Source organism: Culex pipiens, chromosome 3 (assembly GCF_016801865.2).
Source record: "Culex pipiens pallens isolate TS chromosome 3, TS_CPP_V2, whole genome shotgun sequence".
In the NCBI taxonomy this organism is placed as follows: domain Eukaryota; kingdom Metazoa; phylum Arthropoda; class Insecta; order Diptera; family Culicidae; genus Culex; species Culex pipiens.
Genome location: NC_068939.1, coordinates 65,631,327 through 65,774,322, shown reverse-complemented (window position 1 = coordinate 65,774,322; position 142,996 = coordinate 65,631,327). Strand labels below are relative to the sequence as shown.

Genomic DNA, 142,996 nt, shown 5'->3' with positions numbered 1-142,996 from the left:
CGGCAAAATCGAGATTTATGTTTCAGGTTGTAGTCAGTTCTGACCAAAGCATGGCCCGCGGCACAAATGTGGTCTGCGATGTGATTTTTTGTGCCCAGTGGACCCATTTTGAATGATCATGTATCATGTAATCATTATTTTAAATGCCACCTAGAAATCTAAACCTAATGCTAACCCGTTTGAATGTGAGAGAAAATTGGAATATATTCTCAAATATTAACCAGTTTCGAAACATGAGCATTTTCGGTCATTCGATTTTTTTTTGTATTTTTTAATCCGCCTGCAACTTTTTTGGTGCCTTCGGTATGCCCAAAGAAGCCGTTTTGCATCATTAGTTTGTCCATATAATTTTCCATACAATTTGGCAGCTGGCCATACAAAAATGATGTATGAAAATTCAAAAATCTGTATCTTTTGAAGAAATTTTTTGATCGATTTGGTGTCTTCGGCAAAGTTGTAGGTATGGATATAGACTACACTGAAAAAAAATGATACACGGTAAATTTTTTTTCGTGATTTTTAATTTCACTTTTTGTCACTAAAACTTTAAAAAAAACACAATTTTTTATTTTTTTCATTTTTTGATATGCCATCAAATGCCAACTTTTCAGAAATTTCCAGGTTGAGCAAAAAAAATTTTGACCGTGTTATGAATTTTTGAATCAACACTGATTTTTTCAAAAAATCGAAATATTGGTCGCAAAAAATTCTCAACTTCATTTCTCGATGTAAAATCAAATTTGCAATCAAAAAGTACTTGAGTGAAATTTTGATAAAGTGTACCGTTTTCAAGTTAAATCCATTTTTAGGGGACTTTTTTGAAAAAAGTTGAAGTTTTTCGTTTTTCAAATTAGTGTACATGTTTGCCCACCTTTGAAAAAAATATTTTTGAAAAGCTGAGAAAATTTTCTATATTTTGCACTTTTGAACTTTGTTGGTACGACCCTTAGTTACTGAGATATTGCCATGCAAAGGTTTAAAAACAGGAAAATTGATGTTTTCTAAGTCCCACCCAAACAACAGTGTAAATCGGACCATTAGTTGTAGAGATATCGACATTAGAAAATGGTGTGTTGTTTGGGTGGGACTTAGAAAACATCAATTTTCCTGTTTAAACCTTTGCATGGCAATATCTCAGCAACTAAGTGTCGTAACAACAAAGTTCAAAAATGCTTAATATAGAGAATTTTCTCAGCTTTTCAAAAATATTTTTTGCAAAGGTGAGCAAACATGTGCACTTATTAAAAACATATGAAAAACTGCGACTATTTTCAAAAAAGTCACCTAAAAATGGATTTAACTTTAAAACGGTGCACTTTATGAAAATTTCACTAAAGTTCGTTTTGATTGCAAATTTGATTTTACATCGAAAAATAAAGTTGAAAATTTTTTGCGACAGCTATTTCGATTTTTTGAAAAAGTCAATATTGATTCAAAAATTTAAAACTCATCTGAAAAGTTGGCATTTGATGTCCTCTAAATGTTTCGAAAAATAAAAAAAATAAAAAATCATTTTTTGTATCATTTTTCTCAGTGTAGTTCATATCCATACCTACAACTTTGCCGAAGACACCAAATCGATCAAAAAATTCCTTCAAAAGATACAGATTTTTGAATTTTCATACATCATTTTTGTATGGCCAGCTGCCAAATTTGTATGGAAAATTATATGGACAAACTAATGATGCAAAATGGCTTCTTTGGGCATACCGAAGGCACCAAAAAAGTTTCAGTCGGATTAAAAAATGCAAAAATTAAAATTTAAGAAAAAAGACCGATTTCGTAGAAAATTGCTCATATGTTTAAGGTTTCATCCATAAAGTACGTCACGCTAAAATCGGCCAAAATTTACCCCCTCCCCCCCTTTGTCACGCTTTTCCTATACTTATAACATGCAATGTCACACTTGCTCAGACCCCCTCTCCCCCCTAGAGCGTGACATACTTTATGGATGACGCCTAAGGGGACATCAAATGACAACTTTTTAGAAATTTACAGAACGGGCAAAACATTTTTGACCGAGACTGAATTTTACAAAAAAATGAAGTATTGTTCGCAAAAAATTTCAACTTTATTTTTCGATGTAAAATCTAATTTGCAATCAAAAAGTACTCCAGTGAAATTATGATAAGAGGCACCGTTTCAAGTTAAGGCCATTTTTAGGTGACTTTTTTGAAAAAAGTTGCAGTTATTTATTTTTTAATATTAGTGCTCATGTTTGCCCACTTTTGGAAAAAATATTTTTGTAACGCTGAGAAAATTCTCTATATCATGCTTTTTTGAACTTTGTTGATATGACCCTTAGTTGCTGAGATATTGCCATGCAGAGATTTAAAATCAGGAAAATTTATGTTTTCCCAGTCTCACCCACTATTTTCTTATGAAGAAATCTCAGTAACTAATGGTCTTTGAATAAACAAATGAAATCGCCATGATTTTTTTTAAATAACGATGGATGAAAGAAGTATTCCTACTTCTTCGTTGATCGGAAGACACGGCGTAGTGTGAATTGTCATTATTATTTTTTTAAATAATGTTTAACGGTACACATCAACCAGGGTTTTTGCACCAAGGTTTCAGTATAAAAAAAGCAACGGAAACTATCAATATGATTTTTTATTCATCCCCTAAAGTCCCCTGTCTTCAAAGTTATTTACAACAAAGTTTGACTATTTTGAATGGTTCTGGGTTCGATTCCCATCTGCTCTCAATGAGAAAGTTAAGAACACATAAATTTGAAATGATGAATATGAACGAAAAATCAAAGTCGCTCGAGGCGGAGTTCGGACCCCCGTCCTTTGGATTGGTAAGCAAAAATGCTAACCACTAGGCCATGACAACTTGGTGAAATTGAACCCCTATTCGTGAAAACTATGTCCCATCCCAGAGTGTCCCGGAGTACCAAACCTTCTTAGCATGGTGCTCCCAACGAATACAACCAAATCTCGGAGCGTATGGTGGTGTGTCTCCACGCTTCTTCCTCCCCTGTCGATTCAGAATTGTGTTGTTGTTCGAACACTTAGTGTTCAAACACAACCCAATTACGGATCATCTCTGCGATACGGCTTTACGCAGTAGGCCTGGCCGCTTTAACGTTTGTGATGTTTCAATGCATTTCGATGCAATGGCGCACTACAAATGTTAATAAATGACAAGAAGAGTGCTAGGCGTCATCTAACCTAAGGCACTCTCCAGGAACCCTTCGAAAGATTGGCTGCGCTAGGGTCTGATTAGATTAGATTAGATTAGATTAGATTAGATTAGATTAGATTAGATTAGATTAGATTCGATTAGATTAGATTAGATTAGATAAATCTGCTCCTTTCGTTGTCCTGTCACGCAAAGAAATGGCTGGCAAAACTCAAATTTGAGTTTTACGATGTTGTCCCGTCACGCAACATTTTAATTTCAGGGGAAACATAGGTAGGGGAAGTATACAATTTCTCAGCCTATCAACATTTTGATCATGAATTGCAGCTTTTATGAGGTGTTTTTGACTGTTCCAAAGTAACAAATTGATCAAATAAAAATGAGCAAGCTTCTCTCCATTGGTGATATATCTAAAAATGTTGATTTAATAACGAAAAACTGCAAAAGTGATTAGATTTTGTCGAACGGCTTAGAGTGATTATGATGCGTATATTTTCCCTGCTATATGTTTAGTTCTACCTGAGAATCGATCAAATTGGTTGTTACGATTCGTTATCAAGCTTTAAATTTTCACGAGAGATTCTTGAAACTGGATCGAATTACTCCTTTCGAACTAAAATCGACTAGATCAATCGAGTGCCAAAGTCCGATTCAACTTAATAATATGAGAAGTATATATTACCGCAAATAAATAACACACATTACGACTCCGTTGGACGTCTTCAAGGTTTCGTCCCAGCAGGGGTGCATGACATCCAAGTCAAAAAATCGACACATTTCTCAACCCTCTTCACATCCAATTAATTCAATTAGCTCGGTAATTGCGCTTAGAAGTTGCTCACCTCTGGCGTTAACCATTTCTCCTCTACCGCCTGCCGGTTTTGTTATTGCTTTCCGATGGAATCTGGACGATCAGATCGAATCGCCCGCCGACTCTGTCATATTAGCTGGGGAGCAAGATTGTTATCATTGCTGTCACCGTAATAACCAACTGGCCAACTCCGAGGGCTGCCCTTGATGATTGAAAAGGCAGTTTGTTTGAATGAAAGTTTGCACGTGGAGAAAAAAAAAGTTGCAATACCAGTGAAGGTTTGGCCACGGTGAAATGTTTGATGAAGTTAGCTTGTACACTGCCATGGTTTTATGAGTACCAGTAGAGACAGTTGGGTACCTTGGCCGAAGGAAATTGCCATTTTCCATGCCCTCCAACATCAACAGCTAACGCATGTGTGGGCAATTAAGAAAAACAAGTTATCCCAGTTGCACAGATCAGGGTAAGTACCGTGCCATTTGGTAAGTTCGAATTGTTTGAAATTTTTCTGAGTACGTCTGAACAACTAAATTACAAGTCTTGCATAGTGTTCAAAGTCACCTCTGCTAACGGTAGATCTTTGCGCTAAGTCGGGTTCAATGATTTAAGGGCAGTGTTGTGAAATAATTCACACAGTTAGATAAGCCTGGTGCTGCGTGAGTAGATTTTCTATTTTTATGCTGTCACTCGGACTCGGACTCCACACACCGTCCTCCAGCATGAGTCATTTCGAGCAAAATGAACCCGGCGAGCGCATTCATCAATGTGTCAATTAGTTACTGGTCGATATATCGATCTCCTGAAAGGAAACGCCCAGGGAGTCCAAACTCGTGGCCGGTATTGCGTTGTATGGTAATTTTCCGAGACAAACGCACGTAACGAAAGTCACGCGATCGCGAATCTGTTGCGTAAAGACAGTGGTGTGGTACATTTTCCCCCCCTCAGGTGGTACCATCTTTATCGATTTGCGGATACACTGGAGAAGGCACTATAGTTGATGGAAGCAGGAAAAGTCACGACATGATTTGGATGCAAATGGTTTCCAGGTGTTATGGGAAGGGACATTTTCTAGCGTGTGCATGAAGATAAGCACGATAAATGTCGCCAATATTTATAGCTGGACCGTTAGTCATGCAGTTTGGGGCAGGTTTATAACTCTTTTTTTTATTATCTAATCAAAGTGACTGTTTAAAATGTGTAATGTGGTTTTGATTGCATGCGTGATTAAAATGGTGGCTGAGCGTTCACTTTCATTTTACACAGAATAAAGTGAACGACACTTAAAATTTTATCATATGTACCGTGAACCGGGGAAAACATAGATATGATTTCAATTTATTTTTGAAATATTTTCCAACTGGTAAGGTTCTTGATGCAATTTTTTTTTTTCAAAACATGTACTGGGGTAGTTCACACAAGGTCCATGTACTATTTTTAAAAAAGAATTTTTCAATAGTGTTTTAAAAAATAGTTGCGTTGAAAATTTTTATTTCGAATTCCGGGGTGAATTTGAAGTTTTTCTTGTCAAAATCAGATTTAAGAGGTTCAAATTGTATTTTTACGTTATTATCGAGGTTACTTAGGCTGGTACAAATATTTTTAAAAGTTTTTGTCACCCCCCCCCCCCCTTCAAAATTGGCCCGAAAAATCAGGGGCAAAAAAAATATTTTTACAATAAATTTCAATGAAAATTCAAGGGCAACCAGCTGAAATCAAATTAAAATACATTCTCCTGCGTTTAAAATCATTTTTAGCATGTTTGGGTTTATTAAAAAATCTTAAGATTTTTTGAAAATTTTCGATGCAAAATCTTTTTTTTCGATACATTTTTTTTGTCAGATCTTAGATTTTTTGAAAACTAATGATTGCAAAACAACTGAACTAGTGTAAAATGCATTTTAAAACACTTTTTTCATTTAAATGTAAAGATTATGGCTTGTTATTTAAATTTTTATATTTTTTTATTTTTTTGCCCCCCCTTGACCTCGGCCAGGGCCGAGGGACAAAAACTTTTTTAGATATTTGCATCGGCCTTATAAAGTTTTTAGGAAAAAAAATCAATGTGTATATTAAACCAAGTTTATAGACTTTTTAACAAAATACACATAAATTTAAGGTAAAATTGTTAAAAAATCTGAATTTTGCCTAAAATTCGTTGAAACTAGAGCGTCTAATTTCCCGGGAATTCCCGGAAAGAAACGTTTCCCGTTACCCGAGAAAATAATTAATTTTCAGGGAATTGCCGAAATACAAAAAATCATAATTAGAAAACTTTATTTGATTTTATTCATATCAATCTTCTGTTCATATTGAACTTATCAGGTTGTCGTAAATTTCATGTCATGGTTTAATTCAGATAATATTTATTCCTGAAGCATTCACATCTAGGAATATTGTTTGCTTTTATGTTGGGCAACAAAAATTACGCTATTATGGAATGAATATTACCTATTTTACTTTCGACAACCTATTTTAACGATTTTTGTTTTTGTATCATTTGAAAATAAGATACCGTAAACCGGGGTGACTTTGATAGGATTTCAATTTGTTTTTAGAATATTTTCCAACAGGTAAGGTTTTTCTCAATATGATCATTTTTGAATCATGTACTGGGGTAGGCCACACAGAGTCCATGCACTATTTTGGAAAAAAAAGTTTTTTCAATAGTGTTTAGAAAAATAGTTACGTTAAAAATTTTTGGTTTTAATTCCAGGGTGACTTTGATAGTCATAGTTTTTTCTTGTTAAAATCATATTTAAGATGTTTAAACATCATTTGTACGTTAAATGTACCATCACTAAAGTAGCTGCTATAGTTTGTAAGAAAAAAATCAATGTTTTTGTTAAGTTAACTAAGTTTATAAACTGTTTAACAAAATACATATAAATTTTAGGTAAAATTGTTAAAAAGTCAGAATTTTGCCTGAAATTTGTTAAAACTAGTTTTGTTTATAAAATTATCGATTTATGTTGCATTTTATACTGAATTCGAAGCACGAATCACAAGTTTTCACATTTTACATGAAATTTGTTTAACTGAAATTGCCTATAAATAAGGAGTTTTTTTAATTGTGTTTCAAAAATACATATTATTTATTATTTACAAACTTATTAAATCTTCTCCTAGTGGAAAATTGTCCAAAGAATCCGAAAATGCATTCCGTTTTCCTATTAAAAATCATGTTCATTGAAAAAATCATGACACTCTTAGAAGTTTAAAATAATGACATCCATCAACATTTTCTTAACTACAGTTAACTAACTTTATAAACCTTTCAAAAATTTATGAAAAGTTCTTCTTGAGGTACTTTGAACACTTCTCTATCACGGTCAGTATGTTTCTGAACCATTCCTTACGTAGGGGAAATTCTCGTATCTTTGGCAGGTTAAGCACTCGCTCCTAACTCCATCCAATTTGCTGATTTTCACTATTTAAACAACTAATTTTGCAAAACTTTTTATAGAAACTTGCATGCTCACTTCTTATTGAGCTATTTATCACTCGAGTTCAGTTGAAAACGCTTTTAATTAGCTTTAATTGAATGTCAAAGTTCTGACCTGCCAACATTAGAGGCACGCTGGAATTAGATGCTGTTCCCCTATTTTAATTGTGCTCTTCATTTTGCGGAAAAATCGCAAACCTATCAAAGTCACCCCTGCTATCAAAGTCACCCCGTTTTACGGTATTCACCATTTTTGTTTACTCTGACCAAATTGGATGAATGTTGAATTGATATAATGAAATTTTTCAAAATGGGTTGTTCGAGAAGAATTTGTTTAACAGTATTCGAGAAATAACTGTTTGAAGTTATAAATAAATTGAAAAATATCGTTTTTTCAGCCCCTTTTACACTATGGAAATTCCTAATTTTTTAATAAGGCCATATAAACGTGTAACTAAAATCATACCATAATTGGAGACATGAAAAATCATTAAAAAAATAATTTCGTATCTTATGAAATTTACCCAAAGAATGCAACCATATTTCAAAACTCGCTTCAAATCTAGATTAAATTTTCAAAACAACCTATCCGTCATGGGTTTCCTATGCAGATAAGAATTTTTGAAAAAAAAAAATTCTAGAAATATTGTTAAACTATTAGTTTGTTTTCATGAAATAATATTTCAAGTTTAATAGCGCTAGAAATTAGATGTTTAAGGCAAATTCAATGATTATCTATAACTAGTGAATAGTTGAAAATACTTGTCCTGAAATAAGTAATTTGCCATGAAAAACATTATTTTTGCGTGATATTTTTTTTCTTTCCACCGTTATGGTCACTGAGACAAATTTAAAAGCAATTTTATTGGTACGATTTTGATTTGATACGATTTGAAAGACAGCATTAAAAATAAGAAAGTTTTTGATTTTTTTCAAAGTTGCATGATTTTTTTACAAGCATTCAAGCCATTTTGAACATTAAAGTTGCTCTTGCAAAATATTTATCAGAAACAAGATCAGAATAATTTTCGTTAAATTTCAAATTTCCTGGGAATTCCCGGGAATTTTGAAACCCCGGGAAATTGGACGCTCTAGTTGAAACTAGTTTTGTTTATAAAATTATCGATTAATTTTGCATTTAAACTGTAGCACGAATCAAAAGTTTTCACATTTTATATCAAATTTGTGTTACTGAAAATGCCTAGAAATAAGGAGCTTTTTATAAATTATGATTCTGAAACACATAACAATTACATTTTTGACACACATGACATTTTTACAAACGTATTCAACCTTCTCTTACCCGCTTAGTAGGATTCCTACCATTCCGTGCGTATTTAATTTTTACTCTTCATTTTGCGGAAGAATCTAAAACCTGTCAAAGTCACCCCGTTTTACCTGTTTATATGTTGAAATTTAAAATGCTCTGAATTTAATTTTCCTTTGACCAGTGTATACTTTCTTGAAAAGAATATTTTTAATCAAAATTGTTTACCTTCTCCTAGGTGGATTCAGTTGGCTTTTCAATTGCTATGGGTTTTCTAAATTGAAAATAATTTGTGTAAATTCCTTTAAATTTGGCTTCAAATTCTGAGTTCTTTTTGGAAGCTCAATAAATCATGTTGTTGAGTTGATCTATAGCCATGTCAATACTAAACAAAATGCGGAAATGTCACTACTTAATCCACTCACTATCTTGAACTGCACCAATCCGACAAGTAAACTGCACATTTCACTTTGCAGCAGCAGCATAACTTAAACGGAACGAGCTATTACGTATGCACTGCAGCATCCGGCATCCGGTTTTGGGGGCAACTTACCTTCTCTAAGCTAAAGCGTTTTCAAACGTCTGTGGATCGCGGTTTCTTACTTCTTCTTACCTCGTCCACCTCGATTCACCTTGACACTGCCCGTATGCAAATTGTGCTGGCTGCTGCAACCTCAACTTCAGTTTAGGTCGGCAGCAGTTCACATCGTTTTGGCGCCACCGACACCGACTTCAACGTTGTCCAAACATCGTTGTTTATACTGCCGAGAAGATTGATGTTTTTCTGCCTTTGGTGCGAAGCTCAGCGTGAAGAAAAGATTCGAGTAGAGACGAAGATAAGGTTTTATTTTTCGAGCAGTATATACATTCAGGCTTATTCGGTACACTGTACACAATCTTTCATGCAACGTTCGCGTTCACCAACCGTGCAACACTCAGGTTTGTAGTATAATCTCAGGTAATTTAAGTAAGGTTAAGAGCTAAGTGGTCTCAGTGAGAGTTGCTGTAGCTGTAGCTGTCGTCGTAGTGCCCTCCATCGTAGCCACTGCCAGAAACGCCGTTGTCGGTCCCGTAGACCTGCGGATGGTGAGCATGGCCGATCTTCTTCACGATCGCCTTGAATCCGTGGATCTTGTCCGAGGTGTACTCCACGACACGCTTGGTACCGTCGGGTTCGTACAGCTCGTAGCCACCCTTGACCACGTCGCCGTCGCGGATCTCCCACTGGCTCTTGTGGTCCCCGGTGTGCGAGTCCTGAACGCCGTAGTTGAACTTGTACTTTGGGTACGCGTAGTAATCCTTGTGGTCGTAGCTGTCCTCGTAACCACCGTCACCGTAGCCGCTGCCTTGATTACCGCCACCTTGCTGGTAGCCCACGTTTCCATAACCGCCCGATGTTCCGTAACCGCCCGATGTTCCGTAGCTTCCGTAGTTCTCGCCGGAACCAACTCCACTTCCGTAGTACTGGGTGGCATGTTTTGTCACAATGTTATATCCACCTCCTACGGCGTAAGCCGACGCCGTAGCTGCCAGCGCAGCAACAATCGGAACAACCTGGTAAGCGAAACTTCGAATCAAATCACTTGCCCCAAAAAACTTCACTCAAACCCGCGTCTTTACCTTAAACATTTTGAACCTCAAACAAACTTCCTCTGCTCAAACTTTATCACACTTTGAAGATCACCGACCAACTGATACCATTCTTGGAGGTCCCTCGAGCTTAAATAGTGTTCTGTTCCGTACCCGAGGGGGCGCGTGGGATCTGCCACGGTGTGTCCACGGTTCCGCGGACATCATGAGAACCAGAATTAATGAGGAAAACAAAAACAAACCGCGTGGAAAACATGGTCAGATTGCGCGCGCCCAAGTCGCGTCTTGTTGATTTTTTTCGTGATACCGTCAGAATCCGGCGCAGTGGTCGAAGTGGGGGCTGCAGTTAATTATGACCCGCTCGAAATAATGGTGGAAACTAGACAGTCGGATCCGGAACAAACAGTGCAGTGTGGCGAAATTTAAGCATCGTTTTTCGGCGCGAGGAAGGGGTGAGATATGAACTAGAATGCGGCTGATCGTGAGCGCGGGCTTTGAAGTGCAGAGGAAATTATACAGGGAGCTACTGGCACTGAGCACAGCATGGTGCACTTGAACTTTGGTCCGCCAATTGATTGCCGATTAGAGTAAAAGTGGTTTATAAGAGGAGAAATTTCGTAATATAAACTACAGACTTCTATGGTGCATAGAAGTCGGCCCGCCTGTCCGGGTTCAGGACAGTAGCGATCAATGAAGTATAATTTCCACAATTGAACGGTGAAAAAAACTGAGTGTTTTCCAAGCCAGAGAGTGTATTTATCAATGTACAGGGAAGTTATCTCGATTTTCAAATGTCTATGATATTAATGCTGTCCTGTCATTTAAAGCTACTTAAGCCATTTTCAAATCAGCAAGTAATATTTTTTTTATAAACTGAATAGAAATATTTGCATATTTTAAGGAAAATTTATTTTAAATATTTAAAAACGAAAAATGCAGTTTACAATATAAAATAAAAACCAATTTGGTAAAAAACTATTATGTTTAGTCTAACAATTTAATTCAAAGTTAAATCCTGCGCTTTTATCACATTAAGATATCGTTGCAGTGCAATCCTTATCACGTGGATATTGTTTTGGAAAATTGTCACTTGACTACAATTGGCTATACAAACATTTTTTTTTTGTATGGAACGTGGGCTTCAATCTCCCCCTCTTTTAAGGTGACGACTTTCATTATTGCCGCGATTTTAAGTTCAACGATATAAATTTCACTTCTTTAACAATAGTTTCACAAAATTCCTTCTACAAGTTGTTTAGAATAGTATCTAACGTGTTGATACTTATTGGTAACGATTTTCCTTTCTTCCTTCCTGTCTTGTACTGTTGTGAAAACCTTAGCTTAGTGATTTTTCACGCTAAAAATGCAATTTTCACGGGGCCACTATTCAAAAACACAAAACTTCACGGAAATTTAATGGGGCGTGAAATATGCTAAAATAACCTGTTAAATTTTATGTTAAACGTCCGGAAAGATTTTTGTAAAACTAGTTGCAATAAGAGGATTTTTTCAGCACGAGTCGTACATTTATCCAACGAGGTTCACCGAGTATTCAGCATTAATGCAAAGTGATTTTTCAAGCTGAAAATTGCAAGATATTAAGGGGACTATGTTACCAAATCATCAAATACATGGAAATTTCATTTAAATTCAAAATTGTTTCAAACGAGCCCAGCAAGAAATACATCTATTTTCCCTTGATTTCGCTTCTGTTTTCACTAATGATTTCAAAGATTTAAAAAAAAGTATTGTTTTTTTCCCTCGGATAAAAATTGCAAACAACCAATTGTTTTTTTATTTAAAGCAAAAATTATCCAATGATGCTTAACACTATGTTGAAAGTTACATGCTGCTGTGAAATAAAATAGAAAATATCAACCTTTAAAACAAAATCCCGGAGTGCTACGAGTATTTCCAATTAATGGTTTCAAAACTGTATATTTGTAAAAGCTTAAAAAAAAAATAATATAAAGCGTTAAAATAAACGAAATTTATTGTTTTCAATCGATTGTACTGACTGTTTTTTGCCTTCCTCACCTTACTGAGGAAAGGCTATAAAATCACTCGAAAACTGAACTTCTCAATTAGACCTCCTAGACCCACCTTCATGTACACCTATCGACTCAGAATCAAATTCTGAGCAAATGTCTGTGTGTGTGGTGGGATGTTGATAAAAAAATTGTCACTCGATTATCTCAACATTGGCTTAACCGATTTTGTCCGTTTTGGCGTCATTTGATCCGTCTTGGGGTCCCATAAGTCGGTATTAAAAATTATGCAGTTTAGTTAAGTACTTCAAAAGTTATGCTTAAAAAACGATTTTAACAAAAGTCCGGAAGATTGTAAAAAGGGTGGTTTTTGTAAGAAAACCCGGCATGTTATACATTTTTAGAAAGGTATTTAAAAGACCTTTCCAACGCGTCCAAGACATTGAAGATCTGACAACCCTATCAAAAGTTATTACCACTTAAGTGTTATTTATGTACTTTTTGGAAGCCGGATCTCAGATATCATGATGAAAACGTTGTCCGGATCTATCATGCGACCTATCGTTGAACAGGTAATCAAAAGACCTTTCCAACGCGTCCAAAACATTGAAAATCTGACAAACCTATCAAAAGTTATAAGCACTTAAGTGATATTCATGCACTTTTTGGAGGGCGGTTCTTAGATATTTTGTTGAAAACGATGTCCGGATCTATCATGCGACCTGTCGTTGGATAGGTAATCGAAAGACCTTTCCAATGCATTCAAAACATAAAAGATCTGCCAACCCTTTCAAAAGTTATAAGCACTTAAGTGCTATTTATACACTTTTTGGAGGTCAGATCTCAGGTATTTTGATGAAAACGTTGTCCAAATATATCATGCGACCTATCTTTGGATAGATAATTAATAAGCCTTTCCAACGGGCACAAATTGAATTGGAGATTTGACTACGCTATCATAAGTTGTAAGCACATAAGTGCCCTGAAATAATAATGAGATGAATAATTAGTCAAATTGATAGAACACTGAAAGGTCCGCCCTATTTTGGATAGCATTACCTTTTAAATGTGAGGAAGGCACCAACCACCTAAGGGTGGATTAAGTAACGTTTTTTAAATAAAAATTTCTATTTTAAGCATTTGGGGGAGTAGGAGGGTGCTCAACCATGTATAGTTATTTGAAAAAAAATTTAAGCTTCAATTAGGTATGTTTAGCATTAATTTATTCATAAATGTTGTAACAATTTTATGTAAATTTTAGTGCTTCTTACAAATCTCAATCAAATCTAGTAAATATCACGTTTTTAAATTGATAACAAATTAAATCTGAATAAACAAAATACATTTAAGTCTTTGTTGATAAAAAATTTGTTGAACTTGTTATTTTAATGAATTGAAATGAAATGAATTAGAAAATCCTTGGATTTCACGGAAAAGTTTCCAAGCTGTCCGCGAAAGCGTGAAAATTCACTAACCCTAATCATCACTAAACAATGATTGTTAACCAGGAGGTCAACGATTGCTTCACAAAGTTATTGAAATTTTGAGACACATTTGATTTAGATCAAACAAATTTTCTGCACCTTGAGGAAGGGTCAACCAGAAAATGGCATTTTCGGAAAAATGGTATTCAGAGTATGGGATTCGGGGATAAGCGATAAAACCCAAAACTTTCATCATTCAGATGTTCAGAAATAAAAAAAAATAATTTTGTGGACTTCAAATAATTTAAAACTCGAATATTATTATTAGAAAATAAAAGAAAAGCAATAGAAAAACTCTTAAGTTCAAAATTTAAAATTTTAAAAGATATCACCTTACACATTTAAAATTTGACAACTTATAAACTCATGAATTTTAAAGTAAAGATTTATTTTTTTTTTATTTTAAAATTCAAGAACCCAAGTTCAAAATTTAAAATGTTTAAATATATCAAGAACCTTACACATTTAATTTTAAAATAAAGATTTAATTTAATTTTTTTTTATTTTAAAATTTAAGAACCCAAAAAAATTATGCCTTAGATTTTAATTTTAAAATCATAAATTTTTGGAAATACTTAATTTTGAACTTTTATAAATGTTTATTTTTAGGAAATTTAATTGCAAGAATATTTTTTTTTAAATTTTAGCTCTCAATTCGCGTTCCTTCAGAGCTCCGTACTAATCTTAAGTCTGCTTTCCAATATTTTCCCACACTATAACGAACAACTCTGCAACTGCCGCGGTTAAAATCGGCGAATACTTAGCCGAAAATCCCCCTCATAATAACGCACCACTTTATCCATTAATCAGCTCTAATCCAAAAAATGGCCTGCAATTGATGTTGCAATTCATCGCCACGCCACGCTGACTGCCGGCTGCTGTTAGAGATTTGATTGGGGCATATTTTCCATACCTTGCTCAACCAAAACGCGCTGTACGCGCTGTGCGACCATCAGTCAGTCAGTCTGAACACCCGCAGAGATCTCACCGAGCAGATTAATGCGTTAAAACGCCTGCCTATTTTTTCGACATAGTACTAAAACTTTGCAGCGAAAAACAATAACAGAAAAAAACACTGCCAACTTGCTCATTTTTTTTGCACGGAGATGGTGATCTTTTAATCCAGTTATGATTTGCCAGCCCCAGGTAGCTTAGAGCCGACTTTAGATGAAGCAATTATCTGCGCAATTCAAAGTCTCACTAAATTGTTTCGCGTTCCGAAGCGCGTACCTTAACACTCCAAAATTGCCTCTGTTTTTTTACGCCCCAAACGCACCACGGTGCACTCTATGGAACCCGCCGATTTTGTTTCACGAGGAAGTCTGCTCGCAGATCAAAACAAAGTCCGCAAATTAAACAGTCGCACCAGCGGCGCGTAGTTAGTCTCATAAAAACTAGTCATAAAAGTCTCTCACGTTATGAGGACAAAAAACGAAGTACCGCTCTGACGAAAAGCAAACAAATCAAACACGCAATTGCACAGAGCAGATGATGCCAGTGGTGTGACTCCAAGGTGTGTTCGTTAACTACAAATTGGGCTGTGCCTTAACCAATTGCCGCACTGCAGAAGCCCTTGAGTAAATGATGGCACAATTTCTATAACTAGTTTCGATCAATCGAATAGCCGTTACAGAGATTTCGAAATTATCATCCATATTTAAATAAGCTTATCTGGCAACACTGCCACGGTTTCATGCAAATATCGTACATTTTGTTACCACTAACGAGATTTATTAGCTGTTTTTTTTGCTACGCATACGTTTATCACACCTAATTCCCGCCGCCAAAGCCCAGCCACACAACAACGCACCACGCAGTCTGTGAAACAAGTGCAAATTCACACCGTTTTGTAGAAACAGTTACGACAACCACCCACCGACCGTGGTTGCCGCCGTCGGTACTGTAAACAGCATGAATCTAAACTCGCAAAAAATGAACATTCATTTACTTTCAAAGGAAAGGAGTCATCTTAGTGGAAGGTCATGATGAAGAAGTGTTTTGACAAAAGATGATTTATGGAGTAGTTATTTAAACAAGATGCCCTTTCCCCTCTTTGGTTTGCGTGAAACATTAATCTTATTTGTGTCCCTGATCACGAATCCAAGCTCCATTTTTCGATACCTCGTGACGGAGGGGTGGTACGACCCCTTGCTCTTTTGAACTTGCGAACAAAGTCTTGTTTATAAATAATTTGCAGCGTGAAATGGTGATGGTTTTGAAATTTGGCGTCAAAGTGATTTTAATGTAAAATTGGACGCCCGATTTTATGGCGTACTCAGACTCAGAATTCCGTAAACACTTATTTTTCTACGAATCAAAAATACAAAATTAGTTTCAAAAATCCTGCCATTTTTCGTTACTCAACTGTAAATAAAAACTGGCACACGTCATTATATGGAAAGTTTAATGTATTTTTCGAAACTGCAATAACCATGATGAGTCATTTTATCATTCAGAACAATATTTTTCATTTTAATATATCGTGTGTTTTGTAACATTGCAGGGTTATTTTTTCAGAGTGTAATAATGTTCTACAAAGTTGTAGAGCAAAGAAACTTTTATGTCAAATTGGACGTACTATTTGAAGGTGTATCGTAAACTGACGTGACGTTGATAGCCCGGGGTGACATTGATAGAAATTTGATTTGGTCACTGATTTTGATACAACCAATGTAACAGTCACATTTTTGCATATCGTCGCCATCGTGCTAACTTGTCGTACGTGCAATTTGGGCCAAATTGAGTTAAGAACGCCATTTTGTACAGCTCACAATGCCTCACCTTTTGACCTTCACAGATCCCCAAAATTCGATTGCAATCCTGAGATATTCAACAAAAACCGAAAAAACTCCGTGCATTTTTGTCACTTTACATATGAAAGTAGTTTCAATCTTGTCGTGCTATCTTGTCACTCCATGAAAATTGATGTAAGTGCGACAAAAGGCCAAAGGGATTTCCGGCCAGGAAAGTCAGGATGCGTTTGTCGCACGTACAAGCTAGACTACCGTAAACATTTGTAATTATAACTCGGGACTCCAGCAACCAACTTCAACCAAACTTTGGGACAATGCACAGAATGGTGAGCCAAACAAAACGTGTTTGTTATTGTTTACATTGCGTGCTCTCGTTTATGAATATTCAAGGTCAAACATTAAAACGCGTTTTTCTCGGAACGTCAAAATGGCGGGTGCGACAAGATAGCACGACGACGTCGATATGAGCAATTCTCGCTGAAACCGTCCCACTAGATGCACATGTTCTCAAATCGTTACGGCAATGTTCTCATTCGATTCAGCGCACCAAAAAACCATTAAGACAACCTTCGAACCATTGAAAATGTCAGCCGTTTGCCACCTGTAAATAAAAACTTGTATTGAACTATGGATTTTTTCGAAAAAATGCCCTAATTTGGAGAAATGATATCTGAGCAATTCTCGCTGAAACCGTCCCACTAGATGCACATGTTCTCAAATCGTTACGGCAATGTTCTCATTCGATTCAGCGCACCAAAAAACCATTAAAACAACCTTCGAACCATTGAAAATGTCAGCCGTTTGCCACCTGTAAATAAAAACTTGTATTGAACTATGGATTTTTTCGAAAAAATGCCCTAATTTGGAGAAATGATATCTCCCAAAATACATTACCAAACATCAAAAAGTTATATATCGTTGGAAAGGTAATCGCGAGGGCTTTCTATCGCACTTTGAAAAACATTTAAAAAAATATTTTTTCAAGGGTAATTTTAAGGGTTTTTGAGAAACTTACTTTTAATTTTGAATTTTGACCGTGTTCGCAACCACTTATCATTACGCAACCATTTTCATTCGAAAGATTGGAAGATTTTGCATAAAATCAACTTGAGAAAAGTAGTGTAATGAAATAGTTTTCGTATAGTTATTAACGGATGATAGAAATTGGTAAAATTTCAGTTAAAAATAACCAAAGCTCAGACTTCAGAAATGAGCCCAATTTACAGTCAAAACAAAGCAGGATTGTATTTGAGCCGAATGTACAGTCATCTGAGGCAAATCTGGACATATAGGATGAATAGGGACAGCTATTTCAACTATGCTTTCACTCATCAGATCATATTTTTAAATTGTTTATGTAAAAACATACATAACCAAACAAGTTTCTAAATTTTATGCATCTTACTTCCTTACCTAGACTGTAGTCTCGATTCGCCACATTTGACTGAAGTAATATTTTATGTACAGAATTAGTTTTGGGAAGGTCTGCTTTATAACCTCAATCGTACACAATAAAGTGCAAAGTTGAAATCAACATTTTTTGATAAAGTTAAAATTTTGTGGGGCTGTTGATACCATGAAAACAAGCAAAAACATGATTTTCGTCCCAATAGGACGACGCCCTTTTGTTTGACACCACCCCAAAGTTTCACTTTTTTGCAAAACATGTTAAAAACCTTCATTGACAAACTGCGATATCTCTGAAACCGCAAGCAGTACAATGTCGAGTCAAAACTCACAAGAAAGATAATTAGACGTAGAATTAATAGGTGTATGTTTTTCAATTAAATCTTTTTTCAATGTATTTATGTTGCACAAATGAAGATTTTAAACTTGGTTTTGATATTGAGACTAATTAAAAATTAAAGTTAAATGAATCCCATTTTTTTTACATAAAATAGAGAAGAGCGGGGCAAAGTTACGCACCTAGTGACAAATCATTCTGTCACCGATGACCATAAAATATTTTTGATTCGTTGAACATATATACCAAATGGTACCCTTATCACTTGCCTTCAAAACGAAGTACTAGGATTTACCCAATCGCTTTTATGTCGAGAACCAGGCTATTACCCTAAAAAATTAATTGCCCCGTGTGTGGGGTAAAGGGATTTTTCACTTTTTTTTGTTTTAATTTTAGTTCATTCTCAAATTAAGATAAATTTATCATAAATTGACTTGTGTTTTATGAAAGGGCGTATTCCCATTTGGACGAAAATCGTGTTTTTTGCTTGTTTTCATGGTATCAGCAGCTTACAAAATTTTAACTTTATCAAAAAATATTACACTTTATTGTGCACGATTGAGGTTATACAAATAAAGCAGACCTTCCCAAAACAAATTCTGTACATAAAATATTACTTCAGTCAAATGTGGTGAATCGAGACTACAGTCTAAGTAAGGAAGTAAGAAGCATAAAATTTAGAAACTTGTTTGTTTATGTATGTTTTTACATAAACAATTTTAAAATATGATCTGATGAGTGAAAGCATAGTTGAAATAGCTGTCCCTATTCATCCTATATGTCCAGATTTGCCGCAGATGACTTTACATTCGCCTCAAATACAATCCTGCTTTGTTTTGACTGTAAATTAGGCTCATTTCTGAAGTCTGAGCTTTGGTTATTTTTAACTGAAATTTAACCAATTTCTTTCATCCGTTAATAACTATACGAAAACTATTTCATTACACTACTTTTCTCAAGTTGATTTTATGCAAAATCTTCCAATCTTTCGAATGAAAATGGTTGCGTAATGATAAGTGGTTGCGAACACGGTCAAAATTCAAAATTAAAAGTAAGTTTCTCAAAAACCCTTAAAATTACCCTTGAAAAAATATTTTTTTAAATGTTTTTCAAAGTGCGATAGAAAGCCCTCGCGATTACCTTTCCAACGATATATAACTTTTTGATGTTTGGTAATGTATTTTGGGAGATATCATTTCTCCAAATTAGGGCATTTTTTCGAAAAAATCCATAGTTCAATACAAGTTTTTATTTACAGGTGGCAAACGGCTGACATTTTCAATGGTTCGAAGGTTGTTTTAATGGTTTAATGGTGGTGCGCTGAATCGAATGAGAACATTGCCGTAACGATTTGAGAACATGTGCATCTAGTGGGACGGTTTCAGCGAGAATTGCTCATATATGTTCTTTAATAAGCTATCCCTTAATGTTTACATACTCAAAATTCTCAAAAATATTTAGATATTAATTTGACGGGCATTTGAAAAACCTACCATATCTCGCCGGGCTATCAAAGTCACCCCAATTTACGGTAAAACGTATTTTGTTTAACTATGTTTATAAAGTTTTTATAAAATTTTCATTTTTATATTTTTCAATGTATTTTAGAGGGCATTTTTTGGGCTTGCGTTTATGATGGTTGAAATGTTGTTACCGATAAAAAGGTTTTTTTTATTGTGATTTCTGGAAAAATTGCCAAAACAAATTAAATAAATCTTTCATCATGCGTAATCTAATTTGCAAAAAAGGGATTTGTATTTTTTTGTTGATATAATTCATTATGTTTTGAAAGATGTTCAGTTTTTGCCACTTAGAAATACTTTATGAAGGAAAAGCACACCCGGGGAAAATATATTTTTGAAAAGCTGCGAAAGTGTAGGACTACAATTTTCTTCTTAAAACTTTGTTTGTAGGACTGCTCGAGATATTTAAAAAAAAACTGCTAGATATGTAGCCTCTTAAATTCTTAAATTTATCGTCATCTGGGGTGAATCGGGACACATAGGTTGAATTGGGACAGCTATTTAAACCCTGCATAATATTTGTCAGAGTTTTTCAAACTTTTTTAGTGTTTTTTTGATGAAAAATACGTTTTTCGGAATTTTAAGTAAGCCATCAAATCTGGCGTCCAATTTTACATAAAAGTCCCTTTGACACCAAATTTCTATCTTATCACTGTTTCAGGCTGCAATTTTTTGAAAAACACTTTTTTTTCGCATGTTCAAAAATGAAAGGGGTCGTACCGCCCCTCCGTCACGAGATATCAAAAAACAGAAGAGGGGTCGGGGCAACTTTTCCAGATTTTGTGTGAGTTGGTAGAGAAATACCCAAAGGAAATGGAAAATGAAAAGGAAAATGAAAAAGAAAAGGAAAAGGAAAAGGAAAAGGAAAAGGAAAAGGAAAAAGAAAAGGAAAAGGAAAAGGAAAAGGGAAAGGAAAAGGAAAAGGAAAAGGAAAAGGAAAAGGAAAAGGAAAAGGAAAAGGAAAAGGAAAAGGAAAAGGAAAAGGAAAAGGAAAAGGAAAAGGAAAAGGAAAAGGAAAAGGAAAAGGAAAAGGAAAAGGAAAAGGAAAAGGAAAAGGAAAAGGAAAAGGAAAAGGAAAAGGAAAAGGAAAAGGAAAAGGAAAAGGAAAAGGAAAAGGAAAAGGAAAAGGAAAAGGAAAAGGAAAAGGAAAAGGAAAAGGAAAAGGAAAAGGAAAAGGAAAAGGAAAAGGAAAAGGAAAAGGAAAAGGAAAAGGAAAAGGAAAAGGAAAAGGAAAAGGAAAAGGAAAAGGAAAAGGAAAAGGAAAAGGAAAAGGAAAAGGAAAAGGAAATGGAAAAGGAAAAGGAAAAGGAAAACGGAAAACGGAAAACGGAAAACGGAAAACGGAAAACGGAAAACAGAAAACGAAAAACGGAAAACGGCAAAGAAAAAGTATGTATTTCCATCGGTCCCAGATGTTGGCATATCGACTTATAAAAATCATTTTCATCTGATATCAAATGGAAAATAGTTCAATAGATAAGGATTAAGCAAGTATCTCTTAAAAATAAAAATAGAGATGTTGAAAATTACTATCATGTAGTTTTATGTTAACTCTATCAGTTTTTGGGAAAAAATCAACCCCACGCGACGGTGTTCGAAAGAAATATGACGGAACAAATACTTTCAGTTATAATAGACTAATTGTATCGGAAAAGCGTGGAAGAGCATTATACGCTTGGACACCAACAAATTATTTTTTTCAGAATTGCAAAAAATGTTTTAAGGAACTCGATGCAAACCTGATTTTGACAGCACTCGTCGTATAAATCCAACTTGGCAGATCCTCGTTAGATTAGTGTACGACTAGGGCTGCCTTTTTTCTATTTGCAACCCAGCGTATCTCAGCGTCACCTCATAAGCCCTCGAAACTTTTGGTTAGAATGTGCATCTTTTGTGAAAGATCGCATTAGAAATATTTGTCACTCTAGTTCTGACTCCCCCAAATTCGATTTTAGACAATTGTTTTGATAACACTAAACCTCTCAAATGTATTTAGGAAAAAGAAAAAAAAAATCATCCACCCTACTCACCAGTCAACTGGGGGTTGTTACAGCTATCCAAAAAATATAAAATTTATTTATGAATAGATGATATTGTAGAACCATAAATAGATATCATATGGACTAGTTGTGATTGAAATGAACACGATCATAACTTATATTTTAAGCGACATATTTATTATTATTGCACTGCATAAAGCGTAACATATAAACTTAACAACAATTGCTTACAGTCTATTCAAGTCTTGTGTGGCGAGATTGTTTTCCCATGAGAGCTTTCGTTGTATTAGGAACTACCCGAGCTACTCATCATCATGCTCGTAGTGATGATGCTGCTGCTGATGTTGCTTCACTTCCTCATGGTGCTCATGGTGGTGCGTCTTCAACGGCTCGTGCTGGATCCTCTTCACAACCGCCTTGAATCCGTGCACGGGATCCGCGGTGTACTCGACAATCCGGGTGCTTCCATCCGAGTCGAACAGCGTGTACGCTCCCTTGACGACGTCCCCATCGCGTTCCTCCCAGTGGCTCTTGTGGTCCCCGGTGTGGGGGTCCTGAACACCGTAGTCGAACTTGTACTTGGCGTGGGCAAAGTAATCGTGCGGCACCTCGATCGCGTGGTGATGCTTATGTTCTGGCTCGTGGTGATGTTCGATCTTGTGATGTTCCGCTGGTGCCAGGTGATGTTCCTCTTCCTGGTGGTGCTCCTCGTGGTGCTGGGGGATGTGGACACGGTAGGCGGAAACGGCCACGGCCACGCAGGCAAGGACACAGACAAACTGGGGAGGAGAACACGGTTTTTTTTTGAGAAATTTAATTACAAGTTCCTATTTCTTAGAAGCACTGCAGTGTTTGAAACCAGGAACTGTCAAACATTTTAGTGGAAATGATGCTCGAATTTGACACTGTTTTGATAGTTCACTGGGAGCATTGCATGGAACTGATTAATTTTCCATTAAATCATCCAGGCTTCTTAGTACAACAGTTCCCTTCCCCCACGAAACAATCACTCACTTTCAGCATGATTCCAGAACGTTTCACTTTCACGTAAAATCACGCAAAAAACTTCACTACACGCTTCACTGAGCCCGTTGCTGCTGTCGAATGTTTGATGACTCTCGATCGAGTGATATAATTAACGGCACTTCAACTAGTTTTTATAGTGAAGGAAAACAATAGAGACCCCAACCGAGCGACGAGCAGGCACGAGCGAGCGATCGTGCCTGGGGTCTCTGGTTGGAGACCCCCGGTGTGGGTCTGGTCTGGGAGAAATGGTTCAATTCGATGTTGTTTTTTTTTCTTCGTGCCGATGCTGGCCCAGTCGTCGAAGACGTTGATGGTGCCGGGCGCCACGGCGCACAGGTACAAAGTTGGACGAGCAAGGTGGGTTTGAGGAAGAAGTTTTATGCAAATTCGATGCATTCAACTTGGTTTTTTTTGTGGATATCGAGGTTTTGTGCTAAATATGCTATTGGATTGGTATGGGGAAGCTGACGTGAGCGTGATGTTTCCTATTGAAATCTCTTGAATAATAACTACTGTTTTGCTCCAAATCTTTATGTTGAAAAAATATAAAATGAATCAATACGTAACGTGGCAAAACATCTTGAGATATGATCTAATTTTTAAAATCAAGCATTTCACGTTAGCTCAGTGAAAGAGTACTGAAATGTTTGCTGGCTAAATATTTTTTGGGAAAAACAATAGTTGCATGAATAATATATCAGTTACAGTTACAATAGTAAAACATATTTTTTTTTGTGTTGTATAAATTGTTGATCAGCAAAAATTATGTACGTCATTCAATATACGTTTTTGTTCAATTGTATGATATTTTCATATTTTCGATTTAAAAAAAATATGTTTAGTTGACTTTCCATGACAGGCGCAACCATGTCGGCATCCAAGTAGAAAAATACACATTTGACTTTGATTTTTTTATTTGTTATAGGGGACTAAACTGCCGTTCTACGCATACTTGTCCCATGTCATTATTGGTCGATTCTTACTTTTCGTCATTTTTAGGTTTAGTTTGACGTTTTCTTTTCGATAAACACATAAAATCTGGTACTTTGTTCGGAAACTCATTGAAAACAACACCAAGTCTGTTTGTCCCATCGTTGAACTTCTACGCATAACTGTCCCACCAAGTATTTTCTTTCACGAAATTATCAGTTTTACGACGTATTGTGTCTTGTTTACCTATTGTATAGCAAGAGGATTACAAATAAGAGTCATATACTGCTATCTGGGATGATTAGGGACTTATGGGGTGAATAGGGACCCACGGGACAATTTCAATCGCGTTTTTCTCAGTTGCACTTTTTTGAACGTGGGGCAATTATGCGTAGAACAGCAGAAAAGACATCTTCTGAGCCATAGTGCCTAATGGTGACAACTCTGGCTATAAAGATATGATATTTTTTAAGTCATGTTTCGAAAAATAACGAAAACATGGACAAAACATTATTAAATATAATTTTGTGAAGCAAATTTGCAACCGAAAAGTACTTTAAATTATTTTTTTGATAAAATGTACCGTTTTCAATTTATAACTACTTCTAGGTATACATTATCGATTCCTTTTCCTTTTTTCGCATTTAAAAAATATTTCTATGAAAAAAGTTTCCCTTGAAAAAAATATGTTTTCAAAAAGCCTATAATTTTGAACTGATGATGTCTTGAAAACTTTTGGTTCAATTTTTATTGTTTAAAAATGAAACTTTTTTGATACTGTCTGATCTTTTCAATAAAAATATTCCAATTTTTTTTAAATCTTGTCTAAACTATGAAATAAGAGAATTTTTCTGTTTGAAACCCTTTTCAAAAATGAAGCATGATTTTTGAAATTTTGATTTTTTAAAGTTTTGAAAATTTCACAATAGTTATATAAATAAAACACGAGTCCTCACTTTTTACCAAAAATGGGTATATGAGTGGTTTCATCATTTTTTTAGATCCAGAAAAAAAGACACAATGTATAACTTATGTGGTCATAACTCGAGGCAGGGTTGCCAGATCTTCAATGTCTTGGACTCATTGGAAAGGCCTTTCAATTACCTAACCAACGATGGGTCGTATGATGGATCCGGACATCGTTTACGTGCATATAATTGAGATCCGGGTATTTGTGAAAACACATTTTTATACATAACTTTTGAACTACTTATCGAAACTTCAAACAATTCAATAGCGATGTATGGGACCCTAAACCAAGTCGAATGCAACTGGTTCGATCAAAATCGGTTCAGCCAGTGCTGAGAAAACTCAGTGAGAATTTTGGTCACATACATACATACACACACACATACACACACAGACATTTGTTCAGTTTTTGATTCTGAGTAGATATGTATACATGAAGGTGGGTCTAGGAGCTATTAAATAGAAAGTTCATTTTTAGAGCAGGATTATAGCCTTACCTCAGTGAGGAAGGCAAAACGGGTTTTTACCCGAAAAGTCTTAAAAAAGTTTTTGTAACTTGCTAAATCACATCATGTACATTTCCATTACTTTTCTTATAAATATGCATTGATAGACTTACATATATGACCAATATTTGACCTCAAATAAAAAGTTTCAGAATCAAATTTACCAGATTTCGTGCTTTCTTTGAAATTACCCGAAAATCAATACTGGAAGTACAACAAAAGATTGTTAAAGTTAGAGTTTTTCATTAAAAAACATTAATTAGGTTCCAAAATGATTCCCAAAATTATTTTTTCGATCAACTGCCAAATTGCACAATGACATTTTAAAACATTTTCGAATCAATCACATTGCAGAGAACAGTACCAATAAAAATTTACCATGAAAAGTATCAATTTTGTTTCAATTTGCCCAATTTTAAAATAAAAAGTTTGTTTCTCCAAAATATCACAAATTAATTCCAATTAAAACGACGAACATCGCCCACTGAGTTTTTTTGCTTGATTCTAACAAAATAATTTACATTTATTTCATCAAAATTTGATGCTTTCGTCATGTTTGAACAAAACAATAACATCATTGCAAATATCTCAATAGGCGTTGTTCATCGTTTGAATGGACAATAATTCCTTAAATTTTAGCGAAACTCACTTTTTATGTAACACAATATTGTTGATGCTTTTTTAGGGAAATTGTTCTGAGTACTGTTTTCCCAGAATGTGATTGATTCAAAAATGTTTAAAAATGTTAAGGATGGTTATTTTTTCTAGAGCTTTTTGGGTGATAAATAGCTTTTGAATGAATTACTCCAAGTTTAGCAGTGTTTTATGTTTTATGTCCAAATTTGTATCCGGGAAATCTGTTTCTATATTTTTATGAAAAATTTCACAAATTTTTTTTTTATATGTTTTGGGTAAAAGATTTTTATTCGTTTTGGGGTTTCCAACTGAGATTTTGATGTTATTTCAAAGAAATCTGAAAAATTTGATTCTGAAACATTTTATTTTAGGTAAAAAAAAGTAAAATATGTTATTTAGAGTCTCTCAAGGCATATTCATAAGAAATTTCATGGATAAGTACATGAATCCATCGATTTTCAGCGACTTTCTGTAATAAATCCTTTAAAAACGAAAAAAAAAACTGAAAAAGCGCTGGACCCCCTAACGAAATATGTTGACGCAAAATGTCGAGAAAGATCCCTTCCAGTCTTTCGAGTCTGGACTGTATTTTTAAATATTTTATAGTTTTTGCCTTTCTCACATTACTGAGGAAAGGCTATAAAATCACTCGAAAAATGAACTTCCCAACTAGACCTCCTAGACCCACCTTCAAGTATACCTATCGACTCAGAATCAAATTCTGAGCAAATGTCTGTGTGTGTGGTGGGATGTTGATCAAAAAATTGTCACTCGATTATCTCGACATTGGCTGAACCAATTTTGTCCGTTTTGGCATCATTCGATCCGTCTTGGGGTCCCATAAGTCGCTATTAAAAATTATGCAGTTTAGTTAAGTACTTCAAAAGTTATGCTAAAAAAACGATTTTAACAAAAGTTCGGAAGATTGTAAAAAGGGTGGTTTTTGTAAGAAAACCCGCCATGCTATACATTTTCAGAAAGGTATTAAAAAGACCTTTCCAACGCGTCCAAAACATTGAAGATCTGATAACCCTATCAAAAGTTATAAGCACTTAAGTGTTTTTTACGCACTTTTTCGATTTTGGATAGCACCCTTTAAATGTGAGGAAGGCGCCAACCACTAAGGGTGGATTAAGTAACGTTTTTTTTAGATGAATAGGATTTAGGTGGTAGTAGTGGTACTTAGTTTGCATCCCGAAAGCCACTCCTCTAAATGGCTTGCGGGCAGTTTAATGTGTACTAGGGTGCCCAGAAAAAATGACCCCCTGCTCCATAAGCGGAAAACGGTTTTCTGGGTTATTTCAAGCATCTGTGCAAATTTTGAGCGAAATTGGTTGAGATTAACCCATTGATACCCGAGCCTAAAGTTGGGGAAAAAATGTTTTTCATATAAAAATGACTTTTTAAAATCGCTAATAACTTTTCAGGATCGAGTTTCACAGCTTTGGTATGTTGCACAAAGTTGTAGAGCATTAAATTTTCAATCAGAATCTCACTTTTGGGCATATTTGGATGGAAGTAGCGCACCGTACAGATCAAACATTAAGAAATTTGGATTTTCTATACATTTTTTCGTTTTTTTCCCATACAAACTTCACCTTCGAGTATCAATGGGTAAATGTTGACCGATTTTGCTCATATTTGGCCCAGAGTCCTAAAATAGCTCAAGGAACAATATTCAGCTTGTGGAGCGAGGTTTTGAGAAAAATGTTCCATATTCTGGGCATCCTAATGTGTACCTACCAACTTAATAAATGTTATATTAATTGAATTGTACTGTTTTCATTTGCCTAACCGATCCTCCTTTAAGATTTTTCATTTCTTAGATTTTTTTTCAAAACACCTGAACCCACCGTGCATGGGATAATTCGCACTCGCGGCGAAAGAAAAAAATGTTACATAAAAAAACAAAAGCCCAAAACTAATCGCAAGGAAAATCGTTCATGGATTAAGACCTCCCTCTGGCGCATTCGACTTCGGTGTGCCGCTAGTTAGATCAACTAGCGACAACAGTCGGACAGAGATAGAGTGAGCGATGGAGGAAGGTGGGTCTAATGAAGTCACAATAATTTAATTAGCTGCCGTTTACAATCAATTTCTGTGCCGGCATGGGACTCAATAGCTCTTTCGCATCGTCGCGGAAAACCGCAGTGAGCCATTCAACACGGTGGCAGCCGAAAAAGCGAGCATGAAAATCGCTGGATTGGTGGGTGGTTGGGTGGCCGAGGTCAAGTGACTTACATACATTAGGGCGTTAACTGTGGTGATCCGGTGTTGGTTGTACCTGTGTAATTTGTTTTCTTCGACTGCAATTCACCAAGTCAATAGTTAAAAAGTGCCAAACATAGTATTTCGACGCTTTACAAATTCCTATAAAAATATCTAAAAGTGAAGACAAGCCAATAAGTTTCTTTTTTAGATCGTAAAACTTTTATTAAAATTAATTTATCTGTTTATGTACTTTTCATTATTTTCTTCTGACTTTTCCCGTACAGAATCGTAATGAAAGTGTAATTGGCTTGGGATGCTCCAGTTTTAGTCCAATCGAGTTCATATTTGGGATTTATGATCAGTTTCCCATACAATTCAGTCCTGCAAGGCTTTTCGTGTTTTAAAATCGTTCAACATTGATTTGATTTTTGATTTGAGTAGCAGGTTTTTTTTGTTGTTTACATTCACTTAATATTATTATACTGTTCTTTGATACTACATACAATGAACTTGCTTGATATTGGGATTCAATAAATGCAATGACCTCATTTGAAACATACTTTCATTACAATTACATAAACGTTGTTGTTTTGTACTTTATTGACATTGATTGCAGTAGGTTTTGAACAAGAGCATAAGCTGGACAAGGGAATAATTGGAAGTCGCTTTTGAACATGGATTTTTGTTGATATTTGTATTACGATCGGATCATGTTTAACGTGTTATTGCAACTTATTTGAATTTTTCATATTTTCCCATGTTACGAAACACATTCGCAAAAGAGGCTGATTTTCGTTCCTCATCTCTCATAGTAGACTGCTGACGTTTATGGACGCTGCTTTGGCAGTCAAAGTTAATGGCCTACTAACGCAAAGGTCCATGATCTTGGTAATGGCCAAATCTGGCGGAATTTGCCAAAATGTGGCGCATGCCCCGATGGCGCACACGCGACTCACCATCATCAACATCACCGCTCGTCAATCTCGAAGGTGACTTGGCCATTATGGACGCAGGGCTGAACTATTTCTTCGCTGCACAGTACTGTAAAGGTGGCTGGGGCGGTGAGCTTTTGTAACATAACAAAGTTTCATATATAGGCTTTCAGATTGGATTGGACAGCTACGTTTAAGTTTATTAGTCACCGTTAATTGTGTGTTAGCCACACCACGTCTCGGACTCTCTTTTCAGTATAAATGTGGCCACTTGCTGCCAGATTGATGGCATTCAGTTGTGAGCAGTTGTTTGGTTAAGGAAGTCAACATGATCAAGGTTTGTGCTTAAGAATTTGAGATGATCTTATATAATTTTTCATAAATTTGTATTCTATCCCAGGTTGCGTGTATTTTGCTGTTTGTGGCAGTGACGGCCACCTCTGGAGGCTTCCACCAGGAGCACCATCAGCCAGAACATCACCACGGGGAGCATCACCATCACGAAGATCACCACGCGCATCCCAAGTACAAGTTCGAGTACGGAGTTAAGGACCACAAAACCGGAGACCACAAGAGCCACTGGGAGGAACGCGACGGAGATGTCGTGAAGGGACAGTACACGCTGCATGAGGCTGATGGCACGGAACGGGTTGTGAAGTACACGGCCGATCATCACAACGGGTTCAACGCGGTAGTGGAGACGGTTGGACATGCCGTGCATCACGAGCATCATCACGAGCCGCAGCATCACCACGTGGAACACCACCCGGTTCACGAGCATCATCACCACGAGAAGCATCATCAGCAACGGTCGGGGCATTACGACCATGGGGAGAGTTACAGTAAGCTGTCCCGGTATGATTAGGGAGAGTGACTAGATATCTGTGATATGTGATGTAGGGATTTCCAAAGAAGTTAAAATATAGAATGCATTATGTTGAAGTTCGTTGTTATTTCTGAAGAACATGAAAAAAGAAAATTTGAGAAAGTTTGAAAAAATGAGTTTTATTGCATAAATCAACATAAAATTAAAAAAAAACGATAAAGCAGAGTTGATTAAAATGGTAAATTTTATCGTATGATCAGTAAAAATGTCATAATCTTTTTCAAATATCGAATATTTAGGAATATTAAAAAGCAATCCACTTTTTGCCAGCGATTATCTCAAATCGCAATTTTTGCTTTGTCTGCTCTACAACTTTGTAGAACATTGTTACACTCTAAAAAATAACCCTGCAAAGTAAGAAAAAACTCAAAATTTTAAAATGAAAATTTATGTTCTAAATGAATAAATTACCCTTCTGGGTCAATGTAAATTCAAAAAATATATTAAATTTCCCATAAAATGACATGTTCCAAAAAAAAATTTACAGTCGAGTAACGCAAAATGGCAGAGTTTTTAAAACTTTTCAATGTTTTTTTCGATGAAAAATATGTTTTTTTCGGGATTCTGAGTACGCCATCAAACCGGGCGTCTAATTTTACATAAAGGTCCCTTTGAAACCAAATTTCTATCTCATCACCGTTTTAGGCGGCAATTTATTGAAAAACTAACTTAATCCACCTATGCGGTTGATGCCTTCCTCACTTTTTACCAAAAATGGGTATATAAGTGGTTTCATCATTTTTTCATATCCAGAAAAAAAGAACACAATGTATAACTTATGTGGTCAGAACTCGAGACAGGGTTGCCAGATCTTCAATGTCTTGGACTCATTGGAAAGGCCTTTCAATTACCTAACCAACGATGGGTCGGATGATGGATCCGGACATAGTTTACATACATTAAAGTGAGATCCGGCTTCAAAAAAGTACATAAATATCACTTAAGTGGTCATATCTCGAGACAGGGTTGCCAGATCTTCAATGTTTTAGACTCGTTGAAAAGTTCTTTTGATTACCTTACCAACGATGGGTCGGATGATGGATCCGAACATAGTTTACATACATTAAAGTGAGATCCGGCTTCAAAAAAGTACATAAATATCACTTAAGAGGTCATAACTCGAGACAGGGTTGCCAGATCTTCAATGTCTTGGACTCATTGGAAAGGCCTTTCAATTACCTTACCAACGATGGGTCGGATGATGGATCCGGACATAGTTTACATACATTTAATTGAGATCCGGCTTCAAAAAAGTACATAAATATCACTTAAGTGGTCATAACTCGAGACAGGGTTGCCAGATCTTCAATGTCTTGGACTCATTGGAAAGGCCTTTCAATTACCTAACCAACGATGGGTCGGATGATGGATCCAGACATAGTTTACATACATTTAATTGAGATCCGGCTTCAAAAAAGTACATAAATATCACTTAAGTGGTCATAACTCGAGACAGGGTTGCCAGATCTTCAATGTCTTGGAATCATTGGAAAGGCCTTTCAATTACCTAATCAACGATGGGTCGGATGATGGATCCGGACAGCGTTTACATGCATATAATTGAGATCCGGGTATTTGTGAAAACACATTTTTATGCATAACTTTTGAACTACTTATCGAAACTTCAAACAATTCAATAGCGATGTATGGGACCCTAAACCAAGTCGAATGAAATTGGTTCGATCAAAATCGGTTCAGCCAGTGCTGAGAAAACTCAGTGAGAATTTTGGTCACATACATACATACACACACATACACACACACATACACACACACATACACACACACACACACAGACATTAGTTCAGTTTTCGATTCTGAGTAGATATGTATACATGAAGGTGGGTCTAGGAGCTTTTAATAGAAAGTTCATTTTTAAAGCAGGATTATAGCCTTACCTCAGTGAGGAAGGCAAAACACCTCTTTTTTCGCATGTTCAAAAATGAAAGGTGTCATGTCGCCCCTCCGTCACGAGATATCAAAAAACGGACCTCGGATTTTTAATCAAGGACAAAAGTTACCCCTAAGAACAAAGTTTCACGCAAATCGAAGAGGGGTCGGGGCAACTGCTGTGTGAGTTGGCGGAGAATTGGTAGATGATATGACAAGAAAGTGAAACATAATCGTTGCCTTCCGATCTTCGACGCTACAAGAGGTACTTAATATTTTCAATCCCGTAATTTTTTACTTCTTACCGTCGGCGTGCCATCCGAGCAACAATGCTATGGGAAGGGCTTTCAAAACGAAATGAAATTCTAAGTAACGTATTGTTCATTATCATGTAAACCTCAAATAGTGCTGATCCATTGAACTGCTTCAATCGATTTCATGGAACTCTTCGCGAACGATTTCTTTGCAACGAACTTCATCGCGAATTTTTCGGGTTTTTTCAAAACAAAAAAGCATGAAAAATTTCTGCATCAAGTGTTCAGCATTAAAATACATACTCAACAGGTGATGGTTCTTTTCAATGAAAAGAAGCACGTTTCCATAAAGTTCTCGCAGCAGAAAAATACGGTGCAGTGAAGCTGGAGATGTATTTGTAATGCTGCATAGATGAGTGCACAAATTGTCGCAGGTGGCAGCAAGAATCGTAGGCGAGGAACTTGACCATGGCCGCGGAACAGTTTGTGCTGTGGCAAGTAAGTACAACCTGGCTGGACTTTCTTTTAATTCTGCTTCCGTTACTGCGAAATCTTTTCTGACGATTGTTCCATCCGTAAACCTCCGTCAACCTCTGGTTTATTTTGGCATAGGCTTCTGCCGCCAAAACAAAAAAACAAACGTGCAAAAAAACACTGGTCCAGTGGAAACATTCGCTGAACCAGCGTATTTTTCGCCGAAACCAGTAGAATAATCTCCTGGTTGATTTTGGTACGAGCTGCTGCCGCCGGAAAAAAAATCCAGACGTCAGCGATAGAAAACGCTGATCCAGCATAAAAGAACACCAGTTCAGTGAAAAAATCCGCTGGACCAGCGAATTGTTTCCCAAAACCAGTACAATAATCTCCTGGTTGATTTTGGTACGAGCTGCTGCCGCCGGAAAAAAAACCCGGACGTCAGCGATAGAAAACGCTGATCCAGCGTAAAAGAACACTGGTCCAGTGAAGAAATCCGCTGGACCAGCGAATTGTTTCCCAAAACCAGTACAATAATCTCCTGGTTGATTTTGGTGCCCTGCCGCTTTTTCCAAACCAGCGAGAAAATTTTCTGATTCTAGCAAAACTGATCCCCCAAACAGCGACATTTTTCACCAAACCAGTGTTTTTTTCACTGGTTTGGTAGAATTTCATCGGTTTCCAAACCAGCGAAAAAAATTAGCGATTCTAGGTAATTTTTGTGCAGGCTGAGAAATTAGCGATATTTTTCGCTAGTTTTAGCGAACTTTATCGCGATTTGGCGATGGATCCCCTTTCCGTGTACTTTCTAGCGGATTCTCGCACCGATTCGCCCACCGAAGGTTCAACTAAGGCCACGACGCGACACCTTTTTCCAATGAATTCCAGAATCTTCTTTCGATCTCCCCCACGAACACCACACGACTCTCAGCTTAACTTTTGGAGTAATTAAAAAGAAAACTAGGAAACTGAAAATATGGGTTTGAAGTTTTTAAAGTGGTCTTCAAATATTTGCATAAATGCTATTTGGAATCTTTCACCGTATTTTGAAGAGTTGCAAAACACCTCCCAACGAAATGGAGTCTGCGATCAGCAGAGAAGCGAGTCAGACGTGCGTCCCTAACAAACCAAAAAAGTGCTAAATGTGCAAAAAATGCCTCACGGCAAGAAAAAGAGGCGGTCCTCACCAGCAGGATCGGCAGATTTGAAGAAGCTAAAGAATGCCGAAGCGCTACCTGCAAAGCCAGGCAGTTTGGGCAAGGACGCTCAAAAATTGTCTGGAAACCAGTTCGCTACCCTCCCTGTGGACGTGAGCGAGAAGGAAGAATTTGAACGACGGGAAAAGTTGCCACCCATTTTTGTGAAAACAGCGTCATCGGATTCGGTGCGAAAGTGGCTGACCGGGTTTATCAAATCTGGTGCTTTACGAGCTTCCATTTGCTTGTGTGCTGATGGACTCAAAATTCTGCTACCTACCAGAAAGGATTACAACTACGTTCGGGATTTCCTGAACAACACAAAGATTGAATACTACAGCCATGACGATCCAGGTAAACGCCCCATGAAACAGGTCCTCCGAGGCCTGTACGACATGGATGTGAGTGTGCTGAAAGAAGAGCTCAAAACTCTTAAGTTGAACGTGATCAAAATCTTCAAGATGACGAGACACAACAAGGACATCAAGTATCGTGATCAACTGTACCTGGTTCATTTCGAGAAAGGATCGACAACGCCGTCTGAGCTGAAAGCAGTTCGGGCAATTTTCAACATCATCGTGACTTGGGAACGTTATCGCCCAGTGCACCGTGACGTGACACAATGTTCGAATTGCTTGCAGTTTGGGCATGGTGGAAGGAACTGTTTCATCAAGAGCCGTTGTGCAACCTGCGGAGGTGAGCACAAAACTCAAGCTTGCGAAACAATCAACGAGAACATTGAAGCCAAATGCTTCAATTGCGGCGGCGACCATTCTACCAAGAATCGAAGCTGCCCAAAACGTGCTGAGTTTGTGAAAATTCGGCAGCAAGCGACGACGAGGCACCAACCAAATCGTCGCAAAACACCACCAACTTTCACGGACGTGGATTTTCCTGCTTTGGCGTCACCTGGAGCGGGATCTGTTCGAGTGGTTCCAAATCTGCAACCATTGCCGTTGAATCAGCGGCAAAAAGTTGCAGAGAATACAACACCTCCTGGCTTCAGTCAGCAACCGAGGGAAAACCAACCAACATCAACGGATGAAGGCAGTAGTGACCTGTTTTCACCACAAGAACTTATGAACATTTTCATCGAGATGACAACAACACTGCGTGGTTGCAAAACTCGTGCGGAACAAGTAAGAACGCTTGGAGGATTTATCTTAAAATACAGTTCGTAGTTTACTCGTTCTAATGATTTTGAATAATTCAAAGAATTTTTATTTTAGTTTTAAGTTAGGATTAGTTGTTAAAGTATTTTTTTTCTTTTTTACCCAAATGTATTTGATTCAATGCAATAATGTAAAACAATTTGAAGTAAATAAAATAAATGTGAACAGTTAATAATAAAACGAAAAATACAACAAAGATGAAGAGCATTAGGCCATACCACTTAGCATGTAAATGAAATGTAATTATTATAAGAAAGTTCAATAAAGACATATTTAATTTCAAAATTTCCCAACGAAATATGTTGGTACAGCTTTCAAAAGTTGGAAAAAAGTTCTTTTTCATGCTGCTATTTTTTTATCCTTAAGTACTGGAAAAAGTACACATAGGGGCAATCATGACAAATTTGGCATTAATTCATAAGCATTAAAATATTTGAAATTACTTTTTTAGTTCTCAAAAACAAAATGAACTCTACACATAACTGGAAACTCAATGAATTATATTTTAAATCATAAAAAAGACACAGGTTTAAAAATCATTCCATCTTATAACGTTTTTTTTTTTTCAAAAGACTGGAGTGTCAAAAAGAACCGAAGCTCTTTTTGTGAGCCATGGTTTGTTCGCTTTTTTTTGCCCACCTCTACACACAAACAAAGAAGAAAGGATGAGTAAAAGTTAAACCAGATTATCAGTTTAATTAAATGGATTATGAATTATGAACCATACGACCTATTGTTGGATACGTGATCAAAAGACATTTTTTTAAACAAGTTTAAATGATTGGAGATGTTGCAACCCTGTTTCAAGTTAGGTACTTACCAAAGAATTAATAAGTCAGATGAAATTTATTCCCAGCTCTTTTGTGTGGTCCATTTTTGGTAAAAAGTGAGGATTAACATATGTGGATTAAGTTTGTTCAAGGCAAATAACAGTCACAAATTTTATTCTTTATTGGTCAACATAGCCAGGATTTTCAAGGAGTACTTCATTCAAAAGTGCTGGTTCAAATTGCTGTAGCTGTATCCTGATCCGTGTCCATAACCCTGATAACCCTGATTCTGGTATCCTCCTCCGTAGTGCTGATGTCCATAAACCTGCGGGTGGTGCGCATGACCAATCCGCTTAACGTGAGCCGTCAATCCGTGGTGCTTATCCGAGTGATACTCCACGACTCGCTTGGTTCCGTCGGCCTCATCAAGGGTGTATCCGCCCTTAACGACATCCCCATCCCGGGACTCCCACTGGCTCTTGTGGTCTCCGGTATGGTGATCCTTTACGCCGTACTCGTACTTGTACTTGGGGTACGAGTGGTGATCCTCGTGGTGGTATCCCTCACCGCCCCAGTACTGGGCCGAAACGGTGGCCAACAGGCAGAACAGGGCGAACAGGGTGATCTAGGGGAAACATTTTTAAAATTAAATTTCAATGATAAAGTATTAAGCAAGCAATAGATTTACTTTGAACATTTTGATGAGACAACGTCAATCGATGAACTGATAGTGTTCGGTAAGTCACATTTGTCTTTTATACAAAGAAGTAGTCAACCGGACAGTAGCTAATTTTAGTCATTAGAACAGCACACAAACCTAGCTCGACAAACTAATCGATTTCCCCTACCGTGACTGCATGCGGCTGAAGAAATTCACCTGTCTTTGAGAGCACGACGTAAGCCAGGGTGTCCAAAATTAAGAAAAGGTTAATAATTTTTTGTCAAAAAAATAAAAAAATGAAGTTTTTTAAATTGTCAACATTCATCAGCCAAAATTAAAAAAATCTGTGACAATCTGTGATTGTCTTGATCAGATAGAAAATGAATAATAATGTTTTAACATTTACTTTTATCAGTTTATCCAAAATCTAAAAATCTTTTTCGATCAATTTATCATGTTTTATTAAAAATCTTTTAGAATTTAAATTTTTAATATCACAAGCTTTTAACGACATTTTGCACGAGCTAAAAGGCCTAATAACAATAAACACAGCGTTGTATAGAAAAATCAAGATATAAATAATATTTTTGGAAATTAACTTGTTTAGAGAGTTGTTCGATTCAAATTTAGTTATAAAATTATTATATAATTTAAGACACCCTAACAACATGCACGCTGAGTGACACATTACAAAAACAATAAATTAAATTTCGCTCATTGGTCGCGTTGCAAATCGTTGCCACCACCTTGGCCAGGGCATTTTCCAAGACCAAGTGACCACAAATTTGCCTCCACCGAAGGTCAATCGATTGGTTTCATAGGGTGGTACCCCACAGCCGCTTCCAAGGCGGTTGGGCCGGACCTTGAAAATTTCGGTTTTCGCGGTCAGTTTTGCGCAAAAACGGTGGAAAGAGCGATTTTCTCTTTGGGGAACTTAAACGGGCGCGACTAACCGGCGCGATTTGCTTACAAAGACGCCGTGGGGCGTCGGAGCCGCGTTCATGGCGGAGGGGACCGCGATTGACCGCAGGCAGCAGCAGGTCGTCAGACAGAGGGTAGACACACACCACTGGATAATGGTGTTTTGATGCGGGTAATTGAGTCCGAAATTCGCGCCACTAATTGGGTGTGAAATTGGAACGTGGAGATATGCATGTTGGTTTTGCACTGTTGCAGGTCTTGGGGGGTTTGGACACTTTTTGTTGATGATTTAATTGATTGATGATTGGGTTGTTGGGATTGCTGGAACATGATACATTAGGATCTGGATGAGTAAAGAGGTAAATTTTTAACAGCTGTGAGACTATTGTGACTATTTTTATTGTGCCATTTTTATTTAAATATGTTGATTTACAGTTAAATTGTTTCACAACATTTTAATTTTCAGCAATATTTTTTCTAAAATTTAGCCCCTCAATCCCTCTCTCACTCCCTATTAACGGTTTTATCCCATATTCCCGAATCCCTCTTTCCGGAATCCCACATTCCCGAAAATCATTTCCCCGAAAGTGCCATTTCCCCGAAAATCATTTTCCCGAAATTTCCACATCCCCGAAAATCATTTTCCCGAAAATTCCATATCCCCGAATGTCATTTACCTGAATGGCCATTTTACCGAACTGTCGTTTTCCCGAATTTACATATACCCGAATGGTTATTTCCCCGAATGTTCCATTTTCCCGAATGATATTAACTTAGATATAAACTAAATTGTTTTTTAGGGATATTTTTACAAAAGTATGACCTTAATATTAAATTCTCCTACGTGTGTTTTTAAATATGAAAAAAAAAAACAAATGACCGTATTCATAAACCACGCGGAAACTTCAAGAAAGCGAGGTTTTGAGATCATCCATGTTCAATAAAAAAGATTTTTTTTGTATCGGACAATTTTCAGCAAAGCACAATTTTCCAAAACGGTATCCACGTGGTAAGGATTGCACAGCACCGAAATGATCAATGTATCAAATCGACCCTGTCGTGCTATCTTGTCGTTTGTCGCTTTTTGACGTTCCGAGAAAAATGCGTGTTAGTGTTTGACCTTGAATAAACGAAAAATAGAGCTCGCTATGTAAACAATAACAATCACGTTATATTTTGTTGACCATTCTGTGCATTGTCCTGAAATTTGTTTGAATTTGGTTGCTGAGGTCCCGAGTTATAATTACAATCGTTTACGGTAGTCGGGCATGTACGTGTGTCAAACGCATTCTGATCTGAAACCTCTTTGGCCAGTTGTCTCACTTACAGCAATTTTCAGAGTGTGTCAAGTTAGCACGAGACAAAATTTTTCGGTTTTTATTGAATATCTCAGAATTGAAATCGAGTTTTGGGCAATGTGAGCTGCACAAAATGGCTTTCTTAATTCAATTTGGCCCAAAATCGACGTACGACAAGTTAGCTCGAATGCGACGAAATGAGAAAAATAGGCAAATGAATTAAGCGGCACGCAGCTATTTAGATTTGTTCATTAGAAATAAGGGAGCGTTCTTTTATTACGTAACGCAAAATTTGGGATTTGGGAGAAACTCAAGTGGAGCTGGAATAAAACGCTCGTAAAAATCTCGGAATTTTTTGAACGTTCAATTGTGGACATGATACTTCATTGATCGCCACTTCCCCGAACCCGGTCAGGCGGGTATGCCCGTTGTCGGGGAAGTGGCGTTCGGGGAAATGGCCGTTCGGGGATATGGTCATTCGGGAAAATGATTTTCGGGGATGTGGAAAATTAGGGGAAGTGGCCATTCGGGAAAATGGTTTTTAGGGGAAGTCGCCACTCGGGGATGTGGCCATTCGGGGAAATGGATTGTTCGGGGAAATGATTTTCGGGTAAATGACATTTCGGGAAAGTGTCTTTTCGGAGATGTGGCATTCGGGGAAATGTCTTTTCGGGAATGTGGGTTTCGGGGAAATGTCATAGATTCTAAAGAAGAGTTAAAACAGCTTTAAGTGTAAAATGGACCATTTTAGGAAGTAATCAAGAGCGTATTCCAGCAGAGTTTTGAACCACACAGTATTGCTGTTGATTTTTACCGGACTCTCCAGATACTCTCAAGAGATCTAATGGAACTTATTCTAAAGCGAATCAAATTTATAGCTTTCTTGAAGATTTCTTGGAAACCACAATAAAACAAGATTAAGACTTGATCATTCTTGATTAGGATTAATTATATTTTATTATGAAATTGCAGGTGCAAAATTTATTTTGTTAAATCCAACTATTCTTTGAAACTTTTAACGACAAATGGCTAACTTTATTCTATGACATGAATGTAATAATTATATTGATAAGTCTTTGATTCTCGTTCCAATCATATCGAGAAATTCCTGACATTAAAATTTCTAGAGATACCTCGAAAAAATAAACATCGGATACATTATTCTATCAAAATAACTCTGGGATTGTCCACGATATATACAGTATGTAAAAATAGTATTTAAACCGCTTGGGCAAACAATTAAAAGTTTGACTGAAACCTAGTAACCAAACATTTTGCTACAAAAAGCTCATGGGTTTTAAAGAAAACCTAGATGTTTTGGTATCAAAAGATCGGAAATTTTATACCCTTTCCGATGCCACTTAGGTTGACTTGTGAATCGTGGACCGGTTCGGCTGGCGGTGTATTTTCCGAAAACGTAATTCCGGGTTGGCACGAAATTCAAACGAAAAATCTATTCTATCGATATAAAGACCCCCAAAACGTTGTTATATCCACTCCAAAATGTTTATTTAGCAATTCTATGGTTATATATTGGCATTTAGTTGAATTAAAAGTTTGCAAAATTTAGTTTAGATAAGTTTATATAGAATTCCAAAGTTATATAAACTTTTATACTAAGTAGTTAGTAAACTTTATATTCAATCCAAATTATTTTTTTTCTTCAGTCAAGGATGCCTATTTGGAGTGGGGAGACTGGATTTATGGTGATTTGTCGACAAATAACTTTATTTATGTAAATTTTTCGAAAGGTTTAAAAACTTGTTTTGCACCTTTTTTGATTATTGGGTAATTCTCATCCAACTCACACGAAATCGGGAAAAGTTCCCCGACCCCTCTTCGATTTGCGTGAAACTTTGTCCTAAGAGGTAACTTTTGTCCCTGATCACGAATCTGAGGTCCGTTTTTTGATATCTCGTGACGGAGGGGCGGCACGACCCCTTCCATTTTTGAACATGCAAAAAAGAGGTGTTTTTCAATAACTTGCAGCCTGAAACGGTGATGAGATAGAAATTTGGTGTCAAAGGGACTTTTATGTAAAATTAGACGCCCGATTTGATGGCGTACTCAGATTTCCGAAAAAACGTATTTTTCATCGAAAAAACACTAAAAAAGTTTTAAAAATTCTCCCAAATTCCGTTACTTGACTGTAAAAAATTTTGGAACATGTAATTTTATCGGAAATTTAATATACTTTTCGAACCTAAATTACCGAGTTACTTTTTGCGTTTCTCTTTGTTTCGTCGTCCGTGTCTGTCGCGGGTGACCATGAACGGCCATGATCGATGACGACCAACTTTTTCAAAACTTTTTTTCGTAAAATCGCGATAACTCGTGATGTTTATAAGCAAACCCCTTATGTCTATATATCAATTTTTTTTGTAATTGTCTGCTCTACAACTTTGTAGAACATTGTTACACTCTAAAAAATAACCCTGCAAAGTTAGAAAAAACACGAAATTTTAAAATGAAAATTTTTTTTCTTAATGAAAAAATGACCCTTCTGGGTCAATGTAGATTCGAAAGGTACATTAAATTTCCCAAAAAATGACATGTTCCAAAAAATTTTACAGTCGAGTAACGAAAAATGGGAGAATTTTTAAAACTTTTTTAGTGTTTTTTTTCGATGAAAAATACGTTTTTTTCGAAATTCTGAGTACGCCATCAAATCGGGCGTCTAATTTTACATAAAAGTCTCTTTGACACTTAATTTCTATCTCATCACCGTTTCAGGCTGCTAGTTTTTGAAAAACACCTCTTTTTTCGCATGTTCAAAAACGGAAGGGGTCGTACCGCCCCTCCGTCACGAGATATCAAAAAATGGACCTCGGAATCGTGATCAGCGACAAAAGTTACCCCTAAGGACAAAGTTTCACGCAAATCGAAGAGGGGTTGGGGCAACTGCTGTGTGAGTTGGCGGAGAATTACCCCTATATTTTGCACTTTTGAACTTTGTTGATACGACCCTTAGTTGCTGAGATATTGCCATGCAAAGGTTTGAAAACAGGAAAATTGATGTTTTCTAAGTCCCACCCAAACAACACACCATTTTCTAATGTCGATATCTCAGCAACTAATGGTCCGATTTTCAATGTTAACATGTCATTTTATCGGAAATTTAATGTACTTTTCGAACCTACATTATCAAGTTACTTTTTGCGTTTCTCTTTGTTTCGTCGTCCGTGTCTGTCGCGGGTGACCATGAACGGCCATGATCGATGACGACCAACTTTTTCAAAACTTTTTTTTCGTAAAATTGCGATTTTCAATGTTAAAATGGTGAAATTTTTCGATCTTTTCGATAAAAATATTTCAAATTTTTAAACCAAGATTAACAATTCAAAAGGGCCAAACATTTAATATTACGAAATTAAAAAAAAAGTGTTTTTTTGCAAATCAAACTTTAGTGACAATAAGTTAAATAAAAATTCACTAAAAATTTTTTACCGTGTATCATTTTTTCCAGTTTCGTCCATATCCAAACCTACAATTTTGCCGAAGACAACAAATCAATCAAAAAATTCCTTCAAAAGATACAGATTTTCGAATTTTCATACATCATTTTTGTTTGGCCAGCTTCCAAATTTGTATGGAAAAATGTATGGACAAACTAATGATGCAAATGGCTTCTTTGGGCATACCGAAGGCACCAAAAAAGTTTCAGTCGGATTAAAAAATACAAAAAAAAAAATCAAATGACTGAAATTTGAGAGAACTGATCAGCAGTATTCCTGACCCCTCTTCGATTTTATTGTAGCTTTGTCCTATGGAGTAATTTTAATTTCTAATCACGAATCCGAAGTCCATTTTTTGTATACATCTTGACGGTGAGGCGGTACGACCCTTTTCATTTTGAACATGCAAAAAAAAACGTGTTATTCAATAATTTTCAGCCTGAAAAGGAGATGGGATAGAAATTTGAAATGTTTTTCATATAATGCCATATTTTTAGGAGTCTCCCAACCGAACAATTAAATTAGGAATTGTTCTAGCGCACGAAGCCCTAGGTCGCGTGTCCACTTGACTTGGATCGGTATCGGGGTTTTAATTTAATAAATTCTACCGATTTCGAATGTTCTGCACGACTGGGTAGCGTGACCGCTAAAACTTTTGCCGTGGTGACCACAATGACTTATAAAAGCGACGGCGCATCAAAGCTGAACCATCATTCACCTCTGCGTTTTCACCAAAACCAAACCAAACCAAACCAGGCCGGGCCACCACACTTCTAACGAGCAAGCAAAATGTTCAAGGTGAGTTGCGCATCCTTACGAGCAGAGCTTCTTCTTTATGTTTTTTTTTTCGTACAGAGTTTGCCAATTAGATTTATTTGTTAGTTTTTAGTTTCGCTCAATTTTCAAAAAGTTGATCTAGTTAGAAAAAATGTTTCAATAATTTCTTAACCATTCTTCATCCGACAGGTTGCAATTGTTTTGTCGGTGGCAATGGCGGCGATCGTGTCCGCCCAATATTACGGTGGCGCCGGCCCCGAATCTTCCGGTCTCGGGAGTTATGGCTCCGGCGATGAACACAAGGACTACTACGCGTATCCCAAGTACAAGTACGAGTACGGCGTCAAGGATGGCCACACCGGAGATCACAAGAGCCAGTGGGAGGAGCGCGATGGGGATGTTGTCAAGGGCGGTTACACTCTGCATGAAGCTGACGGCACTGAGCGTGTGGTTGAGTACACATCCGATAAGCACAACGGTTTCCAGGCCGTGGTGAAGCGCGTCGGTCATGCCGATCATCCGCAGGTGTACGGTCACCAGGGTCAACAGCAGGGGTGGTGAGCAGAAACGGCTAGGATTTGATTTATTAGGACGTCATTGGCTGTGATATTATGACTATGAGAAAGTGAAGGGATGATTGTTTATTTATTATAATGTGCAATAAAAAGAGAATTGTTAAGCAAGGTTTTATCTGGATTATTGTTTCGGTTTTGCATTTCCGCATTCTATAGTAAAAAATATCCTACTTTTCTTCATTAAAAACACTATTGCTTAAAAAATGTATTCCCTATGTCAAGCAATTTTACATATTTAGTTTTTCGATACAATTTCCGATACGAATTTGCTTGCTGGTTACAACAAATTGGCATGTGAATATTCCTAAATTTGTATCTTGTTGAGGAATTTAATGTTTGATTTGGTATCCTCGGCAAAATTATCCACTTTTTATCGCTAAAAGTTAAATTTCAGAAAAAAATATTTTTTTATTTCGAGATTTTTTGATATGTTATAGGAGACTAAAAAGAGCTAAAATTTAGGATGGTGCAAAATCTGCTACCGGAATGATACCAAATTTAAAAATTATTTTTTGTATCCAGTTCAAAAATATTTTATGAAGGAAAAACACACCTGCACAAAATATTTTTAAAAGGCTGGAATTTTCGAACAATTTGTTTTGGATTTTGTTCATTGTTTTTTCTCACTGTCACTTAATTTGTTCTTATATTTAAATCACAATATCTCGAAAACGATTGGTCCAATTATCCATCTAAAAATAGAAACTGGTTAAATTGTTTTGTTCTTCTCTTATTTTTGACATTGAAAATCGAACCAATTGTAAATTAGCGAAAAATTATTTTTTTTCGGTACTGTACATCGAAATAAAAAAAAATTTAAGATTTTTCAATAAACTCAATCATGTCAAAAACTATTAAAGTTTTTTGTACAAGCCTAAGTAGACATTTATAAAACATTTTTCTCAAAAAAAAAAAAAAAATGATGTCGGTTTGAATGTTATTCTACCCGCTTTACATAAATTGACGTTAAATTACCTTTGAGAAGAGGTACATTTAACTATCTTTTTTGCATCCTTCCAAAATTAATCTTTTTTACTGTGTTAAAAACGGTGCACCTTGTACTAAAAAATGGAAGGTAATCAGCCCGGGAGCATATTGACAGCTCCCATACAAACTGAGCGTACCCCGTTTTGTCCCTAAGATCGCGGCCTTCGGTATTATCTAGCCAAATTTTTGAAAATGGCGAATAGTTTAAATAAATATAGTTTTTGCCTTGTTTTGGTTTAAAACTTCAAAATAAGCATTCTGGAATCATTTTCTTTAAAAACTTGTACGCCACGATCAAATATTAGTCTAGAACAGTTGAAGTGAGCGTGCCGCAAAAGCCGTCACGAAAAAAAAGATTCCTATGCATTAGTCTAGAACAGTTGAAGTGAGCGTGCCGCAAAAGCCGTCACGAAAAAAAAGTTTCCTGTGCAAATTTTGAGTTTCGTACTTGATGGGAGGAGTCCGACGAGGCCCACATGCCATCTTTCGGTGAATACGCGCAACTCACGAAAACTGTCATCTTAGGGTCCGGTTGAAGGTAATTTCCATAACCTACGATTTTAAAACAATTTTCAAATAAAAGCATTGGATATTTGAAACCATAGTATGAAAAAACTACACAGTAAAAAAATGTGTAAATTTTGAAGGTGTAAAAATCTCAGGTTTAATGTTACCTCTTTCATGATGTTATATCTCAATTTAGACTAAAAATATTAAAACGAAAAATGTGAATTAAAACACATTTATAATTGTTTACCATGATTTTGTTTAGTGTGTAGCTGTATAACATTTCACAGTAAAAAAGTAGTTATCAGCGAAGGAAGAATCTAAATCAAAAGAAATTCTTTTGACGCTCTTCAAGAGAAAAAATCGGCTATCCTCTCTCGCGCACTAAGAATCAGTAAAAGAAAACTGAAAAAAATCATCAACGGGTTATTCAGCGGAATTTCTATTTTATTACTACACTTGCAGATGTAATGTCACACGTCCAAAAATGATCTGTCACGGTTTGTAGATGAACAATGTTTGTAAACAAAACGAAATAAATCCTTTTAAATAGTGGTTACAATGAAAATCACAAAAAAATCATCCGCTGATTGATTTTTTCGAAAAGTTTGAGAGCGAGCAAACGAGCTTGCAGCTTCGTTCTTTCATCAAAACTTCCAAAAATATTGCAAGCAAGTTATAGAATAAATTCAGTTTTTTGAAGTCTAGGACTATTAATAAATATGCTGTAGAAAGAGCATGAGCATGAGCATGAGCATGAGAGATCACCCATGGTTGCCCCTCCGTTGCTGAACAGAACCGTAATATCCTTTCAGCACTACTGATCATTGGCTTCGACGATCTAGTGGTGTTTCCCTTATCAACAGCATGTATGAATGCGCTGAAAAGATAAAACACCATGATTGCCAAAGCTAGATCAGTTGCGAATAGGTAACAGTCATTGGCCACCAACGGCGCCCGCCATGTCAGTTTGTAGACCTCGAGTTTAAGGGACGGGAATGTTAGTTAGCGCAGGTTGCTACTAGGGCAGCTGATTTACTCTGTGCTTACACCCCACGAGCGCCAGGAACCTGAAAATTGGTTAGTAGGATAGGGTGTTTGGTCAGGATTCATCATAGAAGATGATGATGCGACCCAAAATCGAATGTTTTGTTTGGAGGGATGATGTATTATTCTCAAGGCAAGCAATCGGATGCTGCTGTTGAGACAATTCCCGTTTATATGTTGAATTTTATATCAACGGTTTGATCTTAGACAGCCGGCTGTGGAAAGATAAAACCAAAGCGATATGTAAAAAGAGGGTAAAGTATTAATCTCAGTGAGTGATTTGGAGCGAGCTACATAATTGATTATTTAATTAAACGTAAAGCGTACTATCGTGACAATCTGCGATGCGACATAAATGCTACATAACGGAAGGGAATCTATTGAAATCGCGAAATCGTTAAGAGATAATTGAAAACAAAGGCTATAATACCAAAAATATCTTTTATTTAACGATCGATCTTTAATCAAAAACGCGGCGATGACGAGATGTCTGTATTTAACGAATTTCATCTGTAATAAACTTAAAATTCTACAAACCCGACGGTCACGGCGAAACCGGCAGAATGCACAAAATCAATTGTCAAATCACGCAAACCGCCCGGAAGGAACACTCAAAAAATGAAAATAAAAATGCACGCACATATAAGGGGAGACAACAAACAAGTCGACGACGACGAAAATCAAGCGCGACGGACGCGACGCGAACCGGCAGTAGGCAAAGGTAAACATTTGATAGAGAAAGAAAATTAAGAAAATAGAAGAGCATTAAAGACTCGATTCTACACGAGATAGTTTCTTAAAAACAACTTTGTGAAAAATTATAATCAAAAGAAAAGAATTTTTTTTTAGCGGAGAAATTATTGTTAAATAGAAATTAAAAAGTGACGTAATAAATTGGGATGATTAGGGAGCGTTCTTTTATTACGTAACGCAAAACATCGGTTTTTAGACTCCCCCCTCGTAAAAAATTTCCATACAAATTTTAAAAATTTTGTATGGAGCGTAACACGACCTCCGACCCCCCCCAACTGCGTTACGTAATAAAAGAACCCTCCCTTAGCCAAGTATGAGCAAGCATGCCCGCATAGTCATGAACTATATAACTACTTTATGACAAATAGTTACTCAACTATTTATCAAATGGTCTCTACTATTCATTAAATTGTAACCCAACTATATATGTACGATATATCAAACCATTAATTCCATTCCCAAAATAGTTTTGGTCGATTTTACTATATGAGAAATTAGTTGTTAGGCAGAAAACTATATGAGGTTTTCATACATATGTAAATATTTTCATAAACTTGGATTTTACGTCAAATAGTCATTGCCCAAAAAATTGACTATTCCCTATATAGTTTCTGAAAAACTACTTTACCGACACTACTTTGCCGACACTTTAAAAAAGACCGCAAAAATGAACCCTACAATTGTTGTGATAACTACTTCGGATATAATCAAATTTGATTTTTAAGTTCTATCGATAGTTGGTGAATGTTTACCGCCATTATATGTGATGTTATTTACGTTGCTGCCGAACTGCTGCCGCCTTATCCGATTGATCTATATCTGTTGGTGGTTTTTCAGTGGTTTTGGTGACATGTTGTGTTAGAAGGGAGCAAGCTCGGGGGCAAGTATTTTTCGATAAGTCCAAGTAGTCCAAACAATTGACTCATTTTATAGTGAACAGTTACCATGTAGTACACATATTTTTGGTGTATGGTAAGAACAGCATGCCTACTTTTTCTGGAATAGTGAAAGTCAATTTCATTAGCCCTCGTAACATTTTTCTTCTTTTGGGGAGTTTTCTGATAATCTGAGGAGAAGTGGGGGTGTTGAAGGTTCTCTATCATCCAGAGGAATCGACTGTGATCAATTTACTTGATAAAAGTTGAAATTTTTGTACCAATCGTTTAACATATAGTTGGATTATATAACAAACTGTAATTGTACTCCATACTGTTGAAATATTGTTTGAACTATTTGGACTTATAGAAATTTTTAATTCAAAATAGAATGGTGTATAGTAATTTTACTTCATGTAAGTTGACAAATTATTTGGATTATACAAACTTATCGAAAAAAATGTGGCCGCCATCAATTGTGTTCTACTATAGCATTTATAGTAGGTTTTTAGTTCTTACAGGTTCTGACTATAAAAATCTAAAATCTGTGGAATTTTGCTATATTGTTCTCAATAAAGTTGATAAATTGTTTGAACTATTTGGACTTGTACATTTTTTCGTTGAGTCACGTTGTCTAAACAATCCGAACTGTTTAGTGTAAGGTTATTGTACCCCAAATAGTTCAAAAATAGTTAGAATCATTAGATTTACTTCAATAAAAACGTCATCATTTGACGATCAGTTTCGTTATGGTTTTGTATAGTGCCGTAACTATATGATAATGGTTAAGTATGTAGTAACTACATCTCTTTTAGTAGTAATATAGTTTGGACTATTCCCCCGATGGTTTTTGATTATGCGGGTGACCGGAGTTCTTTTATAACGTAGCGCAAAATTTAGTATTTTTGACCCCCCCTCCCCCCCCCCCCCCTTCGTAACAAATCGTAACAGATGAGCGATCCCCCCTACCCCCCTTGTAACGCGTAACGAAAGGTCTTTTTGCAAATTTTTATGAGTACTTATATGAAAATTTTGCGTTACGTAACAGCATTTTTCGTCACTCTCCCCTACCCAATTTTCGTAACATTTCGTAGCAGACACTGACACCCTACTACCCCCCGTTATTGCGTTACGTAATAAAAGAACGCTTCCTAACTTCGTATTAGTATAGAATACAATTAAAAGTTTATAGTAATAAGAAAAGAAGAAAATGATGAAGAAGAACATTAGCATTATGATTTAAATTACCACAACAGTTCCATTTTGCTCTCTTTTCACACACTTCCATACACACATACAGTCATTCACATCCACACACACACTGGGCTTTAAATGGAACAAACTCACCAGGAATAATGTTAATACAGCTGAGTCTGCAAAGACGGCTTCCAAGGCATTTGCAGACTTTTTCCTCATTGATGCAGATTTCCACATCAATGATTTGGCATCCACGAACACGCTGCAAAGCTCGCTAGAGAGAGCAAAAACTTCTCTCTCCAACCTCAGCAAGTCATGCTCCCGTCGACCGGAACCGCGCCAGCACCGCTTACAGCTCTCGGGTGCTCCTCCTTGCACCAATATTGAACCAACGTATACCAACAAAAGAAAAAGCTTCACCTATTTTCATTACCCCTGGCAGTGCGAAACTAATAAATATGCTGTATGCTGTAGAAAGAGCAGATAAAGAGATAGAAAGGTGTCTTCAACAAAGTTGATTAGAGTGGATAGCAATACAATACTGCCGAGGAAAGTATGACCCTTTCTAATCAGGGTTCAATTATAGTTAACAAAATTAATTAAATGTTTGAACACTCTAGTATTGACATGGCAGAAAGACGTACACTTTGATATTGAACACAAAACTTTATTTGAGACCAAAGCTTTGAAATGCTTAACCGAAGCAGTAATATTTTTTCCTACACAATCTTCATCGATCAAAAACGACCCCTAAATCTTAATCGATTTGACTAAAAATTTACACAGTTACTTATTTTTGCCTCATTTCATTTCAAATAGGTTATACAGATTCATCAGAAATAATGTGAAAAAAGTAACTTTTGAAAGAAAATATGCAATGAATGTAACGGCCTTTAAATACTGAACGAACTTTTTTTTTGTCGAAAACGAAGTTGACTTTATAGCTGTTGGCCACCATTGCTAGTACCAACCACTAGTGTCTTCCTTTTTATCTACAAGGACTTCGCCGCCCTGGGCTCCTAAGTGTATGAAAGTATGGCACGGAGCGACGGCGCCGAATACCCATATTTACACAAAGAATTTTAGAGCACCCGCCGCGGGATTCGAACCGGCGACCTCTGGATTGTGAGTCCAGTGCGCGTTCCGATTGATCCACACGGGCGGAATTCCATAAAATGTCATACAACATTCTTCTCAATTACTCTTCAGAGGTAAGACATCTTAATTTAACTTGTCCGTTTTAAAGCCAAATTTGTACTGGTTCTCAACAAAGACATTCAATTTATTTTTATAGCAGTAACCAACCTAGGTCTGATTCTACACGAATTATGAGTGGCCTGCTTCTTGGTCAGAACCCAGCTCGACGGCACTAATTTCACTCATGTTTCCTGCTAAATTCGTTACTGAAATGACCAATGGCTGCAAAACGCTGCTAGCTGGGGCACTAAAATTTAGCACATGTTCAGCAAGTACTCACGCGCGGTCCGTACACTCATCGTACTAAAGTTTAGCAGAACCTACCAACAAACGGCAATTTGCTTCACAATACTGTGCTCGGCTTGGAAGGGCTGTTTGGTGATTTGTTTTCGCTGTTTTTCATTCGTTTTCACATGTGTCTGATTTATCGCTTGAACGATTTTCACATATTTCAATTATTAATGTCGAAAAAATGACAAATGATCAGTTAATGTAACGCGATTAGGCTGCAATCATAAAATACACGCGTCCATGTGAGCTGAGCTTTGACATAAAAAAAGTTTTATGGTGATTTGCGAAAGCGCCACACTTTGTGAAATCTAGGTTTTAATAGGTTGGCTCGCGAAAAGTGTCACGTTGTCATGGAGAATTCCAACCGATGTTCATTATGCGCCACTGCTATAGCTGTTCGAGGGGTGGCTTCCACCCCAGAAGATCCCAGATCAAAACTCGGTTAAGCGTGATAGACGCAAGGGTTTCTAAATGCGGTGACCAAACCTAGAAGGTCGTTCTTTGGGTGAGCGCATTATGCTTAAAGAACATTTTAGGCATGACTAAAAGCTGGTGGTATAAATTAGCGTTCCGCTGCGCCAACAAATCACAGTTCTCATCTAGCATTCCAATCAAGTGGATCAAATACAGTTCCTCAACCATGTTTAAGGTAGAACGCGTTAGATTTGCCTACATACTAATTTTACTAATTCCTTCTCGAATTCCTTCTCACAGTTTGTCCTGGTTCTTGCCCTGGCGGTGGCCGTTTCCGCTCAGTGGGAAGGTGGCTTCGAGGGAGGCTACGGAGGTGAGCACAAGGATTACCACCATTCTCACCCCAAGTACAAGTTCGAGTATGGCGTGAAGGATCACAAGACCGGAGACCACAAGAGCCAGTGGGAGTCCCGGGATGGGGATGTCGTCAAGGGCGCTTACACGCTGCACGAGGCCGATGGAACCGAACGCATTGTGGAGTACTCGTCCGATAAGCACAACGGATTCCAGGCCCACGTCAAGCGGGTCGGACATGCCCATCACCCGCAGGTTTACGGACACCACGAGGGAGGTCACTACGGTGGAGAGTCGTCGTCCTTCGGAGGGTTCGGCAACGGTGGATATGGCCATGGGCACGGACATGCCAGCAGCTACGCCAACAACAACTTGTACTCCCACCATCATTGAAGTGTCACCGGATGATCTCTTGATAGTTTAATGCTTCTGAATCTATCGCTCCGTCCTCAGCTTTTCTTTGTAAATATGTTTGTTTTTATTTTCCTTATGATTTCACAAACTGTAAATACAAAAAAAATTGTTCTCCAAAAACAAACTTCATTTGTCTTCTTCAAATCAACATTTCATGCTTTCTGATAGTATGTTTGGCAGGATAATGATTTGGTCCTATTTTCATCTACACATTTTCACTACTTATGCAACTTATTTTGCAAAACTTCAGAGTGAAACCTATTTGCTACCCATCATGATATTAATTACTTCATTTCAGAAATTTGAAATCGCTTTCTGAGATTTTTTGAAAGTCCATCGAATTTGGGAAAAAAAATCATATTTTCAGAGTTGTTAATTTTGGTTAAAATGAAAAGTTTCTCATTTGTCTTTTTTTAACGCTGCACTCCATAAAAAGGAAAACGATAGAAATTGCGTTATCTTGCGAATTATTGTTGTTTTAATCAGCCAAACCAAAACGGATTTCGAAGCAATTCTTTTAGTGTCCGGGTACATATTTCAAAGTGTTTTGGATCTAATCAGTTCAACATATCGTCGCTTGTGTACTATCTTGTGACACGTCCTATCTTTTTACAGCAGCCGTGTCACAAAAAGCACACAAGTGACGATATATAGAATCCACAAAAATCAATTCTGTCACAGCTATAGTTTTAAAGAAATGATTTTCAATATTAGTATGCGCAAAATTGGTCAATGGAACAGTATGAAAAAATACAGATTAACTATTTTTTCTAGCAACTTTATTTATAGAAACGTGGTACAAGTTCACACCAACTCAAATTTTGTATGGAACTGTACTGCCAAGCCTTTTAAATTGTGTGGATGAGCTAATGATGCAAAGATATGTTTTGGTCATAAAAAAGTTATACAATTTCAAATTTAATCAAAAATATTGTACACATGTATGTAGCCTTGATTCTAATTCCAACCCAATATGCAATTCCATGGTACAATTTTATGACCCGTTTCTTGTATTTAGAACTCTTTATTTGTGGTTAAGAATTTCGTGAACGCTTGTACACGATTTATTAAACTGATTTTTCTCCGTGTAGTGATGTGACATATAAAATGGTAAAACAACCGATTTCATTTAATTGGATAAATATATGTTATAATCAACAACATCTATTAACAATAACAATACAATATCACATTCGCGTTACATGCAGCAGCAAATGTTCCAATCTTGCAGTCAAGTGTTCTCTCGTATTTTTAATGCGTGCCTCTTCCGGTTGTTTGGTTCCGATTCCTAAATCCACCACTTAGTGATGTCCATGGACGGTCTTGACCACGGCCTCGAATCCGTTGTGGTCATCGGCCTTGTAGTCCACGATGCGGTGGGTTCCATCGGCCTCATCCAGGGTGTACTGTCCCTTGACGACATCTCCGTCCCGGGACTCCCACTGGGTCTTGTGGTCTCCGGTGTGGGCATCCTTGACGCCGTACTCGAACTTGTACTTGGGGTGGGCGTTGTAGTCCTCGTCGTGGTGGGCAGCGGCCTTTGGCGCTCCTTGCTCTCCTCCGTAGTACTGGGCAGAGGCAACAATGGTCAGGCAGGCAACGAGGGTGATGATCTGGAAAGGGAAAGAAGAAGAAGCAGTTTTGAATTAGTTAGTTTGGAATGCTTGTTAACATTATGATTATATTACTTTGAACATTTTTCCGGCTGGTTGAAGCTGATGAAGCTGTTAGAATGTGTGCTGATGAGGATGTACTGCTCAACTGATACTTTCAAGCAGTATGGTTTGATGTATTTATACCCCCCGCGGGCTGGGAGAGATGATTTACCATGCCATGCTTTGGTCGATGACGGTACGATCCACCTATAGAAGAATTTGACTGGCCGGGCAATTTAAATACCTGCAGGTTAATGATTTCACTAAACGACTTTTTTTGTATTTTTTTATTTGGATGAAACTTGTTCATTCTCTATGCTCCTATGTTTTTCTCTTCAAGTCACCCTACAATTCTGCGGACTGGTCATATTCCTCAATCTTTAAAATTTTGTCCAAGATAAAAAAAACTGGAACAGAACACCATTATCAAGATACAGATTGACGATTATTCACATGCCAATTAAGTTTGATTTTTTAATGAAGAGTTTATCTGTAATCCTGTATTTTGGAAATAAAAACAGCAGCAATCTCTCTTCATACTGTGCTCGTAGTCAATTTTTTCGCAAAACCTCATCGCTGGCAATGTCCACAAGAGATCGTACACCGGCCGGTCAAATTCTTCCATAGGTGGATCGTACCGTCATCGACCAAAAGATGGCATGGTCAATCATCTCTCCCAGCCCGCGGGGGGTATAAATACATCAAACCATACTGCTTGAAAGTATCAGTTGAGCAGTACATCCTCATCAGCACACATTCTAACAGCTTCATCAGCTTCAACCAGCCGGAAAAATGTTCAAAGTAATATAATCATAATGTTAACAAGCATTCCAAACTAACTAATTCAAAACTGCTTCTTCTTCCACTTTCCAGATCATCGCCCTCGTTGCCTGCCTGGCCGTTGTTGCATCTGCCCAGTACTACGGAGGAGAGCACGGAGCGCCAAAGGCCGCTGCCCACCACGACGAGGACTACAACGCCCACCCCAAGTACAAGTTCGAGTACGGCGTCAAGGATGCCCACACCGGAGACCACAAGACCCAGTGGGAGTCCCGGGACGGAGATGTCGTCAAGGGACAGTACACCCTGGATGAGGCCGATGGAACCCACCGCATCGTGGACTACAAGGCCGATGACCACAACGGATTCGAGGCCGTGGTCAAGACCGTCCATGGACATCACTAAGTGGTGGATTTAGGAATCGGAACCAAACAACCGGAAGAGGCACGCATTAAAAATACGAGAGAACACTTGACTGCAAGATTGGAACATTTGCTGCTGCATGTAACGCGAATGTGATATTGTAATTGTTGATAGATGTTGTTAAACTTTACATAAATTTATCCAATTAAATGAAATCGGTTGTTTTACCATTTCATATACCACACCACTACACGAAGAAAAATCAGTTCAATAAATCGTGAACAAGCGTTCATGAAATTCTGAACCACAAATAAAGAGTTCAAAATGCAAGAAACGGGTCATAAAATTGTACCATGGAATTGCATATTGGGTTGGCATTTGAACCAAGCATGTAGGTTTGTACAATATTTTGATTAAATTTAAAATTGAATATGACACATTCTCCGGCAATGTACACCTTAGGATGAAATTTTGAAAAGCGTGTATGAGCTATTTGGATATTTTTCCTCGATTCTAGACTACTTGAAGCTTCAAAAATCATGGTTTTCATTAATTGATCATTTGAATATCATTTTGAACAAGTTGGTTAAGTTATGCATCAATTCGTGATTTAATCATCGTTTTAAAACATTTTTCTAAAAACTCCTGGTTTTCAGCGAAATAAAATCCAAAAATTGTTCTTTTGATTGCATTTTGTAGGTTTTTAGTTGTACTAAACGGAAATGTCATGGGTTTGCAGTTTATCTTAAGTTAAGTATTTTTTTCAAACTAGTGTAAGGTGTAAGTTTACCATTTTATTGCGTTGCAACGTCACGAAAAAGGGACATTTGTTTATGTCAACAAAAAACTAAACATTCAATCATTTTGATATTTCGGATGCTCTTTGTACTTGGAAAGAGCTTTCAAATGCAACCTAGAGCGACTTAATTGGTTGTCTAGATCCAAAGTTACAACAGGTTTAAGTTTGCGTTGCAACGTCACGAAAATTTAAATCATATTGGTCAAATGGCAAAAAGGTGTATGCGTAGTTGGTTGTTGAAGATAAAAGTGTACTAAATATTATATATTTGTTATATAATGTTTCCGAGCATATTTACAGAAGAATTGTACATGGGTCATTCACAAATTCCGTCACTAAAGTTTGTATGAAACTCGAAAAAAAAAAGTATTTTATGAAACTTGTTGAACAAATCAAAATAGACCGATGTTCACAAGGGGGAAAAATCTAAAACTTTCAAAAAAATAATCACGTGGTTACTGGATGGCCTCTTTATGATAAACTGATTTACGTGATGGTTCATTCTAATACAACGCAACGATTTTTTTTTATCTCACACCCTTATGTAAGTCAAATTACAGTGAAATTCATTAAACAATAAAAATCACGTGATTTGATTGTTTTTTTTACAAACTTTTGTCACTCTGTTGTTGGACGAACCCTTACTTAAATAAGTTGTATGCAACGTTTAGATGTTCGCAGTATAAAATGTTATGTTGTGCAGGTAAACAGTTTTATTATTTCCTCAAACTTATTTTAAAAAGCACAAAAGTCGACAAAATAAGTTACGTTGTTTGCAGATCACCCCTTAGGGGCCATGAACAAACGATATGGGCACTTTATTTATAAATTTCATCTCTCCTGAAATCTTGAAGCTCCTTACCTCCTTTCTAAAACTTCCACGTGTTTTGTAAATTGTCCAAAGCCATTACAATATTAAGGGAGCGTTCTTGCATTACGTAACAAAACATTTATATTTTTAGACCCCCTCCACCCCCTGGTAATACATTTCTGATACACTTTTTTTTTGTATAAATCCTTGTACCCTTCCCCCTCCCCCTTGATATTACGCCGTTACGTAATGCATGGACGTCCCGTAACATGAATAGAGGACGGGAAAGGGGGGGGGGGGGTTTGTCCTTCGTGATAATGAAATAATACAAAAAAAATATTTTGAAAACGCTTTGGAAAACTTAGTAAATCATACTGCTACTGTGAAAGCGGTAATGGGGGGGGGGGGGGTCTAATGGGCGGGCCAATCAATTCACATGTCCTTGTACTACAGTTAAACCTCGTATAAGAGCGCCTCGCATATGCAACTTTGCATATACGAGTCATTCCACCTGATTCGATTTTGTCGCAAGAGTTGCATATGCGAGGTACAGGGCTTATGGGATTTTGGCTATATGGGAGACATAGGCTATATTTTTATAAAAAATCATCTAAACTATACAAATTTATAGTGTTTTGGAATCGTTATGAAGTCAGCTATACAGCTACACCAAATTTACATGGTTTACGATGTTCTAGATCATCCGAAACTTCGTCAAGTTAAGGCCTATGTGTTCAACGCCGTACAAGTATGAGGTAGGCGATTTGACTGTGGTTTTTGACCACAGATCATATCCGGATAGCCTCAGGGAGGTTCAGGGACTAGTCTACCGATATGTGGAGATGTTCTGGGTATTCTATAGAGTCCCGGGAGTTACGACCGACGGGTCTACCGCCGTAACAAAGCAGAGGTCGATGGGTTTTGACCTTAGATAATATCCAGATAGCCTCAGGGAGGTTCAGGGACTAGTCTACCGATATGTGGTGATGTTCTGGGTCTTCTGTAGAGTCCAGCGAGGTACGTCCGATGGGTCTACCGCCGTAACACGGCAGAGGTCGGTGTTTTTTGACCTCAGATCATATCCAGATAGCCTCAGGGAGGTTCAGGGACTAGTCTACCGATATGTGGAAATGTTCTGGGTCTTCTGTGGAGTCCCGAGAGCTACGCCTGAAGGGTCTACCGCCGTAACAAGGCAGAGGTCGGTGGTTTTTGACCACAGATCATATCCGGATAGCCTCACGGAGGTTCAGGGACTAGTCTACCGATATGTGGTGATGTTTTGGGTCTCCTGTAAAGTCCCGGGAGTTACGGCCGATGGGTCTACCACCGTAACAAGATAGAGGTCGGAAGTTTTCGACCTCAGATCATATTCAGATAGCCTCAGGGTGGTTCAGGGACTAGTCTACCGATGTGTGGTAATATTCTGGGTCTTCTGTAGAGTCTCGGGAGTAACGGTCAATGGGTCTACAGCCGTAACTAGTCTACCGATGTGTGGTGATGTTCTGGGTGTTTTTTAAGATTTCGGGAGCTACGGCCGTTGGGTCTACCACCGTAACAAGATAAAAGTCGGAGGTTTTTGACCTCAGATCATATCCGGATAGCCTCAGGGAGGTTCTGGGGCTAGTCTACCGATGTGATAGGTCTTTTGTAAGATCCCGGGAGTTACGGCCGATGGGTCTACCGCCGTAACAAGATATAGGTCTGTGGTTTTTGATCTCAGATCATATCCGAATAGCCTCAGGGCCGTTACTTCCGGGACTCTACAGAAGACCCAAAAGATCATAACACATCGGTAGACTAGTCCCTGAACCGTCCTGAGGCTATCCTGATATGATCTAAGATCAAAATCCAGTGACCTCTGCCTTATTTCGGTGGTAGACCCATTGACCGTAACTCCTGGGACTCTACAGAAGACCCAGAACATCACCACACATCGGTAGACTAGTCCCTTAATCTCCCTGAGGCTATCTGGATATGATCTTAGGTCAAAATCCACCGACCTCTGCCATGCTACGGCGGTAGACCCATTGACCGTAATTCCCGGGACTCTACAGAAGACCCAGAACATCACCACATATCGGTAGACTAGTCCACGAACCTTCCTGAGGCTATCCGGAAATGATCTGAGGTCAAAATCCACCGACTTCTGCCTTGTTACGGCGGTAGACCCGTCGGTCGTAACTCCCGGGGCTCTATAGAAGACCCAGAACATCTCCACATATCGGTAGACTAGTCCCTGAACCTCCCTGAGTCTATCTGGATATGATCTAAGGTCAAAAACCATCGACCTCAGCCTTGTTACGGCGGTAGACACTTCAGGCGTAGCTCCCGGGACTCCACAGAAGACCCAGAACATTTCCAAATATCGGTAGACTGGTCCCTGAACCTCCCTGAGGCTATCTGGATATAATCTGAGGTCAAAAAAATCTGACCTCTATCTTCTTACGGTGGTTGACCCATCGGCCGTAACTCCCGGGAATCTACAGGAGACCTAGAACATCACCACATATCGGTAGACTAGTCCCTGAACCTCCGTGAGGCTATCCGGATATGATCTGTGGTCAAAAACCACCGACCTCTGCCTTGTTACGGCGGTAGACCCTTCAGGCGTAGCTCTCGGGACTCCACAGAAGACCCAGAACATCACCACATATCGGTAGACTAGTCCCTGAACCTCCCTGAGGCTATCTGGATATGATCTGAGGTCAAAAAACACCGACCTCTGCCGTGTTACGGCGGTAGACCCATCGGTCGTACCTCCCGGGACTCTACAGAAGACCCAGAACATCACCACATACCGGTAGACTAGTCCCTGAACCTCCCTGAGGCTATCCGGATATGATCTGAGGTCTAAAACTACCGACCTCTGCCGTGTTACGGCGGTAGACCCATCGGACGTACCTTCAGGGACTCTACAGAAGACCCAGAACATCACCACATATCGGTAGACTAGTCCCTGAACCTCCCTGAGGTTATCCGGATATGACCTGTGGTCAAAACCACAGTCAAATCGCCTACCTCATACTTGTACGGCGTTGAACACATAGGCCTTAACTTGACGAAGTTTCGGATGACCTAGAACATCGTAAACCATGTAAATTTGGTGTAGCTGTAAAGCTGACATCATAACGATTCCAAAACACTATAAATTTGTATAGTTTAGTTGATTTTTTATAAAAATATAGCCCATGTCTCCCATATAGCCAAAATCCCATAAGCCCTGTACCTCGCATATGCGTGCTTCGCATAAGAAACCCCCATATGAGGTGCATATGCGAGGTTTAACTGTATCTCTTAATGTCTTATAATCAAATCTTAACCTACAGTTGTTCAGCCTAACAAAAACTATGATTTATTTTGAAACTAAAATTTCGTGACGTTGCAACGCATGTAAGTGGTATTTAAAAATCGAGGTTTAATTTTTTCGTAAAACTAATGATTGCATTAGATTTGTTGGCCAATTTTACACTAAAAACGGAAGAAGAACTCCAAATTTGCCATTAAACAGAGCAGAGTTAATGGCGAAACATGAATTGGGTCAGGGTTGAGAAAAAGTCACGCGTTGCAACGTCACGCTACATATTCCCCTCTCAAAAATAGAATATTTGCTCAAAATAATGTTTCAACATTGTTTCTTATAGTAAATTTAATGTACTTTCCGAAACTGTAATAACATATGTACCTTTTCAATGTAATTTTTTAGTTATAGCCGAAATACTGAAAAAAGAAAAGTCAAAGCGTTGCAACGTCACGGCGGAATGTGTCATATCTTTTTTTATGACCAAAACATATCTTTGCCCATTAGCTCATCCACACAGTTTAAAAGGCTTGGCAGAACAGCTCTATGCAAAATTTGAGTTGATGTGAACTTGTACCACGTTTCTATAAATTAAGGTGCTAGAAAAAAATAATTAATCTGTATTTTTTTCATACTGTTTCATTGGCCAATTTTGCGCATACATATATATTATAAATATATATTAAAAATCATTTCTTCAAAACTATAGCTGTGACAGAATTGATTTTTGTGGATTCTATATATCGTCACTTGTGTGCTTTTTTGTGACACGTCTGCTGTAAAAAGATAGGACGTGTCACAAGATAGTACACAAGCGACGATTGTCTCAGAAAGCGATTTCAAATTTCTGAAATGAAGTCATTAATATCATGATGGGTAGCAAATAGATTTCATTCTGAAGTTTTGCAAAATAAGTTGCATAAGTAGTGAAAATGTGTAGATGAAAATAGGACCAAATCATTATCCTGCCAAACATACTATCAGAAAGCATGAAATGTTGATTTGAAGAAGACAAATGAAGTTTGTTTTTGGAGAACAATATTTTTTGTATTTACAGTTTGTGAAATCATAAGGAAAATAAAAACAAACATATTTACAAAGAAAAGCTGAGGACGGAGCGATAGATTCAGAAGCATTAAACTATCAAGAGATCATCCGGTGACACTTTAATGATGGTGGGAGTACAAGTTGTTGTTGGCGTAGCTGCTGGCATGTCCGTGCCCATGGCCATATCCACCGTTGCCGAACCCTCCGAAGGACGACGACTCTCCACCGTAGTGACCTCCCTCGTGGTGTCCGTAAACCTGCGGGTGATGGGCATGTCCGACCCGCTTGACATGGGCCTGGAATCCGTTGTGCTTATCGGACGAGTACTCCACAATGCGTTTGGTTCCATCGGCCTCGTGCAGCGTGTAAGCACCCTTGACGACATCCCCATCCCGGGACTCCCACTGGCTCTTGTGGTCTCCGGTCTTGTGATCCTTCACGCCATACTCGAACTTGTACTTGGGGTGAGAATGGTGGTAATCCTTGTGCTCACCTCCGTAGCCTCCCTCGAAGCCACCTTCCCACTGAGCGGAAACGGCCACCGCCAGGGCAAGAACCAGGACAAACTGGGAGAAGGAATTCGAGAAGGAATTAGTAAAATTAGTATGTAGGCAAATCAAACGCGCTCTACCTTAAACATGGTTGAGGAACTGTATTTGATCCACTTGATTGAAAGCCTAGATGAGAACTGTGATTTGTTGGCGCAGCGGAACGCTAATTTATACAATAGCATTATTCCGACGAACTGCTTCTACTAAAAGCATATTAGGTTGCGACAATAGTGGTTAAGAAACCGTTTAAATTAATTAGTGAAACGCGCCACCTCTTAATGTGAATTTGCTAGTACCATGCGATGTGCGAAAGTTCCGTTTTAGTCAAATCTTAGAAACCGCGTTTGGCTGTTCTATGCCGTAGAAGAGCGTGGTTTATGATCAAGGTTGATGGGTGGTTTGGCTGAATAGCGTCTAATTTGTTTGTGTTTAGGAGTGCTTACCAAAATAAGATTATTTATTAAAAATAGTCTAGTGCTTCTAACGTGTGTCTTCCTTCCCCATGACCGTTACAATGACATTTACAACAATAGAAGAAGCACATTCGGGGTTTTTTTTGCCGAAAACCAAAATAAGATCATATCGTCAGCTGTGTGCTATCTTGTGACATAGACCATTTTGGTCGAAAATGAGTTAATGATGACGTTTTGCTATACTTAACAAACACTACAAGATGCTTTAACCCGATTTTGGAAACTCGCTTCCGTTTCCCGGCTATCGCAATACACACTTGTGACATAGACATCAAAATGATCGTGCCCACTCGTGACACGTCATGCATGTTGTTGGAAAATGTGGATTTTTTTTTGTTTTTCACAAATTTATATTGATACACATTTTCTGAAACCAATGCAATCTTTTGTTTTTGAAAATATACTGATTAAGTCGGTTAATCTATTGATTTATAAGTCTATTTTAGTTTGTATGGGAATTCTGTGCTCACTTGTGACACGTAGTACAATTTTACTTTCGAAACACACTTGCGACACGTGCTTTTCAGATTTTTGATTACATAATTTACTGTATCTTTTGACCAAATAAGTTGAAACTTGATGCATTTGTTAAGCGATAGTATACGAACCGATTGCTTCAAAAAGTTTGGCTCTATCATTCTTAGTATTGAATTTATTCACCAACAAACTTCAAAAATCGATTTTCTCGAAAAGTACTAAATGGTCGTTGTCACAAAATAGCACACAACTGACGATATGTTGATCTCGCCGAAGCTGTAGTTTCTTCGATGAAACAGTGTTGTCATACTTGAAAACAAAATTTTCGAAGCATTATTTTTTCAACTGGGATATATAATTTACCTCATACTACATTTTTTTATATACAAAACCACAAATTCTTGGTATTTTTAAATATGAAATAGTTTTGAGGTTGGACCAGAACTGCCGTTTTACGGCGATATGATGTATACGCCATTTTGGACATTTTCAATTTTATTGCACAGTCTGATAAAGAATCTTAAAAGCTACCTCCTGACGAAAGAATTTTTCAAAAAACTGCTCTGGGGGCCATTTTATTAAGCAAACAAACAATGATGTATACGCCAATTTTACTCATCATGATGTATGTATACATTGAGAATTGCTAGAAGTCAAATTCAATTCTGTTTGAATGTTCAATTCTGTTTGAATATTGATTTAAAGTTTTGGGACCAAATCAAGACTTGGCAATATTTTCTTACATTATTTCGATTTAATTCTTAGGGGACGTCCAATAGGCGTCATCCATAAAGTACGTCACGTTCTGTGGGAAGAGGGGGGTTTTGAGTAAGCGTGACATTGCGTGTTAAAAGCATAGGGAAATCGTGACAAAGGGGGGTGGAGTAAATTTTGGCTAATTTTAATGTGACGTACTTAATGGATGACACCTTATCCACATCCACGTAGATACTTTTTTGAAAATTCTAAACCCACCCACCTCCCTTGTGGACAATTGTTCATGCAAAAAAATGTGTTTATGGAGCGTAGACAATCGCTAAGGGAGCGTTCTTTTATTACGTAACGCAAAAAAACGGATTTTTAGACCCCCTCCCCCACTAGTAACAAAATTTCCATACAAATTTTAAAAATTTTGTATGGAGCGTAACACGGCCTCCAACCCCCCCTCCCCCCAACTGTGTTACGTAATAAAAGAACGCTCCCTAATACCCTCCCCCTCCCCTAAAGTATCCACGTGGACAATGTATTAAGGGATCCGCTCAGCTGTCAAAATAGCTGGCACAAAAAATATAGCCAGCCTAGTAGCCAGCTTTGATCAAGCAATGTATACATACATCATTGGGAAGTAAAAGTAGTGATTTTTTATTGCTATTTTTTCGGCCAAATGATGTTTGTGGTTTAAAATCGTAGAGAATAGGAAAAAAACAAGAAATTTTGTAGGGGCCACATTTTTATTGTACTTTTTAACAGTTTCTACAGAGCAGACCTTAAATTAGTCATTTTAAATTGAAAAAATGAACAAAAACAGAAAATCGTGTCTACAGCAAAATCACCTCGATGGCGTATACATCATATCGCCGTAAAACGGCAGAGAAGAAGACTTACTTTTACAAACATGGCCGCCGCATGGCCAACCAGGAATGATACCTTTCAAAGCCTTAAACAAATTCAGCAAAAAGTGTCACAAAATGCTATGTTTATTATTACAGATATGCTTTTATAAAAAAGGGACCATTCATAAACCACGTAACACATTTTTGAAATCTCAGACCCCCCCCCCCCGTTCCCCTTTCGTGGACAATTCATGATAATATTTATTTTCCCAAGTTTCACGTCTTTTTCCTTCCTGTGATCCAAAAATACATTTTTAATTTGGGTTTTGCAATGAAATTTTTAGTTCCAATAAGTTATATTTTTTTGCTTTCTAGTTTTTTGAGAAAATTTTGACGAGGTTGGAAGACTTCAAATAAAATCTACGTTTACCTTGTATGGTCTAAGCATTTTAATACAAAATTACCGTTATATGTTTTTTTTCTTCCTTGCCCCCTTTTTTGATCCAAGCCAGAAACGATGTAACAAAACATAAACTATAATTTGTAATGATTTTTGGTACTTAAAACATCATATAAAGAGTATTTTCAGAGTATTGCTTTTTGAAAAGAGTTCATCAAACCATAAAATCATTTCCTCAGATTTGAAGATATTATGGAAATTTGCAAAAAAAGAATCAATGATGCGATCTATGTCATTAAGTCCATGTTAAGTGCAAGTCGAATAAAAAAAACGTGATTTGGAAAGTTTGTTAACAATTCTGCAGACAAATTAATTAACTCTGTTGTTTTTTACACATATGTATTAGATCTTGAATTAATCTATTATGTTAAAATAGCTATATTTGTTCAAACAAATTCACTAAGACCGAGGAGGCGTTTTATTTTTTAGAATTTATTTTTGAAGGGCTGTTTCTCGGCGTTGGTTTGGTTTAGTTTGAGACTTTTTTTCTGTTTGAGTATCAAGACACGGAATCCTGATTACAAGGACTATTGTATCATGCTACCCATTTTTACTGTTATTTTAAAAGCATTTCCAGATCTATAACAGAGTTCCTATTGAGAGGAAAAGTGCTGTTCCATCCAGATGCTGTAAACTCCATTCCTTGTGCCTTGTGCGCTTTGTATCGCTAGAACCGCGGTGAAAATTTTTTCGTGTCATTTTTCAAGCTCTTCCCAGCAGCTATTATTTGCCGCGCGGGGTCTTGTAAAGACAATTGTCTTTTTGCGGCGCTACTCTTGCGGTGTTTCCTTTGCTCTGATCTGGACAATGCGACTGGACTGCAGTGCAATACCGATCGGCTGAGCATTATTTACATGCGAAGACACGAGGAAAGTATTTTGGGAAGAGGCGCAAAGGAATATCCCATGATCGATCACATAGGGACGTGGCGTTACATCGTGCTGCCATCTGGTTTTTTTAAGTGCAAGAGTGGAAAAGTGCTGAGTCATCGTCTAAAAATAGACGGCTTCCCATCTCACCCAGCAAAATGAAGTCGATAAAGTAGTCGGTTTCGATGTGAAAAATTGGAAAATGCGGTTTAAAAATAGCGACGCCATCCCCCTATGCTTGAAGAGCACGTGAAGCAACCGTTTTATATTTAGGCGGTTGCTGCTACCTCTGAACTTAAACCTAAGGCTGTCACCCTGAGAAGAACCCATGACTTTCCGCTTATGAGGCGAAACCCGTAACCATTCGGCCACAGGAGGTTGGCAAGTTGAGTTTCCAAACTGCGAATAAACAATATTGGAAGGCATTTGAGGGTTGATAATTGATTTTTAATGAACTCCTTAATCAATTTCCCATACAATGCAACTAGATGAAAATCTTCTGGTCAAATAGTTGAAAAGTTACGAGTAAACGAATAAAATCGTCAAAAAAGAGGGGGGTGCCAATGAAACAGGGATGGTCCAATCGGCCCCAAACTTCGGATTTCTTTTAACTATCGATAGATGAACGTTCTTTCCAAATTTGCTCGAAATCGGTGAAGATCGAGTTATTTTAAAACAATCCTTTTTTTTCTTAGTAACAAATTTATCATTACAGCAGGTACAATTGTGTTTTAAAGCGAGTTGCAACATCAAGGAAAAACTGCAATGATCTGGCTTGTAACAGCAACAAAAACAATGTAAGACAATCAAGTTATTTGGTTGTGTATATACTTGTGTAAACATCTTGTTATTGCTGTTCAACACCAACAAATGATTAAAATCGAGTCGTGTTGTTATTAAGCCCAACATTTCAATTAATGCCAGATGTGTCTAGTTTTTGGGAATGGTTATCATCACCTTGAACGAAATTGAGAAATTCTCTTACAATTTCATGCCACCATTTCAATAAATAAAACACAACTTTTTCAGGTTGACTCAGACGCTGTTTAATGTTCAGTCATTATAATTTCTTTTCCATTTGTTCGCTAGCAGTAGTGCATGTACACGGTACACAAGGTCAGTTCACCCTCCTTAATGGTGCTGGTCAATGTTGGCGTAGCTCTCTCCGTGGGGGTGGGCGGCGTGTCCCATACGCTGGACATGGGCCTGGAATCCAGCCTTGTGGTCCGAGGCGTAGTCCACCACGCGGTGAGTTCCATCGGCCTCATCCAGGGTGTACTGTCCCTTGACGACATCTCCATCGCGACTCTCCCACTGGCTCTTGTGGTCGTGGGTCTTGGAGTCCTTTACTCCGTACTCGTACTTGTACTTGGGGTGGGCGTCCTCGTAGGCAGCGGCGATGACGGCCATGCAGGCAACCAGGGCGAAGATCTGTTAGTGGGAATTTGAGGTAAAGATTAGAAAATTTCAAAAGGTGGGTGATTCTAAGCGATTTATTGTTAATTTTAGCTAATAATACCTTGAACATCTTGAAGTTGGGTTGATTTGTTCTGCTGAGTTGCTGAAGCTGTACTGATGATGATGCAGAATTTGACCAGAATATTTATACACACGGCGCCAACTCCGCAACTCAACTGTGAGCTTTCTTCTCATCACTTGGACGCATCATCATGTGGCGCGAAGGTGGTAGTCACCATTTGATGGTCATATGAAAATTTCGGTGGGCATTTTTCATTTGATGGCGTGCCACACTATGCAAAGCTGGGTATAGCAAGCAGCAGGCAGAGTGGGTCAGGTGGGAGATTTTCTTTTTTATTTTTCGTAAAGCAATTTTCATGCTACACCGTATAATGGTGATTGGCGGTGGCAATTGACCGTCATTTGCACTTTTGGGTGCTGCAAAGGTCAGTGCTAATGTGGGCAACACACTCTCTCTCTTTCTATCGGGGTGACGAAGCGAAATGGGTGAGTCATGGTAAGATTGTTGGGACATCCTAGGAAATAGCTTATGGAAAGATTGAGGAACTTTCTTGCGAGAGCATGCTCTTGTTTTGTAAGGTAGTTTGACAAGGTCAACAAGAAATAGTACACAGTGGTCCAGATCGCAAAATTAAGTGGAAAATTGTGAAGTTTTGGAGCTTTGGTGTCTTCAGAAGAGTTATTACAAATGGAAAGGGGCAACTTTTTGTTTGGTTGAAAATTAGGGTGGTTCACGATAAGGGTAATTTGAAAATCAAACTTTTATAATTTTTATTTTTTGACAGGTCAATTAGGAAGTAAAAGGTCAAAAGTTACAGCAATTTTGAAAAAAATTGCAATTTTAAAACTTAATTCTCTACAACCCAATCCCGCTTTAGGCGAGTTTTGATCTAAAAATTAGTCAAAAATTATTTATTCAATGATTTTCGATGTTTAAGAAGAACTTTTAAAATTCAAGAAATTTTTAGGGTTGGAGGTGTGATTTGTTTCATGTCACTTTGCATTTTTTTTTGTATTTTTTTCTGGGGTCGACTTTGGCTTTGTTTTTACTCAATTTTTCGATATTATATGTAAAAATAAGCCTGGACCCGCGGTGTAGGGGTAAGCGTGGTTGCCTCTCACCCAGTCGGCTGGTGTCGCTGGTAGGCAGTTCGACTCACAATCCAAAGGTCGTCAGTTCGAATCTCGGGTCTAAGGTGTAAAAAGAGGTTTGCAATTGCCTCAACAATCAAGCCTTCGGACACTTAGTTTCGAGTAGGAATCTCGCAATCGAGAACGCCAAGGCTGTAGAGCTAATAATTTGATGTTGGAAGTAAAAATAAGTATAACGTACTATTTGTATTGTCCCAGACTATGCCTCTAAGCAATTTTAAACAATTTAAATGAAAATGGTCTCGAGTAAAACATGTGAAAAACTAGCAAACAAAAAAATGAAAATGTGGCTTTAAAAACATGAAAAAATTAAAAAGACAAAAGGTGTTAGCACAAGCCAAATACTGTCAGAAACAAACATAAACTAAACAAGATAAATGTTAATATAAATAACATAAACTAAACAAGATAAATTTAAATATAAATACTTAAAAAGAAAAAAAAACATATAACTAGCGAAGTAAAGTTTTCCACAGATCAAAAGTTTGCTCAAATTATTCGAAAATAAATTAGGGCAGTAGAGGGTTAAATATCTCGGAATGGCGCATGCCAAATTTCAGGCGAACTACAAACGCTGAAAAAACTTAGGGATGTTTTTTCTAAACTTGGCTCAAATCTGAGGACAGATTGAGATTCAGCGAACAAAAATACATGGAAAAACATACAGTTGGACAATTTTCAAATATCGTTAGGGTGGTCCCATACACTTTTCCTTTGAAAAGTATACATTTTCAAATCTGTCCTCAGATTTGAGCCAAAGGTTTGAAAATATCGTGTTTTGGTCATATCTTGGGTTTCTATGTAAAATTGTCATATACACTAACTACATACGAATTTCGCAAATCTATAAATTCTAAATGGTTAATCATTGATAGCTGCACGTGGCTGCATGGCAGACATTACTCTACATTGCCCAGCATGAATAAAAAGGGATGTCATCTTGATTTTACAAAAGAATATTTTTTACTCAATTCTGCTTATGTCATTCATATTAATTTATTCAATCAGACAGTCTTTCTCCACGACGCAATCATCCTAGTGATGATGCTGATACAAATTGGCGTAGCTTTCGGCATGTCCGTGACCGTGGTGTTCCTCACCACCCCCGAAATGATGACCTCCCTCTTCGTGGTGTCCATAGACCTGGGGATGCGACGCATGGCCCACTCGCTTCACGTGGGCCTGGAATCCGTGGTGCTTGTCCGAGCTGTACTCCACAATCCGCTTGGTTCCGTCGGCCTCGTAAAAGCTGTACTGTCCCTTGACCACGTCTCCATCGCGATGCTCCCACTGGTCCTTGTTGTCTCCCGTTTTGTGGTCCTTAACTCCGTACTCGAATTTGTACTTGGGGTGGGCGTAGTGCTCTTCGTGGTACTCCGCGGCTGCGACGGCTACTAGGGCAAGTAGAATGACGAATTTGCTCATATTGTGTTGATTGATGGTAACTAGTGTGTTCCGTGAGCTGCAAGAACTTAAACTGATACTTGACCGAATGAGCTGGGACTGTTTTATAGATCCAAATTCAAAGATCTGCTGAATTGCTAAAATTTTTGGAAAATCATTCCACCAAAAACAGTAAACCTTGCCCAAGATCAATTCTGTTCGTGCCTTAACTAGTTCTTGGGCCGTGCCTTTTCCTAATCCCTTCGTGCGGCATTTGGCATGAGTAGCAACCGCCACCACCACCACAGGCCGTGTTCCGCCGTAGAAACCACAACGCCATGAAGGAGGAGATCAAAGAATGAATGGAAGGAAAAGCTCGTATGTGAGCGAACTTGAAACTCAAAAGCGCAGAACCGTGTAAGACGAAAAGCCGCAAATCATTCCGCGGTTTATGAGGGCTGCACTTGTTCTTTGGAAAAAATAAAATCCACCCACCGAAATGCAACCCTGTGCATGCTAAATGGGAAAGAAATTACGAAAACGTTTCTGAGCAAATTTTCATATATGCTGCTCATATTTTACCGCTCTTTGATCGCGATGATTGTTGTGTATGGTATTTAAGCCGATTTGCTTGCAAAGTTAGTCACCAGTCTAGTACTAGTTAGTCGAACGGTAAAGTCGCATTTGAGAACAATGTTTAAGGTTTGTAACAACAGAGACAATTTTATACCTCAAGCAAACAAATTCCAACATTATTTCCCAAATAGATCACCATCATTTTTGCTGCCATCGCAGTTTTGGCTATCAGTGCCGAATACGACGATCACAAGGATTACCATTCCCACCCCAAATACAAGTTCGAGTACGGAGTTAAGGACTCCAAAACTGGAGACAACAAGGATCAGTGGGAGCATCGCGATGGAGACGTGGTCAAGGGACAGTACAGCTTCTACGAAGCTGACGGAACCAAGCGGATTGTGGAGTACAGCTCGGACAAGCACCACGGATTCCAGGCCCACGTGAAGCGAGTGGGTCATGCGTCGCATCCCCAGGTCTATGGACACCACGAGGAGGGAGGTCATCATTTTGGGGGTGGTGAGGAACACCACGGTCACGGACATGCCGAAAGCTACGCCAATTTGTACCAGCACCATCATTAAAGACTGAGAAAAGAAATGTGATATTAACGATTAAGAATAAACTATGAAATGAGAGCAAAGAATTGGTTGTTCGTGGTTCAAATTTAATTGATCAGAAAAGTCCTATTGGTAAAAATTGTGGCCAAAGACTCCAAAGCTATTTTTGCTGCTAGCAGATTTTTTTTTTTTGCAAAATTTACCTAAATTTGGTGAATAAAAAAATGTACTTACTTTCGGTCACTAAATTTGAAATCGTTAACACTTCGACATTTGACTGTATTTCTATTCCTATCAATGTCATCAAATTTTCAAATAGTAGGAGAGAGTGGAGAGACTTGATCCCCTTTTTTGTATCGCTTAAAGTCTATCAATTTCTCACAAAACTATGAACGCTGTGCATGAATTGAAAGCTTAAACATTTTACTATTTTTGTTTAATCAGATGAACTCTTAGAAACATGCCAAGCGTTTGAAAAACATATTTTAAACCGGTATTTCCAAAATGTTAGGGGTAACTAATCAACATTTTAAAGAAACAACAAATCTTCTTTAACAAATCTAGAGTTGGTTCAGGGGTATTCAAAAACACCCAAAAAGCAAAAAATTAATATTTCGTCGCCATCGTGCTAACTTGTCGTACGTGCATTTTGGGCCAAATTGAGTTAAGAACGCCATTTTGTGCAGCTCACAATGCCTCACCTTTTGACCTTCACAGATCCCCAAAATTCGATTTCAATCTTGAGATATTCAACAAAAACCGAAAAAACTCCGTGCATTTTTGTCACTTTACATATGAAAGTAGTTTCAATCTTGTCGTGCTATCTTGTCACTCCATGAAAATTGATGTAAGTGCGACAAAAGGCCAAAGGGATTTCAGGTCAGGAAAGTCAGGATGCGTTTGTCGCACGTACAAGCTAGACTACCGTAAACATTTGTAATTATAACTCGGGACTCCAGCAACCAACTTCAACCAAACTTCGGGACAATGCACACAATGGTGAGCCAAACAAAACGTGTTTGTTATTGTTTACATTGCGTGCTCTCGTTTTTTAATATTCAAGGTCAAACATTAAAACGCGTTTTTCTCGGAACGTCAAAATGGCGGGTGCGACAAGATAGCACGACGACGTCGATTTGGTTTATTGAACTTTTTCAAAAAAAAAAAAAAAAAACTCTGGAAATGTTTCTTATTCATCCAACCTTTTGATTTTCAATAAGATACATCAATTTCGCATATAAACATAACGTGTGTGTTCAAAATAAAACGAGTTGAATATGTAAAATATGAAAGAAACTTTTAAGTTTTTTATTCTTTTTCAGACCAAAATTGAGCATATTTACAAAAGCTGGTTATTTTTTTACAAGACATTTGAAAAATGTTTCAAACTGCAGTAAGTCATCCACAACAATATTAAAGGAATTCTTGTACGAAAACCAAACCAATCAATTAAGCTTAAGGCTGATTCCAGTGTGTGTGTGTGGTCCAATCCAATACCCGCTGGCCGTCAGCGGAATTATGGGAAAGTACAGTTTGTATCAGACTTGGTTTATGCTGATACAACATATCTCAGTCCCTGGTATTAGGTGGTGACAGCTCTCGCGCTGCTTCCAATGTCCCATTTCAGAATGGCAGAGATCCTAGCAGCCCAATTCCGACGTCATTGGGCATTGTCTGGCCCCGCCTAGACATAGTACAAGAACCAGATGGGTCCTCGACCTATCTTTCAACTTCCAATCCCATCAGGCAAAACAGAGATCAGCGCGTATTTAATAATTGTTGAAAAGAAGGCAAATTGTCAAAATTGCAGTTTGGATAGATCTCACCAAGTTTCTGGTTTCTGGTAGTCCTAAGCACCCGGTATTCCTAAGCACCACTTGACGTAGCCCAGTGGTAACGCTTCCACCTCGTAAGCGGTAGATCGGGGTTCAAATCCCGGCTCGGACCAACACAACTGGAGATCTTTTCCCTTCTGGAATCGATTGCTTAGTAAAGGGAATGTAGTGTATCGTCACAAACTGGATCTTATCACGACACCTTAGGGAGGCGACCTATGGAATGTTAACATTAACTTTAACATGTTAACATTAAGTTGAGAATGAAACTGCCACTGAATCCGCTTTGCAAATGCCGACCCCGATACTCTTCAAGGGTGTTCCCCTCAGGAACTGGGAAAGATTTACATACTTTACTAAGCACCCGGGAGTCGTCCCCTATTTTGGTCGTATGCCTCCCGAATTCCAGCTGCGCTCACAAGCCTCTATCACGAGCAGCTTGATCTTATTCTTGCCTACACGACTCACATCCTGGCGTACAGATATGCTGGAAATTCTTGGTCAGCTGCTACTTCAGCACGATATCCAGTATCAGATCAAATGGGCGCTGTTTGATGACACTTCCAAAAATATTCCTTGGCAAACTGCTTTTATTTCTTTCGCACTATTTGATTTTTCTAACGAGATGGATACCACCCTTAGAACGAGCCAGCCCACGTCACACTAATACTACTGCAAGAGCGAAGCCGCCGTGATGAACTGTCAAACCACAGAGTAATCCAGAGGGAGCACTGGCTTTTAATTTATGGTTGCGTTACGCGGTACATCGTGGTACATCGCCCCTTCAGCAAAATGTCGCTTGTCGTAACGCTCGGAGCAAACTGATGTTCAATGCGTTACATTTTTTGCACAGCGATCTAGTCGGCTAGATGACATTGTAAGGTTGTCAAAAATTGTCACATTCCCGATATCAACAAAGTTATTTTCTCTGATGACTCTTAAATATTGAATTGAATAAATTGATAACGAAAAAAATGGAGAAATGAAACAGAAGGCCAAAAAGATTTTCACGAAAACATTAACGAGATTTAAGTGTGAGATTATTTTTCTAACCTGTTACGGTGCACCATTCGATTGAAGTCAAATTTTCTACTTGTGACCGAAGCGTGTGCAACACAGCAAATTTTACGTGGCTTGTTATCAAAATCGGCAAATACTGGGATTTACTTGATAGTTTCTTGCCGAGCCGAAACAGCGTTTATAGCTGAAAGGCTCGTTAATTAGGACAACTAACTAACTGATAATTTCAGCAATTTTTGGCGAATAACGTCAAGGGAACAACAAAGATATGAATGTGTTGAAACAATTAATTTTGGAGGTACATTACGTTTTGTTGTTTTCATCTTTGTCTAACTTTCCTCATTTCTGTGATTAGAGACATTGTCAGTTTTATTGATGGAAGTGACGACTAAATGCAATGCTGAAGAAACATGTATTGTTTTTCATGTGTATTTTTGTCATTCCAATTGAAATGTTTTGTCACAATAAGACCGAAATTGATCTACGAGCACTCGAGACTCAGCTATTAATTCATCCCCATTAATTTGAGCTAACGAAGTGACTCCAGGAATGCCCAAATACCGACAGCATTCTTCTTTTCTACAAACAATTCAAACTGCAAACAAAGTTCAAGATTTTTCTCCTGATTCTCAATTGATTATTTTTATAAATTTTGTAAAGAGGAACACACATTTCCAACAACCAATGCTATTCAAAGCTTTGCACTTGTCAAAACAAAGTCAAGTAGAAAAAACCGGAGTTTACTATGATGAAAAATTTTCTTAACCAGGCTGGTAACGCTCAAACATAACGCCACTAGCTGCTATGATTCCAAAGGGTAAACCCGTAACGGAGCCAAACATTTGAATGACTTTTGTTCGGACTGCTCCCTCTGGATTACTCTGTGGTCAAACCCTTGACCAAGCGGCGTAGAAAACCGAAAATCGCAAAAAAAAAAAAACTGTCCAAATTCTCCAAATTGCAGGCAATCTTCACTTTCCACATGAAATCTACACAATGTGTAATCTTTTCACTACATTTCACGCGATTTTCTATAAAAACAACCGACTAAACAATTGAAATTCCGCGGACCGCACACCGCCAGCCTCTGCTCTCGATGGCAGGGCTGCCAACCTCATCAAACTTGAGGCTGATTCCAGTGACTGTAAAAATACAGGGATCAGGTCTCCCTAGAGGCATTTTTCAAAACAATTTATTGTAAAAAAAGAATGACGATAAATTTATCGTCAAATGCATAAGGGTTTCGTAGTTGATAAGTTTATCAAACAATTCATGTGTAAAACATATTTTTGCAATTCCGTCGTGAAACTATTTACTTTTCTTGTCATTCTTGAACGACGAAATAGCCTACTTTTCTGTACCAAAAATAACAGAATCGAATAGCAACACTTTTCAAAATAAATGCTGAAAAGTTCTACTTTTCGGTACTCAAATGGGTGCTGAAAAGTTGAAGTTTTCAGCACTTGTTTCGAAAAGTAACACTTTTCAATATTTTTTTTTATTTAAACGATTTATTGACAAAATACATGAAAATTTGACATAAAATTTCACTCAGAGTGTGTTTTTTGGAATTGCAAAAAATGTTGTATGGAACTCGTTGCAAAACTTGATTTTTTTCAGCACTCTTCGTATTTATCCAACTTGGTGAACCTCGTTGGATAAATGTACGACTCGTGCTGAAAAAATCCTCTTTTTGCAACTTGTTGCATAAACTACTATTTTAGAATGAATTTTAAATGTTTTCTATACATATCAAAACAAAGAAAAAATATCTCCTGGGAGATTTTTGCAGCACTTTCTTGAAAAATGTGTGTAACTCAATCCAAACATTTTTTGATTTTTTCCAAACATTTTTTAATTTTTCCTCTGTTTTCTACAATAAGTTTAAGTCATTTTTGTACAACTTTCTAGAACAACCGTGAGGATTAATCGGACAGCTCACTGGACTCACAATCCAGAGGTTGCCGGTTCAAATCCCGCAGTGGGCGCCCTAAAAATTCTGAGAGTCAATATGGATAATTGGCGTTGACGCTCCGTGCGAAGTCCTTGTAGATAAACGAAGACACTAGCAATAGTGGCCGAAAGTTATAAAGTCAACTTCGTTTTTTCTAAAACAAAACTTAATTTTCTTACCCATATGCTATAGAAATACAGGGTAGGGATCAAGCGTCCCCGAGGCAATATAAAAAAGGTACCCCAAAAAAGTTCATTGCTCAAATTTTCATGTTTTCACAGTTTTAGTAAAAAAGTTGTGTTCCGTTTTTTGCCATTTTACCGTTTCCACATGGCGTGTTGCAATCCCCAGATTTTATTTTTTAAGAAATCGTGACTAGGAATTTTGTTTATGAAAAGTCCAACAACGTTATGATTTTTTTTAAAGAAACCGATAAAAATATTTCCTAGCATAGGTTTTTGGATCCGAGACCTTCAAAACAGCATTTACAATATCCATACGACCTTTTTCAAGTGTTAGACTATATTTTGACACTTCAAATTATTTTTCCTTATCGTCTCAACGAACCAACTTTTTTTTGCGCCGGAGGCAGCTAAAATCGATTTGACTGGCCTTTTAGCTATAATTTTCAGAAAAAAATTGGTTTTGGCGAAAATCGATGAAAATTAGATTTTTTTAACCACTTTAACACTTTGTTGGCCATTCAAATTGACAAAAAAATGCGGGTCATACTTTTCGTCCAAGGAAACCCTACAATAATTTTCGATTGGACAACTTTTCAGTTGCTCAGACTCCTCTTCAATTTTTGTGAAGCTTTGCTTATAAAATCAAAGTATCAGAGTATTAATAGAAATTATCAAGGTATTAGTAGAAATTATCGGAGAAGTCCTAAGCGATATCTAAAACATAGCCGAAGATATCAAATCGATCTGAAGTTCCGTTCTAAATATACAAATTAATAAATATTTCTAAAGCCTTTTCTTATAGATATACGTTTTTTTGAGATGTAAATTTTTCGAGTAATTTTAAAGCCTTTTTAAGTGAGAAACTAGGTTTAAATTGAATTTCATCCGTTAAAATCGTTAATCAATCGTTTTTGATTTGTAAGGATAATGATAATATAAAATTGTCTTTCCTAAGTTTGAACAAACAAAAATAAAGTCATGTTAGCCTTCCAGCTTAAAACATTCACCCATAAAACTGTAGATCAACGAGCAGGTTGATAAAAAATGAAGCCATAAACAACTTCACTCTTAAAACCCTGGTTTCGTTTAACACATCATAAGTGGCACAAAAAAGCGGATCGTATCGGACTCATGAGCAGCGCCCACCCATTATAAACAAGATAATACACACTCGATATATCATTTCCATTCCATCACGCGGGCATACTGGACGGGGTCTGGACTCTCGACACCACACGAACATCGTGTCGTCGATCACCAAAAGGGGAGAAGGAGAGAGGGAGGGTAAATGTATTTATTTGCAAAGAAAACATGTTCAATTATGCACATTTTATTATGTAACAAGTCTAGTCAACTACAAAAACAACAGAAAAAGCGGGGGAGCTTACAGCTACAAAATAAAGCATTTTTCCTAATTACACATGGTTGGGTTTTTTTCATGCCAACCTCCAGGGTGACTGGTGCGTTGTTGTCTTCAGATCTCTTGAGTATCGTGTGGTGGTTCATTTTTTCGTCCTCTTGCCTTATACTTGTAGCTAGAAGTAGCTTGGCGCTGCTACTAAACTAGAGTAGGAGGAGATATCTCTGGCACCTTTCAGTGGTAGATTTTCTGGTTGGCATAGCTGGTGGCAAACATGTTGCCTTCGTTTTTCCACCCATTATTACCATTAATAATGTTGCTGGAGCTGGCGGGCTGCTGGTCGACCCAACCATTCTGCTGCTGCTGAGGTTGCTTCCAGAAGCCAACTCCGTTGAACGATTGCCCGTAGCTATCCTGACCCAATTGCTGCTGCTGTTGCTGCTTCTGGTATCCATTTCCATTATGCGAGTCCTGCTCCTTAACCACAAACGGGGCCGCGTACGTTTGGGGGTGCACGGCGTGGCCAATTCGCTTCACGATCGCCTGGAACCCGTTCCACTTGTCGGCCTTGTACTGGACGACCCGTTTAGTGCCATCGGCCTCATCCAGCGTGTAACCTCCCTTGAGGCCGTGCTTGCCATCGCTGATCTCCCACTGGCTCTTGTGGTCTCCGGTGTGCGGATCCTTGACGCCGTACTCGAACTTGTACTTGGCGTCCCAGTCCCATCCGTGGGACTGTTCGTATCCGGCCAAGGCGATGGACACCAGACAGCATGCTAGAACGATGACCTGTGGACGGAGAAGTATTTATGTAGAAGAAGATAAATGCTGAAGTGGGAGGTTTATACCTTGAACATAATGAAAGTTTAACAATGTGGCTTATCTCGAAAGATAACTTGAGTAAACTACAAGCAGCTGATGACTGATAACATTTGGATAAGATCAACCATCTTTTATAGTTAGAGGTTTGTCAGTCAGAACAACAGTCTTACAACCTACAACATCATTATCTGCAATGAGAATTCAGATTAGTCCAACGCAACGGCTGATAAAGCTTTGGATTGTCTAATGGACCAATGGTTTGCAAATTGCTTTGACAATGTATACTTTCACTTTAGAGGAGTAGGTAATAACTCTTATTAGATAGAAAAATTTAAATAATTTAAAAAATTTAAATTTAAATATATTCAAAATAAAAAAAATGCAGGGTTTTATGTTGCACATGAACAATATGACTAAGTTCTTTGCAAAAGCTCTTGAAATGCAATCTATTTGATTGAATTTCCATCATTTTATTATCCAAGACTACACAGCTAAAAAAGTAGTAATCCAGCTGCGTGTAAAAGGCCTGGGTGTAAAATAAATATTGCATTATTTTATGCAATTTTATGTGATTTTACACTCTGAAATATGTAGCCCATCAATATGGGAAACCTACTTGACCGAAATGTCAAGCTCATATATGCGTTTATCCATGCAACTTTACATCGGTCTGATGGCCAAGTGGGCTAAGGCGCCAGTCCTTACTGTTGGTGCTGGGTTTGAATCCCGTCGGTTGCAACTTTTTTTTTGTGTGTTGCAAAAATTGTACATGCAGTGTGTAATATTAAGTGTTTATTTTGACGAAGGTGATGTGCATGCTTTTGCATGCGATTTTACCATCGGATTTTTTGCTGTGTACTCAGAAAAAAAAATCATGGTAATAGGTATTACATTTGGTAAGAGGTACATATTTTATGTCAGAAAAAATGTGTAATTTTACCTCTATTCTGGTGTAATGTCGCATTTTCAGCCTAAATTGAGGAAAAATTATGTCATACAGGAGGTAATATTCAACCTTCCAAATTTACACATTTTTTACTGTGTAACTAAGACATTTCATTAAATTTCGGTTTAAAAAATCTTCGAGCCAAAATGGGTTAGTAAATAATTAATAATAATCGGCATTCTATTATATTGGTAACTGAATTTAAAATTGATATTCAGCGTTTTTTGCGCCGTAGCTCGCAATCTAGCGAAAAATCGTAGTTAAGGCTCTGAAAGGCATCATTCCTTATCGGCCATTTGGCGGCCTTTGTCAAGATACTCTGAGGGAAAGATGAGCAATTCTCTACCAAAACCGGAAATGGATTTTATTTGTATTTTTTTGATTTGGCTCAAACTTTGTGGGGGCCTTCCCTATGACCAAATAAGCTATTTTGTGTCATTGGTTCACCCATACAAGTCTCCATACAATTTTGGCAGCTGTCCATACAAAAATGATATGTAAATATTATGTTGTAGGTATTGTTGAGGAATTTTGAGAAAAAAATAGGTACACGGAAAAAAAATTGCAGATTTTTTTCTCAACTTTTATAGCACTAAAACTCAATTTCCCATATACGTATTTTTTGATTTTTTGATATGTTTTAGGGGACGAAAAACCGCAACTTTTGAGCCATAGAGAAACATGGTCAAAAAATCTGCCACCGAGTTATAAATTTTTGAAAAAATAGTGATTTTTGGAAAAAATCGAAGTTTCATGCAAAAACAAGTTTGACATTATTTTTTATTGCAAAATTGAATTTGCAATCGAAAAGTACTTTACAGATTTTTTGATAAAGGGCTCCGTTTTCAAGATATAGCCACCGAAAGTTTGATTTTAGCGAAATATTTGCAGTTTTTTAAAAGGGCCAAACATTGAATATTACGCCCATTTAAAATGCTAGTCTTGATTTAAAAATTTTCAAAACATTTTTTTTCGAAAAGATCGGAAATTTTTACGAATGTTTCATGCATTAACATTGAAAATCGGACCATTAATTGCTGAGATATCGTCATTAGAAAATGGTGGGCTGTTTGGGTGAGACTTAGAAAACTTCAATTTTCGTGTTTCTTTTTCTTTAAGCCGCTGTATCTCAGCAACCAGAGGTCCAATCTTCAACGTCTCTTACACAATTTTATAGCAAATTTTCTGAACTTTTAAAAAAAATATTTTTAGAAATGGTCACTCATGGTCACTATTTTTAAAAATTAAAAAACTGCAAGTATTTTGCTAAAATCAAACTTTCGGTGGCTATACCTTGAAAACGGAGCCCTTTATCAAAAAATCTTTAAAGTACTTTTCGATTGCAAATTCAATTTTGCATTAAACAATAATGTCAAACTTGTTTTTGCATGAAACTTCGATTTTTTCCAAAAATCACTATTTTTTTCAAAAATTTATAACTCGGTGGCAGATTTTTTGACCATGTTTCTCTATGGCTCAAAAGTTGCGGATGTTTGTCCCCTAAAACATATCAAAAAATCTCGAAAATCAAATAATACGTATTTTGGGAAATTGAGTTTTAGTGCTAAAAAAGCTGAGAAAAAAATATGCAATTTTTTTCCGTGTACCTTTTTTTTCTCAAAAGTCCTCAACAATACCTACAACTTTGCAGAAGACACCAAATTGATCAGAAAATTAACTCAAAAGTTACAGCTGTTTGAATATTTACATACCATTTTTGTATGGACAGCTGCCAAAATTGTATGGAGACTTGTATGGGTGAACCAATGACACAAAATAGCTTATTTGGTCATAGGGTAGGCCCCCACAAAGTTTGAGTCAAATCCAAAAATACAAAAAATAAAAATGAACAAGATCAAAACTTCGAGACATGCAAGCACGTCATAACTATTGTAGACTAGAGGAAATTACCCATTTTCGTCACACTATTTCGCATTTCTCCCTATTCCCATTATTTTTGCAATTTTCCGCAATTCAAACAACATTTTCAGATACATCAACAATGCGACGTTTTCGTGCTATTTTGTCGCACGTCGCTTTTTGACGTTCCGAGTAAAATTCGTTTTAATGTTTGACCTTGAATAAACAAAACATATCGCACTTAACGTGAAAAACAACAAACAAGTTTTGTTTGGTTGACAATTCTGATCATTGTCTCGAAGTTTGGTTGAATTTGTTGCTGGAGACCCGAGTTATAAATACAAATATTTGCGGTAGTCGAGCATGTACGTGTGTCAAACGGGTTCTGATTTAAATTCCTTTGGCTAGTTGTCGCACTTCCTGCAATTATCAAGGTGTGTCACAATAGCATAACAAGATTTAAACATTATTCATTAAACCTTATTCAACAAAAATGTACAGTTTTTTTGTTAACATTTGTTACACGATGTTACCGATTGCTCCAAAAGAACTAGATGAGCATCAAAACTAATAATCAGTTGAGCTTCTCGTCCTGTTTGCTCTCTGAAACTATCATCAACCACTGAATCATGGGCAAACAGGAATGCTTGTAGACAAATTATATATCTGCTCTGGACAAAACAGCGTGTTGTGATTTATCAAAACAACAAGGAAGTAAAACAACCGATTTCATTCAATTGGATAAATAAATGTAACAATTAACAACATCTATCAACAATTACAATATCACATTCGTTACAAGCAGCAGCAAATGTTCCAATCATGCAGTCAAGTGTTCTCTCGTGTTTTTAGTGCGTGCCTCTTCCGGTTGTTTGGTTCCGATTCCCAAATCCACCACTTAGTGATGTCCATGGACGGTCTTGACCACGGCCTCGAATCCGTTGTGGTCATCGGCCTTGTAGTCCACGATGCGGTGGGTTCCATCGGCCTCATCCAGGGTGTACTGTCCCTTGACGACGTCTCCGTCCCGGGACTCCCACTGGGTCTTGTGGTCTCCAGTGTGGGCATCCTTGACGCCGTACTCGAACTTGTACTTGGGGTGAGCGTTGTAGTCCTCGTCGTGGTGGGCAGCGGCCTTTGGCGCTCCGTGCTCTCCTCCGTAGTACTGGGCAGAGGCAACAACGGCCAGGCAGGCGACGAGGGCGATGATCTGGAAAGGCAAAGAAGAAGAAGCAGTTTTGAGTTAGTTAATTTTGAATGCCTGTTAATATTATGATCTTATTACTTTGAACATTTTTCTGGCTGGTTGCAGCTGATGAAGCTGTTAGAATGTGTGCTGATGAAGATGTACTGCGCAACTGATACCTTCAAGCAGTATGGTTTGATGTATTTATACCCCCCGCGGGCTGGGAGAGATGCTTGAACATGCCATCTATTGGCCGATCGTGAGGTCCACATATGGTACAGCATATGCCGGTGTGAGATCTTTTTTTGGGCAGCACCGGTGAAGAGGTTTCGCGAAAGATTTTTTCTTTCTTCGACTTGACCACGGTCACAGCGGCGTGCGTCCGGAGAAATTTTTGCTCGTTAGGGCCATTTGGTCTCAACTTTCAGATTCAAATATAATTCAATATTAAAATGTTTAATGTCAATCCAGAAGGATCCCGATCAAAAGTGCTCCGATTTGGTTCAATTTTGGCATGGGAGTTCATGTGTCAACATGATTCGTATTTTTTGTTTGGCAATCTGAGTGGTCCTATTCGAAAGGGGGGCTTAAAAAATTACGTTTTTTGACGATTATTGCAAAAAACACAAAAATATACCTTTGGAACGGAAGAACCATTTTAGAATGCAAAATTAGGGTGAGAAGTTGGGCTTTTAATGAAACAAACCAAGACATTTTAATAAAATAGCTGAACTTGAAGGTCTGTATGGGACTTCGGACAATCGAGTTATTTATAATTTTATTTAATATTTTTTTTTATTTTCTTGCTTTTAACATCAAGTTCGAATTTTGCGACCCTATTGTAAATGATTGCCTTAAAAATTATCAAATGCATTTTCTCACTATTTCATCACCGTCTCTTTAGCCGCGATCTTGAACATAAAATTTCTCTATCTCTTTAGAGTAGTTTATTGGTCGTACAATTGAACAACATTGTTTTCGTGATTCGATTATCTGAAGTGATTTTTTTCCGAGGCTTTCGGTAGAAAACGGTAGATTTATTGGAAAACTGTAACTTACTTTTCGATTTTAAATTCGATTTGGCTTTCAAAAATGTTTAGGAATTATTTTTACAGATTTTCGATATTTTCCTTTAAACACTATTATTTAGAAAATTCATATCTCCTAAACTATCGTGCACTTTGGCTCAAAAGACGAAAGTTATTAGTCCCTTCAACATATAAAATCTAAAATATTTTAATTTAACTTTTAGTGACAAAAGGTTTTTTCCGAAAAATCATAATCATAAAATCCCCCCCACAGAAGTTCATGCTTTTGCATTCCGATTTTGTATAACTTGCCCAAAAATGTTTGGAGACTTGTATAAAAAAACTTATGATGCAAAATGACTTCATGGAATGTATGAATAATTGTTCATCCAAATAAAATTAATAAAATTTAATATTTAATAAAATATAAAAATTGTGGACAATAACAATGATCTGAGCTGTGATGCTTTGAAATAAATTTGAGTTTCATAGCTTTACCTGCAATGCATGATGCATTAGGGTGGAATGGTTATATGGAAAAATTTAAAATGATAAAAATCCAATCAGCAACACATTTTTTGGGTCCCTTTTAGGGTTCCAAACAACCTCCCAAAATTTGGGAGCGATTGGATTTTCACATTTTTGAATTTTCAGTATGGTGCTAAAGTGCATCACAAAAACGATACAGAGTAATCAAGCAAATTGAAATATTCAGTGAAACTCACATTTTCGTCAACATTGCCGAAGAAACCATAAAATACAAAATAAACACGATTTTTCTTATACTTTGATGAGCCTTACGTAAAATCGTTATGAAGAAATGTTCAGAAGACATTATTTAGTTAAATTGCACCCCAATTCCTCAAAAATATTATTGTTTATGAAAGTACCCACTTGACTTGGCAGTGTTGGCAAAAAGTATAATTTTTACCGAGTATTCCGAAATGACTCTATTGAACGCTCTGTAACTTATTGTAAAAGCAAGTTAGCACCATACTGTCTTGGAAAGAGTTGTTCAGGACATCAAGGGCTATAGGGGAGAGTGGGGAGACTTGATCCCCTGGGACAGTTGATCCCAAGCCTGTATCTCGTCAGCATGTGGGTAAACCAATTAGCTTTGTTCTAGAAAGTTGTTTGAAATTAACTAAAACTCATTGTAGAAAACAAAGAAAAAAAATAAAAAAAATGTTTAGATTGAGTTACACACATTTTTCTTAAACGAGCTGCAAAAAATTTTCAAGAGATCTTTTTTTCTTTGTTTTGATATGTATGATAAACACTGAAAAATTATTCACAAAAATATTTTTTATACCTGAATTGTTTGATAAACTTATCAACTCCAAAACTCTTACGCATTTGATGTTGAATTTATCGTCATACTATTTTTACAATCAATTGTTTAAAAAAGTGCGTTTAGGGAGACTTGATCCCTGCATTTTTACAGTCACTGGAATCAGCCTCAAGATTAATTAATTGGGCTGGGTTTTCATACATAGTTTCCTTTAGTATAGTTGTATATAACATACTACAGTTAGAACCTTTTTTCAAAGGTTTTGTTAACAAAAATTTCCAGCTTTTGTAAACATGCTTAAGTTTGGTCTTAAAAATAATATTTAAAGTTTTCAAATATTTTAAATACTAAACTTGTTATATTTTGAACACAAACGTACAGTTTTAATGTGAAATTGCTGTAACTTATAGAAAATTAAAAGTTTGGATGAATAAGAAACATTTTGCTTAAGATTTCTTCATAATGTTGAAAGGGGGGTCAAGTTACCCTTAACATTTTTAAAATGCCGGTTTAAAATATTTTTTAAAAAAGCTTGGCATGCTTCGAAGAGTTCATCTGATGAAATACTTTTATGAGCCAAACATAGATGAATGTTTAAGCTTTCAAATCATGCAAAAAATTTATAGTTTTGTGAGAAATTGACAGAGTTATATGCGATACAAAAAAGGGGATCAAGTCTCCCAACTCTCCCCTACTTCTACGGTGTTAGTTTCATAAAATAAAAAAACATGAATTTTGTAATATTAAAAATGTGAAAGTGCATGTTTCCCCATAGTAATTTCCATACAAATTTCATCCGCTTTGCGCTAATCGTGGGCTTCACCAATCGCTCCCAAATTTTGGAAGGTTTTTTGGGACTCTAAAAGGAACCCAAAAAATGTGTTGCTGAAGAAACCAATTTTCTATTCCACCCTACTGACACATGGTATTAACATTTTACTATTTGCATTGCCAATCTCAAGAGCAACACGCAAATAATAATATAACTTTACAATATTTAACTCTCACGCGAAAAAAACTGCGTTGCCAAGCTACGCCCATTTCCCCCGTTCGCCCCTGAAATGCCCCTGGTTTTTCGGGCCTCCAAAAACTTCTACTTTTTGGCACGAAAGCTGACCATTGCATTGCTCGAATTATAATTAAATTCAATCAGCTGTTGCTGCTGCTGCTGCATGCTCTCGTGCCACTCTTTGGTCTAAGATCTGCTCGAGGCGTACAAGAGAGATCACGATCTTTGAGCTAGACGATTCTCGAGGATTTCGCAAATGGTGTTTCGAGTGTTGGGTCGGATAAAAATTAAAAAAAAATGTTTTGAAAATAAAATTTGAGATAAAGTCCTCTGTTACAACCGAATTACATTTATTCAGAAAATTATAACATCAAATATAATAATTTGCGAAAAGCTAGAGAACTGCTCAGCCGAGAAGCTTGCTCGAACATGGCATAAAAACGCAAAACGAAGCAGTAGAAAACGATGAAAAAATCTCGGTGACATGAAACAGCGATGGTAATGAAAGAGAAGAAGCTGAAAATCATTGGAAAATTGCGCGCACCCCACTGCGCGTCCACCCCCTCTTACTTGTTGGTCGCCGGCAGTCAATTAGCAAGTGAGGGGGTTCTGTCACTTTTTGGCAGCTGAGCACTAAGCTTCGCTTGGAGAGGGATGTTGTGCCATGCAGAGCGATCTCATTTTTGACCGGGGTGAAACCGTGCCTCGATCGTGAACTGTCAGCCCAGTCTGGGCGACCTAATGATATTGTTTTTACTTGGCACCTTTCATTCACTTTTTTGCAATGTTTTGACAATAAATGCGGCCATTAAATGTTTGAAATTTGTTTAATGTTGTTGAGGGTGGCTGGTAAAGCGAATTGAGTGGTAACACAGGGTGATTAGTAATTTTAGATGTAGAAAATATTTCTCGTAAAGACAAAAAAGTGACTTTAGAACTAGAATTTTGCTTACTTACTTACTTACTTATTTACTTACCTACTTACTGACTTACTTACTTACTTACTTACTTACTTACTTACTTACTTACTTACTTACTTACTTACTTACTTACTTACTTACTTACTTACTTACTTACTTACTTACTTACTTACTTACTTACTTACTTACTTACTTACTTACTTACTTACTTACTTACTTACTTACTTACTTACTTACTTACTTACTTACTTACTTACTTACTTACTTACTTACTTACTTACTTACTTACTTACTTACTTACTTACTTACTTACTTACTTACTTACTTACTTACTTACTTACTTACTTACTTACTTACTTACTTACTTACTTACTTACTTACTTACTTACTTACTTACTTACTTACTTACTTACTTACTTACTTACTTACTTACTTACTTACTTACTTACTTACTTACTTACTTACTTACTTACTTACTTACTTACTTACTTACTTACTTACTTTACTTTACTTTACTTACTTACTTACTTACTTACTTACTTACTTACTTACTTACTTACTTACTTACTTACTTACTTACTTACTTACTTACTTACTTACTTACTTACTTACTTACTTACTTACTTACTTACTTACTTACTTACTTACTTACTTACATTCATACAATTCAGGGATTTTGTTGTCTTTTGCTTCCTATTTTTTTTAACTCAATCCTTAATTTTTTTTAATTTGCTGCAATTTTTGTAGTGCACGGTCAAAATTAAGTAAATTTGAAATGTTGAACTATTTCATTAGGGTTCTCTACCAACTCACACGAAATCGGGAAAAGTTGCCCTGACCCCTCTTCGATTTGCGTGAAACTTTGTCCTAAGAGGTAACTTTTGTCCCTGATCACGAATCCGATCCGAGGTCCGTTTTTTTATATCTCGTGACGGAGGGGCGGTACGACCCCTTCCATTTTTGAACATGCGAAAAAGAGGTATTTTTCAATAATTTGCAGCCTGAAACGGTGATGAGATAGAAATTTGGTGTCAAAGGGACTTTTATGTAAAATTAGACGCTTGATTTGATGGCGTACTCAGAATTCCGAAAAAAACGTATTTTTCATCGAAAAAAACACTAAAAACGTTTTAAAAATTCTCCCATTTTCCGTTACTCGACTGTAAATTTTTTTGGAACATGTCATTTTATGGGAAATTTAATGTACTTTTCGAATCTACATTGACCCAGAAGGGTCATTTTTTCATTCAGAACAAAATTTTTCATTTTAAAATTTCGTGTTTTTTCTAACTTTGCAGGATTATTTTTTAGAGTGTAACAATGTTCTACAAAGTTGTAGAGCAGACAATTACAAAAATATATAGACATATAGACATAAGGGGTTTGCTTATAAACATCACGAGTTATCGCGATTTTACGAAAATAAGTTTTGAAAAAGTTACTTTTTGCGTTTCTCTTTGTTTCGTCGTCCGTGTCTGTCGCGGGTGACCATGAACGGCCATGATCGATGACGACCAACTTTTTCAAAACTTTTTTTCGTAAAATCGCGATAACTCGTGATGTTTATAAGCAAACCCCTTATGTCTATATATCAAAATTTTTGTAATTGTCTGCTCTACAACTTTGTAGAACATTGTTACACTCTTAAAAATAACCCTGCAAAGTTAGAAAAAACACGAAATTTTAAAATGAAAAATTTTGTTCTAAATGAAAAAATGACCCTTCTGGGTCAATGTAGATTCGAAAAGTACATTAAATTTCCCATAAAATGACATGTTCCAAAAATTTTTACAGTCGAGTAACGGAAAATGGGAGAATTTTTAAAACGTTTTTAGTGTTTTTTTCGATGAAAAATACGTTTTTTCGGAATTCTGAGTACGCCATCAAATCGGGCGTCTAATTTTACATAAAAGTCTCTATGAATTTTAATTTCCATCTCATCACCGTTTCAGGCTGCAAATTAATGAAAAACACCTCTTTTTTCGCATGTTCAAAAATGGAAGGGGTCGTACCGCCCCTCCGTTACGAGATATCAAAAAAAAAAAACGGACCTCGGATTCGTGATCAGGGACAAAAGTTACCCCTTAGGACAAAGTTTCACGCAAATCGAAGAGGGGTCGGGGCAACTTTTCCCGATTTCGTGTGAGTTGGCGGAGAATTACCGATTATAGAATTTTATATTTTTTGAATTTAATTCATAAAATATACAGATGACTAAAAAACACTCACGCATCCTTTTAAAAACATATAACCAAAAAAAGTACGATCGTACGATGAATACGATGGTTCGTAAAGTTTTCTAATATTCAAATCTAGCTAAGTTGTTTATAATGTTAAGAGCAAAAATTTAAAAAAATGTAGTATTTGATCTTCACATAATTTCTTAATTCTTCACCATGTGAAAGGCACAAAAAATGGTTCCCCCTCATAAAGGAGAGCAGTAAGGCACGGACAATTTTTGCCAGCATGATTACATGACAAAAAGTAGCATGTAAATTAATGCTCACATAAAAAAAAATCACCTCACTTACCGCACTTAGTGTGCAGCGCGGCAATAGTGCACCACCGGCGTTGTCGTCGGTTGTCCAGAGCAGCTCTGGGCAGCAGCAAAGTCAACCGAAAGCCAAAGTCCAAAACAAAACGTTAAACTCTCGTATAAATATTCCCTGCCCCGCTGAATTAGGTATCAGTCTAGTAGCAACCGCCGGCATCCAACCAATAGGTCAGCAGTGCCGAACCGTTTCAGTCAGTATCCGTAGCACGTAGCAGGAAATCCAACATGTCCAAGGTATGTGTCGCATTTCCAAGAGACAGCACTCGACCGAGAGAGTTCGTTGAGCTCGGGTGATCCTTTGGTCGCGCTTTCAATTAGTGATTTTGTTTAAATTTATGGAAGTTTGAGTGTTATTCAGTTCAAGTGAATGAAAAATGAAACAAATAAATTTGAAATTGAAAAAAAAACTCAAAGTTTTACCAGTGATTATAAAAAAAAAGTGTTTTAAATCAATGTTTCTTAAAAAAATTCCATGTGGATCTATGCAAGTGTATGAAAAATAAAGAAGTTGCACTTAAATTGAGTAAGGAATAGCGTTAATTAGCTTAACTTGCTGTTGAGAGTGCTATGGAATTTAGTATTTCAGTTTATAATCATAGCAAAACCATGTAAACAATGAGTCTTTCCTGCTCGTTCTAAATGTAATTGACAACTGGCAGGAGCAGAAAAGCCGAGTTGTTTGCAATTCGTGTTAAGCCTATATTACGTCATGATCCGAAATCCAGACACTTAGTAGCATATCATTTTTGTTATAGCTGGCAAAAAATCATGTATTAAGTTGGAAATGTATAAATATCATCAGAATGTAGTATTAACAGTCAGTTTTAAGAGAATACATGCATAGTATGTCTTTTCTAACAATTATTCATCATAATTTTAAAATAAAAATGAATCCCGGACACTGATAAAAGCTGATTCGAAATCCGGACAGTTTTGCTTCGAGTTCCGGACACTCAATTTTTCTTATAAATCGCATAAATTTGAACATAAATTTTAGTGAATTGCATTTTTTAGGTCTGTTAACATCAATACAATCTTTATTTCATATGACAATTTGCTAGAATTTAAGGACATCAAAACCATAAATTTCTGCATTGCCTTAACGGTGCTTCGAACACCTACGAAATAATTCATTGAATTGTTTCACATTTTTGGTTAAATTAAAATTTTATTTATTTAATTGTTTTGGCATTAACTACAGCGTTCAAACAAACTTTAAATTTAAGTTGATATTAGAATTCATCAAATAACACAGTTTTGACATTCATAATCGGACTTATATCCAAATAATTTAATTGATAAATCAAGATGAGTTGTCCGGGAATTCGAATCATGACGTTACATTCTTTTGCTTGAATCAGTTTTTTATAAGATCATAGCAAATATTGAAGTATAATGATCAAAGCTTTTTTGATTTTTTTTAAATGTTTGTTTGTTTTTTTTTTTGTTTTTTAATTGGTCCTATAAACATGAGAAAGATAATAGTTAATAGGACCTTTTTTAAAAAAAACTCTAGATTTGTAACCTTAGCTTTAACATTCATTTGATTTTTCCCTAATTGTTGGTAATAAAACTTAAGATATTTAACACTTTAACAGCAATAGAATGGAAGTTATTTAAGAATATAATTTTGAAAGTTTTTACATGTAATTTGACATCAAACAATATAAATTTGTGAGTGTGATCTTTCATGTCAGTTATTTTTGTAATAATCCCATGAATTATTTGTAAGTTTTCATCTTTTCATTTGTAATTGCATTTATTCTATATAGGGGAAGTTCTCGTATGTTTGGCAGGTTAAGCACTCGCTCCTAACTCCATCCAATTTGCTGATTTTCACTTTTTAAGCAACTAATTATGCACAACTTTCGATAGAAACTTGCTTGCTCACATCTCATTGAGCTATTTATCACTGGATTTCAGTTGAAAACGCTTTTAATTAGCTTTAATTGAAAGTCAAAGTTCTGACCTGCCAACATTAGAGGCACGCTGGAATTAGATGCTGTTCCCCTAATTGCTGGAGCAACATTTGAAAGAGGTGGTACAAAATGGCTTTTACGGCCTTTCGTTATAATGAAAGGTCGTAAGAGCAATGTCGTACCGCCCCTATCAAATATTGCTCCAGGTTGGAGGAAAAATGTCATCGGAAAAGTGGCAATATTCAACCCTTGCTCTTTTTTCACCATATGGAAGAAATATTTTTTTTTAGAAAATAAAAATCATTGAATTATATGAAAATAAAGCATCCGGTCTTGAAAAGTTGTGTGCAATCTCTTTGACACGTCTGCTATACAAATGTGATTCATGACATGATTTCACCTAGCTACCTTTTTAAAATGTTTGGCAATTCTTACTATTAAATTGTTAATTTTGTCAGCAGTAAACAACACTACTTCGATTCATGTGCACCGTTAATTAAAAAAAATATAAATTTTGACTGAAAAGACCCTTAAACGCGATCTTCTTTCTTCGGATATTAATCTTTTGGGATCAATAAGCAATGCCGTCAGTTCTTCGACAAAGATGTTGAACATTGAATTTCCAATAATAATTAATAATTAATTTGTAAATATTGGTCGGTTTGTTCTAGAGGTCGTATCGAGGTGCTCCGATTTGGATGAAACTTTCAGCGTTTGTTTGTCTATACATGAGATGAACTCATGCCAAATATGAGCCCTCTACGACAAAGGGAATTGGGGTGAAACGGGCTCCGAAGTTTGAGGGCCAAAAAACCTAAAAAATCTTAAAATTGCTCGCACTACCGTAAAACTTCATCAATTCCAACTCTCGTATATGCATTTGAAAGGCCTTTTGAAGCACTTTAAAATGTGCCATAGACATCCAGGAGTGGTTTGACTTTTTCTCATAGCATTTGCAAATTACTGTTAAAAATTGATTTTTATAACCTTAATATCTTTTTGCAACAGCCTCCATTACCCATACTCCCGTAAATCAAAAGTTAGGGAATTTCATGGACTAAAAGCCTACGGTATTAACTTTTTGGCCAATCGCGGTTTTTCTCATAGTTTTTTTTCTATAACAAACATTTTCCAACGTTAGTTTTTGCACTGTATGCCTCCACACGGAGAAAAAAGAGTTCCCAAAATCGTGAACAAGCTTTCATGAAAATGGGAACCTCGAACAAAGTGTTCAAATCCCATGGTACGATTTTGAAAAACGTACCATGAAATTTGAACACCTTGTTCGTGGTTCCCATTTTCATGAACGCTTGTTCACGATTTTGGGAACTCTTTTTTCTCCGTGCATAGCGGCACTTTTTGCTCTCAATTTTGTCATATTCGGAATCCTAGGAAAATTTCACGTTAGTTAGAAGTATTGGAGTGGTAAATTTGGTAGATACAGTGTTGCAATTTCTTCAAAAATTTAGAACCGTTGCCTATCCAACGATGTTTAACATAATGGTATTTGAATTAATTTCTGGCCATTTATCTAACGTCCAGATATATTAGAAAACACATTTTTATGCATAACTTTTTAACCACTTATCAAAATTTCAATTTCAATTTGAATAAAACTCGATCTATGGGACCCTAAACCAAGTCGAATGCAACCGGTTTGGGTCGAATCGGTTGCCAGTGCCAACAAACATGAGCTAGTCTGTTGGTCACATACATACATACATACAGTTTTCGGTTTTGGGATTTCTGGGGCATTTACGCCACATTGTAAATAGTAATGGGTTCTAAAGGCAATGGTCTACATCCCTAGTACGTTCAAGTGTCATCTGGGATGAATCGGGCACATGGGGTGAATTGGGAGAGTAGTTTTAGCAATAATTTTGTTTAATATTTTGGTATTTATGAGTGATTTCGGTTAGACCGGGACTAGTGGTGTAGGGGTAAGCGTGGTTGTCTCTCACTCAATTCGATCTCAGACGGTCCCGGCGGCATTTTTCGAGACGAGATTTATCTGATCACGCCTTCTGTCGGACGGGGAAGTAAATGTTGGCCCCAGTCTAACCTAGAGGTTAGATCGTTTGCTCAATCCTGGGTCCTATCTCGATAGAGTCACTGGTCGGCGGTTGGACTCACCGTCCAAAGGTCGTCAGTTCGAATCCCGGTGTGGATGGAAGTTTAGGTCTGGAGTTTTTTTTTGAAAAGGTCCAATAAACCAAATTTTCAGTTTTTGCTTTTTGGGTGTTTTTCAATACCCCTTACTCAAGGCGGTTTGAATAACGCCCAAAAACCAAAAACTGGAAATTTGATTTATTGGACCTTTTCCAAATTAAAACTCTAGAGTTGTAAAAAGAGGCTTGCAATTGTTCAACAAGCAAGCCTTTGGACACCTAGTTTCGAGTAAGGAATCTCGCAATCGAGAACGCAATCGAGAATGCTGTAGAGCGAACGATTAATTGAATAATTAATTTGATTAGACCAGATTCAGACCAAAAGGTGTGCATTCTATTCCAAATTAAAAACTTTTCAATGCTCTTAAACGTGCTGTCCCTTTTCAAACTGTAGTCTAGATTTGCTCCAGCTGACTGTACTCAAAGTTTTGGAAGGGACTAGCTCAAAAATTGTCCTACATAGATTTTCCTATTTCACCCAGAGGTGCTTAACGGTTATTCAAATCAAATGGGTTATCGATCTCGATTTGGCGTTATAATTAAAAAAAAAATGTCATAATGTCAAAATGGCTTCCAGGATCAGCTCTTATTTCTTTTTTGGGCAAATCTGTTAGGCAAACAAAAAAATCTTGCATACAATCCAGAAATTGCATGCAATATGCACAAAGAGCGAACCGCAAATGAATTATACTATATTGGTAAGCAATTTAAATTAAATTTGCTAATTAATTAGTTTAAGTTTATTGAATATGCCTTAAACAAATTAAATGTTCTTGACGTATTATGTATAAATGTATAAATATTATAATGTTCCTCTCCTTTGCTCTCCAGATCATCGCCCTGGTTGCCTGCTGTGCCGCGCTCGTCGCCGCGGTGTCCGCCTACGAGGAGTACCACGCCCATCCGAAGTACAAGTACGAGTACGGCGTCAAGGACGCGCACACCGGCGACAACAAGGAAGCCTGGGAGCACCGGGACGGGGACGTGGTCCAGGGACACTACTCGCTGCACGAACCGGACGGCACCCACCGCAAGGTGGACTACAAGTCGGACAAACACGTCGGCTTCCAGGCCCACGTGCAGCGCTCGGGACACGCCCAGCATCCGGCCGTGTACGGAGATCATCACCACGGGGACGGTCACCATGGGCACGGGGGCGAGTCGTATGCCAACATCGACCAGCATCACTAATCGACGACTACTGTATTACTAACTGCGAGAGGAGAGAGAGTGTGCGAATCAGCTGTGAATGTGTGCATGCGTGCAATAAAGTCTTGTTAGCTAGTTTTTAAATGAAATTACTTACTAGAGTTGCTTCCTGCTTTGGAAAGAAATTGCCATCGGTGTTTAGTGCATCGCTAAACCTGAGGATCTGCTAAGAAAGAAGTGCAAATCGGTCATTTTATTTGCTTTATTGATTTACAGTCGATTGATGTTTCGGAAACTATCAAGGTGATTCTCGAATGTTCCTAATGTTATGCAAGATTTCAGTTCCTTCGAGCAGACTAACTACTCCAAACAGGTCTGCACCAATGCCGGTTGCATAAATGCAAGTGGTTGGTTGGGATCTTGTCACTGTGATACTGGGACAACGATAACGACGTGAGAGCGGATGGACGAGTTGAAGAAATGGCACGGTTAAATATGATGTCGATGTGGTGGTAAATAGTGAGATATGGTCAATTCAAGTAATGTCTCAGCAGCGTAACACGATCACTTATGGAAATGTTACACGTAATTAGGTGCGCGTTTATCAATGTGTTATAATCACGTGTTTCGTAACCGGGGAATGCTGCGGACGTTGCGGATAATTAAGTTAGTGTTTGATTTGGAGCAGATTGAATTCGTTTTAGCCGGGTCCGGTGGTGTAGTGGTAAGCGCGGTTGTCTCTCATCCCAGTTGGCCTGGGTTCGATTCCAGTCTGCCCGGTTGCATTTTTGTGACGAGATTTGTCTGATCACTCCTTACGTCGGATGAGGAAGTAAATGTTGGTCCCGGCCTAACCCTGAATAAAAAAATGTATTGGTAGAATCACTGGTCGGCAGTTGCATTCACAATCCAAAAAGGTCATCAGTTCGAATCCCGGGGTGGATGAGAGCTATGATGTTTCAAGCCTTCGGACACCTAGTTTCGATTTGGAATTTTCCAATAGAGATCGGCAAGGAATTACTGTTGAGCGATTAATCGATTAATTTTAACTGTCCCTTTTGAACAAAGCCGAAATATAGGTAAAATTAAATATTTTAATTTGCAACAGTCGAAATATAAAATAAACAATTATTTGTGCTTGTATAAAAAAATCTTAAAAACCATCAAATATTCTGAAAAATAGTTCGATAACACTAATCCACAAAATTGACAAAAATAACTGTGCAGGCTTAACTCGAGGGAAAGCATGAAGTTTGGGATCCCCAGAAACACGTGCAACTTCATGCTTCATAGTTATTTTATTTATTGTTAGTAGGTTAAATTTCTTTGACATTACATAATACCCCGATGGTAAAGTAACGATTGTAAACAAACGACAAGAAATTTACTTCACTCTCAACTAGTGCGTCCATCCCGGGATTTCCCGGGACAGAATTCTCGCGAAATTTTGAATTGTTGTCCCAGTTTTCCCATAATTGCAAAACATACGACATATTTGGGTTTGGAAACTCAGATTTGATTGTATCGATACTCTGTTGTCACTGTTGAAAACTTAGTGATCTATAGAAATTTTAGAGCATTAAAATTTTTAGTCATTTTTCCTCATCATTAATTTGGCTTTTAAATTGTTGAAATTTTTGTGAGCAGTTGAACAAAATTCCTAGCTTTTTGAATATTCTCAATTTAATTTTTTATATATTTAAAGCATTGTATACCATATTTTTATAAATAATAACATAAATAGAAAATAATTTAAAAAAAATTGTTAAAATCAACATGTGATTTTAAACTTATAATAAATTTAACATTAATAGGATGTCATTTCGTTGTTTCAGATATTATCAAAACCAACCAAAATGTTTATTTTAAGATTTTCTAGCAGAAAAAAATGAAATAAGTCTAATTATATGAAACTCAAATAATTTGATTCCGATTGAATTGAAATCTGTTTGGTTTAACAATTGTTCAGATTGATGCCTAGAATATCATCAGTTAATAGCAATCAACTAATTCTATGATTTCAATCTTTAAAAACATGACAAAAGTTTAGAAAATTGGTTTTAATGACTTTTTTAAAAAATATCCCGGTATCCCCGGAATTCCCTAGAATTTAACCTTCCCTTAGTACAAAAAAAAATAGTATGTCCCCTTTCCGAAACCGATCTGGAAAATCGGATTTGGTCACTGTGGCCACCGAAAAATGGCCTTTTTTGAGACCTTGAAGACCTGTATCTTCGGCAAATTTCAACCAATCAGAATGCTCCGGGTTGTATTCGACAGGTATTTTCCTATACCGGTTTCGGAAAGCCGGAACATCCGTTAAATTATTTTTTATTGTTTTTCACGTATATGCGACACTTACGATAGTGGAAATTGATCCTTAAAACTTACTTGAAACATGGTAGGTAACCTGGCCCTTAAATTAATATTTGTTGTCAAAGTATAGGAAAATACCTGTCGAATGCAACCCGGAAAATCCTGATTAGTTGAAATTCGCGGAGATGCAGGTCGTCAGCAGGCTTGGCTGAATGGTTAAGCTGTCCGCTTAGTAAGCGGAAGATCATAGGTTCAATTCCCATCTGCTCCAACCTTCCATCGGATGGGGAAGTAAAACGTCGGTCCCGGCCTTGGATGTTGTTAGGCCATTTAGTCATTCCAAGTGTAGGAGTCGTCTCCACGCTATAAGTACAAACAACACACCAAACCAAGCCTGCTCCGGTGGAATCGCTGGCGGCAGTTGGACTCGCAATCCAAAGGTTGTCAGTTTGAATCCTGGAGTGGAAGGTTCCTTGGAGTAGAAATAGGTTTGGGTGCGCTCCCCTTTCAAGCCTTTGGACTCCTAGGTTCGAGCAGAAACATGCAATAGAGACAGGGATGGAATAATCGCAAAAAAATCAATTTCGCTGGCGAACTTTCTTCACCCGCGAAAGAGAGAGGAGACAAATCACGCAAAAGAAAATCGCTCCCGAAATTCTCCAAGAAAGTCAATTTGCTGATGATTTTTTTGTGAATTTCCTTGTCAGCACCACTTAATAATATTTATTTCACTTTTTTACACACATTGCCCATCTACAAAATATGACAGGTAATTTTTCGACGCATGACGTTACATTTGCAAGTGTAGCAGTGAAAAAGATGTTCCGCCGAATAATCAAGAAGATGATTTTTTTCGATTCTTTTTACCGATCTTTCGTGCGCGAGAGAGGAGAGCCATGCTCCCTTCGGATTTTTTCTCTTGATGAACGTCCAGAGATTTTCTTTTGATGATGATTATGCCATCGCTGAATAGAGACCACAAATGACCCGGGGGTCGTGAAAGTGGATGGTTTGATTTTTGACAGTTCGTCAAAATTGGGGTCTCAAAAAGGTCTATTTTGCAATTCCGCCGTGAAACTACTTACTTTACCTGTCATTCTTGAACGACGAAATAGCCTACTTTTCTGTACCAAAAATAACAGAATCGAATAGCAACACTTTTAAAAATAAATGCTGAAAAGTTCTACTTTTCAGCACTGAAATGGGTGCTGAAGAGTTGAACTTTTTAGCACTTGTTTCGATAAGTAACACTTTTCCACATTTTCTGATTTAAATGATTTATTGACATAATACATGAAAATTTGACTTAAAATTTCACTCAGTGGGTGTTTTTCGGAAATGCAAAAAATGTTGCATGGAACTCGTTGCAAAACTTAATTTTTTCAGCACTTTTCGTATTTATCCAACTCGGTGAACCTCGTTGGATAAATTTACGACTCGTGCTGAAAAAATCCTCTTTTTGCAACTTGTTGCATAAACTACTATTTTGGATTGTAGCAGTTGTAGTCCCCAAAAGGGGACATACTAAGCTTTTATTTGAGATTAAGGCAACCGGGTTTGGCCAAAAACTGGATTTTTGGCGATTTTTTAAAGCTTGTCGAAAAGGACTCCAAAACCTTTAAAGTAACTTATTTTATGTACGTCCCCCTAGGGGTCGTCTAAGGTTAATATGTTTTGCAAAATGTGTACTATACTATAAATTTAATGTCAGAAAAAGACTTTTTTTATAGCGAAAGTTATGGCACATTTAATTTTCAAAAAGCGCCAAGGGAACCCGGGGAAATTGGACGCCTTACTCTCAACAGTTGGACAATTTTTAGATTGACTTGGTCAACTTATCGAGATAAACACAATAAGTGTCTAATTAAAAGTAGTAACCAAACCAAAACTAAAATGATAGAAGTGTTTTTTTTTTAATTTTAGACAGAATTCGCCTCAGTTGATCATTCATTCGAAAAAAATAGCAATTTTTATTTTTGTCGCTCAAATGGTATTCATGAATTGATTGCCATCTCTTTATAAACTTAGTCACGTTTATGTGTAATTTGCTATCTAACTATCACATTTTATAAACAATTTTGCTAGTGAGGCTCCACGATCAACGTGTGTTTCCTCTAGAAAGTCATTCTACGCAGTTGGTACTATCCTAGCACCCTAATAGTGATGCTTCTTCAGGTTGGCGTAGCTCTCGCCGGTGTGCTGGTGCTTCGTCTTGATCGACTTGACCGGAACCGGAACCACCGGAATGGGGGCAACAATTTCGTGGTGATGATGCTGGGGAGCCTTCAGCGCCGGGGCATGACCGCCGACTTTCTTGACCTGGATGTTGATTCCACCGTGACCGTCGGACTGGTACTCCACCACCCGGTGGCCACCGTCGGCCTCATCCAGGGTGTACGATCCCTTGACGTGGTCACCATCGCGCTGTTCCCACTGGGCCTTGTGATCGCCGGTGTGACCGTCCTGGACTCCGTACTCGAACTTGTACTGCGGGTGGTGGTGCGAATCCTTCGGTTCGGCGTAATGGGCCGGTTCCACGATGGGGGCGGCAGGGGCATTCTTGTAGGGCAGGGCAGCGGCCACGGCCACCAGGCAGGCAACAACGGCAATGAACTGGAAAGTAGGTGTTGGGTGATTAGTTCAAATATTCTGAAGATGGGCAATGATCTACATTCGAAACAAGTCTGAAATCAACTCTTCAAATGTGAACTCACCTTCTGCATTATTGCTTTTTATCTGAGCTACTTGTTTGTGCTTCTTCTTTTGATGAGACTGATCGGATGCTGTGAACCGACTGATGATGAATTTCGGCTATCCATGAATATTTATAGAGGGTGAGGCGAACGATAATTATGGGCGGCAATTGGTTCAGTTTTGTGAAACATTCAAATACCGATAATTCGGCATCATGTGTGTTATTATTATTGTATCACACTGAACAGTTTGGAAATTAGTGATTCTCTGTCAAATAAGAAAAAATGTTGTTTCACCTTTTAACTCTGTGTTTCAATTTTAGGATTTAAATTTAACTAAAATTTAAAATATGTTCATAAACTTTTGATTGTTTTTTTGTTTTGAAAAGGAAAACGATTAAGCTAAATAAAGATCTTTTAATGCAGTGATACAAAATTATCGATTCTAATACTTGTTTGACAATTTTTAGTTCTTTTCGTATAAACTAGTTTTTACGTGAGGTTCAATTTCCTGTAGAACTACTGCAATGCAGTTTTTACCTTGCTCCTCACGCTTGATTCATCAGTTTCATCTTGAACACTTTCTTCATCACCTTGAACCTCCAAGCACTTTTTGGGGTGTGTGGAAGCTGGCTCTCATTGCATCCTGTATCGCGTTAAGAGGTGATGTTGCTTGTTTAATGAAATTACCTCCGGCCAAATTTGTTGTTAATACATTAGATAAGCTGTGTTGGCTTCCTTTCGTTTTTTTCAATTCAATGCAAATAGAAGGGTGTTATTGAGACGGCACGAAACGGGCAAAATTATGACTGCTAAAAATGGTGAAAAATGCAATGGCATGCATGGAAGAAGAAACAATGAAAAGTGCAGCACGGCATCTGTTTGAAGAAGAGCTTAATTTGCTCACTTAAACGTATATAAAATCCAGATGACCGTTGAGTAGCATCAGTACACATTCAGCATTCATCGACACACCATCGTTACGAACTCACGAATTCAACATGTTCAAGGTGAATTTCATCATTCAAGGAAGTGTTTAACAAATTAATTGAAACTTCAAAATTCCAGATCTTCGCCCTGGTTGCCTGCATGGCTGTCATCGTGGCCGCTTACGAGGATGCTCACCCCAAGTACAAGTACGAGTACGGAGTCAAGGACGAAAAGACCCACGACCACAAGAGCCAGTGGGAGAGCCGCGATGGAGATGTCGTCAAGGGACAGTACACCGTGGATGAGGCTGACGGAACCCACCGTGTGGTGGACTACGCCTCGGACCACAAGGCCGGATTCCAGGCCCATGTCCAGCGCAAGGGACATGCCGCCCATCCCCATGGAGAGAGCTACGCCAACATTGATCAGCACCATTAGAGATTTGGAAGTCCGGTTTTGAGTAATAAAATGTCGATTTATTAAAGTAACTTCTGTTTTTATTTCTGTTCATATTTCTGAATTTTCACTAAAACTGTAAATCGGGGTGACTGACTTTTGATTCGTGGAAATACAATGTCCCATCCCAGAGGGTCCCGGAGTACCAAACCTTCTTAGCATGGTGCTCCCAACGAATACAACCAAAATCTCGGAGCGTATGGTGGTGTGTCCCCACGCTTCTTCCTCTCCTGTCGATTCAGAATTGTGTTGTTGTTCGAACACTCTGTGCTCAAACTCAACCCAATTACGAGTCATCTCTGCGATACGGCTTTGCGCAGCAGGCCTGGCCGCTGTGATGTTTCAATGCATTCTAATGCAATGGCGCACTACAAATGTTAATAAATGACAAGAAGAGTGCTGGGCGTCATCTAACCTAAGGCACTCTAAATGATCCCTTTGAAAGATTGGCTGCGCTAGGGTCTGATAAGATTAGATTAGATTAGATATCGTAAAACGAGGTGACTTTGATAGCCAGGGTGACTTTGATAGGTTTGAGATTTTTCCGGAAAATGTTCAAACTTCTCAAAGTGTCATGATTTTCTCAATGAACATGATTTTGAATCGGAGAACGGAATGCATTTTTGGATTCTTTGGACAATTTTCCACTAGGAGAAGGGAAATTAAGTTTGTAAATAATTGATATTATGTGTTTCTGAAAAATAATTTAAAAAAATCCAAATTTATAGGCATTTTCAGTTGAACAAATTTCATTTACAGGTATGCCTTTGTTTTACACTGCCTCGGTTTTGATTCGTTCAGCTGCCTTGGTTAAACACGGTCCAGTGCTTAACTGAAGCACAGAGTTTATGGGATTTTGGCTATATGGAAGACATTGGCTTTCATCGAAATCATGCAAACATCAAAAAATTATAGTGTTTTGGAATCGGGATGATATCAGCTATCTATTTAAATAATAACCTCATTAAAATTTTCACAAAAATACGTATTTTTCCTGTATTTTTAAAATGCAATAATTTTCTCGAAAAAATACTAAAAATTATTGTTATTGCAATATGGGTATCAAATGATTGGATTTTTTTTCATAAATTGTGATTGTAAAATCATTTTTTAGAAAACACTCAAAATTTTCACAAAACTACATATTTTCGAAAAAAAATACTCAATATTTCAGTTTTTTCAAGATGGGTATCAAGTGATTGGGATTTTTTCATACATTTCGAATGTAATAACAACATATTTTGAAAATACTCAACATTTTCACAAAGCTACGTATTTCCGAAAAAAACTCAAAATTTCAGTTATTACATTATGGGTATCAAACGATCCGGATTTTTTCATACATTTCGAATGTAAAAACAATTTTTTTTGAAAATACTCTAAATTTTCACAAAACTACGTATTTTCGAAAAAATACTCTAAATTTTCCTTTTACAATGTGGGTATTAACCGAACGGGATTTTTGAATACATTTCGAATGTAATAACAATTTTTTTTAAATTCTCAAAATTTTCACAAAACTACTTGTTTTTGGAAAAATACTCAAACTTTCATTTTTTACAATATGGGTATCAACTGACCGGGTTTTTTCCTACATATCAAAAGTTATTAAAAAATGAAAATACTGAAAATACATTTCAAATGTAATAACAACATTTTAATAACAACATGTTATAAAAACTGAAATTTTGAGTATTTTTCGAAAATATGTAGTTTTGTGAAAATTTTGAGTATTTTCAAATAAAAATGTTATTACGTTCGAAATGTATGAAAAAATCACGATCGTTTGATACTCACATTGTAAAAATGGAAATTTTGAGTATTAAAATAAATATAAATCAATAATTTTATGAACATTACTATATTTAACAAATTTCAGGCAAAATTCCGACTTTTAGACAATTTTACCATAAATTTATATTTATATTGTTTAAGAGCTATAAAACTTAGTTAACTAAATATTATCATTAATTTTTTTCTTAAAATTATATCAGCAACCTTAGTGATGGTACATTTAACGTACAAATAAAGTTTGAACATCTTAAGTATGATTTTAACAAGAAACACTATGACTATCGAAGTCACCGCGAAATTTTAACTAAGAATTTTGAACGTAATTATTTTTCTAAACATTATTGATAATTTCTTTCTCAAAAATAGTGCATGGACTTTGTGTGGCCTACTCCAGTACATGTTTTAAAAATAATAATCTTGAGAAAATCCTTACCAGTTAGAAATATTCCAAAAATAAATTGAAATCCTATCGAAGTCACCCTTGGTTTACGGTACCTCATGAAGTAGTTTTTGAAAATTTTCAAAAATACGTTGAATTTGATTAAGAAATCAATGATACATATAATAATTAAAATGCTTTAAAAGTGTCATATTTTCCTCAACAAAATCGAATCTGAAAACGGACTGCATTATAGGATAATTTGTAAAAAAATCACTAAAAACAACTAAAATTTGTTTCTAGTTTTCATGTTTTAAGTGCTACAGAAAAAGAAATTAGAAAAATTCCAAATTTATAGGTATTTTCTGAAGAACAATTTTCTAAGTAATTTCGGAAAATTTGCTAATCAATTGCCACCACCGCGCCTCGTGGCGCGGTGGTTAGCGGCTTCGGCTGCCGATCCCTAAGTTGCTATGGGGCTCGGGTTCGATTCTCGCCTTATCCTCTTGGTCTTCTATCGGATGGGGAAGTAAAACGTCGGTCCATTTGCGTAAAAGAGGTTTTGCGTGACTCACCACACATAACCTTCGGACGCCTAGAAATTAGTAGTAACTTGCAACAGAGCCCACAAAAGACCCGGGGGTCGTTAAAGTCGATTGCTTTGCTTTTGATTTTTTTGCCACAGCATTAGATTTGGTTATAATAAAATTTTATATTTGAATGAAAAAATCATAATTCAAATGGGTTTTGATCAAACTGCAATATATTATTTTCTCAACTTCAAATTTACATTGATTTCATTAAAATGTAAGAAACTAAGTTCAACAATCCATCAGTTGTTTTGTTAAATAAAACATTACATTATCAATTCGATGTTAATGATTCAATTTGCATTCTTTTGATAAAATTTGTAAGAAACTCAGAGAATATCAAAATCACCGTGGTTTTTAAAATAACAATGATTTTTTAAACACTATTGAAATCAAGTTTTTTGTATTTTGAAAATGAAAATCATGACCAAAGCCTTTCCGGTTCAACATTATTGGAAATTTTTACGGTACCTAAATAATCCTGAGAGTCCCCATAAACATCTTGAAAAACATATTGAAATTCAAGAGGTTTGAGAACTTGTTTTTCAAAATTATCTAATAGTTTGAAAAGAGCTACAAAATTATGATAAATCTTAATATCAGAATTTCTAAATTCAAATGAAAACATCAGATTAAAATTAATCATTTGCTAAAATTCAACATTTATTCACATTCATAACAATTGTCCGGTCAACGTCAGTCCTAGTGATGCTGGTCAATGTTGGCGTAGCTCTCTCCGTGGGGATGGGCGGCGTGTCCCATACGCTGGACATGGGCCTGGAATCCGGCCTTGTGGTCCGAGGCGTAGTCCACCACACGGTGGGTTCCGTCAGCCTCATCTACGGTGTACTGTCCCTTGACGACATCTCCATCGCGGCTCTCCCACTGGCTCTTGTGGTCGTGGGTCTTTTCGTCCTTGACTCCGTACTCGTACTTGTACTTGGGGTGAGCATCCTCGTAAGCAACGACGATGATGGCCATGCAGGCAACCAGGGCGAAGATCTGAAAAAAGTTGGTTTTAGTTATTGTGGTTTATTATACAATTTTGAAATGACTCAAAGGCATACCTTGAACATTTTGAGGAGGTTTGGGCAGATGTTTCTCTCGAATGGAACGATGAAGCTGAACTGATGTCCGTTGGATCTTTTTGCCAAATATTTATAGGAACATAAATGGGTACAATTATTGCCATTTTCCATCGTCAATGTCAAGAAATGCATTAGGTCTCTATTAAAGCCGATGCACGAAGAAAGCAAAATTTGGAATTGCATGCCAGCATAGCCATGACACTCGTTCTTTTGCACGTTTGTTCTTGATTTTTTCTTCTTTTTCTATGTGTGATTTTCCTCTTTAGCTGTATTGTATACAATATACCGTGAAGGAGAAATGCCAAATTGGAGCTTCTTTTGCATTTTGTGCATTTTTTGCCAACTATATGTGTGTGAATCAACGTTTTCCTTCATGCATAATTCGGCGGGAAAATCAAACTGGCCTCACGAGAACATAGGAAATACTGTGTGAGAGCGATCAAAGTTTTGCGATGCGTCACGAACAGTTCTTTTCGTATAAATATACGAAGAATAGAATGTTCTGGCATCAGTTTCAGCTCAGTCTTTCAGAAGAACAGCAACAAACCCTCCTCAAACAAAATGTTCAAGGTACAGTTATTTTTTTTTTAATTTTACTAAATAATATTTATACTAAACAGCTTATATCTATTCCAGATCATTGCCCTGGTTGCCTGCCTGGCCGTCATCGTGTCCGCTTACGAGGATGCTCACCCCAAGTACAAGTACGAGTACGGAGTAAAGGACTCCAAGACCCATGACCACAAGAGCCAGTGGGAGAGCCGCGATGGAGATGTCGTCAAGGGACAGTACACCGTGGATGAGGCCGATGGAACTCACCGCGTGGTGGACTACGCATCGGACCACAAGGCCGGATTCCAGGCCCATGTCCAGCGTATGGGACACGCCGCCCATCCCCACGGAGAGAGCTACGCCAACATTGACCAGCATCACTAAGAGAAAATGGCTTCCGGATTGTTTGAACGAGAAAAATGTCGCAATGAGTAAATAAAGTAGTAAAATCTCATTTATTTGATTTTTTCTGACGCAAATTCAAACAGGCAGATTTGGTTTTAGCATTTTGAGGAGGTTTTAGCTTACGATTTCCGCCTTTGCCTTAATTTTTAAAATTTTGCGCCTCTGACAATAATTTGGGACAATTCCTTCAACAAGTTGATTACAATGATACTATACAAGTCGTTATTCATTCTGGCGATCATTTTCCTATTCCTTGTAGAGATGAGAAAATCATCATCATTGCCGACCAGGATGCTAATGATAACATTGCATAGTTATAAAATTTTGAAATGCATTTTTTAAAGAACAGAAATTTCTTCTGTGCCTCCATGAAGACAATACCTAGACAATAGCCAGCTGGCTCATTAAGTTTGTATATAAAAAAAAGTTGTCCAAAATTTTAAAATTTTTCCCAAGGTTTGGGAAGGATTGATTCAGTCCCACGTTGCGGTTCAATTTTGTATAGGAAAAAACATCTTTTTTGCTTTGCTTTGCTTTGCTATGCTGGAAAAACGATTTTCTTACTGAACCCTACTAGTTCATGCTGATTTATTCTATTGTAGATATTCGTCGAATGAAACAAAATTCAGAGCATTTTAGAATGACCAATTTTCCTTGGAAAGTATTAACGATTTTGCCTCAAATTTGTTGTTAAAAAACTGGAATAACGTTCAATTCTGTCATAAAATAATACCCAATTTTTTTAGCTCTGAAATAAAGAATTTTACAAAAAATATTTTCTTATTTTAAAACCAACAAATTAATTATATAAGTTTTTTATTTGCAATGTGACCTACCAAACATAGATTTTGTATTTCGCGTTTAGCCGATTATGATCATTTGCGGAACTCAAATGTTTTAAGATTGAATGGACTGGCTTAAATTTGGGTCAAAGATTTTCAAGGTTTTTCCCATTCGAAATTTCCTAAATCGAATTTTGAATTTTGTTGTTAAAAGTATCATTATCATAACAAAAACTAACTTAATCCACCTATGTGGTTGGTGCATTCCTCACTCTTTACCAAGAATTGGTGATTCGATGGGTTAGGATACAAATTTCTTCTAGTTTTTCTTAAAATCCACAATAAAAAAGTACACAAATATCATACAATGGGCATACTTCGAGACAGGGTTGCCAGATCTTCAATTGTTTGGACTCGTTAGAAAGGTTTTTTGATTACCTTACCAACAATGTTTAACATGATGGTATTTGAGTCGATTTCTGGCCACTTATCTACCATCCGGATAAATACAAAAGCACATTTTGATACATAACTATTGAACTGCTTATCGAAACTTTATAAAAATCAATAGGTTCGTATGGAACCTTAAACCATATCGAATGCAACTGTTCATTTTTAGAGCAGGATTGTAGCTTTACCTCAAGGAGAAAGGCAAAACTATCTTTCCAAGATTACAAGCAAAACAATGCGAATGAGCGATTGTAGATTTCTAAACAAGCAATCTGTTTTGGGCCATTTACATTGTATTGCTTGATTTAATGAATAAAGCTTTTGAAATCAGGCTTCTTCATGCAATTTAATTTTAGCTGATTTGGCAAAGTGCATTTTTTCAAACGACTTTTTTATATTAAAAAAGTGGAACTTTTGAAAAAAAAAATATTTAAAAGAGATGTTTTTTTAGGTTACAGGTTGTTTTCTTAAAATGTAGCAAAATATTGCAGAACATTTTAGTTTTTCAGTAGAAAACACAACATTTTCCAAATTCATGATTTAATTTCGTTTCGACTACGTTTTGGCATTGGACAATGAATCTTGGATTCACCGCAAGTACAATTTGGCTACATTTTTTTAACATACCGTCATCAGGGGTGACATTTGGTCTTGGGATGAGATTGGGTCATACAAAAATGAGGAAATTTGTATGTCCCAATCTTACCCCCAGACTTTATGTCACCCCTGATGACGGTGGTTGAAAATTTTCTGATTTTCTGTCACAAAGTAAACACAAAATTGACTGAACTAATGTCTGGACGTAGGGTAGAGTAGTCATCAATGAGACACGGGGAACAATGATAAAATGGCTCTCACAAGTCGTAGTTTCAACCAATCAGGCTCATATTTGGGGGAAAGGTGTGTCTACTGGATACACGTCTACCATAATAGTGGCTTTGGTTATGGACGAGCCCTTGACAAGTTATTCATAAATGTTTGATTCTGGGGTGTAAAAGTAAATTATGGACAAAAAATACTTTTTCTCTCGTAGGCTGCCATTTACACCAAAACTAATATTTCTTCAAATTTCTTTCAACGTTCTATAGGGATTGAGTTGGGCTACAATGTCCTTTAATTAGGTTTGGCCAAAATTTCGAATAAACACAAAATCCAGGGCTGTCTCATTGTTCCCCACTCATTTCAGCCCAAGGGTAACAATGAGACACTTTGATTTTTCTTCAATAAACTTTTCAAAATCGATGGAAATCTTTCAAAACATGAATTAAAAGTGATTTTTGGCGTATTAATCGAGTTTAAACTTCATTTAACCAAAAATACAAAGTTAATTGGTATTAATATATGGATTTTACAAAATTTAAATTCTTTTTAGTGTAACTTTTGTTATTAAAAGTTTCATGTTTGCAAAAATGCTCTAAAATGTTCAAGGCAATTCACCTGCAATGGAACAATACAAAAACATGATGTTTTGCTAGAAAAATGTTGATTTTCGTAGAGTGTCTCATTGTTCCCCAGCTGTCTTATTGTTCCTGCCAAGTGCGTCAACAATGAGACAGTTGAATAACTCTGGCTTTAGATGTCAGATCGATCTCATATTTTGGTCAATGTTAGAACACATTAAAAGAAACATTTTTTTCGGTACCGTAAATTTTACGTTTTCTTCGTTTTTTTTTCAAGTTATTTCTCGCATCTCTTGGCCAATTTTTACAAAATTCCACGACGGTTTCGGATTTGTTCTTCGGATGACTTTATTCTGCAAGAAAATCTTTATGTGGCTGAAGACAAAAGTGAAGCTCTCCGTGAACATTTTTGTAAGGGACCGTTCCGGTGAAGATTCCCTTCCGGCAAAGTCGGAAGCTGTTTGCAACCTGCGCAGCCTGTCCCTCCACTTAAACGGCCCCTAAATGGAAGCAGATTCTATTCGATTGGTTCGTCGATCGAAAACTATCAAGAACTTATAGAGGTGACGATCGTCACGCCGTCAGGCTGAGTCCAATTCCGGTTGCAGGAAAATGAAGATTGAAGCTGCTTATTTAAGATATCCAGATTTTGGTGAGATCTTTCTATAATTGTTTGCTGATTTTTTTACATACATTCCATACCAATATAAATTATATTCTATTGATTAAATGAAATATCCTTCATACCCCTCCTCCATCTTCCATTTTCCAAACCCCCATTTCTCCATTTCCACGAACCCCCCTTTTAATATAATTATTTGCCAAATTTACACTTACACACCCAACCACAACTGATTCGGAGCGTTTGGTACGGTATGTCCACGCATCCTTCCACCCCTGTAGATACTATGAAATGTGATCCGTCTGAATCTTCCCTGCGGTAAACACAACACATTTACCCAGAAGAGTCATTTTTTTCATTTAGAACAAAAATTTTCATTTAAAAATTTCGTGTTTTTTCTAACTTTGCAGGGTTATTTTTCAGAGTGTAACGATGTTCTACAAAGTTTTAGAACAGACAATTACACACATTTTGATATAAAGACATTTGCTCATAAACATCACGAGTTATCGCGATTTTAAGAAAAAAAAAAGTTTTGAAAAAGTTACTTTTTGCGTTTCTCTTTGTTTTGTCGTCCGTGTCTGTCGCGGGTGACCATGAACGGCCATGATCGATGACGACCAACTTTTTCAAAACTTTTTTTCGTAAAATCGCGATAACTCGTGATGTTTATAAGCAAACCCCTTATGTCTATATATCAAAATTTGTGTAAATGTCTGCGCTACAACTTTGTTGAACATTATTTCACTCTAAAAAATAACCCTGCAAATTTAGAAAAAACACGAAATTTTAAAATGAAAAATTTTGTTTAAAATGAAAAAAATGACCCTTTTGAGTCAATGTAGATTCGAATAGTACATTAAATTTCCCATAAAATCTCATGTTTAAAAAAATTGTACAGTCGAGTAACGGAAAATGGGAGTATTTTTAAAACTTTTTAATTGTTTTTTTCGATGAAAAATACGTTTTTTTCGGAATTCTGAGTACGCCATCAAATCGGGCGTCCAATTTTACATAAAAGTCTCTTTGACACCAAATTTCTATCTCATCACCGTTTCAGGCTGCAAATTATTGAAAAACACCTCTTTTTCGCATGTTTAAAAATGGAAGGGGTCGTACCGCCCCTCCGTCACGAGATATCAAAAAACGGACCTCATATTCGTGATCAGGGACAAAAGTTACCCCTTAGAACAAAGTTTCACGCAAATCGAAGAGGGGTCGGGGCAACTTTTCCCGATTTCGTGTGAGTTGGTAGAGAATGACCCTATTATTATATTATTATATGGCAGGGATGCCAGATACACAGATTTGTCTGTGTTTCACAGACATTTGAGCTCGTGTCAGACATTTTTTGAGGTACACAGACTTTTTAAAAACTTCATTAAATTGTTATTTTGTTAAAATATCAATCGAAACTTATTTCGTTAGTCTTCAAATGCTTAAAAACACAATTTTTGATAGATTTCTATGACTATAAATTGATTTATTTGAATTTTAGACAAGGACACAGACATACACAGACTTTTTCACAGACATTTTAAAAAATCATGTGGCATCCCTGTTATATGGAACAGTTTCTGATAATTGTGATCAAAGCTCGGAAAAATCCAAAAACTTTAAAAAACATATGTCCATGAACTCAAAAAAAAACTCATGGATATTATTTAAACTTTGGCAGTAGCTAACAGTTATGATGCCTTTAAGACTAAACATATCATAATTAGGTTCAAGAGGATAAGCGTGGTTTCCCCCACGACTTCAACCAGAGCCCAATTACCTTGAAAAAGTTTCAAGAATACAATCTTATCTTAAGATGGTAAACAAGTTAAAAATTTTGAAATTCACAGCATTACTAAAATATCATAGATTGGACGATCGAATATAGCTTCTCAAATTTAGTTCTCGGCTTATCAGTCCCAGTAGCAAGTAAAACGAAATTTTACTTGCTACTGGGACTGATAAGCCGAGAACTAAATTTGAGAATTGATCCACTAGCTTATAGCACTCTTCTGTTGAATATAGCTTCTGAATTCACACCCTTTAGAGTAATAAACGTTCACATCTTGTTTAAATTTTCACAGTCAGTTCTCTAAACACGAACACTTCCACTACAGCCAAACATTTCTTTCAATTACTTTTTACACACACACACGCACACATTGGTTGTGATATCTTCTTCAAACAGAAGCATATGATATGGATTTTTCATTTTTCTATTTTCAAAATTGTTCTAGTTCTTTGGTTTCGAGATCGGATCGTCGTCCTAGTAGTGCTGCTTGATGTTGGCGTAGCTCTCGCCATGAGGATGGTGGGCATGACCCACTCGCTGGACATGGGGCTGGAATCCGGTCTTGTGGTCCGAGCTGTAGTCCACAATGCGGTGCGTACCATCGGCCTCATCCAGGGTGTACTGTCCCTTGACGTGGTCACCATCACGGTGCTCCCAGGCGCTCTTGTGGTCGTGGGTGTGTCCGTCCTTAACTCCGTACTCGAACTTGTAGCTCGGATGGCTATGGTAATCCTCGACGGCCAGGACGGTAACGGCCAGGCAGACAACCAGGGCGGCGATCTACATGAGAGCGATGGAGAGTTGAAATTAGTTTATTTTGCACCAGACTTGAGCCGTTATCAGCACCTACCTTGAACATTTTGAATTTTTAGCTTGGAGCTGATTGACACGATTGAAAAGCTGCGGTGAGACTGATGCCGTGCTCAACCAGAAGCAGAATATTTATACACATTGCAAGTTGTCTTCTCAGAGTCAGCTGGCCACTTTCCAGCAAGTATGTTTGGGCATGTTTGTCCGCTACCCCGGTAAATGGCTCAAGCGCCCCACAACCGATTTCGCACCTCCGTCGTCGTCGTCAAGTGCCATGCTGGCTAATTGAAAGTGCATTTCCATTTTTTATGCTCCTTCAGCTCAGTTTTCTATTAACCTTGTTATAGACACCACATCACGCCAAACTATAGCTGCGAATTTCACGGTTCACTGTCCGTTTCGTGTGGCCGGGGTGGGGCCTTTCATTGGAGGAATATTGGTGGCGCTTAAGTACCAGAGCAAAAAAATCTCCCTCGATTATTGTAACAATGCGATCAATCATCTATTGGAGCGCTACCGGGGACACAGTGGGACGGAGGGTGGGCAAAATAGAAAGAAAACATCCGAAAGTTCAATTTTCAAATTGGCTTGAATTATTTTTCCAAGGAAAATGAACACATTTAGCATTAACATAATACATTTCATTAAAAAAAAGTAATCAAGGATATTATTGTATCTTAACCGAAATTTGAGAATTATTGAAAGTAGTTCTTGAGTTATGACGTGTTCACTTTAATTTGAAGACAAGTTCAATGTTTGCAAATCCATAGCAACCCCAAAACTTAATATTTTTTGAAACATTGATAAAATCACATTAATCAATCCAACCTACAAAAAAAAAATTCTACAACAAATCTTTTCATCTAAAAAAATCTGATGAACTGCATTCCTCATATGACCACCCTTTGAAAATAAAGCATCCCATTGTTCACGTGTTCACATGCACTGCTTGCGTTTTATCGCGCTTGACAAATACTCGCGAGTGAAATTTCCAATCGATCGTGTGGCCATACCTCCTTGTTGCTTTCAAGAATGGTCGTACGTAAACAAGCCACTACTGACTGCGGTGGCTCGTACGTTTAAGGCCGATTGTATAAATATTCTACCACTGGTCGAACAAAGCATCAGTCAAAGCTTAGCGTTCCATCAGAACAACAACCCAATTCCAACTTCCAAAATGTTCAAGGTATGTTCATTACTCAAATTTGGTACAATTAGTCATCATCACTAAACATTCCCCAATTTTGTCCCACTAATCCAGATCATCGCCCTGGTTGCCTGCCTGGCCGTTGCCGCCCTGGCCTACGAGGACTACCACAGCCACCCCAGCTACAAGTTCGAGTACGGTGTTAAGGACGGACACACCCACGACCACAAGAGCGCCTGGGAGCACCGTGATGGTGACCACGTCAAGGGACAGTACACCCTGGATGAGGCCGACGGAACCCACCGCATTGTGGACTACAGCTCGGACCACAAGACCGGATTCCAGCCCCATGTCCAGCGAGTGGGTCATGCCCATCATCCCCATGGCGAGAGCTACGCCAACATCAAGCAGCACTACTAGGACGGTGAACTGATCTCGGAACCAAAGAATTAGAACAAATTTTTGAAAATATAGTTTCAAATTGAAATTTGATTGTGTTTTGATTGGTGTTGTATACAATTGAAAAGAAGTTGGGTCTTCAATTCTTCGTGACTGAGCCATTAGGGTGGAATAGGAAACCCTCCTTAACAACTCTCCCGAAGACAGTATGGTGCTAAGTTGCTTCTAACAAAAGTTACAGAGCGTTTACAGAGACATTTCGGAATGCTCAGTAAAAATCATACTTTTTGCCAACACTGCCTAGTCAAGCGGAAAATTTCGAAAACTAGAATAAATTTTAAGAATTGGGGTGCAACTTAACTAAATCGAGCGGCCGTGGCTGACTGGTTACGGTGTTCGCTTTGTAAGCGAATGGTTCTGGGTTCGATTCCCATCTGCTCCCAACGAGAAAGTTAAGAACACATAAATTTGAAATGATGAATATGAACGAAAAATCAAAGTAGCTCGAGGCGGGGTTCGATCCCCCGTCCTTTGGATTGGTAAGCAAAAATGCTAACCACTAGGCCATGACGACTTAGTGAGTTTGGACTGGAATTAGGATTACTATTACAGAGAGCGGGTTGTGGCGCTATAACCACGGCAAATAGTGTCCAGGGCATTCGTGGAAATACAGTGTCCCATCCCAGAGGTTCCCGGAGTACCAAACCTTCTTAGCATGGTGCTCCCAACGAATACAACCAAAATCTCGGAGCGTATGGTGGTGTGTCCCCACGCTTCTTCCTCCCCTGTCGATTCAGAATTGTGTTGTTGTTCGAACACTCTGTGCTCAAACTCAACCCAATTACGAGTCATCTCTGCGATACGGCTTTACGCAGTAGGCCTGGCCGCTTTAACGCTTGTGATGTTTCAATGCATTCTAATGCAATGGCGCACTACAGATGTTAATAAATGACAAGAAGAGTGCTAGGCGTCATCTAACCTAAGGCACTCTTCAGGATCCCTTCGAAAGATTGGCTGCGCTAGGGTCTGATTAGATTAGATTAGATTAGAATTGGGGTGCAACTTAACTAAACAAGGGTCATTCTAGGTCAACTGGGTACACTTTTGGACCCGACCTTCACCGATTTGGACCAAACATGGAGGGAACGTTCATCTATCGATAGTTAAGAGAAACCTCAAGTTTGGTCCTGATTGGACCATCCCTCTATTTTTGGCAACGCCCTCCTTTTTGACGATTTAAAAACAACTTTTTTTATCTTTTAATCATAACTTTGCATTTATTTAAGGAAAAGACTTTCTAGAGGTTGCATTTTATAGAAAATTGTCCAGGGAATTCGATTAAAATAAAATTTTAACTCTTAAATGCCACCTAATTTTTTAACCTTTTTATGTACTAAAACTCAGTTTTGACCTATTCCTCATATTTTTTTTTATTTTATTACCATCGTTTTCCCTGGATAATTTTACATAAAAATCAATGTAAACCTCAAACTAAAATGAACTATTGATGGTCGTCCGTGTCTGTCGCGGGTTACCGTGAACGGCCATGATCGTCGACGACCAACTTTTTCTAAATTTGTTTTCCTAAAATCGTGATAACTCGTGATGTTTATAAGCAAACCCCTTATGTTTATATATCATTTTTTTGTAATTGTCTGCTGTACAACTTTGTAGAAATTTGTTACACTCTTAAAAATAGAGTTAGAAAAAACAAGAAATTTTAAAATGAAAAATTTGTTCTAAATGAAAACATGACCCTTCTGGCTCAATGTAGATTCGAAAAATACATTAAATTTCCTTAAAAATGAAATGTTCCAAAAAAAATTACAGTCAAGTAACGGGAAATGGGAGAATTTTTAAAACTATTTTAGTGTTTTTTTCGATGAAAAATACGTTTTTTTGGAATTCTGAGTACGCCATCAAATTGGTCGTCCAATTTTACATAAAAGTCCCTTTAACACCAAATTTCTATCTGATCACCGTTCCAGGTTGCAAATTATTGAGAAACACCAGAAACCAGAACCAGAAAAGTTACCCCTTAGCACAAAATTTCACGCAAATCGAGGAGGGGTCGGGGCAACTGCTGTGTGAATTGACTGAGAAGCAAAAAACACGTTTTAGATCAGTTCGCGGAATGACACTCAATTTTGACGCAGTTTTTTGTCATCCGTAAAAAGAAAAATCCTTTTAATCGATCAAAACTTGAAAAAAAAACCAATTTTGCAGCAAACAAATTAAAAAATATTACAAAATAAAACAATTAACAAATATAAAACAGCTCATTTACCCGTATGAAAAAGTCATGCTTGTGCTTGAACAGCCTCCTTGATTGAAGATGTAAACAAATTGGGATTATTCGTTAATCACGTTATGCATTCTCTCTTTTCATCACCCAGGTCGTCATCATAAACTGCGTATTTTTCTCTTAGTGAAGAAAAGTTAGAAGCATTCTATACAATTTCAAATTGCAGATCATAAATGTATTGTTTGTTGAACTTTTCATTAGATCGTTTTCGAACAACACATGAACTTATTTAGTATAATTCAAACACAGCAAAAGTAACTTGTACGAGCGAGGAACATTTTATTGATTTGGCATGGTTGCGAAAACGCAACTCTAAATAAAAAAACAACAACTTGATGGTGACTTAATGTGATAAAAAACGAAACGATTTTTTGCTCAGTCCGAACGGGCTTCTCCCTCCCGTTCCCTCCTAGTGGTGCTGGTCAATGTTGGCGTAGCTCTCTCCGTGGGGGTGGTGGGCGTGTCCGACGCGCTGCACATGGGCCTGGAAGCCGTTGTGGTCGTCCGAGTTGTACGCGACAACGCGGTGGGTTCCGTCGGCTTCGTCCAGCGTGTACTGTCCAACCACAACGTCTCCGTCCCGCTGCTCCCACTGGCTCTTATGGTCACCGGTGTGTCCGTCCTTAACACCGTACTCGTACTTGTACTTGGGGTGGGAGTGGTACTCCTTGTGCTCCACGTGCTCCCCGAGGTAGTATTCGGCCGAAACGGCAGCCACGGCCAGGCAGGCAACCAAAGCGATGATCTGAGGGAGGAAATTTACATTCCAGATTAGAATCACTTGCACTCATGTTGGGAATGTTAAGTCATTTCACTAAATCATCGTTTCATCCTTCGTCAGAGCAGTTATTTTTCACTAATCCCACCCACACACAACACACACCTTGAACATTTTGGATCTCCTGCACGACTAACACAAAACACTAGTTTAGAACGAAAGCTGCGAGTGAACTGATGCCTTTGTCACTGAACCGAAGAATATTTATACCGGTGACTGATTTGGCCGCAGAAGACGAACCCGAAAAAAAAGGCAGCAGAGACCACTGCATCTTTTTCACACGCCGAACAGTCTGTTTCGTTTGCACGTGCACACGCGTCCACCGAACTGACCACACCACACCAACTTGATGATGATGTCGTCGTTGGTCTTCGCCGGTCGTCCCCCCGATGGCCTTGAGAGACATTGAAAAGCCCCCGGCCCCACGGACCTCCGTTGCATTGTGCGACTGAAAATTAGCGGGTACTAGTAGTCATTCAACGGATTTTGTGCCGGCCAGACAGACGGAGCGCGAGCCATTATGGGCCAATAAATTGGTCAAGTTGGGTTTTGAGCTAAGCTGTCTTGCCTCCACCGATCTTCATTTTTCCTTCCACTCAGCCGGTTGAGCGTTTCTGGTCACTTTCGCTCGATTATGCTCGCCATTATATCATATCCATATTATGGCACTTTTTATAACGACGAAATCGGTGTGGATAGTTTCTCAGCGGAAACGTTTCTTGCTTCAATAAAGCATTATCAAATTTTGTGAAAAAAAAAAATTACTTAATCCACAACAAGAGCTGGTTTCTCCATAGAGATACATTAATGTTAAAACTTAATGACTTAAATCATACATTTACCTTAACAACTATTTTAAATATTTTTGCAAAAAAGAGACATAAAAATATTACCCTTTACCGACTAGTATTAACATTACCGACGGCTAATTTTGAAAAGAAGAAACATGGCGGAACGAGAAATCAAATAAAATAAAATCAAATCAAATCAAATCAAATCAAATCAAATCAATTCAAATCAAATCAAATCAAATCAAATCAAATCAAATCAAATCAAATCAAATCAAATCAAATCAAATCAAATCAAATCAAATCAAATCAAATCAAATCAAATCAAATCAAATCAAATCAAATCAAATCCAATCAAATCAAATCCAATCAAATCAAATCAAATCAAATCAAATCAAATCAAATCAAATCAAATCAAATCAAATCAAATCAAATCAAATCAAATCAAATCAAATCAAATCAAATCAAATCAAATCAAATCAAATCAAATCAAATCAAATCAAATCAAATCAAATCAAATCAAATCAAATCAAATCAAATCAAATCAAATCAAATCAAATCAAATCAAATCAAATCAAATCAAATCAAATCAAATCAAATCAAATCAAAACAAATCAAATCAAATCAAATCAAATCAAATCAAATCAAATCAAATCAAATCAAATCAAATCAAATCAAATCAAATCAAATCAAATCAAATCAAATCAAATCAAATCAAATCAAATCAAATCAAATCAAATCAAATCAAATCAAATCAAATCAAATCAAATCAAATCAAATCAAATCAAATCAAATCAAATCAAATCAAATCAAATCAAATCAAATCAAATCAAATCAAATCAAATCAAATCAAATCAAATCAAATCAAATCAAATCAAAACAAATCAAATCAAATCAAATCAAATCAAATCAAATCAAATCAAATCAAATCAAATCAAATCAAATCAAATCAAATCAAATCAAATCAAATCAAATCAAATCAAATCAAATCAAATCAAATCAAATCAAATCAAATCAAATCAAATCAAATCAAATCAAATCAAATCAAATCAAATCAAATCAAATCAAATCAAATCAAATCAAATCAAATCAAATCAAATCAAATCAAATCAAATCAAATCAAATCAAATCAAATCAAATCAAATCAAATCAAATCAAATCAAATCAAATCAAATCAGATAATTACTCAGCAATCAATAAAAGCAAAAATATAAATGAATACTCATTTTACAGCGATTCACTCCCATGGCGCCGCAGACGCCATAAGGGGCGCGTTAAATGGCACCCGCTTTTGGAGTTTTCCGTTTTCCCCGACCTGTTTGTTACGCGCGCTTCAAGAGGGCGCAGCAGCTGCCTCTCACGTTTTTAAAGAGTCCTCTCTGTTTTTGGCAAATTATAACCGGGTTGACTAGCTATGAAGAGGCCCGTTACGTGCGTGTGGTGGTGTTACACGATCACGTCTGTGGTGATCATACAAAGGAATGGTTCTGACATAATCGATCTCGTGCAGTTTTAGCACGTTTGGAGACACGTTCGGAGAGGGGTGCTGGATATTGATCTGACATAAATGGGATGTTTGTTTTACGCTAATCTCTCTCTCTTTCGTTTGAGTCGAAAGAGCGTGTGTCATTATGGTTGCGTGTGACGTTTTGCTTCGGACGTAACGATGCGAGTCAGAAGGGGAATGATATCATAACAAACTTGATTGGGATGATTGGGGTGGATTATTGGACATACATACTTAAATTTAAGTCACTTGATTGCGTGCTGCTGTGTAAAATCATGTTCTTTCGTAGACTTTATCTACATGATTGTCGTGAGTCACTTTCGTTTAACTGATTATGATTTTATAGCACAGAGCAATTAAATATCAATCATTATGTATCAAAATAATCGTTGGAGAAAATGTTCCTTTATATTATTAAGTACGTTAACAATTCCAATATGGGTTTCATAATTAATTTTACAAATTAACCGATTAAGATGGCTCTTGCTAAATCCTGTTGATTTAGCACTAGGGGATAAAAAAAAGAATGTACAATTTTGATGGCAAGCCCCTAAGAGATCAAATTCTTCTTTATTCATTCATTTCTTACACAAAACAACTTCAATAAAACTGATAAAAGTTGGCGTAACTCTCGCCGGTGGGATGTTTCGCGTGACCTTCCCGTTTGACGTGGGCCTGGAAGCCGTGCACCGGGTCCGACTTGTAGTCCACGACCCGGCTCGTGCCGTCCGCCTCCAGCAGCGTGTACGATCCCTGCACCTGGTCCCCGTCGCGGTGCTCCCACTGGCCCTTGTGGTCACCGTTTTCGACGCCCTGCACCCCGTACTGGTACTTGTACTGGGCGTGCCCGGCCACACCCGGTAGCGGAACTTGCTCGCTGGCAGCTGAAGATGCGACCAGGATGGTGAGGGTTAAAGCGATGATCTGTAAAATATAATGTTTTTAAAATAGTCAAAACTTGTTGATGAACCTACCTTAAACATTTTAGTTGCTTATTTACTTTGATTTTTCTAAATAGACAGTTAGTTGTGAATTGGTGTGCAGGAGAAAGTACAATGATGTCGGAAGTTATTGGTGCCAAGATATTTATACTTGTATGTTTGAAGAGTGCACCGAAGTTTTTTGCTCCTTATTTCGACAGAGGATGCACGTCTGCATTCGCGAGCCGATGAGCATCCATTGGAGACTATGGTAAACAATGGTGATATATTTTGGGTAAATATATCATCGAAGAAATACTGAAGTTACGAGCAATTGCCCAGTGTATCTCATAATGTGATAGAATTTTAAATTTGAGATCAAAAAAATAATTGCCATGATTATGAGTTATAGCAATTTTGGTTAAATTACATCGACCAACAAAATTTCTGAGCAAACTCAACTCGAGGGGAAACATGAAGTTTTCAATATGATTAAAAAAACCTAGGGGAAATAAACCCATTTTAAGCCTAATAAGCGGTCGTGTTTGAATGATGCTGGATAATCTGGAGTGTTTCTTGAAATTTACTAAAACCAAGTACACCAACGAGTAGAGCAACTTTTTGTGAACATTTCTGTTTATTTTCACTTTTACTAAAAGTTATTCTATTCCTTTTACAAGCATTTGAAAAACATATTTCCAAAATGTATTCTAATCAAACGAATGCATTGGGCCACGCCCGTTTTCTTATTTTCAGCTTAGTTTTTTTTTTACTTCCAGCGCTCTTTTGGGTCTGCTTAGTGCTGCCAAAATTGATGGAATTTTAAGCGAACACTCGCGAAAAGTAGCATTTATAGAGAAAATTTCCTGACATCACTGGCTCAATCCAACAGGCGCGCTGGTGGTGAGGGTGGCCACCCTTTGTTCTCTTATTGCTTTCGCTTCTCGCTCGGTTTTCTTCAGCCTTTGATTAGAATGGGTAGTCAAAAGTCAAACGTCAAAAGACTTTGCGCGTTTGTTTTTTGATGGCGCTTGCTAATTATTTGCATGTTTCGGGATTATTTTCCAAGTAAGTGATTAACTAATGTGCAAAAGAACATGTTACCGTAAGTTGGGGGCAGTTTTGTATCGAAAGCGCCGTGAAAAAGTAAGCGAAAGTGAAAAGTTGATTTTGGCGTTAATCATTAAGCGATTGAGGGTTTCTCGCGTGCGTGTGCCACCAAAATGACAAGAAATGGTCTTGCAAAATAGAAATTATGATCAAAAATGCATTAAAATTGATCTTTTTGGCCAGTAAATGGCGTAAATTTGCGTACTTACTCGAGGCGGTGCTGTTGCAGGTAAGTTTATAGCCTAAATAGTATTTTTGGAGCTTTAATCGAGCATTAAACTCTCCATATGACGAAGATAGGTGTTTGATTGGAAAGGGTATATTTCCCCAAGCTTAGACCACCTCAGTGATTGATGTCTTACTCACTTGATCAATTTCAAAAGCTTTCTGTATGTATTTGACCGCGCCTAAATGCTTGTGATAAAAAGGATTATCAAAACATGCTTTGAAAGGGTAAATTTACGACGTCTGATCCGGAACTGTTGAGAATATCTGGAAACACTTTTTTAGATCCCTTTATTGCTTTGCATTACTTTTGAAAAACTTCACAATTTTCAACATCAAACACAAACGAGCCACGAGTCAAGACACGAGCCTGGACCGAATGGAACAAATCTGCACAAAAAAGTGAATAGTTTTGATCAAAGTCTTCTCGCAAGCACAGACATTAGCTCAGATCGATATTTCTGATTTCTGATCGATATTTAAGTGTAAAGATATAGGTCTAGAGAATTTCTTATGTTGAATTTAATCTCGTACAGTTTGACACATTAACATCATACGGAATTTATATTTCTTTTTCGAATTATAACAATACTAAACACTGTAATATACAGTACTGAAAAATTTATCAGGTCCTAACAAGACTAATTCACTATGTGAATATCACTATAATAGTGTTGCCTTGTACAATTTTCTCAACACAAACATGTTCAGACTATACATAGGGGAACTATACCTTTTTGCAGCCTATTGCTATTATCGGCCTATCATTACTTTGATCAATTTCAGCTTTCATTAAGTGTTTTTGACTGTTCCAAAGTAATAAATAGCTCAAGCAACTCTCCATTGTTGATACACCTAAAAATGTTAATTTTATAGCGGAAAACGGCAAAAGTGATGAGAATTGGTATATTTCCCCTACATTCCTTTGTTTTGATTAAACTTTAAAATGAAATATGAGTGCTTTAGCACCTAAGAATTTTATTTATCTGCAACCAAAATTGCTGCAGATTCTATTTAGTTATATGATTTGATGTCATCTTGTTGATTGAAGTTCTTTGTTTTTATCACAGATCGATTTATTTATTTTCATTTTTATTTTTGAAGATCAAACCTTGCCAATTAGTGTGGTCCATCAATGAACAATCGTTTGCTCATGTGAAGCTACCAACACTTTCATCGTTGAACAAGACATCTATCTTCGTATAGTACATTCAAGCACAATATTCGATAACCATTAGTGAAGAGCGTATTTGGCTAAAACTTTTCGCCTTTCGTGTTTGAAGCTAGCATGTATCCATCTCGTAAACAAAGCTAATAAAAAAAGCAAGCATTAAATAATTATAATTATGCCATCATGTTTTTATCTTTTTGCGGGGGGTCGTCTTTGGCACCACTGCTGACTAATACTGGGGTCCGGGAGCTGCGGGCGGAGGTCTTATTCCTGCTTCCAGACCTTGGCGTAGCTGGTGGCACCCTTGCCGTAGTAGTCACCGGTGGCGTACGCTCCAGCGTAGTTTCCAAAGCCTCCGTACACGTGCGGCTGAGGGGCGGCAACGACGTGCTGGTGGTGAGTTTCCGGATGGTGGGCATGTCCGATCTTCTTGACCACGGCGTTGAATCCGTTGTGGTCATCGGCGGTGTACTCCACCACGCGGGTCGTTCCGTCGGCTTCCTTCAGCATGTATCCTCCTGGAAATTTGGAATTATTTTTATTATTCAAGTTAGTTTTGACTTGTGATGAGACTCACCCTTAACGACATCGCCATCGCGATGTTCCCACTGGGCCTTGTGGTCTCCGGTATGCGGATCGTTGACTCCGTACTCAAAGTTGTACTTGGGGTACGCGTAGTAGTCGTTGTACTTGGTGGCATACCCACCATGGTGGCCAGCTCCGTTGTACAAAAGGCCATGGCTGGCACCACCGTACAGCGAGCTGTAACCACCGGCGGCGGAATGATCGACGTAAACCGGAGCGGCGGCCACCTCGTGGTGATGGTCCAGATGGTGCACATCATGGCTCTCCACGAGGTACTTCTGGGGCAGCTCATGACCGTGGTGGTGGACATTCTCGATCACCTGGATCGGGTAGTGCACCTCCGGAGCAGGCTGGTAGTGGTGCTGGACGGAATGTTCGTAGTGCTGGGGGTGCGCGGCCACGAACGAGTAGTGTGCCGGTTCCACCGGGGCGGCCTTGGCGGTCGCGGCGAGGATCACAAGGGCGGATACAAACTGGAAGGGAAAAAAGGTGTTTAACAAAATAAGTGCATGTAGTTTGTAAAATTTTCTATTCTTTTATTTAAAAAATAGAAAAATCACCAAAGTTTTAACCGTTTCAATTCACATGAGCTCTGAAATATTTCGTTCAAACACACATTTTTTATTATTTTAACAAATGTTATCTTTGAATTCATATTCAGTTAGCTCAAGTTCAAATATACTTAGCTTTTTTTTTAATTTGACAAGAAGATTTCAAAGGAAAAAATTATTTCAAGCTGTGATGAATTTTATTATTCAAGCACGTTTCTTAAATTAATTTTATTTACACTTTTAAGCAATCAACTAAAAATGTGGGAAAAACATTTTGGAGATACATGAGACAAAAATGCATTTTCTGTGAAAATGGAAATATCTATAATAAATGTTGTTAAACTTTTCCAATATTTTCAACTTAAAAATGAACAATCGCAAGTAAGTAAAACTAGCATTCGGGAAATTAAATTGGGTGTAAACAATTTCTTTTTACACTTGAGATTTTCCACCAAATGGTTCAAAGTCGCCATTTTCACGATCGAACCAGATTCACAAAGACATCAACCCTTATTAAGAAATAATCAGCATTTGAATATTCTAATGTTAAATCAACATTTTGCAGCCTGCTCCGTATGAGACCATAATATGCATGAACTGCCAATAATGCTCTCCACATTGGTTTCACTTCACTTCAACTCATAACAGTCCTCAAGATCCACTAATTGCACAATTCACACTTCAGCATCCGTTGATCCCAATCGTGCATATATCTGCATCAACAAGCAAAAATCCGCTTGATCTCTCAAGTGATCTCAATTGCACTTTTAGGAACACTTATCACATAATATCTTCACCGTTTTTCTCCGCTCAGCCCAGTTCACCTAACCCAACTAACAGATCTACGATCTGCAGATCAACAACCAAATATCACTCACTCTCAACATTGTTGATGTTGCTGGGCTGCTGGCTGTCTACGAGTAGTACTTGCAAATCTCCGAAAAACAGGTCGAAACTATTAGTCAAACTAAACGGCACTCTTCACTAAAGGATTTCGTTAGATAACTGTTACCCTTAGGCTAACAAACGGACATCTGATGTCGTTCTGGACTCTAGACATAGTTTTTATACCGCCCCAGTGGTACAATAGTACGAAGCTCGTCAACCGAAGTTCGCGCCACACAGCTGTCATTGATACTTCGAGGACTTCTTCTTCTAGCACACGCACACAATCGGGAGAAAAAAATAGTAGTCGTCACGTGGTGATATATTCTATGTGGTCGATTTTCCGCAAACGCCCACAACCACTACAAAAAGAGGCACAGAAAACTTGGCCCGAAGCGTTTAGTACTCATCGTCGATCGAGCAAAACTCCGAACCGGATTCTCTGGGATGTGTTTGGAACCCACACACATCTAAACGTCGATTCGGTAGTAGAACTATAGTGAACGAAGAGGTAAAGCACCGCCGATCAACCTAAACGCCGATCGACCGACACACGAGCAGAACCGTGAAAACTTTATACTTCATTAGTAAGGTTTCCTCTGAGTTGTAGAGTTAGGTTGGTAAAATTAGGTTGATTTATTTCCAGTAAACTTGATTCTTACCAGGAAGAACTTATGGTTTGATTACGACTCAAGTCATTTCTTGTCAATATAAATAATTGCAGTACATATTCGGTACATCCGAGTTACCTCGATAATAAAGTGCAAAAATTAAAGCGGCCATGCCAAATGCGTTGCTTTAACCGCAGATACAGATTCTGTGAACGGATCACATTACGCAGAATCAACATTAGGGAGGAATGCGTGAACATACCGCACCAAACGCTCCGAATAATGGCCTATCTACAACTTGACTTAGGTTTCTACGGAAACAGCAATCCATCCATATTCCAATATCTTGTTAAATTTTCAATGCATTGGCTTAGAATATATTTTTTGATAATGCAGTAAGTTTCGAAGCATAAATACAAAAAAAAATCACATAATACTGTAATTTTTGAAAGCACTCAAATTTTCATACTTTGCAATATGGGTATCAAACGAAGCAACATTTTACTTTTGTTTTCACTGATTTATAGCTTTTGGAATGAAATGCTCAAATTTTCACAATATACCGTATTTTCTTGAAAATACTAAAATTTCTATAATTCGCAATATGGGTGCCAAACGATTCGAAATTTTGCAAGTATTTTCACTGTTTTAGAGTTTTTAAAATATTTCATTCAAAAAATCTAAAACAGTGAAAATACATGCAAAATTTCTAACCGTTTGATACCCATATTGCGAATTATAGAAATTTGAGAATATTCGAGAAAATACGGAGTTTTGTGAAAATTTTAGTATTTCATACAAAAAAAAACTCTAAAACATTGAAAATGCATGCAAAATTTCGAATCGTTTGATACCCAGTTAGTGAATTATAAAAATTTGAGTATTTTCGAGGTAATACGGTATTCTGTGATTTGTTTGGTATTTGGACTTCAAAATATTATCAAAAAAATATTTTCTAATAGGAAGCTTGAAAATTGAACATAATTAGGTTGAATTTAGTCAATTTTAGAAGTATAGGATAATGTTATCGTTAACAACCTTGCTCCAGTGACCTACGGATACTCGGCATAATATTGGGATGTTCTGGACCACTAAGATTTTCCGAAAGTTACGAATTGAATATGTATCTGTTGAACTGGTGTCTGTACCGGTGTATTCACCATCGATATAGCTTCATGTAGCTTCAGTGAGTCACGAAGGACTCTCTGCAATCTGTTGGAATGTACAAGGTCATACAGGAACTCCCGGAAGTTGAGGCCTGGATATATATCTGATCAACGGGGGTCTATATGGCTATATTAAAGGTAAGAACAAGATTGTCCGTCAGACCTAGACGCAAACGCAAAATTTTGCACCTGTCATCATAGCCTGCCAGTCATCGACCATTGAACAAAGCAACCCCTTTAGATTGTTCGACTGACAGTTGATAGAAAAATCTAACTGGCACAGCGTTCTGCGTTCACCACGGACAATCTTGTTCTTAGCTTAATGATCGGTATAGAGCTTCAGTCAACCACTATGGGCATTCTGCGGCAAGTTGGATTATTTTGAGTTATCCAGTATCTCCCGGATGTCATGGTCTGGGTATCTACCTGATCAAAGGTGGTTTATACACCCATATAGACCCCCTTTATTCAGGTAGATATCCAAGCCATGGATTCCGGGAGTTTCTGGATAACCCAAAACAATCTAGCATGCCGTAAAATGGCCATCGTGGTCCACTGAAGCCGATGGTTAAAATAGCTAGTAGGGGAAATATACCCATTTTAATCACACTAAGCCGTTCGACCAATTCTCATCACTTTTGCCGTTTCTGCTATTAAATAAACATTTTCAGATGTTTCAACAATGGAGGGTTGCTTGCTCACTTTTATTTGAGCTATTTATTACTTTGGAACAGTCAAAAACCCTTTACATAAGCTGTAATTCATGATCAAAGTGCTGATAGGCCGATAATAGAAATAGGCTGAGAAAGGGTATAGTTCCCCTAAATAATGATTGCTATAGATGGAAAAAATATCCTCAATTAGGATTCCACAGTAAGATGACAAGAAAAATTGAAAATTTCGGAAAATCGTAAGAGATATCCCCTTGATCAATTCTTTAGGCAAAAACAAGTAACTGTTCCAATTTTGAGCCGAATCGGTTAAGGCTAAGGGGTCGCTTTTCATCGTTGAAGTTTACATGGGGAAAATCGCAAAAATGTATGGGGAAAAACATCGCTTCACGATTTTTGCAGCAGGTGGCGCAGGTCTCGCCCAAAATTGTCCAAGTGTGAGATTCTTGTAGGAAATTTAATTACCTACAACTTTGTAGAAGGGTGCAAGACGATCCGAGTTGACCCAAACAACCAACCATTTTCTAATGTTGATATCTCAGCAACTAATGGTCCGATTCCCAATGTTAAAATATGAAATATTCGTAAAATTTTCCGATCTTTTCGAAAACAATATTTTTAAATCAAGACTAACCTATCAAAACGGCGAAATATTGAATGTTTGGTCTTTTTGAAATGTTAGCCTTGATTTAAAATTTTTCAAAATATTTTTTTTCGAAAAGATCGAAAAATTTCACGAATGTTTCTTATTTTAACATTGTAAATCGGACCATTAGTTGCTGAGATATCAACATTAGAAAATGGTTGGTTATTTGGGTAAGACTTAGAAAACATCAATTTTCTTGATTTTAAACCTTTGCATGGCAATATCTCAGCAACTAAGTGTCGTATCAACAAAGTCCGAAAAAGCAAAATATAGAGAATTTTCTCAGCTTTTCAAAATTATTATTTTCAAAAGTGGGGAAACATGGGCAATATTTTAAAAAAATCAATAACTGCGACTATTTTGAAAAAAAAAAAAAAAAATACATGAAAATTGCTATAACTTGAAAACGTTGTACTTTATCAAAATTTCACCAAAGTACTTTTTGATTGCAATTTCAATTTTACATCGAAAAATGAAATTGAAAAGTTTTGCGACCAATACATATTTCGATTTTTTGAAAAAAGTTGTATTGATTAAAAAAATCATAACTCGGTCAAAGATTTTTTGACCATTCTGGAAATTTCTGAAAAGTTGTCCTCTAATCATAAAAAAAATTGTGTTTTTTTGCAAATCAAGTTTTAGTGACAAAAAGTGAAATTGAATAGCACACAAATTTTTTTCCGTGTATAATTTTTTTCAGTGTAGTCCATATCCATACCTACAACTTTGCCGAAGACACCAAATCGATCAAAAAATTCCTTCAAACGATACAGATTTTTGAATTTTCATACATCATTTTTGTATGGACAGCTGCCAAATTTGTATGGAAAATTATATGGTCAAATTAATGATGAAAAATGGCTTCTTTGAGCAAACCAAAGGCACCAAAAAAGTTTCAGGCGGATTAAAAAATACTAAAATTAAAATTAAAGGAAAATTACCGATTCCGTAGAGAACTGTTCTTCTTTTTAAACAAAAAACTGCATTTCAAGACAATTTTATTCAGAGCAGCAAAACACTGCCTCTAAATTGCCTGTTCCATAATTGTGGGGTGTTATTGTGCCTCCCACAATTGTGGAACACCTGAATTTAATTGACATTTTCACAAAAAATGTTTTCAGACCATTCATTAAACATAACTAAGCTTGAGTTTCATTGGTTTCAGTGTGTAAAGTCATTATTTTGTAAAAAATATGTACTCCTGAAGAGAACCAAGGGTCAAAGTTTTTTTTCAAAAACTTGATATAAAAGTTAAAATTTGTAGTTATTCGATACAGCATTCGAAAGATCGCAAGAAAAGCTTTCAAATGAATTAATAAGCGAATCATTAAGTTCAATTATCGATTTGCTATGATTTTTTGAACATTGGCTGATCTGTAAACTGTTTCGAATATGAGGGGTGACTGTAACAAAATAAATGGACTAATCTAGTTATCAATTCGATGGATACACCAAAATAGCATATTTTTGTAACAAATCCAATTCATTTTCCTGCCCTAAACCTGCTTAAGACTCCGTGGAAAACTCAACCCAGCCCCACAACAACAACTTCCGACGACGACGACCATCCATCCATCCGAAGTCGAGTAGGACCCTCTCAAAACCGAAGTCGAAGCACTCAGCTCAAAACATATGTGTGTGTGTGTGTGAACTTCTGTGCTTCCCACTAATTGAGCCGGAGAACTGTGGCAATTTCTAATTAGTCAGTCATTAGTTTTCATTAATGTGCAACAAAAAAAAAACAAGAATGGTGAAACTCGGCTACGGTTCACTAGTTCAATGTCTGAGTGAGCCAGAGGGCGGGGTGGTAGAAACTTAGTAGCTCCGACTAAGGTGCGCACGGAAGGAAGCAGGCAAGAATTTACTGACGTGCAACTTTGGCATGCACCAGTTGTGGACCTGTAGACTAGCGGGTGATTGAGCTGTTTTTGGAACATTGGTCGGTAATATCAGGTGTAAACATGAAGGAAACGGTCATGAAAAATCTGTACCGAACCCGCCTTCGAACGCGATGTTTATTACATGAGATTGGTGAAGGACGACGGCAGTAATGTGAAGTGATGTGGTGCGAATTAGCCGCTGGAATGTTGATTGCTGGCTGATTTTATTTTTTTTCCAGCGGATGAAAATATGTGGCGTGACAGAAATTGGTGCTGTACTTGACCGCCAAGACATCGCACCGTGTTGGTGGTTGGACTTTTTGCAGGTTTTTGTGGTTGACAGGTTAAGTGGAGTTGGACGTGACAATTATAATTGGTTCAATCGGATAATGTGATTTGCAATGACCTGTTTTAAAGATATGAATTGTGATAAATTATTAAGATGATTTATAGGGTTTATCAAAAATTGTTAAATGGTTGATACATTTAAAAAATAAACGTAAATGTAGTCATATTTTGCAAACTGGCAAAGTAGTTAGAATAAATGATAACACTACTCGACAAAACAAAACTTGTGTCAAGGGATTGACGATATCTCATCGGTTCCTCAGAGAAAAGGCATCCCCGAATCCGATGCAATCGACAGAATTTGATTTTATGTCCACGCGGACTGACGAGAAGCTGGTAAATTTTTTAACATAAAAAAATCGAACAATTTAAAAAAAACTTGCGTCTCCTCCCAACTATATGAGCCATCTACAAAAATATGGAGGCGCCTGGTGCATAGCCATTTCCTTTAAGCACAACGGAAACAACCAATACAAATGTATAAAAAAGTTGTCAAGTTCGGGGGGTCCACAGCTAGCATTTTTTGTACGATTATAAAAATAAATATTAAAAGTTTAAAATTAAAATATTTGAAAAACATTTTTTTTAAATATATTTGTTTACTAAAATTTTATGTTTCTCAAAGGTCTATGGGTACTTCGGGATGTCCATGGTAATCCAAGGACTCCCTAGAGTTAAGATCTATGAGTCTACCGCCGTAACAAGCAAGAGGTCGTCGGATTTTGACCCCGGATCTTGTGCGTATAGCATCAGTGGATATGGTAGACTACTATATGAATGTGTTGGGATGTCCATGGTCATCCAAGGACTCCCTGGAGTTAAGATCTACGAGTCTACCGCCGTAACAAGCAAGAGGTCGTCGGATTTTGACCCCGGATCATGTGAGTATAGCATCAGTGGATATGGTAGACTACTATATGAATGTGTTGGGATGTACATGGTCATCCAAGGACTCCCTGGAGTTAAGATCTACGAGTCTACCGCCGTAACAAGCAAGAGGTCGTCGGATTTTGACCCCGGATCATGTGCGTATAGCATCAGTGGATATGGTAGACTACTATATGAATGTAATGGGATGTCCATGGTCATCCAAGGACTCCCTGGAGTTAAGATCTATGAGTCTACCGCCGTAACAAGCAAGAGGTCGTCGGATTTTGACCCCGGATCATGTGCGTATAGCATCAGTGGATATGGTAGACTACTATATGAATGTGTTGGGATGTCCATGGTCATCCAAGGACTCCCTGGAGTTAAGATCTACGAGTCTACCACCGTAACAAGCAAGAGGTCATCGGATTTTGACCCCGGATCATGTGAGTATAGCATCAGTGGATATGGTAGACTACTATATGAATGTGTTGGGATGTCCATGGTCATCCAAGGACTCCCTGGAGTTAAGATCTACGAGTCTACCGCCGTAAAAAGCAAGAGGTCGTCGGATTTTGACCCCGGATCATGTGAGTATAGCATCAGTGGATATGGTAGACTACTATATGAATGTAATGGGATGTACATGGTCATCCAAGGACTCCCTGGAGTTAAGATCTACGAGTCTACCGCCGTAACAAGCAAGAGGTCGTCGGATTTTGACCACGGATTATGTGCGTATAGCATCAGTGGATATGGTAGACTACTATATGAATGTAATGGGATGTCCATGGTCATCCAAGGACTCCCTGGAGTTAAGATCTATGAGTCTACCGCCGTAACAAGCAAGAGGTCGTCGGATTTTGACCCCGGATCATGTGCGTATAGCATCAGTGGATATGGTAAACTACTATATGAATGTAATGGGATGTCCATGGTCATCCAAGGACTCCCTGGAGTTAAGATCTATGAGTCTACCGCCGTAACAAGCAAGAGGTCGTCGGATTTTGACCCCGGATCATGTGAGTATAGCATCAGTGGATATGGTAAACTACTATATGAATGTAATGGGATGTCCATGGTCATCCAAGGACTCCCTGGAGTTAAGATCTATGAGTCTACCGCCGTAACAAGCAAGAGGTCGTCGGATTTTGACCACGGATTATGTGCGTATAGCATCAGTGGATATGGTAAACTACTATATGAATGTAATGGGATGTCCATGGTCATCCAAGGACTCCCTGGAGTTAAGATCTATGAGTCTACCGCCGTAACAAGCAAGAGGTCGTCGGATTTTGACCCCGGATCATGTGCGTATAGCATCAGTGGATATGGTAGACTACTATATGAATGTAATGGGATGTACATGGTCATCCAAGGACTCCCTGGAGTTAAGATCTACAATCGATGTGAAGTTATCGAAATATTTAAGTTTGAACGATGAACAAAAGTCCTTGCTTACCACTTTAGCCAAACGGCGACCTCTTTTTTGTTACGGCGGTAGACTCGTAGATCTTAACTCCAGGGAGCCCAACACATTTATATAGTAGTCTACCATATCCACTGATGCTATACGCACATGATCCGGGGTCAAAATCCGACGACCTCTTGCTTGTTACGGCGGTAGACTCATAGATCTTAACTCCAGGGAGTCCTTGGATGACCATGGACATCCCATTACATTCATATAGTAGTCTACCATATCCACTGATGCTATACGCACATGATCCGGGGTCAAAATCCGACGACCTCTTGCTTGTTACGGCGGTAGACTCGTAGATCTTAACTCCAGGGAGTCCTTGGATGACCATGGACATCCCATTACATTCATATATTAGTCTACCATATCCACTGATGCTATACGCACATAATCCGTGGTCAAAATCCGACGACCTCTTGCTTGTTACGGCGGTAGACTCGTAGATCTTAACTCCAGGGAGTCCTTGGATGACCATGTACATCTCATTACATTCATATAGTAGTCTACCATATCCACTGATGCTATACGCACATGATCCGGGGTCAAAATCCGACGACCTCTTGCTTGTTACGGCGGTAGACTCATAGATCTTAACTCCAGGGAGTCCTTGGATGACCATGGACATCCCATTACATTCATATAGTAGTTTACCATATCCACTGATGCTATACTCACATGATCCGGGGTCAAAATCCGACGACCTCTTGCTTGTTACGGCGGTAGACTCATAGATCTTAACTCCAGGGAGTCCTTGGATGACCATGGACATCCCATTACATTCATATAGTAGTTTACCATATCCACTGATGCTATACTCACATGATCCGGGGTCAAAATCCGATGACCTCTTGCTTGTTACGGTGGTAGACTCGTAGATCTTAACTCCAGGGAGTCCTTGGATGACCATGGACATCCCAACACATTCATATAGTAGTCTACCATATCCACTGATGCTATACGCACATGATCCGGGGTCAAAATCCGACGACCTCTTGCTTGTTACGGCGGTAGACTCATAGATCTTAACTCCAGGGAGTCCTTGGATGACCATGGACATCCCAACACATTCATATAGTAGTCTACCATATCCACTGATGCTATACGCACATAATCCGTGGTCAAAATCCGACGACCTCTTGCTTGTTACGGCGGTAGACTCGTAGATCTTAACTCCAGGGAGTCCTTGGATGACCATGGACATCCCAACACATTCATATAGTAGTCTACCATATCCACTGATGCTATACTCACATGATCCGGGGTCAAAATCCGACGACCTCTTGCTTGTTACGGCGGTAGACTCGTAGATCTTAACTCCAGGGAGTCCTTGGATGACCATGGACATCCCAACACATTCATATAGTAGTCTACCATATGCACTGATGCTATACGCACAAGATCCGGGGTCAAAATCCGACGACCTCTTGCTTGTTACGGCGGTAGACTCATAGATCTTAACTCTAGGGAGTCCTTGGATTACCATGGACATCCCGAAGTACCCATAGACCTTTGAGAAACATAAAATTTTAGTAAACAAATATATTTAAAAAAAATGTTTTTCAAATATTTTAATTTTAAACTTTTAATATTTATTTTTATAATCGTACAAAAAATGCTAGCTGTGGACCCCCCGAACTTGACAACTTTTTTATACATTTGTATTGGTTGTTTCCGTTGTGCTTAAAGGAAATGGCTATGCACCAGGCGCCTCCATATTTTTGTAGATGGCTCATATAGTTGGGAGGAGACGCAAGTTTTTTTTAAATTGTTCGATTTTTTTATGTTAAAAAATTTACCAGCTTCTCGTCAGTCCGCGTGGACATAAAATCAAATTCTGTCGATTGCATCGGATTCGGGGATGCCTTTTCTCTGAGGAACCGATGAGATATCGTCAATCCCTTGACACAAGTTTTGTTTTGTCGAGTAGTGTAATAGTTGGAGGTTCTATTGTATTTAGAAGAAACTTTTATTTTACTCTAAAAAAAATTGAAATTGTTGTAATTTTTCAATCTTTTTTCGATATCATTGTTGATAAAAAAAAGCTGCTTAAAAATATTTACAATCAGCTTCTAAAAATCAAGCAAATTTTTAACAATTGTAGAAATATCGGAAAATTTCTGAAGCATTTTGAAAATATTTTTTCTCTTAAAATGCCATTTTTTACAGCATTTCGTCACCGTCGTGCTATCTTGTCACTCGTGCATTTTGGGAAAAAAATAGTTAAGAACGTCATTTTGTACAGCTTACAATGCTTCATCTTTTGACCTTCACAGATCCCCAAAATTTGATTTCAATCCTGAGATATTACATAAAAAACAGGCGGCAGGACAAAACTCTCTTCAAATAATCTTTCAAACTCTTGAAACTTTGTGAAAATTGGGTGGAAAAATGCTGATTTGCCGATACACTTGAGAAAATCAATCAAAAGTATTAAAACTGAAGCTATAACTCACTCACTCACTCTCTTTATTAATCACTCAATCGTTCACTAAATCGCTCACACACTCGCTCTCACACTCATTCACTTACTCACTCACTCATGCTCTCACTTACTTGCTCACTTACTCACTCACTCACTGACTAACTTATTCAATCACTCACTCACTCACTCACTCACTCACTCACTCAGTCATTTACATATTTGGTTTGAATAATTCGTAAAATGAACAGACAAATATTCAAGAATGAAACAAATGGAAGTATTAATATTATAGACAATCACACCGTCTTTCCAGATTGAATTAACTAACTAAACGGGACAAACACAAATCACCCAGAGGAGTTGGGCGGGAATCGAACCCGGGCTCCGCAGAACACATGAGGGATCGGCAGCTGAAATTGCTAACCACCGCGCCACGGGGTCCTCAAAACATCATGTTTTTCTAAAGTTCCGGCAATAATGCTAGTTAAATTGTATGGTTAGACAAAAATTAACAGAATTGAACAGATTTTCTATTGTGTTGTGAATAAACAACAAAAAAACTTCTGGTCGTAAAACATAAAATGATCAAAATGGCGAGGAATCGAGCAAACCTTGAAACCTTAACGACCCAAAGGTGTTGAACCATGCGCGGTTCGGTCCATCTCATGGTCAAAACACCGCCGTAACCTAGATTTTCACGACCACAGTGACCAACTGACCCTTGATCAACATATGGACACAATGTGACGTCCTAACTAGGAGGTATTGTTTGCATTTTTTTCAGCAGTTTCTTAATTTGAATTGTATTTCTCTAAAAACGAGCTAATCTCACAAAAGAAACTAAGACCGTGACATAATCAGCGTTTGTTTTTGTTAACAAGATGCGTGCAGTGAAATTGTTGCGACAGTGTTTGCCGTGCCTAGTGCGTCAGTGTTGACAAGTGGTCATGCAAAGCAAGATAGAAAAAAAAACTAACGTTTGCCCGTGAGGCATTCCGCAATTGGGCAGAAAACCAGAATCAAAACAAAACAAAACATAATAAAATCGTAAAGCATACGAGTCAATCAATAATGGTTTCACTTTGGTAGAAAAAAAAGAGAGAAGCATGGAATATTGGCTCAGCTGATTGTTGTTTTTTTTTGCAGCAACAAAAAAAGTCAAGTCAATGATCAAGAAATGTTAGAGCCTGACGAAAGACATCAGCTGTAGAGCAGTTTCTAGAGGTTGATGGCAGAAATTGCGGCTGGTCATGGCACTGGTGTCAGGCTTTATTTTGTTGCACACGAGCTGGAAATGAAACGTTGTTGTTGTTTGATGTATTCACATATTAGAAGTTCAGCTAAGCTTACAGTCTTTATCTTTTCAATGTTCAATGTTCAATGTTCAATGTTCAATGTTCAATGTTCAATGTTCAATGTTCAATGTTCAATGTTCAATGTTCAATGTTCAATGTTCAATGTTCAATGTTCAATGTTCAATGTTCAATGTTCAATGTTCAATGTTCAATGTTCAATGTTCAATGTTCAATGTTCAATGTTCAATGTTCAATGTTCAATGTTCAATGTTCAATGTTCAATGTTCATTGTTCAATGTTCAATGTTCAATGTTCTGTGCTCTGTTGTTCTATTATTTTGTGGTCTGTTGTTCATTGTTCTGTTGTTCTGTTGTTCTATTTTCTCTGCGATTTTACGGCTTTTCCTCCAAACCATACCAAACGATTGACGACGATCGGTGACGAAATCAAAAATTGATCGCTTTGTCAGAGAGCAATGGCAGAGCTGCTCATGGTCCTTCATGAACCTCCCCAGAGTATTTTTGCGCAAAAATCACTCGTCTGAAGAACTTGACGGTTGCCGCTCAATAATTTGCAAGCTCATCCACCAGAAGAGAAGCAAAATTGGCAGCTTTCATGAGACGCATATTAGTGTCTAGACTATTTTTAGTGATTTTTTCTTTCGTTGCGGCTTACTCAAACTTTTTAACCACAGAGTACTCGCGTCAAGTACTCACACCTGCCGAAAAAAAAGCGTTTCCAAATTTGCTACAATTAGTGGCACTGGGTAATTGACGGGACCGCCTCAAAGTGGCACAAACTACCAGACAGGGTCTCAAGAGTCGTAAAAGCTCATGTCTGTCTCAAAATTGAGATTTTTATTGTTTCAAGCCCTCTAAAGTGTATGTAAGCGACATTGACAGCAAACGCGAATGGTGTAAATATTATGCGAAAAAATTAAGCCACTTTTTATTGTTTAACGCTCAATTAAGGGTCCCCCTTGTGTGTGCGCGGTAGGGTTGGGAGCTTTGGACCGATGTTTTGAAGGCCATTCGATTTGTTGCGAAAGTTCAGCTCAAGAGCTCGAGCAAGCAACCAGGAAATTTGATGGCCACTACTACCTCTGTTGGCATGGCTAGACGCCGGGGCATATTTTTAGAATGGCCGCCAAGTGTCGTGGATCAATGAGCTCGACCGGGGATAACTTAATTTACTTGTAAAATGCGCTTAAGTATCTTTTAATAGGGTGTTACTTTGGAAAGTGATCTTGTAGAGCAAAAATCATAAAATCGGCTAAAGTTGAGTTGAGCAAGCAGCTTGTGAGAAATTCAAGGCAACAATAACAATTAAAATTAAAATATTTTACTACAGTTGTATGAAGATTGATTTATGTAGATCAAACTGATTTGCGTCATAATTTAACAGACGTTTTATGGCGTAATGCCGTAAAAGGCATTTATAGTCTGAGATAGAATTTTCTGAATAGATTGATAAATACGTTTCTACTAATGGATCGTCTGATTTTCATAATAGATCAGCCATGAGACGAACTGAATGAAGTTTTATTTATTGCATTTTTCAAATATTGAAATTATAAAAATTATGCCATGGGCTATGAAATAAATTAAAATATTTATTCAATTTATCATTATTACCTTATGCTAGGTTATATCTAGCTTACAAATTGTAAAAGTCTCAATTGAAGATACATTCTCAAAATTTCAAGTCAAGGTTTTGCAATAAAAAATTAACTTTGCAAACTTGTCACATTTTATAATATTCATTATTTTGTTGGAACATGTGTTCTAAAATCTGAAAGACCGTAGAGAATATTATTATAATAGAGAGAGGGGGTAATATGCACCCCCTAAGGAAAAACTGTGATTTCTCAACCATTACAGCATTACTGTGGAAGAATTTAGTTTGATGTTCTAAAACAACTATTATTATTTTTCATCCATGTGAAAAAAGTCTTAAAAAACCACAAAATTACTCGCAAATATCAAATTTCTAAAAACTTTTTTGATTCATTTCAAACAACCATGCGGGGCAATATGCACCGCAACATTGGGGCAAAATGCACTACAACAACGGGGCAAAATGCACCGGGTAAAAGGAGTTTTCACTAGTCACCACTAGATGACACCGCTGTTTTTACAAAGGAGCTTCACAGCGGTGCATTTTGCCCCGACCACGCTTTTTGCAGAAAATTTAATCAAAAATGCATTTTTTGATGTTGTTGAACTTATTTATCTACAGAATAATAAAGATTATGACAAAAACTATATACCTCAACACTTACAATATCAATAAATGCTTTTTATATTGACCAATAATCATAATGAAAGTTCAATGAAAATTAGATGAAAACACAATTTTTTTTAGTTTTGCAAATAATTTAAGCTGTTTTTATATTGCGATGCTCAAATTTTTCCAGCATGGTTTAGCAATGTTTTGCTTCCAATTTCTAAGATTTTTTCCCCGGAAAATTCTTCAGGGGGTGCATTTTGCCCCAGGGGTGCATATTACCCCCTCTCCCCCTAAATCAGCATCACTGTGCGCCACTTGAAATATTTCTCAAGGGAAAAGTGCTGATTGAATGTTTTGAAGCATTATTTGCTGGTATTAAATGCCAATATAATGCTGATTTAATGCCGCTATTTAGTGCCTCGCGGTTACTTCGGGATGCCACAATTTTGTCAAGCGTAGGGGAGATGGGGGTAAGACGGCCACCCTAAGGGAGAAGTCTTATAAAATTTACACAACAGATTATTTTGATCTCAAATTACGTACATATTGTTCTACTAGTAGTCCATTATATAAATGACATAAATTGGTTGGTCTAAAAACCAATTTTCAATTCTTTTCAGCAATTTAAAAAAAAAATGAAATCGTATATATATGAAAAACGCGGTCTTACCCCACATGGGTGGCCGTCTTAACCCATGTGGGGTAAGACGGTCATTGCTATAAATAAACTTAATAACTTTGCTAAATCCATCCAAATACCTACATGGTTGGTTAAACAGACATCTCTGAACATAATAACTATTTTGGTTGAAAAAAACAAGTTTCAAATGTTAAAAAAAATGCTGTTTAAAAAATTTCATACTTTGGCTCAGTGAATTTCATATTATTGCGACCACTGTGAATTTTTACTACAAAACAAACACAATTTGATGCAAAATAATTTGATTGTGTGTTTCGATTAGAATGAGTAAATCAAAATTATGTAAACAATATTAAATTAGCGATTTTTATGAAAAGTTTGATAGGATTTCATACTATTCAACAAGTTTTCCTATATCACAGTAAAGAATGTTGTCGGAACGGTAGTTTACAGCATTTTGATTAAAAATGAATTGTTTTATTGAAAATGCTTTACCTTATCTACAAATAGGTCCTAATAGTCAAAAAACCGTCAAAAATATAACCTATATCAAATAAAATTTACAAATTTCGGGTGGCCGTCTTACCCCCGGAGGAGGTGGCCATTATTTAAACTTTTCCGAGGGACATAATCTAGGCAAAACTTCAATTTAACATGAAAAAATATTTGAAGACAGGAAAACATTTTGTTATCGAACCCAAATGCCAAAGTTGTAATTCATGAAAATTACATCCCTTTTCAAGTTCAAAAATTATTTGTTTATTTTGAGCTATTTTTATACTACCGTAAACCGGGGTGACTTTGATAGGATTTCAACTTGTTTTTAAAATATTTTCCAACAGGTAAGGTTTTTCTCAAGATTCTTATTTTTAAAACATGCACTGGGGTAGGCCACACAAAGTCCAAGAACTATTTCGGAAAAAAGTTTTTTCAATAATGTTTAGAAAAATAGTTACGTTAAAAATTCTTAGTTTTAATTCCGGGGTGACTTTGATAGTCATAGTTTTTCTTGTTAAAATCATATTTAAGATGTTCAAACTTTATTTTTACGCTAAATGTACCATCACTAAAGTAGCTGATATAGTTTTTAAGAAAACAAAATCAATGTTTATTTTTAGTTAACTAAGGGTATAAGCTTTTTAGCAAACTACATATAAATTTAAGGTAAAATTGTTAAAAAGTCGGCATTTTTCCTGAAATTTGTTTAAACTAGTTTTGTTTATAAAATAATCGTTTTTTATTACATTTTATACTGAATTCGAAGCACGAATCACAAGTTTTCACATTTTACATGAAATTTGTTCAACTGAAATTGCCTATAAATTTGGAGATTTTTTTTAAATTGTGTTTCAAAAACACATATTATTTATTATTTACAAACTTTTTTGACCATCTCCTAGTGGAAAATTGTCCAAAGAATCCGAAAATTCATTCTGTTTTTCGATCAAAAATCATGTTCATTGAGAAAATCATGACACTTTGAGAAGTTTAAAATAATGACTTTCATCAACATTTTCTAAACTATAGTTAACTAACTTTTTAAACTTGTCAAAATTTTATGAAAAGTTCTTCTTGAGGTACTTTGAACACTTCTCTACCACGGTCAGTATGTTTCTAAATCATTCCTTGCGTAATTTAATTGTACTCTTCATTCTGCGGAAAAATCGCAAACCTATCAAAGTCACCCCGGCTATCAAAGTCACCCCGTTTTACGGTATTTCAAACAATATGTTTGGCAAAAGTGACTCCCTATGCATTGTTTAGCATGAGGATCAGTATTGCTAAACATTTTAGTTTAATTCATACGTATACTTATTGAAACAGTGGGGTGGCCGTCTTACCCCGCCTGGCCGTCTTTTGTTTTGAAACGTGAAACACTAAAATATGTAGAAACAGTGAGTTCGAAAAAAAACTGAGAATAAATAACAATCTCCTCAGATCTTGAAGTATTTAAAACTAAACTCAGCTTTATATTGAAGCCACATGATATGTTATCAAGTTTTTTTCAGTTCATGAAACAGACATTTTAAATGAATGTCATAACTTACTTTTTTATAGCTCTGAGAACAAGTCAAAACTAAAAAAAACTATATTTTTAGGCATTTTCCACCAACTCACACAGCAGTTGTCCGACCCCTCTTCGATTTCTGTGAAACTTTGCCTTTAGGGATTGTTTTGGTCCTTGATCCGAGGTCCGTTTTTCAATATCTCGTGAGGTGTTACAACTCGATTTATTTTTCTGGATTTTACGGAGACATATTTTTCAGTGATTTGTAGTTAGAAATAGTAAAGAGATTGAAATTTTGAGCATAAATAGCTTGCTCAAAATTAGGAAAAAACGTATTTTTCATCACAAAAGTTAAAAAATCGTTTTAAAAATTCTGAAATTTCCCGTTACTAAACTGTTACAAAATCGTCAGACATGTTATTCTTTCGGAAAATTTAATGAATCTTTTTGAATCGGCAACAACCCAGATAAACATATTTTAATTTAGAACAAAATTTATAATTTTAAAATTACGTGTTTTTGTAACTTTGCAGGGTAACTTTTTAGAGAGTAACAATGTTCTCCATAGTTGTAGAGCAGACCCTTTGACATCAAATTTTTGTCTCTTTATACACCATTACAGGTTTGCTCCGATAAAACAATTTGAAAATATCAGTGAGATTGTGCAAATATTTTTCTTAAACCTTCAACTTTTGCACATATCTAAGATCCCAAAATAAAAAAAAATGTAAAAAGATTAAATGTACTCTAAAAATATATTTGAAATGCATTAAAAAGCTTTATACAATGTATTCTGAATTATTTACAGTCGATTTCACAAGCTTTTTTTCAAAGCAAATTTATGTTTTCCTCAATATTTTTTGCTTCCAGATTTTTTGGGGACAAAAACATGAAAGTAAATTGGCAATGGCCTTACTAAATTTAAATTTCTTTTAAAAGAAAAAAAAATCATGAATCTACTAATGATGGTAAAATGTTTTGTTTTGCTCCAGTTTTAAAGGAGCATAAGGCTGAAAAAATGTATTTTTTGCATTTTTCTCAACACGAGCTGATACTGAATTTGTTTTGTTAAATACGTTTTGTTTTTCTTTTAGATTTGAATATGTTTTCTTTTCTTTTAGAAAGAGGATTTCAATATGCATTTCTTGTTAACTTTTGCATTCTTAGTCATGTTTAGTTTTGTAGTCGTTTTTTTAAGAATTTGATTTCTAAGTATTATTTTTTTGTGGTTTTTGCAAGCTTATAAACATCTGAAGCTATAATTTCACCTTTCATTTTTCCATTTGCATGTTCTTCATAATTTTGACATAAAATCGATTTCGAATAAATGTTCAAGATATACAAAAAGGTAGCATTTTTTTACTTGTGAGTTTGATTTTTAGTTTGATGTTTTGAGCAAAAAAATCAACAGAAAAAAGAACTGTTTTATGGTTTACATGAAAACAAATATATATTGTACAACATGCAGTAAACTGCTCCAAATTTTAAATTGAATATTTTAGATCTTTTTCTAAATTTTTTGACAAATTATTATTTTTATAATGTCGCGAATATTAAACTAGCAGCGATAAATATTAATTTCTCTTGGATCATTAAAAATATCAAAATGATGTGGTTCATTAGAACTTAACAGTTCTGCTCCAGGATTTGCACATTTGCAATCTAAAGTTTTGCAAAACCTTTCAACTGAGATCAATTAAATTTTGCTAGCAGGGTGCACTTTAAGGTAATATACATGTTGAGATCTAAATCGCATTGTAATTTTCACTTTGTCGTCTTATAGCTTTTGTTGCGAGATTTGATGTTAACGTAAATTTTGAGAATTACATCCTTACAGTTCCTTCTGCCTATGTGCTTTGGGACACTTTGAGTGAGACTTTTTAAATATTTTTTTGAAGAAATGGAATAAACAAAAGCAATATTTTAGGGTGCACAGCAACCAAAGAAGTTGTTGTCTTCTTATTCCAAAATTGTCAAACTTACAGACCCAATCCTGCAAAAACCTAATTGTAAAAAAAGACAAACTTTGTTGTGAATAACTTTGAAGACAGTACTTTAGGGGATGAATAAAAAATCATATCGATAGTTCCCTTAGTTTTGAAGATACTAAAATGTCTGTAACAAAAATCTTGTTGCAAAAGCTCTGGTTGATGTGTACCGTTAAGGTATTCTTTATTGCTGATGTTATTTAAGTTGGTTATTTATTGTTATTAAAAACAAATCTTTTTTAAAATTTACACTCAATTTGTTAAAAAACATATGGGTAATTCTCTGCCAACTCACACAGCAGTTGCCCCGACCCCTCTTCGATTTGCGTGAAACTGTGTCCTAAGGGGTAACTTTTGTCCCTGATCACGAATCCGAGGTCCGTTTTTTGATGTCTCGTGACGGAGGGGCGGTACGACCCCTTCCATTTTTGAACATGCGAAAAAAGAGGTATTTTTCAATAATTTGCAGCCTGAAACGGTGATGAGATAGAAATTTGGTGTCAAAAGGACTTTTATGTAAAATTAGACGCCCGATTTGATGGCGTACTCAGAATTCCGAAAAAACGTATTTTTAATCGAAAAAAAAACACTAAAAACGTTTTAAAAATTCTCCCATTTTCCGTTACTCGACTGTAAAAAGTTTAGGAACATATCATTTTATGGGAAATTTAATGAACTTTTCGAATCTACAACCGAAACCGAAATCTAGCGTGACAAAATTGATACCGGCCACACGTTAAGATTTAGAGCATTGGTGTCTTCGGGACAAATGATCAGGGTCAATAGGGGCATCTTTTGGTATGGTGGACATTAGGGTGGTCCAAATTTTAGGGTGGTTCAGAATTTTTATTTTGACGGGATGACGAGATAGCGCTTTGGTGTCTTCAGAAAAGTTGTAGAGAACACCATTCTGAGCAACTTTGCTGAAGAGCACAAAGCTCTATCTTCAAACGGGAAGTTTCTAGAGCCATTTTTGTAATTTAGGTTGAAGTGTTTATGAAAAAATGAGTTTTTTGAATTTATCAACTCAGGCTTGTGTCGTAGCGAGTTGATGTCTTCTAGACATTTGTAGAACTTATCAAAACACACATTTATCTTTCAAGAGAGCAAAAATCGGACCTTTAAAACGAAAGTTATAGCCAAAATACGACGAAAAAGACGCCATTTTGAAATGTGAATAACTCGAAAAGGTGATGGAGTTTGACCTCGTTCTTAAAAGCATCTGAAAGTACACATTTTAGAGTACATTTGCTGAAAATATCTCGGAGGTCTTTTTTGTTTTACTTATTTAATCTCAATTTGAAAATGAGCATTTTTTTAATCGTTTTTTGCCCATAACTTTTGATAGAATTGACCAAAATTCATTTTTCAAGAATAAAAATGTTCATTTTGACAAGCTCTACAATTGTCTAGAAGGGCTCAAAAATGTACAAAATGATCTAGTGGTTGTAAAAGAAGAAACAAGTTTTGGCTGAAATATTTCAGGAATAAATTTAATTATTTTGTTGATTCCTGAAATATTTCAGTAAAAACTTGTTTCTTCTTTTACGACCACTAGATCATGTTGTACATTTTTGAGCCCTTCTAGACAATTGTAGAGCTTGTCAAAATGAACATTTTTATTCTTGAAAAATGAATTTTGGTCAATTCTAATAAAAGTTTTAGCAAATGTACTCTAAAATGTGTACTTTCAGATGCTTTTAAGAGCGAGGTCAAACTCCACCACCTTTTCGAGTTATTCACATTTCAAAATGGCGTCTTTTTCGTCGTATTTTGGCTATAGCTTTCGTTTAAATGGTCCGATTTTTGCTCTCTTGGAAGATAAATGTGTGTTTTGATAAGCTCTACAAATGTCTAGAAGACACCAACTCACTACGACACAAGCCTGAGTTGATAAATTCAAAAAACTCATTTTTTCATAAACACTTCAACCTAAATTACAAAAATGGCTCTAGAAACTTCCCGTTTGAAGATAGAGCTTTGTGCTCTTCAGCAAAGTTGCTCAGAATGGTGTTCTCTACAACTTTTCTGAAGACACCAAAGCGCTATCTCGTCATCCCGTCAAAATAAAAATTCTGAACCACCCTAAAATTTGGACCACCCTCATGTTCACCATACCAAAAGATGCCCCTATTGAGCTTGATCATTTGTCCCGAAGACACCAAAGCTCTAAATCTTAACGTGTGGCCGGTATCAATTTTGTCACGCTAGATTTCGGTTTCGGACCACTGTGCATTGGACCCAGAAGGGTCATTTTTTCATTTAGAACAAAATTTTTCATTTTAAAATTTCGTGTTTTTTCTAACTTTGCAGGATTATTTTTTAGAGTGTAACAATGTTCTACAAAGTTGTAGAGCAGACAACTGCAAAAAAATTGATTTATAGACATAAGGGGTTTGCTTATAAACATCACCAGTTATCGTGATTTTACGAAAAAAAAGTTTTGAAAAAGCTGGTCGTCATCGATCATGGCCATTCATGGTCACCCGCGACAGACAC

At 37.1% G+C, this 142,996-nt stretch overlaps 21 protein-coding genes across 21 annotated transcripts; 8 read left to right on the top strand and 13 right to left on the bottom strand.

Moving 5' to 3' along the window:
* Positions 1-9,507: 9,507 nt before the first annotated feature.
* LOC120421672 (adult-specific cuticular protein ACP-20-like) lies at positions 9,508-10,349 on the bottom strand. Its single transcript, XM_039584903.2, has 2 exons — positions 10,291-10,349; positions 9,508-10,224 (listed from the first exon to the last, which is right to left on the bottom strand). Exons 1-2 carry the CDS (start codon positions 10,297-10,299, stop codon positions 9,661-9,663), a joined length of 573 nt encoding a protein of 190 aa, XP_039440837.1. The 5' UTR covers positions 10,300-10,349; the 3' UTR covers positions 9,508-9,660.
* An 11,558-nt stretch (positions 10,350-21,907) lies between these two features.
* LOC120421630 (cuticle protein-like) lies at positions 21,908-22,903 on the bottom strand. The gene is made up of 2 exons (XM_039584857.2): positions 22,767-22,903; positions 21,908-22,531 (listed from the first exon to the last, which is right to left on the bottom strand). The coding sequence occupies exons 1-2, from the start codon at positions 22,773-22,775 to the stop codon at positions 22,055-22,057; spliced, it is 486 nt and encodes a 161-aa protein (XP_039440791.1). The 5' UTR covers positions 22,776-22,903; the 3' UTR covers positions 21,908-22,054.
* A 5,995-nt stretch (positions 22,904-28,898) lies between these two features.
* On the top strand, positions 28,899-29,890 carry LOC120421631 (adult-specific cuticular protein ACP-20-like). The gene is made up of 2 exons (XM_039584858.2): positions 28,899-29,299; positions 29,363-29,890. Exons 1-2 carry the CDS (start codon positions 29,291-29,293, stop codon positions 29,825-29,827), a joined length of 474 nt encoding a protein of 157 aa, XP_039440792.1. The 5' UTR covers positions 28,899-29,290; the 3' UTR covers positions 29,828-29,890.
* A 5,877-nt stretch (positions 29,891-35,767) lies between these two features.
* Positions 35,768-37,268, bottom strand: LOC120421654 (cuticle protein 19-like). The gene is made up of 2 exons (XM_039584886.2): positions 37,236-37,268; positions 35,768-36,229 (listed from the first exon to the last, which is right to left on the bottom strand). Exons 1-2 carry the CDS (start codon positions 37,266-37,268, stop codon positions 35,825-35,827), a joined length of 438 nt encoding a protein of 145 aa, XP_039440820.1. The 3' UTR covers positions 35,768-35,824.
* A 5,193-nt stretch (positions 37,269-42,461) lies between these two features.
* On the top strand, positions 42,462-51,493 carry LOC120421655 (uncharacterized). The gene is made up of 5 exons (XM_052709902.1): positions 42,462-42,737; positions 42,906-43,273; positions 44,804-44,816; positions 50,636-50,794; positions 50,860-51,493. Exons 1-5 carry the CDS (start codon positions 42,729-42,731, stop codon positions 51,304-51,306), a joined length of 996 nt encoding a protein of 331 aa, XP_052565862.1. The 5' UTR covers positions 42,462-42,728; the 3' UTR covers positions 51,307-51,493.
* A 1,067-nt stretch (positions 51,494-52,560) lies between these two features.
* Positions 52,561-53,024, bottom strand: LOC120421656 (cuticle protein 8-like). Its single transcript, XM_039584889.2, has 2 exons — positions 53,016-53,024; positions 52,561-52,940 (listed from the first exon to the last, which is right to left on the bottom strand). The coding sequence occupies exons 1-2, from the start codon at positions 53,022-53,024 to the stop codon at positions 52,629-52,631; spliced, it is 321 nt and encodes a 106-aa protein (XP_039440823.1). The 3' UTR covers positions 52,561-52,628.
* A 693-nt stretch (positions 53,025-53,717) lies between these two features.
* LOC120421641 (cuticle protein 8-like) lies at positions 53,718-54,405 on the top strand. The gene is made up of 2 exons (XM_039584872.2): positions 53,718-53,783; positions 53,856-54,405. The coding sequence occupies exons 1-2, from the start codon at positions 53,775-53,777 to the stop codon at positions 54,165-54,167; spliced, it is 321 nt and encodes a 106-aa protein (XP_039440806.1). The 5' UTR covers positions 53,718-53,774; the 3' UTR covers positions 54,168-54,405.
* Positions 54,406-60,104: 5,699 nt separating this feature from the next.
* LOC120421657 (uncharacterized) lies at positions 60,105-66,111 on the bottom strand. The gene is made up of 4 exons (XM_052709901.1): positions 65,983-66,111; positions 65,598-65,894; positions 60,712-60,831; positions 60,105-60,646 (listed from the first exon to the last, which is right to left on the bottom strand). The coding sequence occupies exons 1-4, from the start codon at positions 65,989-65,991 to the stop codon at positions 60,200-60,202; spliced, it is 873 nt and encodes a 290-aa protein (XP_052565861.1). The 5' UTR covers positions 65,992-66,111; the 3' UTR covers positions 60,105-60,199.
* A 1,960-nt stretch (positions 66,112-68,071) lies between these two features.
* LOC120421658 (uncharacterized) lies at positions 68,072-76,824 on the bottom strand. Its single transcript, XM_052709900.1, has 4 exons — positions 76,816-76,824; positions 76,214-76,756; positions 69,422-69,640; positions 68,072-68,597 (listed from the first exon to the last, which is right to left on the bottom strand). Exons 1-4 carry the CDS (start codon positions 76,822-76,824, stop codon positions 68,130-68,132), a joined length of 1,239 nt encoding a protein of 412 aa, XP_052565860.1. The 3' UTR covers positions 68,072-68,129.
* LOC120421634 (cuticle protein 19-like) lies at positions 69,099-69,702 on the top strand. Its single transcript, XM_039584864.2, has 2 exons — positions 69,099-69,179; positions 69,245-69,702. The coding sequence occupies exons 1-2, from the start codon at positions 69,171-69,173 to the stop codon at positions 69,635-69,637; spliced, it is 402 nt and encodes a 133-aa protein (XP_039440798.1). The 5' UTR covers positions 69,099-69,170; the 3' UTR covers positions 69,638-69,702.
* Positions 76,825-80,328: 3,504 nt separating the features above from the next.
* On the bottom strand, positions 80,329-80,957 carry LOC120421639 (cuticle protein 8-like). Its single transcript, XM_039584870.2, has 2 exons — positions 80,881-80,957; positions 80,329-80,805 (listed from the first exon to the last, which is right to left on the bottom strand). Exons 1-2 carry the CDS (start codon positions 80,887-80,889, stop codon positions 80,494-80,496), a joined length of 321 nt encoding a protein of 106 aa, XP_039440804.1. The 5' UTR covers positions 80,890-80,957; the 3' UTR covers positions 80,329-80,493.
* A 6,726-nt stretch (positions 80,958-87,683) lies between these two features.
* On the top strand, positions 87,684-92,971 carry LOC120421635 (cuticle protein 19-like). Its single transcript, XM_039584865.2, has 2 exons — positions 87,684-87,817; positions 92,502-92,971. The coding sequence occupies exons 1-2, from the start codon at positions 87,809-87,811 to the stop codon at positions 92,859-92,861; spliced, it is 369 nt and encodes a 122-aa protein (XP_039440799.1). The 5' UTR covers positions 87,684-87,808; the 3' UTR covers positions 92,862-92,971.
* A 4,241-nt stretch (positions 92,972-97,212) lies between these two features.
* Positions 97,213-97,858, bottom strand: LOC120421659 (cuticle protein 8-like). The gene is made up of 2 exons (XM_039584892.2): positions 97,850-97,858; positions 97,213-97,748 (listed from the first exon to the last, which is right to left on the bottom strand). The coding sequence occupies exons 1-2, from the start codon at positions 97,856-97,858 to the stop codon at positions 97,290-97,292; spliced, it is 468 nt and encodes a 155-aa protein (XP_039440826.1). The 3' UTR covers positions 97,213-97,289.
* Positions 97,859-98,790: 932 nt separating this feature from the next.
* Positions 98,791-99,226, top strand: LOC120421647 (cuticle protein 19-like). Its single transcript, XM_039584880.2, has 2 exons — positions 98,791-98,838; positions 98,897-99,226. The coding sequence occupies exons 1-2, from the start codon at positions 98,830-98,832 to the stop codon at positions 99,194-99,196; spliced, it is 309 nt and encodes a 102-aa protein (XP_039440814.1). The 5' UTR covers positions 98,791-98,829; the 3' UTR covers positions 99,197-99,226.
* A 3,453-nt stretch (positions 99,227-102,679) lies between these two features.
* Positions 102,680-103,053, bottom strand: LOC120421660 (cuticle protein 19-like). Its single transcript, XM_039584893.2, has 2 exons — positions 103,045-103,053; positions 102,680-102,979 (listed from the first exon to the last, which is right to left on the bottom strand). The coding sequence occupies exons 1-2, from the start codon at positions 103,051-103,053 to the stop codon at positions 102,680-102,682; spliced, it is 309 nt and encodes a 102-aa protein (XP_039440827.1).
* A 535-nt stretch (positions 103,054-103,588) lies between these two features.
* LOC120421661 (cuticle protein 19-like) lies at positions 103,589-104,069 on the top strand. Its single transcript, XM_039584894.2, has 2 exons — positions 103,589-103,635; positions 103,702-104,069. Exons 1-2 carry the CDS (start codon positions 103,627-103,629, stop codon positions 103,999-104,001), a joined length of 309 nt encoding a protein of 102 aa, XP_039440828.2. The 5' UTR covers positions 103,589-103,626; the 3' UTR covers positions 104,002-104,069.
* A 5,404-nt stretch (positions 104,070-109,473) lies between these two features.
* LOC120421643 (cuticle protein 19-like) lies at positions 109,474-109,971 on the bottom strand. The gene is made up of 2 exons (XM_039584874.2): positions 109,916-109,971; positions 109,474-109,845 (listed from the first exon to the last, which is right to left on the bottom strand). The coding sequence occupies exons 1-2, from the start codon at positions 109,922-109,924 to the stop codon at positions 109,540-109,542; spliced, it is 315 nt and encodes a 104-aa protein (XP_039440808.1). The 5' UTR covers positions 109,925-109,971; the 3' UTR covers positions 109,474-109,539.
* A 964-nt stretch (positions 109,972-110,935) lies between these two features.
* Positions 110,936-111,509, top strand: LOC120421644 (cuticle protein 19-like). The gene is made up of 2 exons (XM_039584875.2): positions 110,936-111,061; positions 111,137-111,509. The coding sequence occupies exons 1-2, from the start codon at positions 111,053-111,055 to the stop codon at positions 111,440-111,442; spliced, it is 315 nt and encodes a 104-aa protein (XP_039440809.1). The 5' UTR covers positions 110,936-111,052; the 3' UTR covers positions 111,443-111,509.
* A 2,472-nt stretch (positions 111,510-113,981) lies between these two features.
* Positions 113,982-114,770, bottom strand: LOC120421636 (cuticle protein 19-like). The gene is made up of 2 exons (XM_039584866.2): positions 114,610-114,770; positions 113,982-114,471 (listed from the first exon to the last, which is right to left on the bottom strand). The coding sequence occupies exons 1-2, from the start codon at positions 114,616-114,618 to the stop codon at positions 114,136-114,138; spliced, it is 345 nt and encodes a 114-aa protein (XP_039440800.1). The 5' UTR covers positions 114,619-114,770; the 3' UTR covers positions 113,982-114,135.
* A 2,629-nt stretch (positions 114,771-117,399) lies between these two features.
* LOC120421662 (cuticle protein 18.6-like) lies at positions 117,400-117,782 on the bottom strand. Its single transcript, XM_039584895.1, has 2 exons — positions 117,774-117,782; positions 117,400-117,723 (listed from the first exon to the last, which is right to left on the bottom strand). The coding sequence occupies exons 1-2, from the start codon at positions 117,780-117,782 to the stop codon at positions 117,400-117,402; spliced, it is 333 nt and encodes a 110-aa protein (XP_039440829.1).
* Positions 117,783-120,118: 2,336 nt separating this feature from the next.
* On the bottom strand, positions 120,119-122,410 carry LOC120421625 (adult-specific cuticular protein ACP-20-like). The gene is made up of 3 exons (XM_039584853.2): positions 122,240-122,410; positions 120,803-121,283; positions 120,119-120,743 (listed from the first exon to the last, which is right to left on the bottom strand). Exons 1-3 carry the CDS (start codon positions 122,246-122,248, stop codon positions 120,490-120,492), a joined length of 744 nt encoding a protein of 247 aa, XP_039440787.1. The 5' UTR covers positions 122,249-122,410; the 3' UTR covers positions 120,119-120,489.
* Positions 122,411-142,996: the final 20,586 nt, after the last annotated feature.

Bases quoted from the DNA above. Each gene is read 5' to 3' on its own strand.
- LOC120421654 (XM_039584886.2), bottom strand. From the start codon at position 37,268: ATGAACGCGGCTCCGACGCCCCACGGCGTCTTT. The intron at 36,230-37,235 runs GTAAGCAAATCG...TGTTTCCCCTAG, and splicing joins CGACGCCCCACGGCGTCTTT to ATCACCCTGTTCGCCCTGTT.
- LOC120421655 (XM_052709902.1), top strand. The intron at 50,795-50,859 runs GTAGAACGCGTT...TCCTTCTCACAG, and splicing joins GTTCCTCAACCATGTTTAAG to TTTGTCCTGGTTCTTGCCCT.
- LOC120421657 (XM_052709901.1), bottom strand. The intron at 60,832-65,597 runs TAAGGAGGGTGA...TGCTTTTAGTAG, and splicing joins CCAACATTGACCAGCACCAT to AAGCAGTTCGTCGGAATAAT. The intron at 60,647-60,711 runs GTAGAGCGCGTT...TCCTTCTCCCAG, and splicing joins GTTCCTCAACCATGTTTAAG to TTTGTCCTGGTTCTTGCCCT.
- LOC120421625 (XM_039584853.2), bottom strand. The intron at 120,744-120,802 runs GTGAGTCTCATC...CCAAATTTCCAG, and splicing joins CGATGGCGATGTCGTTAAGG to GAGGATACATGCTGAAGGAA.
- LOC120421658 (XM_052709900.1), bottom strand. The intron at 69,641-76,213 runs ATCTACCACTGA...TTCTTTTCTCAG, and splicing joins CCAGCTATGCCAACCAGAAA to TCTTTAATGATGGTGCTGGT. The intron at 68,598-69,421 runs GTACTGTCCCTT...TCTATAAAACAG, and splicing joins CCGTCAGCTTCGTAGAAGCT to TCCCAGCTCATTCGGTCAAG.